This window comes from Emys orbicularis, chromosome 10, assembly GCF_028017835.1.
Source record: "Emys orbicularis isolate rEmyOrb1 chromosome 10, rEmyOrb1.hap1, whole genome shotgun sequence".
NCBI classification, from domain to species: Eukaryota; Metazoa; Chordata; order Testudines; family Emydidae; genus Emys; species Emys orbicularis.
This window is the reverse complement of record NC_088692.1, coordinates 49185772-49307667: the sequence shown is the minus strand read 5'-3', so window position 1 is coordinate 49307667 and position 121896 is coordinate 49185772. Positions and strand designations below refer to the sequence as shown.

Genomic DNA, 121896 nt, shown 5'->3' with positions numbered 1-121896 from the left:
GCAAGCGCTGGACTCAGTGCTGGCAATGGTTCTGGTGCTGGTTGCATTGCCAGTTCTGGTTCTGGGACTGGATTTGGCTGGGTTTCTGGGATTGGATCCACTATGGCTGTTGCAGTCGTTGGCAGGGGATCCGGTTCCACCACCTCTGTCTGGGTCTCTGGTAACACACACGGGGCCCTGGTGGACGGCTCAGGAACAGGGATGGGGGTGAAAGCTTGCTTAGCCTGGCTGCGGGTGAACATTCCCACCCTCTTGGCTAGCTTCACATGGTTGGCCAAGTCTTCCCCCAGCAGCATGGGGATGGGATAATTGTCATAGACTGCAAAAGTCCACATTCCTGACCAGCCCTTGTACAGGACAGGCAACTTGGCTGTAGGCAAGGTTAAAGAGTGTGACATGAAGGGTTGAATTGTCACCGGAGCCTCTGGGTTGATGAGTTTGGGGTCCACTAGGGATTGGTGAATAGTCGACACTTGTGCCCCAGTGTCCCTCCACGCGATAACCTTCTTTCCGCCCACTCTCAAGGTTTCCCTTTGCTCCGAGGGTATTTGAGAGGCATCTGGGCCTGGGGATCTTTGGTGTGATTGTGGTGTAATTAACTGTAATCGGTTGGGGTTCTTGGGGCAGTGGGCCTTTATATGTCCCAGTTCATTACATTTAAAACATCACCCTGCTAAGGTATCACCGAGTCGAGGTTGGTTGGTGGAGACTGGGGTGGTGGGGTGAGAAGGCGTCTGGGATTTTCCTTGGGATGTAGGTGGGGCCTTGGGTTGCCCCCGGTGGTCAGGTTTTGTTTCGGGTTGTCCCTTCTGATATTCGCTGCAACTGCTACTAGTTTTTTTTCTTTTTTGCCACCTCCACCCATTTGGCTCCAATCTCCCCCGCCTCGGTTACAGTTTTGGGTTTCCCATCTAGGATGTACCTTTCTATTTTCTCAGGAACACCCTCTAAGAACTGCTCCATTTTCACTAGGAAAGACAGATCTTCCAGAGATTTAACACTTGCTCCTGATACCCAGGCATCACAATTTTTTCAATGTGGTAGGCATGTCGGGTAAATGACACATCTGGTTTCCACCTTAGGGCTCTGAACCGCCGACGGGCATGTTCGGGTGTTAGCCCCATTCTGATTCTGGCCTTGTTTTTAAAAAGTTCATAACTGTTCATGTGTTCAGCCGCCACCTCTGCTAAGGGTCCACTGAGCTGCGGCCTCAGCTCTACCATGTACTGGTCTGGAGTGATGCTGTATCCAAGGCAGGCCCTTTTAAAATTTTCTAAGAAGGCCTCAGTATCATCGCCTGCCTTGTAGGTGGGGAATTTTCTGGGATGGGAAGCGCTACCTGGAGAGGGGTGGCTACGGTTGGCTGGTATATTTTGCCTAGCCCTTGCTAATTCCAGTTCATGCTTCCTCTCTCTTTCCTTCTCCTCCCTCTCTTTTTCTTTCTCCTCCCTCTCTTTTTCTTTCTGCTCCATAGCTCTCTCAGCAGCTTCTTTCTCGAGTTTTTTTAATTCGAGCAGTCTCTGATGTTTCTTTTCATTTTCTTCTGCTTCTAGTCTGGCCAGTTCTAGTTTGTTAGCTGCTTCACTGGTAGTCATTTTCCGGCTTTCTTGTGCTGGGCCACACCCCTCTGCAGTTCACTGAAACTGGGATGCACTCAGCTCAGGGCTGCTTAGGTAACAGAGACTTTTTAACTAGCTATATCCGAGAAGCAGAAAGAAAAAAAAACAATTCAGCTTGTAAATTCCTTTTGCTGTCTGCTTGCTCACAGCTTGAAACCTTCTCTTAACAAAGACCCTTGTTAAAAAAGCTTAACACCTCTGCCTTCAGGCAAGGAGAGATAAGATATGCATCTACCTTCAGCTCTGCTTTCTAAGTAGCTAGAAAGGAGAAAAAAAATCTTACTGGCTTTTGGTTTAAAATGATCCCACCGCTGCACCATGTCAAGGTTCCTTCCCCACTCTGAACTTTAGGGTACAGATGTAGGGACCTGCATGAAAACCTCTAAGCTTCTCTACCAGCTTAGTTTTGCTTTTGCTGCCACCACTCCCAATGTGCTAACTCCCTTCCCTGGGTAGCCTTAAGAGACTCCTCCACCAATTCCCTGGTGAACACTGATCCAAAACCCCTTGGATCTTAAAACAAGGAGGAATTAATCATCCCCCGCCTTCTCTTCCCCCCCCCCCAATTCCTGGTGAGTCCAGATCAATCCCCTTGGATCTTAAAACAAGGAAAAATCAAGCAGGTTCTTAAAAAGAAGGCTTTTAATTAAAGAAAGAAAGGTAAAAATCATCTCTGTAAAATCAGGATGGAAAATGACTTTACAGGGTAATCAAATTTAAAGAGCCCAGAGGAACCCCCTCTAGCCTTAGGTTCAAAGTTACAGCAAACAGAGATAAACACTTTAGCAAAAGGAACACTTACTAGTTGAGAAAACAAAGATAAAACTAACACGCCTTGCCTGGCTGTTACTTACAAGTTTGAAATATGAGAGACTTGTTCAGAAAGATTTGGAGAGCCTGGATTGATGTCTGGTCCCTCTTAGTCCCAAGAGCGAACAACCCCCAAAACAAAGAGCACAAACAAAAGCCTTCCCCCCGCCCCCAAGATTTGAAAGTATTTTGTCCCCTTATTGGTCCTTTGGGTCAGGTGTCAGCCAGGTTACCTGAGCTTCTTAACCCTTTACAGGTAAAAGGATTTTGGTGTCTCTGGCCAGGAGGGATTATAGTATTGTACACAGGAGGGCTGTTACCCTTCCCTTTATAGTTATGAGAAGGGCGCTGTGGGCTGGGACTGAGGGGCACTGACAGAGCTGGAGGAGGCAGGGCTGGGATAGCAGGGTGCTGTGGGCTGGGACTGAGGGGCACTGACAGAGCTGGGGGGGCAGGGCTGGGATAGCAGGGTGCTGTGGGCTGGGACTGAGGGGCGCTGGCAGAGCTGGGGGGGCAGGGCTGGGATAGCAGGGTGCTGTGGGCTGGGACTGAGGGGCACCAGCAGAGCTGGAGGAGGTAGGGCTGGGACAGCAGGGCGCTGTTGGCTGGGACTGAAGGGCCCCGGCAGAGCTGGAGGAGGCAGGGCTGGGATAGCAGGTGCTGTGGGCTGGAACTGAGAGGTGCCGGTAGAGCTGCGGGGGCAGGGCTGGGATAGCAGGGTGCTGTGGGCTGGGACTGAGAGGTGCCGGCAGAGCTGGGAGGCAGATCTGGGATAGCAGGACACTGTGGGCTGGGACTGAGGGGCGCCGGCAGAGCTGGAGGAGGCAGGGTTGGTATCCCAGGGTATATGTCCTCTGTTCCCCAGAGAGGATGACATATGTCCCTGCTCTGCGGGGAGGAATAGCCAGAAGCATTCGTTTCACTTGCTGCTCCTGTTGTGTCTGTAGATCTCCTGCCTCTCCCAGGCACTGTGATGACCTTGTTCGATGGCTCCTTCCCCTTCTACCCCAACACCAGGACGCCTTTCCCCTTTAACACGACCTCGGTCGTGATCATCTCCGTGTTCCTCACCGTGTTGGCCACGTTCATTCTCATCCTGCCTGGAATCCGGGGCAAAGGGGTAAGGGCAGGGGTTCGTTCGGTGACGGGGGTGGGGGATGCACAGCTCCCCATGCTAGGCTAAAAGCAAGGGGGAGTTCTCCCCTTTCCTCCTGGCTGGTGAACTCAGAGCTCCCCCGCTGGGTACGTGGCACAGACTGATAGGCCATGATGGCACAGAACCGCTGACACTGTCTCTGGATGGGTGAACTCCCCTGGGGGCAGAGGCTATTGAACTCGTGTGCTGGGGAGGCGCTCTGGGGGCTGCGGGGGGCGTGAGCGGCCATCTGGCCACTAGAATAACCCACTAAAGTGCTGAGGAGGCGGAGAGCCCTCCCCTCCCCCAAGGAGAGACAGAGACACACTCAGTGTGTATGAGACCCCAGGGGGACACATCACTCCCCCAGTAACCGAGTCGCTAGTCACCATCCAGGGAACTAGAGGGGCTATTGCAGCAACTTTGACTAGGGGAAATGCCTCTGGGCACTTCTCCTAATGAAAAGCACCATGGAAGGGGCTAGCCTGGCCAAGGACACTGGGCCAGAAGCCTGCTTTCTTGGACTCTTTAATGTCTGAGGTGTTATCTAGAGGTGGGCCTGGAGCCTGGACCTGCTCCGAGTTCCATATCTGGCCCCATCTCGTGGAGGTCTGGACCAACTGCCAGACTTGTGAGGAACACTCAAGTCCAGATCCAAGGCTTTCAGCACTTGCCCAGCTCTAGCCTTGGGGGTATCTGTCCCACCATCCCACAGCTGATGTGTTAAACCCACCCACGCAACCCCAGAGAAACAAGGAGAACTTCAGTGAAGAGAGCCACACGTCACATGCCGCGACACTCCACGTCCTATCAGATAATTTCCACACCTCCCGAAGGAATGCACTGGCCTTGTAGCAAAGGAAACCCCACCCAACACACCCGTGCCTCTGTCTCCAAGCCAAACCCTCACTGTGACCTCAGACTGTCCCCAACACTGGGGTAAAATACAATAGCCCTGGTCACGTGTGCTTACATTAGACCTGATTGACCAACAGGTTTCCCGTCCGGTGTCAGATTCCAATATTGTGACATACATTTTCTTCCGGAATTGGGACAAAATGTTGCAATGTTTAAACTTCTAGTGAATTGAAAAGTTCAGGAAAAGTTCCATTTGGGAACGTGGAAACAGAACACTGCTACCTCATTTTCAGTCAGCTGAAAGGTTTCACCTTCCCTAGGTCAAAACATTTCAGAATGCTCCTTTGGCCTGTGCAACCGCAGTGCCTCAGGGGGTTGTAGGTCTGTGGCCTTCCACCCCCACTTTCTCCTAGAGGCCCCACTCCACAGCTGGACTCCATCTCCCATGATGCACAGCAGTCTTTCCCTGTGAGGGAGCTACCGCAGTGACTCGTGGGAGTTGCAGTTTCCTGTCCCATCTCAGTTTGTTTCAGACTCTACCACTCCCACTGCAGTGCCCTGGGGGCTCAGGAGTAGGGTGACCTGACATCCCGATATTATCAGGACCATCCCGATATTAAGGGCTTTTTCTTATATATGCAACTATGACCCCCCCCTCCCAAAAATGTGTCCGGATTTTTCAGACTTGTTATCTGGTCACCCTACTCAGGAGAGGGGTTTGTTTCGGGTTGAGGTTTCTAACTGAACTCGTTTGTTTCGATTTTCCCATTGGAAAATCCCTCTGAAATCGATCTTTTCCTGCAGAAAGTGGTAATTTCAATGAAGTCCTGTTTTCTGAAGGAAAAATGTTTTGATCAGAAATTTCTGGCCAGCCCTGGCCTACAGGAACCATGAAGTGAACAGAACTTCTCTGGTTCTGCCATTGGCCTCTGTTGAGTTCACAGCCTGGAAAGGGGAGTGTGGCTGGCTCCTGATCTGTCCTGTCCTCCCTACAGAGGTTCTTCTGGCTCCTGAGAGTGGTCACCAGCCTCTTCATTGGAGCAGTGATTCTCAGTGAGTACATGCTGCCACGCCCCGGGTTCCCCGTAGTCATCTGCCCCTTCAGGCAGGGAGGCTGGAACAAAGCGGGAAATAGCAAGAAGCCCTCCCCAGTAGAGAGGTGAGGAAGAGCAAAGGTTGATGAAGATCAAGGAAGGGGGGTGTTCCATTGAATACTCCGTGGGGAAAGAAGACGACTCGATCCCTTTTTTGACTAACATTCCGAGGCGCTGGCTCCAGCAGTGCAGTTAGCGAGCAGAGGAGTGGCTGGCCCCTGGTAGGATAATTTATTTGCAACAACATTCAAGCAGCTCTCCTCTGGGGGTCATCTTCAGGCACTGACAGAACACAAAGCCCACTGCTGCCGGACATCTGCTGGGGCCCCCTAATCACGAATGCGTCTGCATCACAAACACTAGCACCTCAGCGGGACCCTCTGTTGCGCCTCGTCAGAGAGGCCTGGGCTGATAGGTGTGCCGAGAATTGCCACCACCTCCTGACCGCAGCCTTTCTAGGGCAGGGTTGTGGGGCGAGGGTGGGGAAGGGTGCGCGCGCGGGGGGGGGGGGGGGTCTGATCTATGGATACCAAGGGAATTGCAGTCCCTTGGGCTATCGATCCAGCCCTTTCCCCTTGGGCTCAGTGAGCTCCCTTTCAGGCATGCAGGGCTGCAGTGCCCTGGTGTCCCAGCAGCACGGTGCCATCCGCCTGGCAGCATCGGGGAAAGGGCAGCTCTCAAGAGACGAGACCGCTGACATTCAGTGAGTGGAGATGCTGGAGCCAGAGGCGCCGACTCCATGGGTGCTCCAGGGCTCAAGCACCCTTAGAAAAAATAGGGGGTGCTCAGCACCTACCAGCCACAGCTGTTTGGTGGGGCCACCGATTAGCTGTTCAGCAGCTGGTGGGAGGTGCTCAGGGAGTGGAGGGGGACCTTGGGGTAAGGAGTGGAGTGGGAGCGGGAAGAGACGGAGCAAGGGCAGGAAGAGGTGGAGTCAGGATGGGGCCTCCGGGGAGGGGGCGGAGTGGGGGCGGGGCCTCGGGGCAGAGCAGGGGTGGAGCACTCACTGGGAAAAATAAAAGTCAGTGCCTGTGCTGGGACGGATGCGCAGGATTCAATCATATTTGCGCAGAAGTTGTGAGCAGTGACCAGGCCACTGCCGGCGCTGGGTGCTGGACATCTCAAAGTAAATAAACCCTTCGGGGCTGGCTGCCAGCGCTTGCCCCCTGCATGTGACCGACAGGCTCCTTTGCCCTGCGCTGCAGAACGGGTTATTCACACAGGGGCCAGAAAGTGAAATCCCTCCCAAAGGTGAGCTGAGGTCATGCATTTGTCATTCAGGCTCCCCAGCAATGCTCTGGGGCTCAAGGGCACCAAAGAGGCCAGCTGGCTTTTGCTCATGTTCACCCGAAGCCCCATCCCCACAAAACCAGTGCCCCATGCAGACAAGCCTCCCCCCAAATTCCACTGCCCCTACAAGCAGCCCAGCTCCCCCCATGCCCATACAGAGCCCAGTGCCCTCCCCCAGCCTAGCTACCCCCGGCCTGCTCTGTGTTGAGGGGATGGGGGACCAAGTGCCTTTGCCCCGAGTGAAGTCGCCTCCCTCACCAGGGGCCACCACTGATGGTGTGTCTTCTGCTGGGACGTGAGGCTCTGCATACTGGGGCTAGGACAGGCAGGACAGACTCATGGAGATCACACTGAGATGGGGCTGTGCTCTGACTGCCCCACGCAGACCCTGATGTCATGCTGTGGAAGGTATCTAGTTGGTGTACTATCACCGCCGCCCGCCCACAGGGTCTACATGGCGCAGTTACAGGGCAGCCTTATGTTAGAGCGCTCTCGGTGCACACCCCTCTGATGTACAGGCGCTTGGCTGCTGCCATGGAGACAAGGAGTTTGTCACTCGCTCTTTGTGCACAGTCAATGGTTGGTTCAGTAGCACAGGGGCTATGTCTGATTACTGCCATCTTCACAGGTGTTAACTTCACCAGGGACTGGGAGATTGGCTGGGTGACGGCGAACACCTCCTACAAATCCTTCAGCCGCGCTGTGGTGAACGCAGACATTGGCCTGCATATCGGCTTGGCGGGGGTCAACATCACGCTAGTGGGTGAGTCCAGGTCTTTGAGTCAAGGGTGAGTAGGAGGGGGAGGCACTGGGGTCTTTCAGCTCCCCCGGGGCAGGTTGGCAGGACAGAGCGGAGGTAAGATCAGCAAAAGTACCCGGCCCTTGGGTGACTGAGCACTCTTCCCAGCTACTCTTCCCCATGTGCTCGGTCTCCTTGATCTGCTGCAGAACAGAAACACGTCTCTTTCCTGCAGGGAACCCAGTGAATCAGATCAACGAAACCATCAACTACAACGAACATTTTGCCTGGCACTTGGGAGCAGACTACGCCTGCATCTACGCGGACAGCCTGGCGAAGGGGCTGCCCAGCCCCATCCTGTATGTGGCAGAGAAGTTTAGCCGGCACAGCCCGTGTGGCGTGCACAGCCAGTACAGGATCTCCGGCCACTATACCTCTGTCACTCTGTGGTAAGGCCCAGCAAGACGCCGTGCCTTGGGAGAACCGTCCACGAGGGAAGGGGCTCCTCTCGGGTAGAAGATCAAAGAACTTCAGTGGGTATTCACCCACTTCACCCTGACAAAGTGGGTATTCACCCACGAAAGCTATTGCTTCAATACGTCTGTTAGTCTATAAAGTGCCAAAGGACTCTTTGTCGCTTTTTAAAGAACTTCAGTAGCTTCCTGAGATGCACAGTGTGCAGCTCAATGTAGCATCATAACGGGACTGATTTCATTGGCCATAAACCATCCTTAGGAAATGACTGTCCAAGGCTTGAATAGCATCTGACAGGTTGCTCCACTGATGAGTGGTCTGCAGAGTTATCCAGATGCTCTTAACCCTGAGCTAAGGTTTACTTAGCTGGGCTCATGACCTGCTGCGATGCCACCTCAGAAGCTAAGCAAGGCCAGTACTTGGGTGACAAGAACCCCTCCTAGATGCTCCAGAAATTGGTGGTTCTGTAGCTGGTACTCTTCCTTCTCAGTCAGTGACGATTCAGTGCATCACGCAGGGGATAGGTGGAGGTGCTGATCCTGGAGGAGACACAGCCAAGGCCCTGGCCACCCATGGTCAGTTATGGTCACATGGCATTTTTGCAGAACTAGGGATGTTAGGCCCCATCCCAGCCAAACTCCGCCTCTGGTAATTGCATTCTGCCTCCCAAAAGCCCTCCTGCAGCGTCAGTGGGGTACCATTTTCTTTGTCACTCCCTGGCCCAAACTGTAGGGTCTTGCTTTAGAATGGTGGGATTTGATTCAAGGTCATCTCCCAAGATGTGTTTCGCAATATCCGGAGCACCCTCTGACAATGCCGCTGTGGGTGGCCTGGCATCACAGAGCAGGTGTGTCCCTTGATAATGCAGTCTGGCATGGGTAGTTAGGAAATTCTTCTGCATGCACACGTGCTATGCAGGGCCGGCTCCAGCTTTTTTGCTGCCCCAAGCGGCGAAGAGAAAAAAAAAAAGCCGCGATTGGCAGCACTTCGGCGGCTGCTCTACCGCCGCTGCTTCATTCTTCGGCGGCAATTCGGCGGCCGGTCCTTCTCTCCGAGAGGGACTGAGGGACCCGCCGCCGAATTGCCGCCGAAGACCTGGACGTGCCGCCCCCTTCCATGGGCCTCCCCAAGCACCAGCTTGCTGCGCTGGTGCCTGGAGCCAGCCCTGGTCCCATGGATTCCAGGGCCTCTCAGAGGGAGATGTTCCCCTAGTTGAGGAGTGGAGAGTTTGCATGTGTCCTGTGAGCACTGGGAGCCCTGCACTTGCACACTTGCACCCCCAGCCCAATCCTCACTGCACACTATCACCATGCCCAGTCCTCCCTGTTGCCGAGGAGAAGGTGGTTTCAAGGGCAAGTGTGTCCAACCGGGCTCCTCTAACAGAGTCATCCCTGGAATTCAGTAGCATTACACGGGGCTGAGCTCAGCCCGAAGTGCCCCTCGGGCGAGGCGGGAGGTTGGGTTCAGTGCAGATGCCATGGGATCTGTGGGCCTGGCTCTCTGTAGCCCTTTATACCAGTGCAAAGGATGACGACCGCAGGGGCAGGTGATGAGGATGCTGCCCACTAGTGGTTGGAGAGAAGGTCTCGGGAGCAGCCCAAAGCAGGTCAGTGTAAAAGCGAGGGACGGCCTCTCCTTTCAACCCCACTGCTCTCTCACAGGTTGGCCTTCTGCACCTGGCTGATTTCCAACATGCTGTTCTCCATGCCAGTCCTGCTGTACGGGAGCTACATGATCCTACTCACGGCAGCACTGCTGATCTGCTCACTGCTCTTCTTCTCTGTTGCGAGGAACTCCCCGATGTGCACCATCCGGTTCAGTTCAGCCTCCTTGCAGACTGTCTACGGGGCATCCTTCTGGCTCACGCTAGCAACAGGTCAGTGGGCTGCTCCTTTGAGTGAACTGGGGTTCTCCTCTTCTTCAGTGCTGCTGTGTGACCTAGCAACACAGAGAAGGAGACAGGTGGGACCAAAGGCCACCAGCTCCCCCCATGCCGCACTTGGCCACAGGAAACTGATGGCGTGGGATGCTTCCACCTGATTCCACCAGGGAAAACTGGCTCAGAGCTCCAGGGGAACATTGCCCAGGGCTCTAAAAACCCCTTGAGAGAGTTCTTTCCAGATCCCAAATGCAGCATTACATCAGCCGTGAGGAAGGAGAGGGTCCTGGGCTGTGATTCTGGAGAGATGGATCAGAGCAACATTGCAGTTCAGGGGCCCCCTAGGGCCTTGGATTTGATTAAATGCCAAGTCAGACAGATTAGAGGTTCCTAATCAGACAGCAAATTTCTGTTTCTCTTTGGGCTGGGTAATCCCATTTACCTGAATCCCTCCCCACCGTTGGGATAACAGCAGTGCTTAATTTGTACCAAAAGAGGTGCCAGGGCTCAAGTGGTTGGGTGCTGGAGCTCCAGTAATTTTGTTACTTTCATAACTGATGCGGCAAGCCCAGAGGTGCCAGAGCTGTGAACTGCCAAGCCCAGAAGTGCTGGGGCTCTGAACTGCCAAACCTAGAGGTACCGGGGGCTCAACCCTGGCAAGCCCTGGCACAAGTTAAGCCCTGGATAACAGTGCAAGAGGAAAAGCATTGAAAATTCATGCCCATCATGGAAAGAGTTAGTATATTTTCAAAGAAGGCATTCACCAGTACAGTATGAGCAAGTGACTACAAGGGTTGGCATACTCAACTCTGCTAATATTGGAGCAGTAAAGCTAGGACTGGTTTGATACATTTATTAAAGATCTGGAAAAAGAACTGAGCTGAGGATGGGCAAAATCGGAGAAGAGCGTGAGGAACTTTAGAAAGAGCTAACCAAGCTAGATGATTGGGGGGTATATAATGGCAGATGGCATACAGTGCTGTTGAATGTAATGTCATGCACATTGGAAACAGCAGTTTTAGCTATTCAGACTCACTAGTGGGTTCTAAATTATCTGTAACTACTGAGGAAAGGGGCAAGGCTCGCTGGAGACAGCTCAGTGATGTCCTGCTCAGTGTGCAACAGTAGCAGCGATCTGCAAAGCGAACAAGGTGTTAAGGTGCACAAGGAACAAGATGGATAATTTGGAGGATATTGTGTTATATAAAGCGGTAGCAATCTGCATGGAACTTGGAGGGTGCAGCAAAGTTGCAGGAGGGAAGGGAATGGAAGAGGCACCAGGCCGTCGGTCAGTGTGCATATGGCTGGAATGCTAGATGCTGTTGCAGCAGCTCTGTAAATAGCTCTCTCCATAGAGAGGCGGTTTAGTTTTTCAAGCACAGAGTCCTGTCATGTTATGACCCCGCACATGAGACAGGGAGGCCTCCCCTGGGATACTATAGTCCATTCTGCTCACCCTGTCCCAAGTCATGGACTGCTTCGCACTGCACCATCAGAGCAGAGTGGCGCCAAAGCCTGTGTAGTTGGCCATGAGGCTCAGCCAAACACAGGGAGCCCTCTGGTGGCACAGAGGTAGTATAGTGCAGGAAAGATCCAGACATGCAGCCTGTAACTAGTCCCCCCATGTTGCGTTGCAGGGCTGCTGTGCTTCCTCCTGGGGCTGGGTGTGATCGTCCTGAATTCTGTGCAGCCTGAGAAGCTGAAGCTGGTCTTTAATCTGAGTGAGGAAGGGAGAGAGGAAGAGGAAGAGGAGGGGCCTGCCCAGCGACCCCTGAGAGACAAAGCAAGCTCCTTTGAGCAGGACACGCTCCTGGCGCCACTGAGCGAGCATTGCAAAGTGATGGTTACTGAGCTGTAGGGAATCCCTGCTGGGTGCCCGCCATTCCCCTGCCTGCCTGGCGGAGCTGAGCCAAGATGGGAAGGTGGGGGAGGTGCAGAACTGTGCTGGTAGCAGCCTGTGCCCGGGCTGGGTGAGAGAGTTCTCGTGGCCTGTCCACCGTTAACTGTCCCCCACCGCTCAGCTCTGCACAGCCATGTGTAGGCATGTAGGCATGGTCCGAACAGGCCTGGGGCCCATCCAGCCTCAAGCTGCTCCCAGCGATGGCCAGCTCTTTCCCCTGAGTGGTTGTGCGTTGTGTAGGACCCAGCCATGTGTCTGAGCAGCTAATGTGATTGCCTTGCAGTAGCCAAGCCTGAATTCCACTGGCCATCCCCCAGCTTCCTTAGGTCCCTTAGTCTTGCCTAAGCTCAATAGTTGTTGCCATTGCTCCCCTCCTCTTCTAGATCATTCGGGAAGGTATTAAACAGCATAGCCCTGGTACACCGCCCTGGGCAGCCACCTGCTGTTACCTAAAAACAGGCCATTTATTCCTTGTTTTGTTTTCGTTTCTCTCGGGTACGGCTGCACAGCACCTGCAGGGGTAATTCCCAGTGTGGGCAGACAGACCCCCGCTAGCTTGGCTGGAGCTAGTACCTAAAAATAGCAGCAAGGCTGTGGGATGCTAGCCACACGAGAACTACCCAGGGGTCGGGGGGCTTGTACTCGGGTGGCCACCGCTGTGGCCACACTGCTATTTCTAGGTGCTCCCTTGAGCATAACTAGTGCATGTATATCCGCCCACGCTGGGAATTACACCTCCCTGCTGCTGTGTAGACGTACCCGGGTCAGTTTCTGATCCCAGGCAGGAATTCTTCCCCTCTCCCTCCAGCACTACTTGGTTTCCTTACAAGCTTCTTGCAAGGGCCTTTATGGAAGGAGTTTTGAAAGTCCAAATCAATACAATCAGGCAGCGCGCCATTTGGCCCTGCTTTCTGGGATGCTCAAAGGGTACCAGTAGACTGCAGAAACATGATTGTCCTTCCGTGGCACCAAGCTGGTTCGTCCCTCACCTAGGGCCCATCTAGATGCTTTATTGCTCTCTCTGCAAAGGTTGTTTCACACCGTTCCCCTGGCTGTAGGTGCTGACTCCGGGAAAAAAATAGTGGGTGCTCAGCTCTCACTGGTAGCCTCCCCCATCAGCTCCTCTCCCTCCCCCCAGCGCCTCCTGCCCACCCGCGGCCCCACCAATCAGCTCCTTCCCTCCCAGAGCCTCCCACCTGCTGCAGGTCAGCTGTTCAGCGGTGTGCAGGAGGCAGTGGGGGGGAGGGGGGAGAAGGGGTGCGCTTGGGGGAAGGGGCGGAACGGGGTGGAGCAGGGGAAGGAAGAGGCAGGGTGGGGGTTTGGGGGAAGGGGTGGAGTGGGGGTGGGGCCTGGGGCGGAGTGGGGATCAAGTACCTCCTGGCAACTCATAAAGACGGCGCCATGCCCTGGCACTGCAATAAGGCTCCCTGAGGATCCCCCAGCCTGCCAGGACCAGAGCTGATTTCAGTGAGCTCTTTCAAAACTCTTGGATGGATGCCATTTTCCTCAGATCCCACTGAGGAATATACTAAGAAACTGCACCATCTACTCAGGACACTCCCTACGCTAACATAGGAACAAATCAACATACCCTTAGAGCCCCGACCGGGGTTATTCTATCTACTACCCAAGATCCACAAACCTGGAAATCCTGGACGCCCCATCATCTCTGGAATTGGCACTCTCACTGAAGGACTGTCCGGATATGTGGACTCTCTACTCAGACCCTACGCCACCAGCACTCCCAGCTATCTCCATGACACCACTGATTTCCTGAGAAAACTACAATGCATTGGTGATCTTCCAGAAAACACCATCCTAGCCACCATGGATGTGGAGGCTCTCTACACAAACATCCCACACACAGATGGAATACAAGCTGTCAGGAACAGTATCCCTGATGATGTCACAGCACAACTGGTTGCTGAGCTCTGTGACTTTATCCTCACGCACAATTATTTCAAATTTGGTGACAATATATACCTCCAGACCAGTGGCACCGCTATGGGCACCCGCATAGCCCCACAATATGCCAACATTTTTATGGCTGACCTGGAACAATGCTTCCTCAGCTCTCATCCACTCACGCCCCTTCTCTACCTATGCTATATTGATGATATCTTCATCATCTGGACCCATGGGAAGGAGACTCTGGAAGAATTCCACCACAATTTCAACAGCTTCCACCCCACCATCAACTTCAGCCTAGACCAATCTACACGGGAGGTCCACTTCCTAGACACCATGGTACAAATAAGTGACAGTCACGTTAACACCACACTATACCAAAAACCCACCGACCGCTATGCCTACCTTCATGCCTCCAGCTTCCATCCCGGACACACCACACGATCCATCATCTACAGCCAAGTGCTGAGGCACAACCGCATTTGCTCCAACCCCTCAGACAGAGACCAACACCTACAAGATCTTCACCAAGCATTCTCAAAACTACAATACCCGCACGAGGATATAAGGAAACAAATCAACAGAGCCAGTCGTGTATCCAGAAGCCTCCTGTTACAAGACAAGCCCAAGAAAGAAACCAACAGAACTCCACTGGCCATCACCTACAGTTCTCAGCTAAAACCTCTCCAACGCATCATCAGTGATCTACAACCCATCCTGGACAATGATCCCTCGTTTTCACAGGCCATGGGAGGCAGGCCAGTCCTCGCCCACAGACAACCCGCCAACCTTAAGCATATTCTCACCAGCAACCACACACCGCACCATAGTAACTCTAACTCAGGAACCAATCCATGCAACAAACCTCGATGCCAACTCTGCCCACGTATCTATACCAGCAACACCATCACAGGACCTAACCAGATCAGCCACAACATCACCAGTTCATTCACCGTCACGTCCACCAATGTAATATACTCCATCATGTGCCAGCAATGCCCCTCTGCTATGTACATCGGCCAAACTGGACAGTCCCTACGTAAAAGGATAAATGGACAAAAGTCAGATATTAGGAATGGCAATATACAAAAACCTGTAGGAGAACACTTCAATCTCCCTGGACACACAATAGCAGATTTTAAGGTAGCCATCCTGCAGCAAAAAAACTTCAGGACCAGACTTCAAAGAGAAACTGCTGAGCTTTAGTTCATTTGCAAATTTGACACCATCAGATCAGGATTAAACAAAGACTGTGAATGGCTAGCCAACTACAAAAGCAGTTTCTCCTCCCTTGGTGTTCACACCTCAACTGCTAGAAGAGGGCCTCATCCTCCCTGATTGAACTAACCTCGTTATCTCTAGACTGATTCTTGCCTGCATATTTATATCTGGCTCTGGAAACTTCCACTACATGCATCTGATGAAGTGGGAATATTCACCTACGAAAGCTTATGCTCCAATATGTCTGTTAGTCTATAAGGTGCCACAGGACTCTTTGTCACTTTTTACAGATCCAGACTAACACGGCTACCCCTCTGATACTTACCACCTAGTCTTGGTGATCTGGCTGTTCTTTAATGTAGCTTGTCCCAGCACCTCCTCCTCTGAGACCTCAGTCTGACAGAGCCTCATCTTTGCTATCTGAAGAGAGTAGGTCTGAGGTAATCTTCCCACCCGTTTCATGCTGGAGAGTGATGCATTTAGCTTCCCTTCAGTGTCTGTCCCCAGCAGACTCACTCATCCTCTCAGAGGCTTCCTGCTCCTGAGATACTTGGAGGAGTTTTTGTGTATTGTTTTTGTGTCCGTGGCTGTTTGCTCATCAGTTTCCCTCTTCACCCTCCCCGTCTCCATCATGCATTGAACCTGCCGAAGGTTATGACATTGAGGCTGGATTTCGGTCTTCCAAAGGATACCTGTTTGCTTTAAATACCCTCTTGAAACCTCTCTCTCTTTGGGGTTTATCCTGCCACCCATCAGTGCTGCACCGGCCATTTAAAATCAATAGCGCTAGCTAAGTTCCTAGTGCACTTCATAGGTCTCGGGCACTTCTCCCCTTTCAGGGTAAAATCTCGGCTTGTGGGAGGGTTTGTGTGTTTTTCAAATTGTATTAATTTATTAGTCTTGGGGATTATTTAGGTGATTGGTTTCAGATTTCCAGGGTTGTTTTGAGAGCCGGTTGGCCGTTTGTAGGTAGAAGGGAGTGTTCATGCTGTGAGTGTCAGTAGAAAGACCTTTTCAAAGGAGGAGGTTCTGCAGTATTTTTTTAATTTTGTTTAAAAGGAAGACAGTAATATTGCATTGGCAAATTCCCCATAGAAACAAAGAGTGGAATAAAAGAATAACAAAGGCACATCAACTTTTCCTCATTTATGTAGGACGGTCTTAGAATATGGATCCAGATATCCTCCAATCACACAAGCTGAAAATTGTTCCACTTTACTGCAGTTCTGTAACCATGCAGGAACCAGTCCTGTCTGTGTTCTGTGCACATCCAAAAATTCCTACTGAATTCAGAAGTGCCTTGCTTTTGTGACCACACTACCTGATATTTTCAGCCCTTGTAAGCGAAGCAAGTTTACATTTAGTAATTGGGTGGGAAGCCTCTCAGAAAAAGTTAGATGCTGTAGGAGGTGTTGCTTATTCACTAGGTAATGTGAGACCTTCCTGTTACAATAGTAAACCAGTGCAGCATAGAATGCACTTTGCTCCTAGAGTCTAGAAGGGGGTCCTTTGCTTCTATACGCAGCCCATTAAAGATAATGAAAAGACTCCCACTGTCTTCAACGGGCTTTGGACAGAACTGATTATACACGGGGTAACTCCACTGTCTTCATAGGGTTCTGGTCCCACAGCGGAGGGGGGCCATGTCAGCTTGTTGCAGAGCTGCTGCTCAGGGATGGGAATCTCCTGGCACCCCAGCCTCCAAAATCATTCAGGCTGCACTTTTTGCACAACTTTGTGCTAGCTGAGGGGTGCGTGGGAAGTGGTGGCCTCTGCTGCAGGTGATGGGCATCTCATGTACTTAAAGCCACGGCCTAGAGGAGGAAAGCGCTTAACTGCAGAGTCTGCAGCTGCCTAGGGCCAGCGCTGAGGAATAAGAGTCCCTAGTGCTGCCATTGCAAGGTTCAAGCATGCTCAGCCTTGGAATTGCCACCCCTCCCGCAGCTAGTAGGTGCACCTGTCTAAGGCTGGCAATTGGCCCCATGGCTATTGCCAGAGAAGCTGCAGGTGGCTCTGTGACTACTGGGGACCATTAAGCTAGGAGCAGATAAAGAAACTGGAATTAACCTCAAGGAACAGAGGTCACCAGTAGGAAAGTAATGTCAAGGGGAGCAGGGAAAGAGGAAGCAGGTCAGGCTTGCAGCGGGAGAATAGCCCCAGCAGGTTGGGGAGCATGTCCAAAGTAGAAAGGAAACAAGGTGGTGATCTGGTAGTAGACTAGCATGTAGATGGGAGCAGAGGGAGAAAGACTGGTGTCTTCAGATTCCCAAGGGCTAAGTCCTTACTTTGGGGAAATGGTGTTTGCAAGTGGCTTGCTCAAATAGCAGGATGGGTGCTGAGGGAGGGATTTGTCAGAATTGATCAGGTATTTGCTGGCTTTGGAACTTTGAGCTGACACCAGAACCCCATACAGTGACTGGTGACATAGGGTGGTACTGGAGACATGGCTATAGAAGGTCTGAATGAGGAAGGAGATAAATCTGTGGGGAGTTTCCCCTGATCACTATGAAAGTTCTACTCATTGTGGACACTCGTAAACCCACATGGGTGTACAGCTCAATGAAAAACTGGGGGCTGAGGGAGCTGTGTATGGCAATGCATATGGTCATGTAGAGGTGTGTGATCAAAATGAAAAATGTCTCTGAGATTCAGTACCGGGTATAGTATGGCACCAATGGCACTGCCACACCAGGCCCACACTCGGAGCCCACAGTGACTACATAGGGGCCCACAAATATGTTTGGCGCCGGGGCCCACAAAAGGTTAATCCGGCCCTGCTGGAGGAAATGGCCCAGAGAACTGAAAGCAGTGTAGTTAAAGGGACATAGTGGCATGTGGCTGCTATTCTTAGGGTTCCTGGGCTGGGACCTGGAATAGGGGGTGGGCCTGGGTCCCCCCCATAGGCCCCTGGGGAAGTGGCCTACAGTTGGACAGAGATAAGCCCCCACAAAGGGATATGAACTGTTAAGAGGCCCAGCTGGAGAGCTGGGGCCAGAATGGACTAAGAGGGCAAAACCAGGGGATGCAGACATGCCCGTCCAGAAGGTGGCACTCGCGAGAGGTGGGTGCCATGCCACTACAGTGCCAGAGTCTTTGTGGACACTGTGATCTCAGTTTTAAACCAGACTTTGCTGTAGCTTAATTTTAGTTAGGGACTTCTTTCCATTGCGAGTTTCTGCATTGCGAGACAGAGTCTAAATCTACAGCACACCAGCCTGTGGTGTCCACACATCCCCGGTGGACACTGCTACTGTGCACTGAATGTTCCCGAGGGGCTGATACTGCACAGCAAGTTGGCACACTGCAGATTCAAACCCCAGCTTGCCTCACAGTAACTTGCCATGTAGACAAGTCTTAGGAATCAATTAAACTGGCCAGAAACGAGCCCCTCTTAAACTAGAATAAGGGTGTCCATGGAGCGGTTAACACTGCTTTAACGAGGTGTAGCTTTCCTGTGTCTGCACTACAGCCTATATTGGCATAACTTATGTCGCTTCAGAGGTGTGAATAAACCACCCTCTGCTGGGCGACGTAATTACACCGACATAAGTGCTCATGTGCACATTGCTGTGTTGGCTGGAAAGCGTCTCCCGCTGACGTCACTTCTGCCACTTGCGGAGGTGGGTTGTTTTTATGGCGACGGGAAAGCTCTCTCCCGTCGGCATAGAGCATCGTCACCAGACATGCTGCAGCGGCGTGGCTGTATTGGGCTGCTGCAGTGCCATACGTGTAGACATGGCTTTAGTGTCAATGAGAATCAGGCCCTCCGAGCAGAACAGCACCAACCCCCTTCTAGTTTCCTGTTGTTTCAAGCACTTTGACTTTTTCACAGCTCTCCTAACACGGGCCCAATCTTGGCAAAATGGTTTGTTTTGAAATTTCTTTGACAAATGAAACATTTAAATAAAAATGTTTTTTTTCCAGTGAAAAGTGTTATTAAAAAAATTAATAAAAATAATTTGAACCAGATACATAGAGAGGGTTATGGGAGTGTGTGTGGTGTAGGTGGATGTATGTATGAACAGTCATTGAAATAAAAAGGATGAAGGAAAATACTTTTTTACACCACCCATAATTCACCTGGGGAACTCGCTCACAAGACATTGTTGATCCAAGGACATAGGAGGATCCCCCAAAAGGATTAGACATTTCTAGGAATCAGAAGAATTCCATGCTCAGTTCCACAGGTGACTGTTTAGAAGGTATCTAAACCCTGTCCTTCAGGGCAAAAGCTGAGCCCTGACATCCTGTGCTCAGGAGCAGGCTCCAGCTGTGGCTGGCTTAGTGTGTCGTTGTCCAGTATGGGGATTCTTGAACCCTCCTGGGAGGCCTGCTGTTGGGCACTAGACTGGATGGAGCCTGGCTTGGACTCACTGTGGCATTGCCTGTGATCCCCCCATCCCAGGAGGGAAAGATACAGAAAAGTTGGGCCCCTCTGACCAGTAAGTGGGGCTCCCCCAGCAAGAGGTGTAGGAGTGACTCTTCCCCACTGTAGGGAGAGCACAGGGCTCTGTTTCCCTGCCCGCGGCCAGGAGGGGATGGAGAGAAAGGAAGAGAGAAAGCTACCCAGCTCCTCACCCAGTAGCCAGGGGAGGGGCTGGGGCTGTCTCAGGAAGCTGTGCTGGGGCACGGTACTAGTGCATTGGAGACCCTATCATCCCACCCTGCTCCCCCAACACAACACCCCTTGTGGCTCTGCAGCTCTTTGATGAGTACTGCAAGTCATACGGCACTAGTCTGCATTCCTCCACCAGGTGGCATGCTGGCGGCGTGCTGCCCTGCTCTCTCAGCTTAGCACCTGCTGGCAAGGGGTGCAGACGTTTGTTCACCGTCCCAAACGGAGTGGTGCCCTCTGCTTTCCCCAGCTTTGGTGGTGGCTTACGTGACTCCCAGCGTTTCTGTGATGAGGGGCAGCCACTGCCTGCTCAGACCTGCTGCCTGTTCCTCCTTACAGCAATGACCTGAGATTAGATCCCAAATTCCCCTCCAAAGATGGGCACTTGGGCAGAGGGAGTACGTGACCTATGCTAGGCCGCAGGGCTGAAGCCCAGGTTTATGGGGAACTATTATTCCATGTAAACATTATTAATTAGTTTGCTGAACAGCAGCAAAGTGCACCCACCATAGGCCGGTGTGCACCCAACCAACCCACCCGACCTCTGCCCTGTCACGTCAGACTCTTCTAGCTGAGTGAGGCAGGGTTAGAGCATGTGGTTATGTGATTAAAGACTGGGTGGGGGAAGCAGAGGCAGAAGGGGGCTGAATTAAGGCTGCAGAAGTAAGGTTAAAATAGGCATTTTCCAACTGTCAGGTGCTTGATTCTGCAACCTCAGTTATGGTTTTTTAATGCCATTTCCTAGGGGTGAAAAAGGCAAAAGTCACTTCCGGTTATGTGCACCTGCACCAGTCAGTTCATGACCTAGCATCATCAGGCTTTGAGCCCTGAGCGGTCAGTACAGGCTGCTCCCACGCGAGCCACAGAACTAACCTTGCCAGGGGGCCGTGGCGGAAAACTGGGGAATGTGAATGAGCTGTTAACAGAGGCCAGCAACACACTAGGTTACCTAGGCCTGAGTGGCCCTGTTTTACAGTCAACATAGCCAAGGGGAAAGATAAGTGCTGAGAGCACAGTGGCTAATGGACGGCACTGGGCCTCCTGCAATAGTACGATGGGTTCTAATCTCAGCTTAATAATAAAAACAGTGAAGGATACAGAATTCTTAGCCCCGGTCTGTAGAATGACACAGTCTAGAGCTCCTGGGTTCCTGGGTCCCAGCACAGTGCCCCTTCCCTAGCCCACAGGGGAAAGCCAAAGGAGTCTGGCTGGTGATTGAGATCTGTGTGCCAGGCTGAAGTGAGACACCAGGCTGGTGCATGCCCAGGGCTGGAGAATGTTGAGGCTCTGGGGCACACTGCTGAAACCAAGCGACCCATAGATGGGAGATGGTGTCTCAACAGTGTATAACTCAGAGCGGGGTGGATGAGGCCAGGAAAAGGCACCTCTGTGACGTTATTGACATAATCTGGGACCATATAGAACATGGTTGCAACTAAAGTCCTGTAGTGGCACCAAATCTTGTATAAAGGGGGTCAAATGAGGTGTCTAAGACAAGGTTATGGTTTGCTAGTTATGATTATGCTGTCTATATGTGTGTATCAATCTTGTAGTTAAAGTTATGAATATTGGCTCTATACTGTCTGTATTTCAAACTTATGCTATGCTTCTGGGAAACATTCCAGACAAGTTGGTGTTAGCTCTGCCTAGCCTGCTTGATGGCCCATTAAGGACCATCAGCTATACAATTGACCCATTGAGAGAAGGCAAATACGCCTTGTAACTCAGCAAAGTATGCAGGGACTGGCCCATGTGACTCCATTTTGCTGTAATTTTCCACAGTAAGAACAAAAAGGTGTTCTTACACCTGGAAAAGACTATAAAAAGCTGATGCCTTATCTCCATCTGGTCTTCAGTCCTGCTTCTTACCTCTGGAGGGACTTTGCTACAAACAGAAGCTCTACACAAAGGACTGATGACCCAAATCAAGTCTCTGGGATGTATTCCAGAGACTTGATCTGAACCTGCAGTTTATTCTATCACTGATACAAGCCTGAACCAAGAACGTTGCCATTACTTTATGTAATTGATTCAATTTAACCGATTCTAACTCTCATCTATATCTTTTTCCTTTTATGAATAAACCTTTAGATTTTAGATTCTAAAGGATTGGCAACAGCGTGATTTGTGGGTAAGATCTGATTTGTATATTGACCTGGGTCTGGGTCTTGGTCCTATGGGATCAGAAGAACCTTTTTTCTTTTAATGGGGTATTGGTTTTCATAACCATTCATCCCCATAACGAGAGATACTGGTGGTGATACTGGGAAACTGGAGTGTCTAAGGGAATCGCTTGTGTGACTTGTGGTTAGCCAGTGGGGTGAGACCAAAGTCCTCTTTGTCTGGCTGGTTTGGTTTGCCTTAGAGGTGGAAAAACCCCAGCCTTGGGCTGTAACTGCCCTGTTTAAGCAATTTGTCCTGAATTGGCACTCTCAGTTGGGTCCCGCCAGAACCAGCATCGTTACAACCTCCTTGACCCCAGGACCATTCCTTGGCCAGAGCTCAAGTCCTGCTACAGCTCAGGGGCGTGCAAGTGCTCTTGAAAGAAACCATCCCAAGAATTTTTATATTGGAAAGCATTAGACAGCCTTAATACAGGGCTCTCTGCTTCTCCGCACATAGTGCTGTACAGCACCTCTCTTCCTCACAAAAGGGCAAGGGAGCTCCTGGCTCAGCCCATGTGTGCGGGCATACGTGGGCACTCCAGCAGTAACTGGCATTTCCATAGAGGATGCCATCTGCTAATCACTGCCAGAGTCATGCTGCCATCTCAGACATGTTCTTAAGTACAGACAGTATCAGCTGCTGGATCTGTTACCATCTCACTCATGTAATGAGCTTTTTTTTAAGACATTGGGCTGTAACTTAACAGCCCATGAACCTCCACACCCTTTTCTGCATGTTAGCTGTTAGCTCCCCACAGTCACCATTCAGCTTCCGTGTTGTTGCTGCCATGTTTGAATAAACAAATCCAGCATCATTCCTGGAACGGTTGAGGTGTATGGTTCTTGGCCTCTGTGTCCGACCTCTACAAGGAAGCATACCGCACAATCCCAGCTAAAAGGAAGCGGCTGGCAGTGAATCAGGCAGCACCTATTAGCTCTGGGTGGATAACACAAATCTCAGGACAGCTGCCACCCTTTCTTAAACAAATCCAGCGTTATTCCCGGAACAGTTGTGGATCTTGGCCTCTGTGTCCGACCGCTACAAGGAAGCATACAGCACAATCCCAGCTAAAAAGAAGTGGCTGTCAGTGAATCAGGAAGTGCCTATCAGCTCTGGGTAGATAACACAAATCTCAGGACAGCTGCCACCCTTTCTTAAACAAATCCAGCGTTATTCCTGGAACAGTTGTGGATCTTGGGCTCTGTGTCCGACCTCTACAAGGAAGCATACAGCACAATCCCAGCTAAAAGGAAGCGGCTGACAGTGAATCAGGCAGCGCCTATCAGCTCTGGGTTGATAACACAGATCTCAGGGCATTACAGCGTGGAGAATGTGATATCATCGTTGGTAAATGATCCGCTCCTAGCTACGGCTGCTGGAGAGGTGTCAATCATGATGTCACCATGTCTGTTCACAGCCTTTGATACCAGGAACTGTGAAACTGTCTTGACTCATCATGTAATCCCTGAGCTGCAGCTCCCCTGCCCAATAAAGATTTTTGCCATAAGCAATGTCCCCTGAATGTGCCAGATGTCAGATGCCCACAGCCTCAGGTAGGATGATACCCATTTTGCAGATAGGAAAGCTGAGTTTAAGTGACAAGAAGTAGAGGCATAGTGGGCTCATGACTTGGGTCCAGATCCTCCAAGGCATTTACGTGCCTAGTTCCCAGTGATTTCAGTGGAAGTGGGGAGCCTAAATACCTTTGATCTGGGCCTCAGAGACAGGGGACTAGATTCTGTTCTCCTCAGGCTTTCTACCACCTTGCAGCCTCTGAATTCTGGGTCTGCTAAGGGCCTTCTCAGACCCTGGTGCAATTAGAGCAGCCCCTGGGTTGACATTTAGTGGGACTTGTGCTCCTAACTCACTTAAGTGCTTTAAAAAATCCCATCTCACCTTTGCTTCAAAATGTGTCATTTGACACTTGCTGGGAGGCTGCTTTGAGGTGCTATTGAGGGAGTGGAAAAGACAGGAGAGTGCAGCCCCTCGCAGGAGTGATCAGCCCTGGGGCATGGCTGGAGTTGCTCGGAGGCTCAGATCCCACTGTGTGAATTGCCCCTGGGAGCTGGCCCAGCCAATCAGAAAAGGTCAGGAGCCTGCACGTTGCTATACTTCTCTTGTTTTTATTACGGTGTTCTTAGCATAAATACACAAACTCCAAAACTCACCCGGACATATCACAAATCACATGTGCACAGATGCTGAAGTGCAGCAGGGGATGTCGGATAAATAGAGGTCAGCCCAGCCGAGGGGAGCCAGCCACGAGACGATGGAGTCTCAGTGTGAGGTGACGCCTGCTCTCAGGACCAACTCAGTACAGAGAGTCGCCCAATCCCCTGAGCGGCTGCACACTGCAGCGTTGGCACTGCGCGCTGGGTCATAGCTCACTTGAGGTCAGGCCCAGGTTTAGCAAAGGGAGCCAGGCCGCTTCAAACACGCTGCTTTCCTTTTGTGCAGCCCTAGGACTGGCGCGTGTGCCTCCAGCTGGAGAGCCGCTCAGCACCTTACAGAATCGGGCCCTGTGAGAAGATTCTCTTCGGAAGCCAGTCCCCACAATGGCATGGCAGTCTGCGCAGTCCCATTCCCCACACCTGCATTCCTGCCCACCAGACATGCAGAGCCAGGGCACGGTCCCCCACCGCCTGCCCACTGTCAGACAGTCAGGTGCTGCTATGTGATCACCTGCCTGTGGGCCCCACGCTCAGCCTTAGTGTCTCCTTTGTGGAGCTCGCCTGCCTGTGGGCACTTACCCCACAAATCCTTTGCCCCAGCACATTCATGGAACCACTTGCCAGGGGCTTGGCTGACCACAGGGAGATTTACAGAGGATTCAGAGAGCTGGCCCCAGGGTGGTGACTCACAGCACCAGGGAGGTGACAGCAGGGTCTCTGGAAGCAGTAGGTGATGGTGAACCCAAGTGCTGCCTCTCCAGGGGGAACAGGGAGCTAGATCTCCAAGGGGCGAGGCCCCAGGTGTGGCCCCTAGGGTTTGAGAGCTACAGGAGGAACATGAGGGTGGGTTGGCCTAAGACAGAGGACTTGCTGGCTCAGGTGCCAGCGAAGCCATGGGACCTGGGGTGTGACTGGTACGTGGGACTGAATCCATGGCTTTAGGAATCATTCAGCTTTGTACCCACCCAATGCATCTCTTTTTAAAGTGAAACCTTCCTAAGCCCTTGTTCCAGCAAGTGGATTAGGCCCATGGCTGTGCTATTAGCTACAGGCAGCATACAGCGCCTGCCCCATGTGGCTGCTGAAGCAGGCAAGGATACACAGTTTTTAATGCCAGAATGGACCGTTCAATCATCGAATGTAACCCTCCTGTATGGCACGGGCCAGAGAACTTCACCCCCGTTGCCCCTGTATTGAGCCCCATAACTTGTGTTATGGGCCTTTTGCCAGAGTGGGTGGGGGAGGTTCTGTGGTCTGTAACATGCAGGAGGCTGTGATGGTCCCTTCTGGCCCTAAAGGCTGTGAGGCCCAGAAAGATGCCAGCTGGAGCTTGAAAACTTCCAGAGATGGAGAATCCACCCCTGCCTTGGGAGTTTGTGCCAGTCATTATGCTACCTCACTGTTAACAACTGGGGCCTTCTCTCCACTTTGAATTTGGCTGGCTTTAACCTCTGGGCATTGGTTCTTGTGCTGCCTTTCGCTGCTAGATTAGAGCCCTTTACTTGGCAACGTTTGCTCCCCATGAAGGTACTTCTACCCCCTTGCTGTACCTAACCTGGTTGCTGGCAGTGCTTTAGTGCAATGCTCCCCTGCTGTCTTGTCGTGCCAATATTCCAGCTGCCCTCCCTAACAGAGAGAGGTATAGTGCTGACCAGCGGGACTGCACCAGGAGGCAGCTCATTAGGGATCGTCATTGCATGGCTTGATTGTTGTTCTTTGCGATCTCCCCTCCTCCCCCCGCCCAGAGCTGCTCATTGAACATACTAAAAAGCTTCAATATTCTTCATATTGGGTTTGGCCTTTTCAGTCTGTTACGTAGAATACTGGATGCCAGTAGCACTTCAGTCCCGCCTGCAGGATCCGAGTGTCTCTCACATACTTATTATATGTGGGTGTCACAGTCCCTCCATGCGAGATTCCATTCCCCCTACTCGTGGGTTCAACATCTGTAGCCGGATGTTAGTCCAGTGGGAGAAGGGAGAGTTTTGACCTGACTCCAGAAAGGGTGTGGAAGTGCAAGCGGAAACGCCCCCTGGGAACCCATTTGAGCAGAGCAACTATGCAGCGCAACTCCGAGGCAGCGTCTTCCCTTTCTCTGGAGATCGCTGGAGAGGAGACGAACTTGGAGGGTTCTCAGCCCAGCAGAGCGTGGCAAGGCGCTTGCTGATTTATCAGGTGCCAGCAGGACGTGTGAGTTCGATCTCCGTGGAGAGCCGGAGAAGGATCTGGACTCCTTAGTGCTCTGCTTCCTCGAGCTTAGGGAGGGAGGAGGAGCTTCCTCTAGACTGCCTCAATGGTCAGTGCAAAGTTGTCATAAGGATTCTTTTTGCTTGCCCGGAAGTGGGGGTTGCCATACGCTTCCCCCAGCATCGCATCCCCTTCCTCTTCGTCCTCGCTCAGATCAAAGAAGGCTTTCAGTGCCTGAGGTCGGAGGTGGTGCAGCGCAACCACTACCACCCCAATCAGGAAACACAGCAAGCCTGGAAGACACAAGCAACGCACACACACTCAGCAAACTCCCCAACTGTGCACCCTCCACACAAGAAGGGCCCCTTGGGAGCAGCATGTCCCTCCCGCAGGGCGACAGATTGCACCCAGCTACCAGCCTGGGACACATCCCAGCTTCCACCCAGCTGATGCCCCCTGTGTGTATTCTGACAGGCAAGTGGGAACGACCTCCAAATGGGGAACTATCACATCACCTTCCGCCTCTCACTGCAGTGACGGCACCATGGGCTGCTGTGCTCTGCCCCGCTTTCAAATCCCATGCCACACCCTACAGCGCCATCAGCTGGACGTTTTGGGAACATACATAGACTGTGGGAATTCTTACCACTCCGGCTATTAAGCACATACAAAACCCACAATCTACTGAAAAAGTCCCACAGTGGCCTGCCAGCCCACTCCGCCCCACCGCCAGGAGCGATGCTTTTCACTGTGCAAAGGAACTGGTACGTTTTGTTGAGCATGAGGCCTGTTTCTCCAAACAGCACCGGAGACCAGGCTGGCTGGGTGTTAGCGATTCAGAGCAGCTGTGGATACAGCCTGCTCAGCAGAGCTGTCTGGAGAATGACAGGGTTTTTTTGTGGAAAATTTTAATATTTTTTCCTTTTGATTTTTAAATTTCCTGTGATTTTTTTTTAATTTAACAAAAAAAGTAGTTTTTTAAAAAACTGTTTTCAGTTAAAAAAATGAGTTTTTAAAAATCCCATTTTTTTTTCCAAATGCCAAAACTTTTTACCCCAATCTAATAATTTCTGCCAAAAACATTTTCAGAAATGTCAATCACAGTCAAACGTCCAATGAAAAAACACCAGCTCCTGTGCTCCGTGGGAACACATGCATTGCATCAGCCCCAGGGGGAGCTGCAGAGCATGGAGCAACACGGCCAGGTTCATAGCTGATGGCTCTGACCCTCACGGGTTGGCTGTGAGGGACTTAGAACTGGACAAGAAGCAGCAGGTGCACGGGGCAAATCTGCCTCCTCTTCAGCCACCTGGTCTCTCCTGGAACCATGTACACACAAAGCAAGTGTGATGCCTACTTGTTGCAAGTGTGAGCCAGAAGGATGCCCCGTAGACCGTCTGCAAGGAGGCTGGACCGAACTGGATGGCGCACATGGGGGAGTTCCTGACCGTGGAGAAGGAGAGCAGCGAGAAGATCATGAAGGCCCCAGTGACCAGGATCATGTAGCCCCCGTAGACCAGGACTGGCATGGAGAACAGCATGTTGGAAATGAGCCAAGCACAAAATGCCACCCTGGTGGGAACAGAAAGGCCACAAAATGATGAGACCCACACACAGCCGCTGGAACGGGCCACTGTCTTGGCCCCAAACTGACCGCTGGGCAAGCTCTGGCCTTGTAAACCCCTCGCTCCCTGAACGCTCACCTCCAGGCTGGTCTAGGAGCTCCAGGCTGTTCCTGGGCTTCCCCCAGGCACTGCCAGGACAGTGTACTGGATGCCCCTCCCAGATTCCACGGGCCAAGACAGAGGGGCGGTACCCGTGGACAGAATGTGGCTCCTAATGTGGGACATGGCTGTTCCTTTGTATGGAGTGAGGCAGCTTTTCTCCGTAGTTCTGCAAAGGGCCAGGAGGTGCTGAAAGCCATGCCAGGGCAGGCTAAGGGAAGAGGCAGACTGCAGCAAATTCAGCCCCCTGTGCCCAGAGGGGTGGGCTCCAACCCTCAACTCCAAGTCAAAGGAAGGTTCCAAGTCAGATCGGAAGGACCGTATTTCCAGTCTCGCCCATCTGTCCAGCCCCAGTGGAGTTCACCCGCAGTCTCTCCACCCACTCATGCTTCCTGGATGTAGGCAACAGGGGCCAAGATTTTCAAAAACAGGAGCCTAAAGTCAGACTCCTCCATCCATATTTAGGCACCTGCCTAATCCTCAGCAATGCTGAGCACTCTCTAGCCCCCCTGGACCTACACCTGTGACCCCCAGGGCCTGGTTTCTGCTACAGATTGACTTGGCTGCTGTATGGTTATTGTGAATGGGCTGACTTGTGTAGACCCCATTGCAGCGGGGGATGGGGGGAGGCAGGCACCGCTGCAGGCCATGTCTGCTCCTAGGGAATGGGAGTCCATTCTGGCTTTCCAGAGGAGTCTCCCAGCACAGCAGGCTTTGCTAGCAAACCCATTTCACTTGGAGCAGGCCCAGGCCAAACCCAGGATGCACAGTCTGCTCCTCTCAGGAAGGGAGACCGTCCGGCTCCCTATGAAGAAGGAGGAGGCTCACCAGAGAGTTGCTGATGCGTAGTGGCCGGAGATCCTGTACTGGCTGTACACGCCGCAGGGGCTCTGCTGGCTGAACTTCTCTGCCACGTACAGGATGGGGCTGGGCAGCCCCTTCTCCAGGCCCTCGTTGTAGATTTGGTCGTAGTTTACTCCAAAGCGCCAGGCAAAGTGCTCGTTGTAGTTGATGGTTTCATTGATCTGATTCACTGGGTTCCCTGCAGGAAAGGGAAGCGTCTCATTAGCCTTGGGGCAGAACAGAGATTCCGCAGTGTGTGGGGATCCAGGGGGCCGAGCAGTAACGGAGGGGCCAGTTAGTTACCTGAAGGGCAGGGCTATTGCTGAGCTTACTGCCCCTTCATACCGCCAGCCTGCCTTGGGGTAGTCACCCCAGAAAGATGAGAAGCCCCACTGTCTCCCCTTCCCAGCTCTTCCCAGGCTGACCAGTTCTGGTGGGTTGTGTGTCATGGATGTGGCCCAGAATCCAGAAGTCAGACAGTACTGACCGGATGGTGAGCAACTGCGCTCTCCCCAACCAGAGACAGGCATGTTACAGGCAGTTCCCCCCCCCCCCGCGCCCAGGATCTAGGTGGCCCAGCAAACAGACTGGTACCCAGCATGCACTGGGAGCCAGAGGAGATGTACGGGGCCCCTGCGGCTGGTAGTGGAGTTGGTGGCCTTACAACAAAGTGAGGGCCAACAGCTCATGCTACGATGTCCAAAGTCAGGGTTGGGGAGAGATCCCCACGTGCTGTGCACATGGGCCGCATCTCACTGGCTGATGCATCCCAGCATTGCACTCACCTACTAGCGTGACGTTGACTCCCCCCAAGCCGATGTGCAGGCCAACGTCGGCATTCACCATGGTGCGGCTGAAGGATTTGTAGGAGGTGTTTGCTGTCACCTGGCCAGTCTCCCAGTCCCCGGTGAACTGCACAGCTGGAAGGGGAGAGGAATCGTGGGTGGAATTAGTCAGGGGCAGGCACCAGGCGCTGCTGCCCTCATGATCACCAACTATGGGCAGAGTCTGGGTTTGTAGGGATTTCAACTAACCCATGGACTCTGTGCAGTCATCTGTTCAAAGACAGAGGCCAGCCAAGCTCCAAAAGGCCCTGACTGGCTTCTCACTACTGAAATAAGCTCTTTAGGCTCACACCTAGCCCTGTCTGGGATCCCTCCAGGCAGAATTGCCTGGCCCTGTGGCAAATTGAAGCAGAGAGGAGCCTTCACATCTTGGATCCAAAGGGTCACCTTGACTAGGGCATGTTCCAGCAGGACCTGGGAAGCCACTCACTGGCAGTGGTGCAAAGCAGTGGATGTGTGGCCTAGTGGATAGAGCACAGACGTAGGGTGCTGAGCTGCCCTGTGCTGCCCCCCTTGGGTGCTGAGCTGCCCCCTTTTAAAACAAACCATTTATTCATCCTTGAACCTTTCAGATTTTCAAAGCTCTAAAGATGGAGCCTGCACAGCCTCCCTGTCTCAGGCAGGTTCAGTCCATAAGGCCAGAATGCTCCCCCCCCCTCCCTCTCCCACCAGGGGGAGACGCTCGGAGGTCTGGGAGTCTATGCGTGAAGAAGGAGTGGGGCAGAGGGGATGCATCAAATTGTCCCCCCTCCAGCCCATGGTGCATGTCTAGTTCATGCAACCTAAGACCCCTGGAGAACAGGCCTAGAAGGGGGCAGTGGTGGGGCTGGCACAGACCCTAGAGTTCTCAGCACCCCAGCTCCAATGACACTGCACTGCCAGGGAATGGGGGAGCCAGAGCTGGGGTGGCCTGCAACAGGGGGCCTTCAGCAGCCACCTGAGATCCATGCAAGGCTCAGGGGCTGAACCTCCTGCTTCTGCTATGGAGGCACAAAGCCAGACCTGTTCCTTTCACCCAGGGGGAGAATTCAGAGGAAATGCCCCAAGGGAAAACTCTCAGATCTTGCTGTAGACACACTGCAGTCCAGAAGGACTGGGGGCTTGCAAAATGGTATGATCCCTGAGTACTCAGGACCCCCCCACCCCAGTACTTGCTGGGGGAGGGGGGGGTGTCACAGAGCCAGAGTATCTATCTATGGAATCTAAACTGGGCTTCCGGGTGGTGCCAGACAGAGAAATTCTTGGCTTCAGCTCTGAAAACGATTCATTATTCTTGTGTGCCCAAGCAGCACATGTGGTGGCTCTCAAGTGCCTCAGGGAGGGTGGACTCACTCCCCGAGAAGGGCGTGGGGGCTGTGCCCGCTGCCTCTTGCCCCTTCTCTGAGAGCCAGTCTTCTGCCTTTCCTCAGAGCGGTCCCGTGTCACTTGGACTCAGGGAGCAGCCTGTAAAAATGGCAGGGACCGATCCTTAGGGCTATCGGGTGGTGCCAGTTGTAACAACACTCAGCATCTCTCCAGCAGCTGCCTTCTAAGGGTCCCAGTGTGCTTTACAAACAGGGATTCAGCCACACTCAGCACCCCTGAGAGAGGGGCAAATACGATAGTGTGTGCATGTATGTGTGCATGCACCACTGCCCTCTACTGGCTGGCACCAGAACTGTTCAGCTCTGCATCAGAGGCCTCCCTCCTGCTTACAGCCATTCTCCTGTAGATCACATAAGGGGCTGTGTCTTGGCACAGGGGGATTTGATTTCTATTCCCTGAGAAGCTCCGAGAGGCCACAGAGAGCAGAATAGTGACAGTCACAGCATTCCTAGGTAGCCATGTATTTATTAAAATACTGTCAAGCCCATTATAGAGATGGGGAAACGGAGGCCCAGACAGGTTAAGTGACTTGTCCAAGTCACAAAGGAAGATTGAGTCAGAGTTGGGAATAGAACCCAGATCTCCTGTGCTCTAACCACTAGCCCATGCTTCCTGTGCACACACACAAAGCCTCCCTACCAGGAAGTGCCCCTGCTCTGGGAATACAGCCCCAGGTGTCACTGGCTAGTTCGAGGGATCACTTACCAACAATCACCGCCCCAATGAAAAGGCTCAGGATAACCCGGAGTAGCCAATACAGCCTCTGTGAGGAGAGAGATGGAAGGGGGGGTCAGCTGAAAGGAGTGGCCCAACCAGGTCCACAGTTCTCTGAGTCAGTGAATGTAACAAAACCACTTAAAAGGCGCAAAGCTAGTATGAGACTAAGTTCTCTGGGACAGGGACAGAGGCTCTGCACATGTTGGTGCAGCACCTCGCACCAATCCTGATCAGGGCTTCTAGGCTCTACTGTAATAGAAATATCATTGGACTTACAGCAAAACTGCTGTGAGGGGGGAGAGGCCAGGACTTAAGTAGCAGGAGGTGCAGCCTATCAGAGGGGCGGGGCAAATGCAGAGGTGGGGGAAGCCCAGGATTGGACTAGCAGGGGGCTGTGGGGCAGGGCTGTGGTGCCCTGGCAGAGCAGGGGGCAGGGCTATAGTGCAGGACTAGCAGGGGACTGTGGGGCAGGGCTGGGGTGCCCTGGAAGAGCAGGGGGCAGGGCTATAGTGCTGGACTAGCAGGGTGCTGTGGGGCTGGGCTGTGGTGCCCTGGCAGAGCAGGGGGGAGGGCTGTAATGCAGGACTAGCAGGGGGCTGTGGGGCAGGGCTGGGGTGCCCTGGCAGAGCAGGGGGGCAGGGCTATGGTGCTGGACTAGCGGGGCGCTGTGGGGCAGGGCTGGGGTGCCCTGCCTGAGCAGGGGGCAGGGCTATAGTGCAGGACTAGCGGGGCGCTGTGGGGCAGGGCTGGGGTGCCCTGGCTGAGCAGGGGGCAGGGCTATAGTGCAGGACTAGTGGGGCGCTGTGGGGCAGGGCTGGGGTGCCCTGGCTGAGCAGGGGGCAGGGCTATAGTGCAGGACTAGCGGGGCGCTGTAGGGCAGGGCTGGGGTGTCCTGGCAGAGCTCTGGGGGGTGTCAGTGCCTGCATGGGTTAGGTGTGGCAGGTCAGAGCTCTCGGGCTCCCTGGGACCGGCTGGGGGCTGGCTGGGGGGACTCACCGCTCGGCCCCGGATCCCCGGCAGGATGAGCAGGAAGCTGAGCCCCAGCGATAGGAAGACGGCGATGACGATGATGGAGCTGACATCGAACGCGTAGGCCTTCCTCGGCTGAGGGTAGAAGGGGTAGACGCCATCGAAGAGAGTCATTGTGCACGGCTGGGCAGAGGGCAGGAAACCTGAGAGAGAGACAGAGCGACTTAGACGTGCCCAGTGCCAGGGTGTCTAAGCACCGCCGCGGGCCTGGGATCCGCTCTGGGTATTGTGGGAGGCCCTGGGGAGAGGGCTGGGATGGCCCCAGGACCATCTGCTGCAACTCTCTCCGGGGGCTCGGGGGTGACTCCCTGCCCTGGGTCCTCAGCACTGAGCTGGGCTGAGTTCCCGAGCGGCGCCAGGAAACGCTGCCTGGGGCCAGAGGAAACGCGCCGGACAAAGGCTCCGCTAGTCTGAGCGCCGGGAGGTTCGGCCCCGTTCTCGGGGCGGGCTGGGCTTGTGGAAGCAGACGGTGAGGGGAGAGCCACGTCCCCACGGAGCGCCGCTCTGCTCCCCGCTGCTCAGCCTCCCGCTTCCCCTTGACAGCCCGGCCCCTAAGGCAGCCCCCGCTCCGCGGGGACTAGCTGGGACCTGCCTGGCGCTGCAGCAGCGGGAATCAGGGCATGTGTATTTTGCGGTGCACCTTGCACTGCACCCGAAGGAGCGAGCGATCTCCCGGGCGAGCAGGCGCTCAGACCCGCCGCAGGCTGGGCTATGCATTGGCTCTCCACCTATAACGCTGGCTTTGTATTAGCTCCGTTTCCTGGCCCTGGGTCTCAAATACCATTGGTGGGCTGGGCATCGCTACCAGCAGCAAATAACCCCCCCGTTCCCGCCTGGCAGAGCAGGAATCCTGTATGCGCGCCAACGGGGTGACAGGTGTTGCCCGAGGTCAAAGAGGGAGCAATTGGCAGAGTCAGGATTTGGCTCGGAGTTCCCAGCTCTAAACAGTTCCCCCTCCCCGCAGACTGGCTGGAGCGCAGGTGTATTAGCTGGCATTTTCTAAAGCTGCCTAGGAGATTTAGATACATATCTGCCATCAGTTTTCATGGCAGCCAGGTCTGTTCTGTCCAGTTTGATTATCTCTTAAAATTGTTGTGTGATTTATTTAGAAAATACACACAGATTTAAAAAGGGTATTTCTATCTCATGATAGTCCGGGCTGTTTGTCACTCTCCTCTTTCTCACAAATAGCTAAACTGATTTTGCTCAAACTTTCCAGCAAAAATCATTGCGTTTCCCCGGAAAGACACCGGAACAGTTCAGCCCCAAAGGGGAAAGTTTCCGAATATTCCAATTCACTGAAAATAGGTGGAGGTTAGAAGGGGCAGAGCACGGGAACCTAAACTCAGTCGAATAAACACCCGACAAGACCTCTGACCTTTATAAAAAGGAATTTAGCGTATTTACTATGCGCTAGATTGGGATCCCTCCCTGTGTTTAAGGGTTTGTCTACACAGAGAAATTGACCGCAATAGCTACGGTGGAATAAGCTACGCCACAATAGCTCCCATGTAGAACCTCTCTTCCGGAGGAGAAATCACGTTATTCCAGAATAATTAACGCATTTCCAAAGCGGAGTAATTATTCGAGAATAAAATTACATTTATTCCAGAGCAATGATTCCACAAGAGCTTTTCCGGTCAATTCCCCCGTGTAGACAAGCCCTGAGTTAGAACCCACTCGCCTTCTCAAGCAGGGACTCCAGTGGGGTAACTCGCAGGGTAAGTGTGAATTGGGGAATCGGGTTCTGGTAAAGCCGCTCAGGCAGCTCTGAGATGCTGAGAAAAACCCGATACTCCGATCAGACGGCGTCAAACTTTGATCATTGAACGGCAGCAGGGCATTCTCTGGATCGCGCAGAAATGCCCCGCTCTGGGCAGGAATCTGCGCTGGACCCAACGCGCCGGCCCCAGCCTCATCATGCGAGGTAATTTTCTCAGTTCAGAAACCATCAGCCCCTGCCCACTTGCCGAGATTTCCCCTGATGAAACTATTCGGCCGTTATAAGTCGCTACATTTGAACTGAAAATGTTTCCTATGAAAAAGGGGGTTTTATAAATATATGCTGCAACTCCCACAGGAAAATGTTGCTTTCTAATTTTTTTATATTTATTATTTCTCAATGAGAAATTTCAAAGCCAAACAACCATTTTCATCTGGCTTCATTCCGGATGGAAAGTTCACTTTTTGAAAACGGAAAATTCTTTGAACTTTCAAAATTCTAGCCGGGGCGGGGTTCCCCCCTCTCTGGCGCTGGATCCAGGATTTCTAGACCTGGGGGGTTAGTTTTTCCTCTTTTTCTTTTTCTCCCCTGAAACTTTTCAGAAGGCTGGGGGAAAATCGCAGAGGTGTTAAAAATGAAACGTGTGAACTCTGCGGCTCTGACAGTGTTCAAAGGTGAAGGGGCTTTGAAAAGTTAAAGTGAGAAAAGAAAAGAAAGCAAAGTTGGCTGGCACGGTTCATCCTACCCCATTCAGCGGCAAAAGGAATCAAGGGGGAGCAAGCGGGGCGGGGAATGAAAACCAAACCCCGGCATTTGGGGGGGGGAGGTGTTGAAAACTGAATCGGAACCAACATCTCGCTCCGAATCCCGCCGCGGGCACGGGCCGGTTTGTTTCCCAGCTCTGCAAAAAGCGTCCTACGAAAATTCTCCCTTGGCAATTTCTGTCGGGGCTAGAAGCGGGTGTAGCTGGCTCTGGGGTGCCCCGGACGGGAAAGGCAAGTGATGAAATCCCACCCGGCCGCCGAGGGCTTCTCCGGGTATGGCCAATGCCCTGCCTGGGGGGGCCAGCCCGGACTTGGCTTCACGGTCCTTGCACCCACGCGTCCCCTGGGAGCGGGGTCAGGCAAAGGGGCTGCGGGTCATGCCCCCAGGGATCTTCACGCAGGGACACAGCCAGTCCCCACGGGCTACACTGTGGCAACCCCGAGAAGCTCGGGGTGTTTGGCTTCTCCCTTGCAGCCCGCTCCGGGCAGAAATGCCCTGGCCGGGAGAGCATCTCCCTGCTGCCTGGAGCCCCAGCCCAGGATGGGGGCCTGCCCCTCGCTTACCTGTCCGGCAGGGCAGCGCTCAGGGTCCAGCAGTGCTGGCAGTAGCTCGCGGGCTGCTCTCTTATAGCCCGCCCGCCCGCTCCCCCCTCGGGGTGCCCGCCCCACCCCGGGGTGCACGCCAGACTCCGGGGGCAGGTGTCTATGCAAATGAGGCAGCTGGGCCCCGCCTCCAGCGCTTCCTCCCTGGCGCGGGAGCCGCCCAGCCCCACTTTGCCCAGAGCCGGCCAGGCAGGAGGCACCGGGGCGAGAGGGCTGCGCGGCACCGCACACAAGGCGCACCCGCTGTCCAGGTGAGTGTGCTGCCCTCTTAGGGCCGGGGCCCTGGGTTCGGGAGGTGCAGCGGGACGCACCTGCTGGGGGTCTGACCGGGCGCTAGCGGCGCAGTGCCCACAGGGCGTCGCCAGGGGGCGCCGCGCCCCCGGTCCGTTCACACGTGGGAGCTGTGCCGGCGCCAGGCCAGCTGGCGGCCCAGCTGTGCGGAGCAGAGGGTCCTGCTGCGGGCAGGTGGCGTCCCTGTGGAGAGCCGGGCTGCGCCAGCCGCCCACCGTCCTGGAGCCGGCCCGGCCAGGGCAGGTGGAGCCTGGCACAGCCGCAGCGCAGCCCCATCCCCGGCGCGGGTCGCTCTGCGCTTTGGAGGTGCCCAAACCGAATGCGGAGCGCCAGGCACAGCCCCCCCCCCGACCCCCGAGGCCGGGAGCTCTGGGCGGCGCGCGCCCCCACCCCCAATTAAATCTTGGCCACGGGGACGCTTCTTCCTCCCAGCCCGGTCCCTTGCGCAGGGCTCAGGGCGCTGATGGAGGGGCTGGGCGGGAGGGTCTCTGCTCTGGGGAGGGCTCTAGCCTCCCAGGGGAGCCGCGTGTGGGGCTGGCTGGCTCTGTATTTCCCTCGCCGAGGCCAGGACTCAGGGCAGAAGCCCCTCGGGACGGGAGCCTCCTTTCCCTGGCCCTTTGCGGGCACCTGGCCTCCCCTGCACATTCTGTCCCCTTTGCTTCCGCCAGCTGCCCCCGGGCAGGGCTGTGCTGGGCACCCCAGCTGCTGGCTGTGCCCTGGCCAGAGGGAGGCGGGGAGTCAGATCTGGGCCCCAGCGCCTGTTCCCCGGGGCTCGCCAGGAGCCTGCTCTGCTTCCCGGATACCCCGTCCCCCCCTTTCCGCGCAGCGAGGCGGTCCCGGTCCAGGCGGTGGAAATCTGCCTCCTCGCCACATAGAACCGCCCTGTGGGGCTACCGAGTCCCCGTTGGGTTAGTTCTCTTCATACTCCCGGGGTCCCAGACCCCCTCCGGGCACAGGGACAGCAAGCCCTGCCCTGCCCTGAGACGGGGCGAAATCCCATCCACCCCATCCCCTGCCAGCCAGCCCTGAGCACGGTCTGGCCCCAGACGGTTTCTCGCCCAGTCGGATTGGGCGCTGCTAAACGCACGGGCCCCATTGAGGAGCCGAGTCTTGGAAATGTAACCCGGGGGCTGAATGTGCTGCAAGATTAGGAAACGTAAAGCAGCCACAAGTCGCATTCTGCAGCGTTTAATCTTTTTAAGAAACCAGCTTCCCGGAGCTGTCCAATCCCCTGTGCTGCGCAGCTCTGCTTAACTGAGCATAGAGCCTTTCTGGGGTACTTGTGAGCAGCCCCCCGTCAGCCTCCGGGGTTGCCACACAGGAGGGTGAGTGTTTGGGGGAGCTAGTCCTCCCCCTCCTTTTTCAATACACAGCAGCTCAGCGGTGGAGGGCGCTTGTCCTTGCCAGTTCCTCCTGGAAGCCCTTCTTTGGCGCTGAGGGTTTGTTTGCATCACTCTTATCTGGAGTGCAGTTGCTGAAGTGTTTGCTAGGGCCCTGCGGTTTTGGATAGGATTCACTGGACGATTTGATGAAGGGCCTGGAGCCTTTGGAGATATCAAGGGAACCAAGGAGTCCCATGCCCAGACTTCTAGCAGGAATCAAGGACCATGACTTGGCTCTGGCAGCACCAGGGTTCCCTGTTTTCATGGGGCGGGGAAGCTCAGAGCTAGAGTGGGGTGTGGGCAGAAGAGCAGGATCAAACCCCATTGCTGGACAGGGCAGAGCTGGCTTTCTGAATGTACCAGCAGGGATCTGAGGTACAGAGAGTGAGTGACCTTCCCTGGGGCAGAACTGAGACTAGATCCCCTGTCTAGTGTTACCTCCCAGCACATCCTCCCTCTCACCACAGTAGAGGAGGGTTTCAAACCTTGCAAACTCCTTGTGGGGCTCCCAGGGCTTGTGGAGTCCGCCCAAGTCTGCAAACTGGTTCCCCAGTCAAAGCCCCGTGTTTTCAGGAGTGGTTCAATAAACAGGCCAAAGAGCTGCTAGATGCCATAACGCAAGGCATTTGTTTGGCACCCAGGGGCTGGCCTGCATTTTGCTAGCTACGCTTGAGCTCACCAGCACCAACGTGCTTGCTCTTTCTCCACGGTGCTGGGAGAGAACGCTGGCCTGGTTCAGAACGAATACATGCAGGAAATCAGGCATATCAGCCCCCAGATGAGTAGATAGCAAAGCAACAAACTGCAGCACAGGCCGGTTGGAGCTCTAGGTGGCCATGCAATAGACTCCCATGCTCAAGGATCACTACTCCCAGGAGACCACATTATTCAGGCGCAGAAGGTCCTCTCGGCAGGCCTGAGTCCCAGAGTCCTTGCTCGGACTTGCTGGGATAGACATGCTGAATGGATAGTGTGGAGAGTTTCCAAAAGGACAGGCAAGGAAGTGGAACACGGGAGCCACCAAAATAACCTTTGGTTAATTGCTCCCCATGAGGATTTTGGGATCTCGGTCCCTGTTGAATACTCCCCACAGTCTTGGATTTGTCAGTTGATAGAGGCTGGGTGGATCCTCCGGGCCAGGCCATGGAGAGATGAGAATCCCAGATATACAGAGTCAGCCTCCCTGCTTCACAGGCCTAGTACAAATCCCCCAGGCTGCACCAGAAGACAAGAACAAAAGATACTTTCCAAACTCTTGTCTGCTGGAACTCTGCATGAGAGCCAGAACCTTTCTGAGACAGTGAAGGGATGGGGAAAGGGAGGAAGGATGGTCTATTGGACAGTGCATTTGGTTTGATTTCTGTGGGACTATGGGTCAATCACAAAATCTACCATGTGTCTCTGGTCCCCAGCTATAAACTGGGGATAGCACTTCCCTACTTCCTGGAGGGAATGTTAAGATAAATCCATTAGTTGCTCATGTGCTATGGAGGACGGAGCATTGAACTCAGGTGCAGGAGATCTGGGCTCTATTCCTGACTTTGCCACTGACTTGCTGGGTGCCCACGAGCAAGTCACTTCCACGTTCTGTGCCTCAGTTTCCACATCTGTAAAATGTGGCTAACAATAGCAACCTCTTTTATAAAGTGCATTGAGATCTACTGATGAAAAGTGCTATATAAGAGCTAAATATTACCCTGGAGAGAATGAAAAACTTAACAAAGGCAAGTTGCTCATTAGTGTCTCTAGCCATCCTTGAGGCATGTGCCCAGCTCATCACATTTATGTACAGAGGTGAAGTATGTGACCTGAATGGAGAGTGCATTGACTGATACCATGGCAGGAAGAGTACTGTATAAATGCCTTGGTGGTAGAGACTAGAGTCTCTCTCTCTCTTTGCAGAAATATATGACTGGACACTCCAGCTGTTGGCTAGCTTCTAATAATTTTCCTTGCATAATATTCTCTCTTTCTCTGCTGTTTATTTTCTATTTCTTTAAACTGGGCCAGGAGTGGAAATTTCCTGTTAATTTCATACCAGCCCAGATCCTATTACAGTCTGGATCTGTGGTTTTCTGCTTGTGAGAAGTAGCCATTTGTGAGTGTCTCTTTCTACTAGTGTTATGGATAATTCCATAGTAAGGATTCACTGTGCTAGTTGTATTGGAGCTATCTGAGTTAATGTTACACCCAGCTGGCAATTTTTGTAAATTTGGTTGTAACTCTTTCCTCTAGAAACTACTCTGTCAGCTGATAAATACATCCCATATGCATACATAGCCATACTGCTTGCAACCGAAGGGATGTCGCCATTCTGTTTTCAGTGTACTGTGCTTTTCAAGGTAGAGGAATCTTTCAGTAGTAGTTCAATCTTAAATCCATATGTCATAAAGATGTAACTTTCTTTAAAAAGCTAATGAAGTGTTTGCTTGTAATAACACTTGATGACGTATGGATCTGAGATCATCTGAGAGGAGATTTATACAGTATTATTTCTCATAAGCAAAGGAAAATTTGTTTACAGTGTATCAAACCACCTGTAATGGCATCATGTATTCAAAGGGCAACAAAAATAATGGGTTTTAGAGTGTGTATCTCCTCTTGCACACAAACTGAGGGCCTGGAGATGGTATCTGGTTAGGTGAGCACAAATGCTAGCATTTAGATCTTAAACTACTGCATTGGAGTTAGAGGTGCACATGCTATAATTTGTACCTTCTGCTAATAATAGGAGAAAAGTTCCAGGTATCATTAACTGCAGATGCAAAACTGAACCTATAAGATTATGGTCCAGGTTGAGGGGTTTCTAAAAATCAGGTACAATACATGCATTCTATTAGCCTCTACGTAAAACACACGATACACCTGGAGTGTCACTTAGGCCTGGAATGTGGGAAAAGACGATTGTGTAATCTTTGTCAGAAACTATGTCCAGAAAATGGTTTATCCAAACAATGTGACTTCTTGCCGAGGCAGTGCATTGAGGGGGTCCTTCCACAGAGCAGGTGAAAATAGCTTTGGAAGCAGACCCACCATCCTGCTATTTGCTGGAAGTGCTCAGCAAATATGTGAGATCTGCAACCTCTTTCTCCTGCTGTGCAGACCTGCTATTCAGAACTGTGCCTTATGGACAGGAACACTATAAAAATACATAGGCAAGATGCCTTTGCAGACTGCTGCTCTTCACCCTTAAGATTTCTGCCTCAGAAGCAGAACAAGTGTTAAGCTGGTTGGATGATTTCAAGTACTGACTCCAATCTAGCATGTTAGGGGAGCCACCTAAGCTAGCCAATGGGATCTGCCAGCGAGAGGAGTGCATACTAAGTCCCGCCCCTGTCTCAGAGATAGGTACCTAAGCCTAGGCTGCAGGGAGGCATCCATCCCTCCTAGAGATCCACGGTTGGGAAGCCCTTTGGAGTTAAGCACCCAAGGCATATTATATGAGGAGGAGCATCTCTCTCATAACTTTTAGCCTAGGGGTCAGTCACCCACCTGGGATGTGGGAGACCCCCCCAGTTCACGTCCCCCCTCTGCCTGATGGGGAGAAGGGATTTGAACAGGCATCTCCCAGCTGAGTGCCCTAACCACTAGATGATGGGATATTCTGACATGGGGCTGCCTCAGTCTCTCCGTTCCCCTGTGGATAAATAATTCAAACTTTATTGGAGCTGGGGGACTGAATCCTGGGTCTCCCACGTCCTGTGTGCGTACTCTAACCAGCAAGCTACAGTGTCATTCTTTGGCCCCCTGCACTCTGTAAGACACCAAGGCTTCCTGAGGTTTAGAAATTCTTCGTGGGGCTCCAATCCACCTGCTTTCCTCTCTGTTTTTAGAGGCATCAGTGGGAGGGTCTCCCAGGAAAAGTACAACCGTCATGGCCAGGACTAAGACTTGGATCCTGGCCTTGGTTGGGTGGCTCCTCTACGGGACGTGGGGTGCAGTGGGTAAGTACCATTATTATCTTGCTTCCACCACCCCCATCCGTGGTTACTGACATATTGGAATGCCCCACGTTTTCTCGCTTCTGTTTGGGCTTCTTTGATTAGAAAGAATCTACCGCCCAAGGCCACATCTCATGGGGGAGGAGGAGAGGTGCTGAGATAAGGGTGTGTCCTGGCATGTGACTGAGGGGTGGATGCCCTGGCTCCGTTGTGTGCTGTGAATAGTACTGTGTGGGCATGCCTGCGCAGTGACTGTCACTGGCATGCTGGTGTTTCCCATGCAGCGAGTGGGACATGTTGGTATGGTCCCTGGGCTTTGATTGGTCAGTAATATTGTTTTGCTGTTCAGTTCACTCGCAGCCCTGGGGATTGGCTGGGAGGCAGTCCGGCCCCTCACTCTGAGAGAGGTAAAAGTCCCGTGACACAGAAATCCAGCGTTCCTTGTGTAGCAGAGGGAGTTGTCTTGCCCCACTGGGAAGCATGTTTTCCTTGCTGGCAGCGTGAGGTGCTGCCTTAGTGACCCTTCGGCAGGCTGGGCTACCAGCACACCGATCCAGGCCCCCTCTCAATGTTTTGTTTAAAATCTCAGGAGACGCTGGTGTCAGTTTGCTCCAGCTGTGACTGTACAAACCAAACCTGCATCCTGTTCCCTGGGTTCAGTCCCCATCTCCCCTATAACAGCTGCCACTCACGCTTCATGCCATCCCAGCTGAATATGGCCCTGGGGTCTGGTGTCTTCACAGGTGCTCAAGAGAACGTTCACTGGGAAGTCCAGCGCTATGACGGCTGGTACAACAACCTCCTGTACCACAACCGCGGCTCTGCAGGTGAGTGCGGGAGCGCGGGAGGCCAGCGCTGGCAGCAAGGCAGGGCCAGCGGCTTTGACATCTTTGGTCAGAGTAGATGACCTGGCTTGTCCTGCCTCTGGGCAGAACTGTTGATTTGAAACTGGGGCCTGATGGGGACTAGGAGGCTAAAGTTCACTCCAGACCTGCCTGAGCTGAAGATGGTGGCTTGGAGCAGCCAGAGAAGGTGGCAGAGGGGATTTGCCTACCATTGGTTGCTCCTGGGTATCGCTCAGGGCTCTTGTTGGATCCCCAGGGCCTTTGAGGTGATTGTAATACAGCAGCATATGGCTTCTGCCACCTGCGCTTGGCTGAGAGGTTGCAACCTTCACATTCAGATGCTACTGTCATCCGTACCTTGGTCACCTCCAGGGCAGGCAGTCCCCACTCCACTGGCCAGGGCCAAAGCCCCCCGAGTCTTTCCATTGATTTCAGTGGGCTTTGGTGAGGTCCTCAACAGGGCTGCGCCTTCAGGGAGGATTTTCAAAAGCATCTAAGAGAGTTAGGCACCCGGCTTCCATTGACTTTCAGTAGGTGATAGGTACCAAACTCCCTTAGGTACCCGGCTTCCACTGACTTTCAGTGGGTGATAGGCACCAAACTCCCTTAGGTACCCAGCTTCCACTGACTTTCAGTGGGTGATAGGTACCAAACTCCCTTAGGTACCCGGCTTCCACTGACTTTCAGTGGGTGATAGGCACCAAACTCCCTTAGGTACCCAGCTTCCACTGACTTTCAGTGGGTGATAGGCACCAAACTCCCTTAGGTACCCAGCTTCCACTGACTTTCAGTAGGTGTTGGCACCAAACTCTCTTATGCATGTGGCTTCTTTTGACTTTCAAAGGGTGGTGGCACCAAACTCCCTTAGGTGCTTTTAAAACCTCCCACCTGCGATTCCTCCAGAAATTCAAGCTTGTGTAGCTTGCGGCACGTTGTTTATTTTGGCTCGTCTCCACTGGCGAGGGCTTGCTGCTGGCATTGATCAGGAGAGCTGCATCAACAAACGAGTGCTTTTGCCAGGATAGTTTCTACCATTTCCCCAAACGAAATAACCTCTCCCAGAAAAAGGGCTTTTATGCAGGTTAGCTGCATCTGCAAGTGGGTTTTGGCTTTTGTCAGTTACGGGGGTTTCCATGCTCCTGGCTGACATGGATCTGCTGGAATTAAATGTTTGTTCTCCTCTGACGCATCTGGCGTTGCCTGATATCGGGGTGCCGGGTTGGATGGTCTGTGCTGCTGGTAGTTGACCCTCGTAAAAACATCCCTTGTGCCCCGATGGAATGAGGAGATGTTGTGTGGATCTGATTGTGCAGAGAAGGAATGTGTCTAGTTGGATGTTTAGCACACTGCAGCCCTGACTGTCCTTTACAAAGACACTAGGTTTTCTGGAAGGCAGGTTCCCAAACACTCCATCTACCTCATTCTCTCCCCCCAGCCCAGATTTCCCAGCCCTCTGGGCAGCCCCAAGGGCCCCCTTTCCCCTATATGCTGCCCACAACCTTGGGATCCCATCTGTCCTGGGGATACTGGACACAGTGACATGCTGATGTTGTACCACCAGGTTCCAAGCTGCTGCGTCTCCTGCCAGCTAACTATGCCGACGGCGTGTATGAGCCCCTGCAGGAACCGCACGTGCCCAATGCTCGCAGGCTCAGCAACGTGGCCGCACGGGGGCCCTCCGGGCTGGCCTCCAGCAGGAACAGAACCGTGCTGGGAGTCTTCTTTGGTAAGAGGTGGCTAGCAGGGCACTGGGTACAGCCCTTGGGCTATTTCTTTACTCCCATCTTTGTGACCCCTCTTGCTCTTTCCCCTACAAAGCCCTTGGTTAGACAGATTCAAATCTATAACTTCCAAACCAAGACATCAGACCTTGCTGAGCCCTGGGGGTTAGGAACGGCCTGCAGGGGCATGTCCCTCATCCATCTCAGGGGACGTTCCTGTCAGTGGGGGCATGATCCGGGATCCTCTCACACCGGGGCCTGTGGCCATGCTCTGTGCACTGGTGACTTCCTCCATTTGTCTGAGTCATGTTTGGAGAGTGTAATCCTCTGGGTATGTTCCCGCAGGTTGAGCAAACAGGCTGCAGGTTTCCCAGAAGCCCAGGGCCCATCTCAGTGGAGGAGAAAGAGCAAGAGGAAATGGGGTTCAGTTATTATTTCCTTTAGTCTCACTGATTCAAGAGGCAAAGCAAACACAAGCTCACCTGGGGCAGTCCCTCTAGCCTGGGGCAATCAGCAGTGTCCTTGTTGTCTGCAAGAGGCATGAAGCAATATCCATTCCTGTCACACGCAGAACTTCACCTATTCATTAGCCATGTCGCTGAGCATTTGTTCGATCGTCTGGGGAGTGGATCTCAGCAGAAGCCTGTCCCAGCAGTGCTCAGTGCTGGCTGCTAGCAGAGACTTTGGCCAGGATTCTGTGCTAAATTCATTTTTATCTCTGAGATTTCAATAGTAAAGGGGACCAGCCTTGACCCTCTCCTCTGATCACAGGCCAGAGAACCCAGCCAGAGAGTACTGCATCCAGCCCATCTCTCCAGATGAGCTAGAGGCTCTCTGAAGTGGGCAGGCGAGTTGTTATCCTGGCGAGACGCAATCCCCAGGCTGAGGGCAGCTATGCAGTACGCAGGAGTGGGAGAACCCTGGAAGGTTTAGGGGACTGGGTTGGATACATCCGCATCTCACCTGACCCGCTCTGACTGAGCTGGAACAGCAGTCGTTACGCAGGGCCATGGAGAATTTGCCTGAATCTCGTTGAATGCTGTAATTCTTGGGGTGCAATTGACAACCCGCTCCCACCCAGCTGTCCCAGTCAGTGTCTCTGCTTGGGTCTCTTGTAGGTTTCCATGTGCTCTCGGAGATCCTGGCGGTGGAGAATCCTGGCTGCCCTGCTCAATTCATAAACATCCGCATCCCCGCGGGAGACCCCGTGTTTGACCCTGACAATGCTGGAGACGTGGTCCTACCCCTCCAGCGCAGCAAGTGGGCTGTGGAGTCGGGGCAGAGCCCCAACAACCCCCGAGAACAGGTGAAGGGGCAGCATTTCCTTTTCTGTTTCCTTTTGGGTTGTACTTATTTCTTCCATTGGTTGTTTACAAGAGTATTTCGTAACTGGCTGGGCTGAGGCAGGGCATGTGTCAACAGGTCTCTGGCACAGTGACATAAAGGTGCCTTATGAAATTAAGAGTACAGGAAAGCAATCTAGAGCAGAGAGCAGCAGCACCGTTCTCTCACACACCAGTCACTGTCCCCACCTATTAATGACATTAATGCCCACAGTGACCTGAGAACAGCACAGTTCCCACTGGTAACCAGGCCAGGATGCAAGAGAGGAAACATTGCAATGAAATGGACTAGACAGAAAATGCATTGCTGAAAATATAGTGACCAAGATAAGCAGCTTCTGATAGGAACACTGCGCCCCTTTACGAGCATTAGCGAGCCAGGCCTCGCAAGCCGCCCTGCAAGGTGGGGAATTGCCATTTTACAGACAGGAGGCACACTCCCCTAGGTCACAGTACCCCTAGAAGAGAGCTCAGATCTCCTAGCTTCTAGCCACTGGAGTGGACTATCCTTCCTTTCATCATCTAGCTTGTTCTCTGGCCCTTTGAGCTCTTAGCTGGACCCCTGCATTTCCAGCACTTAGTGCATATGGACCTGGGCCAGGAAGAAGAGAGACAGAGAGTCTCTCTTGTAGGATCTGGTTTATTTATACCCCTTGGCTCTTTCTGTGTGAAGCTTCAGATAGGCCAGGTGCCCTGACCCTCTGTCAGGCTTTCCCAATGAATTAATATCCAATTGTACGTGCTCAGGAGTCTCCCCTCAGTGCAGTATGCAGAGGTCATGCTGCCACTTAAAGGCCTTTTCATTCTTGCTGGCACTTAAGCAGCACTGCTTTGTTTGTGGACTGCAAACTGAATTGCTCTTTCACTAGTTTTAGGCCCTGCATTCTTGGAGGACACATCTGCTAACTTCAGTTTAAGGGGTTCATCCCAGCCCTCTTAGGGACACTGACGAGCTCTCCCCGTGTTCTCCCAGTATCGCACAGAGTTCCCATGTCATAAGAAATAACAGGAACCTAAAATTCCCCACTCACCCCCCAGCAGAGAGCTCCCGGCCTGGAACAGGGCTCCGTTAGATGGGCGGCATGCAGCATGGGGTACTGACTGCGTTACAGCCCAGTGAAGAAAGGCTGGGGAATAATATCTAATTTTTTTTGTTTAAAAAAAATCTGTGAAGACAGACAGTCCGCAGTACCTTACCCCATGTACAAAACCACACACAAATGGAGCATCCAGGCTGTTGGTGCAACTAGGCAAAGTCAGCATTCGGGGTCGTTTAGCAAAATATTTGTTCTTTACAAAAGAAAGCCGAACAATTTCTGCAGATTGTCACAGAACTATCCAATTTATTGGCAAATCAAGTCACAACTTTCTAGGAGGCCGGAGTTGGGGAAAAATGTAGCCATCTCAGGTGATAATCATAGAATATCAGGCTTGGAAGGGACCTCAGGAGATCATCTAGTCCAACCCCCTGCTCAAAGCAGGACCAATCCCCTAGACAGATTTTTGCCCCAGATCCCTAAATGGCCCCCTCAAGGATTGAGCTCACAACCCTGGGTTTAGCAGGCCAATGCTCAAACCACTGAGCTATCCCTCTTGCTGCAGGAATTTCTATTGCTTTAGTGACAGGTTTCAGAGTAGCAGCCCTGTTAGTCTGTATCCACAAAAAGAACAGGAGTACTTGTGGCACCTTAGAGACTAACAAATTTATTTGAGCATAAACTTTCATGGGCTACAGCCTACTTCATCGGATGCATAGAATGGAACATACAGCAAGAAGATATTTATACATACAGAGAACATGAAAAGGTGGAAGTAGCCATACCAACTGTAAGAGGCCAATCAATTGAGATGAGCTATCAATGGTTGGGTCATTACACTAATTGAATCTATTTCCCCATGTTAAGTATCCTCACATCTTCTATGGACCATCTCGATTATCACTTCAAAAGTTTTTTTTCTCCTGCTGATGATAGCTCATCTCAATTGATTGGCCTCTTACAGTTGGTATGGCTACTTCCACCTTTTCATGTTCTCTGTATGTATAAATATCTTCTTGCTGTATGCTCCATTCTATGCATCTGATGAAGTGGGATGTAGCCCATGAAAGCTTATGCTCAAATAAATTTGTTAGTCTCTAAGGTGCCACAAGTACTCTTGTTCTTATCGCTTTAGTCAAAATGCCCAAGGAAAATGTTAGTGATAGGAGCTGAAGTAACTCTGGTGTGTTAGAAATGGGTTATGAGCAGTGTTATTTTAGGACTAATTTGATGAAATGCTTACACACACTTGAGTAACAAGCCTTTCTGTAATTGTGCTCCTATGTTGCATGTGATTGGTAATAAACAAGATATTCTAGGCAGTAAATTCTTTTTATCTTGGTGTAATAAACAATAGAATGTGTATGCTGTGCAAATGGGCAGTCATAGAGATTGCAAAAGGAAAAATGCATTGTGGCACCCGAGTCTTGCTACTATGAAAAAACATCATGGGATGGAATGCATTTCCACACAACAGCATGCCTGGCTCAGTGTAACCTGATAATATTCTGAAGTGTCAGGATATGGGAACATGTGGTACCATCACCATCAATACAACATCCAATAGTAGGCAAAGCTGGCTGAAAAATGAAAACACATTGCACACGTCATTTCATGTCACTGGTTTTCCAAATGGGTTGATTTCATTTTTTTAAAAACCATCCACAGATTTTTTTAAACTGTTTTTGAAAATCAAAATTTCCCATAATGAAGTTTTTCAGTTTTGAGATTGAAATTTTTTTCAGAACTGAAGATTTGTTATGTGCTGAAAAAAGTCCCACCGTGTACCTAATTTGGCCAGACCCCTGATGAACACAAAGGGACAGAGCTCAAAAATGGAAAATCACAATGGAGCCTGATTAGCAGGTTACATTTTTAACTCAGTGTTTCCTAGAAAAATTTCAAATCCTGAAAAGTTTTGAAGACACCAAAATGTTTGCAAGGAAATGTATATTTTCAAAAGAGGCCATTTTTCAATGGAAATGTTTGCCACGTGAAACGCGTGGCCCAGCTGTAGCAGAAAGAGACTTCACAAAGCAGCAGCAGGAGACACGGCTCTAGGGATGGATGAGCAGCAGCCAAACGGAGGGGCTCTGGTTAGAACCACCTTGCTGAGAGCAGGTTTGCTGGGGAGGAGTCCAGGACTTCCTCCTGCCCTGCTTTACTCAGCCTGTGATTCAAGAGCTTCTGTTTCAGAATCCAAAGGAAAGCAGGAAATGAAAAATAATTTAAAAGAATGATAACGGAACTTCCTCCAGCCTCTGGGAAGGCCCCTTATCTGGAGGAAGGGTCACGGGGTTGGTAGTTTATCAACATTGGCAGGCCCATCCCTTTCTTGATGATTCTGGTGACTTCTGCTCCAGATTGATAAGAAGGTGGTAAGATTTCTGTTCCTTGTGGCGTACGTGCTGTTCATCTCACCGTGTGTGTAGCGGGCCATCAATAGATACAAGCGCACAGAGGACCTGGGTTTTGGCTAAGCCCTGATTATTCTCCATCCCCATGCAGAGACCAGGAGGCAGCTGATCATTCTGCTCTGATCCCAGCCCTTGCTTCTCTCCTCAGATAAACATGGTGACAGGCTGGCTTGATGGAAGTGCCATTTATGGCCCTTCTCATTCCTGGAGTGATGCCTTGAGGAGTTTCTCTGGTGGGAAGCTGGCTTCTGAGACTAACAATAGCTTCCCGAAGCAGACGGACGGGAGAAACTTCATGTGGAAGGCTCTGGACCCGTCCACAGGAAAGGGGGGCTCCCAAGGGATCTATGGTAAGGAAGCCTCATGTCCCAGTTTCCCACCTTTCAGCCTCCCCTGGTGCATTTGCAAGGTTATTTCACACCCTACCCAGGCTGAAGTCTCCAACCCATCCTGGATCAGAATCAGGCCGATTGCACAGGCTGCTTGAGAGAAATGCAGAAAAGCGGTTAAAACTGCTGGGCTTCCCCCAGCACTGAGTCATCAGTCTCCCACCCGATTCCCCGACCAAACCCACCACTGGGTGCATCCAAGCAGAGCGTCACCTCGGTGCAGGGAGCGAGGGGCTGGGTGGGTAGGCCAGATCCCCCTGCATCTAGGGAACCTGATGCCAAGCACTCACCCTGGAAAGGGCGGACCAGTGGAAATTCCCAGACAAAAAGCTGTTTGTTTCCTGGGTGTGGTGTGTGGTTTGGAACCAAGGTGCATTCAAGCAGCGCCATGAAGAGAAACATCTCTTAGCACTTGCCAGGCCCTGGCAGCAAAGTGCTGGCCACTCCCTGCAGCCAGGTGCTGCCCCTACAGACCCAGGCTGTGCTGGTGGGTCACCTAGACTTTAAGGCCAGAAGAGACCCTCATGATCATCTAGTCTGAGCTGCTGCATGTCGCAGGCCACAGAGCCTCAACCACCCCCTCGTGGCTGTACTAGACCCCTAACCTCTGGCTGAGTGACTGAAGTCCTCAAATCACAGTTTAAAGACTCACCTGTGTAATGTTCCTTCCCCAGCAACACCCTGAGTGAGGGAGGCAGTGATCAAAGAAGGCAGAATCTTGGTCAGACTCAGCACCATAAGGCCTGCCAGGGCTGGCCCTCTCCCTAGCCCTTATGGAGGGATTGCTTCAGGCCCAGGCTGCCCTGCAGCCCATGCAGCCCTGAGACAGTTATCGGGTGGTGCGTTGGGGCAGAACCTCCCTGCCAATGAGGGTCAGAACTCTGCCCAAAGCTGCTGAAGCTCCGCCCACTCATGATAGCAAGTGCATTGTGTTAATTCCATCCCGACTAGCCGGATTGGCTCCCTAGAGAGAGGGAACTAGGTCAGGGAGGCCCCTGGGGCGGCCAAGCTCAGGGAGGACGCACCAGCGAAGGTTCCTGTTGGGATAATGCTGCTCAGGTCACAATAAAGTCAGTTCCCAGCAAGTGGGAAAGTTTTGGAACCACTCTGTGTGGATGCCCAGCCGGGGAAGGAGGCAGGGACCCAGCCTAAGAGGGAGAGAAATGCCAAATCACGCAAGGGAGGTGACAGGAACCCCTGCGTACGCTGAAGATGCAATGTGAATTTGAGGTAGCCCTGCGTCAGCTCCCAGCCCAGCCCAGCCCAAACTATGCTGATAGAAACCCACTCTTCCCCTCTAATCTGAAATGATCTAAACTGCAGGTAACAAACTTGGTAATAATCCTGCTGTGCTTTTTTTAAAATTCTTTATCTGGCCATCCTTTGCTCTCTGCCCCTTTACCTGATGCTAGGAAGAGCTCAGCATCTCCCGTGCCAAAGCAGGGGGTGTGCTCATGCCATGCCACGCTGCGGACGAGAGATGTTTTATGACTGACGAAGTGTATTGCTTGTCCATAAAACTGTCAAATACCTGATGTGCATCTGACAGCTTTGTTTGCTTTGTCTTTTACTTTTTCCATGAGGAAAGATTAAAAACAGTAGGAGAAAGAAATGAGAGAGAAATGTAACCTCTTTTCTTGGCCACACTTTGTGGCAAGGAGTTCCACAGGGTAGCCATGTTCGGTGTTAAAGGACTTCCTTTATCAGGTTTAAATGTGCTGTTTTTTAAATTAATCAACTGCCTCCTTATTTTTTCTATTTCTCTATTGTGTTCCCTCTTACTCATCTCCCCTCTGATATATATATAGAGAGAGGACTAGAAAATAGTTACTGGCATCCTACAAGAACAAGGAAGGGCTCTTGTCTTCTCTTCTACCTTTCTTCTGTTCCCCACAGAATGGCCTCTGGCTGGCAGACTTGGACACTGAAAATCCCCTACCCAGTGCCGGCGGCACACAGCCCGCAGAACATCCCCTCTCCAATCTCTTCCCTCCCCATAGCACCAGGGAAGCTGCGTGTGGGAATCTAGCAGCAGGCTTCCTTTCTGTTCCATGGCAGCAACAGTCAGCTCTGTGGTGTATTGAAAACTGTCTTTAAAAAAAAAGCTACTACTTTAAATTTCAAGGGGTTTCCTGGTTCTGCTTGCGGTGCAGGGGGTCTGGAGGGATAAGTGCAATCTTCGGTATGCAGTCTGCAAAGAGCTGGCCTAGAGCAAGGGTTGTGCCTTGCTGCCTTAGAGAGCAGCCTGCTCTGTCTCTCTCTGGATTTGGTTCTTGTGTGGTAGGGTTTTGGATTCTGAGAAATACAGTTGTGTTATGTGGCAACCTACCAGCAAGAGTATTTTATGTTTTCTTCTAACTTCTGTGTGTGTTTGTCCTGCACTTCATGGGCTCCTTGATTGTTGTAGATTTTGGGAATGCCAGAGGGAACGAGAACCTTTTCCTGCAGGCCGAGAGCATCGTCTGGTTCCGCTACCACAATCACTGGGCCTCGAAGCTGGCCCAGGAGAACCCCAGCTGGTCGGACGAGGACGTATTCCAGCATGCGCGCAAGTGGGTCGTTGCTACCTACCAGGTGAGGGAGCCGGGAGCCCTGTGCAGAGGGGCCAGCACGAGGGAGAGCCCCTGGAGTGATGATGGCTGGGGCCTCTGCCCCGAGCTCTGTGGATGTTTGTGCTGACGCCATCTCCTCCTCTCCTCTGCAGAATATCGTGCTGTACGAGTGGCTGCCGACATTCCTACAGAAAACCATCCCATCATACGCAGGTGAGGGGGCAGGAAGCCCGGGGTGCAAGAGGCGAGCAGGAGTGTGGGGTGAGGGGCCTAGTGGGGCTGTGGAGAGCAGTGGGTGGATGGGGGAGCGAGGGGCCCTGAGGGGGGGCTGTGGGGAGCAGTGGGTGGAAGGGGGAGCGAGGGGCCCTGAGGGGGGGCTGTGGGGAGCACTGAATGGATGGGGGGGCGAGGAGCCCTGAGGGGGGGCTGTGGGGAGCAGTGGGTGGTTGGGGAGTGAGGGGCCCTGAGGGGGGGCTGTGGGGAGCAGTGGGTGGTTGGGGAGTGAGGGGCCCTGAGGGGGGGCTGTGGGGAGCACTGAATGGATGGGGGGGCGAGGGGCCCTGAGGGGGGGCTGTGGGGAGCAGTGGGTGGTTGGGGAGTGAGGGGCCCTGAGGGGGGGCTGTGGGGAGCAGTGGGTGGTTGGGGAGTGAGGGGCCCTGAGGGGGGGCTGTGGGGAGCAGTGGGTGGTTGGGGAGTGAGGGGCCCTGAGGGGGGGCTGTGGGGAGCAGTGGGTGGATGGGGAGCGAGGGGCCCTGAGGGGGCTCTTCACTCCCCCACCAGGAGGTGCAGCCCAGCAGCTGCTCTTCATTGCAGGTTACAAGCAGCATGTGGATCCCAGCATCTCCACTGAGTTCCTGGCTGCCATGGGGCACTCCCTGGCGACCATGGTACCCCCTGGAGTCTACAGGAGGTAGGGAGAGTCGTGTGGCAGGTGGGGGTGCCCATCAGGTGGGGCAGCAGTGCCAGGCAGGTGAGGCGGAGGCAGCAGTTGCATCAGGCGCGTTGGCGGCCGTGCCACGCAGGTCCGACTGCAGCAGGGAGAGCTGGTCTCCGCTCCTGGAGGGCGGCAGATCCACCCCAAACCCTGAAAGACACAAGCCTCCAAAGCATCACCCAGCTCAGTGCTTTCCTGCCAGCTCCTAGCAGCAGGGCTGGCACCGCCGCCCTAGCAGGCGTTCCCTTAAGAGCCTGGGGCCACGCAGGCTCCCTGCCCTGCTGCCTCTCCCTGCCAGCAGAGAAGTGTAGCACCGGTCATACCATGTGAAGGCCGGGGCGGCTGGAGCTCCCACCCAGCTGTGTATGTAGCAGTAAGGATACAAAGATGCTGTCTACACTCAGGACTGTTTTCTGGGGGCTCAGACTCTAGCAAGCTGCAGAAAAGCCCCTCCCAGCCCCACCATTATCCCCGCCCAGAGGGGCTGCAGGCCTCACCCTTCTCCTCTGTTCCAGAAACAACACCTGCAGTTTCCAGGAAGTGCTCAACCAAGACAAGAAGAGCAAGTCGCCGGCCTTCCGGCTCTGCAACAGCTACTGGTGCAGAGAGGTACAGGGGGCCTGGGAAGGGCAGCGTCTCACCCGCACCCTGGCCAAGGGCAGGGACTACCTGCATCGCGGGCCAAGTCTTGTCCCCGCTGCGCTGCCTGGCACGGTCCCAGAAGCAGGAGGGCAGGATTTAGGGAGCTGCTCCATGCTTCTGCACAGCAGGTTCTTGAAGTTCCAGGAGCCCCGCCCCGAAACTCTGCCGCACTGGCAGCAAAGACCCAGCATGCAGGCTAATCCTCCCCCCAGGCCGGTCGCTGTCCCACCGTCGAGGGGCTCTGGGAGCTGCTGTTTAAAAGACCCCCCCCCCCCTCGTCCCTTTATTTACCTTCCTGAGAGCGTGGAATGCAAAGCCCTGGCCCAGCTGCTCAAAGGGGGCAGGCAGGGAGGAGGAATCCCCAGGGCTCTCAGACTTTATTGATACAGGCCGGCTCCTGGCACAGCCACGCGGCATTCCCAGGGCCCCCAGGCTTGCAGAGTTCGCCGCAGTCACAGTGAATGGGCTGGATTCAGGTCTCTGGTTCTGAATGCGCCTGCAATAGACAATAGCAGAGCACTCAAGGGTTAGGAGGGCAGGGTCTTGGCGCAGTATGGCGGTGGGCTGCTTCGGCCTGCCATGTAGCAGAGTTTACCGGCCATCCTGGGGATCAGAGCCTTGCTGGTCATCAGGGGGCCGAATGGACCGTTCCAGTAATGGCAAGGCCCTTGCCAACCGCATCCCATCACCAGAATGGCCTGGTGGGAATTCCACTGCATAGAGAGTCAGGCGGGAAGGAGCCAGCAGGGAGCACTCAGGGAGCCGGCAGGGAGCTGCCCCGCTGGGGCCACCCCACCCACCTGTCCCGCGCTTGACTAATGCAGTCACTGCCCCGCCCTAGCACTTCACTGCGAACGGCCATGCGAGGCACTGCAGCTCTGAGGAGATAAAGAGGCAGCGCCCCCCTGAGCAGAACGGGGTCTATATCCATCCAGAAAGTCCGTTCAGTCAAAGTTTCTTTCCACCCCAAATTGCGAGGAAAGTTGGGATATTGCACTTGATGCCGCCCAAAGAAATTCAAACGTTTTCCATTTGGAATGGTCAGGACTTTTCATTCCGAGCCAGCTCAATATTAAACTGTGTCTGCCCACGCGGTGCCTCATGGGAGCTGGATTCATGTGCCTCTCACCCTCATTCTGCCCATGCGCTGGGCTCTCTCGTCACATTCTGCCTCCCAGCACGTGACTCCCATGATGCACCATGTAGTTGGGTCAGAGGCGGGGTCATGGGGAGAGCCAGGGCATGATGCGCCTTCGGCAGATGCAGTTTCACGTTGAACAGTCTTGAAACGAAATGCGTCCGTGCAGTTGAATGCACCAAATGTTCTCATTTGGGTCGAACCAACTGCAGACGAGAGATTTTGTTGAGATTTTCCCTAGAAAAAGTTGATACATTTTGGGTCAATGAAAATTTTCCCGCAGAAAAAGCTCCTTCTTGTTCTCTGATGCTGCTTCTGTTCCTCCGTCCCCATCCCTCGGGAGGCAGCTTCTGCAGACAGGAGACTCAGAAAGGGCCAAGATAATGGATCTGTCCTATGGGAACCAGATCTGGAGATGGTTACGCACATGTGTATGGCAGCCGCACTGTGATGTGCTGCCCGGGCTCACAGGGAGACCAGGCAACTTTGGGAACAGACAAGGCACAGGGTGCTACACCCTCCAGGGCCTCAAGGGACCTTCTGCCTTCCATTGGCTGCTGATTTTCACCTGCTGTAACATTTTCACAAATAATGGCCCAAAAAAATCACGTTTTTGGTACTAATTGTAAAAATGTCCCTGAAACAAAACCCAACAGTTCTGCCGACCAGTGAAAACAGCAGTGCATGAGCTGGATAACTGGCTTAATGAGCCTCAGGAGCCAGCCTTTTCCTGCCCTGGGCATTAACTGAACAATTCTCATTCAAGTCTAAGGCCAGATCCTCAGCTGGTGTAGATCAGTAGTGACTTCCATCAGCTGAGGATCTAGCTTGATGCCTGCAGGACTGTGAAGGTCTGGAGGAAGCTGACGTATTCCAGTTAGAGATCGGGCCCATGTTTCTCAGTGAGAGTGATCAACCTTTGGCACAAGCTATCAAGGGAACGGGTGGAGTTTCTGTCTCGGGATGCCTTCATATCCAGCCTGGGTGCCTTTCTGGGAGACATGCTTTAGTCAAACACAAGGAAGTGACTCAATAAAGGGGTAGCTGGGTAAAAGTCACTTGCCTGTGCTAGGCAGGAAGTCAGACTAGAAAATCTAATGGTCCCTTCTGGCCTTAAACTCTATGAATCAAGGTTCCTTTGGGTGCTGGGTCAGGCGGGTGCGAACATCACGGGTCTCTCACAGGTTTGCACCATAATGACAGAGAATCTCTCTTTCATTTAGAATCCCAATCTCCGGACGGCGGAGGACGTGGACGACCTGCTGCTGGGGATGAGCTCCCAGATCGCAGAGCTGGAGGACAACGTGGTGGTGGAGGATCTCAGAGGTTGAGACGCTTTCTTGTTGCAGTTGTGTAGTTTGGCTGAACGTCTGTCTCTTTCGGCTGTTTGGGGGAGTCTCATTGTCCCCCTTTTACAGCTGGGGCAGAGAGGCACAGGGAGGGGACATGGCTTGGCAGAGAGTTGGTGGCAGAGTCAGGAATGGAACCCAGGAGTCCTGACACTCTCCTGCGCTACCCGCAGCTATGACTGTGCCCAACTGCTCTCTTTCCTGTAGCCCTTCCTAGCTAGTGCTGGGCAGGGATCTTCGCTTTAAGATGAGTCCATGAGGGAAGGGGACTTAGTGAGGGGAGAGGCCAGCATGCAGCATTATCCTCTCAGGGCCCCCGCTGTCCTGCGAGGGGAAGGGTGATCGTTGGAGGTTGATTTTGCGTTACCGTGTCTTTAGCTCCTCTCTTTGTTCTCCCCAGATTACTGGTATGGACCCCTGAAGTACTCTCGCACCGACTATGTGGCGAGCTACATCCAGCGGGGGCGAGACCTCGGCCTATCCACCTATACCAAGGCCAGGGAGCTCTTTGACTTAAAGCCTGCCGCAAACTGGTCACTTTTCGCCCACGTGGACAAAGAGGTCAGAAGCACGGAGATGTCATTTAACCTCAGCAGCTTGTGTTAGCCTCAGACACCCACTGCTGGGGCCTCATCTGCATGCAAAAGTCGTACGGCTTTAACTGTCCTGGTGCAGTCAAGGCGCTACGACACCCTAGTGTGGACAGTTACCCTGGTCTAAAGGCGTTTCTGTTGGGATAGTTATTCACAAAGGGAAGGGGAGCGAGCCACAGCCCTCACCGATGTCGCTACACTAGCTCAAATGCTGTGTGTAAATCAGGCCTCAGTCTGGGTTTAAAACTGGCTAGAGAGAGATCACCACATGAGGGGCTGGGTACCTTGCTGCTGCCCTCAGAGCAGCACTGGGGCCTCAGGCGTTGGTGGCTGGTGCAGTTGGCTGCCCTGCCCTGCGCTGGTGGTGAGCTCTGTGCTGAGTTCGGTGCCTGGCGGCTGCCCACCCTCCCACATAGCTGTGTGTGCTCTACTCTTCCCTGGAGCCGCAGCTGCTCCCGGGTTGAGGATTGGAGCAGCCGGGGGGTTAGAGCAGTCACAGCTGTGAGCAAGGCTGATACAACTGAATCATCTGCCTACATCAGTGCAGTGCTTAGCCCCTTCCCCTCCCACTGACTTGCCATCTCTGGTCAGATCAGACCCTTAGCCTACGTCCGCACCATAGTCAGATTTCAGAGTAGCAGCCGTGTTAGTCTGTATCCGCAAAAAGAACAGGAGTACTTGTGGCACCTTAGTGCCCACGAAAGCTTATGCTCTAATAAATTTGGTAGTCTCTAAGGTGCCACAAGTACTCCTGTTCTTTTTACCATAGTCAGAGGTAGTCTAGCTAGCGCAGCTACAGACAGCAGTGAAGACGGTACGGCTTTATTGCAGGCCAGCAACACATGTTCATACCCAGGGTCCCTGGTGGACTTGTACAGCCTGCACTACAGCCCATGCCGCTGTGGTTTTACTGAGTTTTTAGCCTGCTAGTGAGATTAAAGCTAGTGTGGGTATATCTGCCTGAGCCGCTGCCACCACCCCTCTGACGGCAGTGTGGACGTAGGCTTCAAGTGGTCAGTAGGAAGGGCAGAGAGTACTGGCCAGGTTCTCCCCAGTCCTCCTACCTAGCTACAAGTATCATCAGCCCCCGCACCCAGTTGCTGCAACGTCTCTCTGCCAGTGGCGAGATGCATGCTGGGAGATCCTTAATCTGATGGTAAATAATCAGGCCCCAGCTCCAGCGAGGATGGTACAGGAGGGTTGGAGTCTACACGGTTTGGGGGAAAGGAGGCCACAGGGGACCTCGGTGAGGAGCTGACGGTGGAGGTGCCAGGCATGGATCACAGACCATTGGGAGTCAAGCACAATGGGAAGCACAGTGATACTCCTGCCAATGACAGAGCAGCTAGGCTTTCCTGTGCTCTCATTGGCAGAGACCTGAGGGTTCTCTGGAGCAGTGAGCCGGGGCTCTCGGCACCTGCCCCTCCCACACCAGACGAGTCTTGAAATCTCTGGGAGGGGCAGAGGGGATCTATTGACCTTGGTCGGTCCTTCCTTCCCTCCGTTTCGGTGGGAAGGCTATGGCACCTGTACAGGGTAATACACACAGCTGGCATTGTCACCATCCCACACCAGCTGGCTTTGCCATAAGACCCCAAAGGGCTAATGAAACTTCTCAAGGCTTTTTGATACACTCACCCCCCAGTGCATGGGGGCACTGGGTGTAATCAGTCCTTCCTAACCCACGGGGCTTGTTCTCCAGGTCCTTGGGAATGTATCTGCCCTATACGACAACGACATCTCCAAGCTGGAACTCCTGCCGGGGGGCATGCTGGAGAGCAACGGAGACCCCGGAGACCTCTTCAGCGCCATCATCTTGGACCAGTTTACACGCCTGCGTGACGGGGACAGGTTTTGGTTCGAAAACACTAAGAACAGGTAAGTGTCTCTTCCGGCAGCAAGCGCCATGGGTGGTCTCTGCATTGGCTGTTGTTCCCCCAGAGCACCACCAGGATGGTGTTGTGCAATTTAACATTCTGTAATGCACTGTAACTGGCCTGAGACTGGGGCCTGGAGCCCTACACAGTGGGAACCAATGCTGAAGCCCCAGAAGCACTTCAGGCCAATAGAGAACGAGCTCAGACTTTCATGTGGCTGAAGAAAGCCGTCCCAGCAGGGCCCTGGCAACCCATCGACGAGCTGCTGTGGAGCCTTGGTCTTCAATCCTCTTCCCCAGTTCCTGAGATGATGTGGGGTGGGTGTCAGAGTCTGTGCTATACAGTCCTGGCACTCTCCTGGGGCTGATCTGGGGCAGGGTGTCGGCTGGGGGCTCTGGGTCAGACACATTCTTGGGACTCTCCAGGTGCTGATCTGGGGAGAGCGTGGGCTGGGGGGTCACACACACTCCTGGTGTGGGCGGGGTTCTCTGACGCCTACACTGGATTCCATTTTCTCTTTCCGCAGGTTATTCACAGATGACGAAATTAAAGAGATTCAAAAGACCACATTCCGTGATGTCCTTGTTAATGTCACCTATGCGGAGCCGACAGACCTCCCGGTGCAGGTGTTTAACTGGAGTGCTGGTGAGTGTTTCCTTTCTGTGCTGCTGGGGCAATGACCCCGGGGAGCCAGGCTGCTATGTCCCTTCACCTTTCCCCATGGTCAGTCTTGGGCTATACAGCCAGGTTGTACACAGCACTCTGCCCACCAGCTGAGAGGCTCTCCGCTCGGGCATCGTCCAGGTGACACTCCTTGCATGGCTGTCCTCTAATGCACCCCACTGCACATCTGGACTGCGTGTCCATTAGCAGTTGGATTGGGCAGCACAAACTGGGCACAGGAATTGAATGAAAAGCTACGGAGCTGGCCTGAATTGCCATGGTTTCTAATAGAACAGTGCTGCTGTCAAGGTCTGGAGGCCAAGACTGATGGAACCCCCTTGCAATAAGCAAAGCCAACTCTGTTCACGTGGGAATGGCCCAGAGCTCACGCCCTGGCATGGCCATGAGTTGGGTCTGAGGTGGTAAAGCATTCTGGGTACTGGCAAAGTGAAGCACACAGATGGCCAGCAGGAGCTCCAGAGGTCCCAGGCCAGCACCTATGGCTAACCCAGCATCCGTCGCTTTTCCTCACTTTCCGTGTCATGCGCTCGTCCCCTGTTACTGGCCTTGACCTGAAGAAAGTAGGGCACGGTTTGTTTGTGAGTTGTGGCCAGTAACATCAGTGGTCATTTTGCTGCTGTGTTTTTGCCCCACCCTGCCCCATAAAGTTATCCATTTACCGTGCGAACATTTTTATTGCATTCTTCCAATCCCATTGGAAGAGGTTTATTGATTTCTGTTTAAAACACAAAAATCCTGCCAACTTGTAATTGCACCAAGAGTGATTTCCAGAATTGCAACACAATCCTGCCGTGCGGCACTAAAGCCTGGCTGAGCACCTGGTCCGTAGTGCCAGTAACTCATAAGACATGGTAATTCCCTTACTGCCCATTCCCAGGTCTTGTGGGAGAGCGGGCGCTGCAGAATACTATTGTACAAATGACTTCTCAAGGAATCCAGAGCAGGCCAATTCGGTTAAATCAGTAGTTCTCAAACTTTTTTTTCGTGGACCACTTGAAAATTGCTGAGGGTCTCGGCGGACCACTTAGTGATCTTTCCAAATGTTGTTTGTACTGTTAGCTAACTATTGTAAAGTGCTTTGGATAAAAGCGCTGTATAAAAAAAACATTAATAATAATTAACATTTTTTGTTCTACAAATAAAAGCGCACAACTCATATTTTAATATCAGTAGTCTTACCTTTCTAATGTGATGGATGTGCCCTCTGTCTACCACTGCAGCAGCCCCCGAGCTGGGGCTGGGAAGAACTGGGGTCTCTCCCCCACCACAGCAGCCACAGAGCTGAGGCTGGGAAGGCCATCTCTCCCCGGAAGCCGCAGCCCTGGAGCTGGGGAAAGGCGCCTCATTCTCTGGCCGCCACAGTCCTGCATGTCCCAAATTCCCCCCACCCACCTATCCCCTATTCCCCCCAAGGCCACCACCTCACCTTACATGTGCATCTTCTTCAGGGTCCAGGCACCTAATTAGTAGAGCCACACCTGCGCGGCTCCACTAATTAGGTGGGTGGCCCTTCATTCTCTCGTATGCGGCCACCCAGGCGCACACCTTAGAGGGAATTATCCGCGGACCACCTGAATGGAGCTCGCGGACCACTGGTGGTCCACGGACCACAGTTTGAGAACCACTGGGTTAAATGGGTGCAGCAGCCAGGGGACTGGAACCCATGTAACTGACAACAAGGATCTGGCCTCTAAAACTCTGAGTTGGAGTTAAATGTAGGGCCCAGAGCTTTTCCCCAAGACCTCCCAAGCTTTAGGGGGAACCCTTCCGAACTCCAGAGAAGCCCTCTCATCATCCCATAGTGAGTGTGCTCCTAGAGAGGCAAAGCAAGCGTGAGCTGGGTTGGCATCATGGCATTCAGACTATCTTCTCTCTGCCTACCAGTGGATCCATGTCCTCAGCCCCAGCAGTTGACTGTGGAAAAGCTGGCAAACTGCACACCCATGACAGTGCTGGACTATTTCGAAGGCAGCGGAGCTGGATTCGGGCTTATCCTCGTCGCCCTCTGCTGTTTTCCTTTAGGTTTGCACTGGCCTTCGCTTCCTTTGTTTATTTACTTCTTGCTTAAATGCGGTTGTTGTGCCAAATCCCCCTGGGGGCTGAGCACCTGTGTCGCCGTCTGGCATCAGCAGGAGTTGCATGCACTCAGCCGCCCTTGGGAATTGGCCCACTGCAGCTCCGTGCTGTCCCCTGCTCTGAAAAGGCCCAGTCCTGGCTGGAGTGGAGTACCTCCGAGAGATGTTGAGTACTCTCAGCTCCCATCACAGTCACTGGGGAAGGAGGATGCTCGGCAGCTTGCAGGATGATAGTTCCTGCTGCACTTGACTGTGAGTCACTTCACTGCACCAAGGTCCCCTGTGACACTGGGGCCACGTGTAATGGGGAAACGTACCTTAGATGGTGGCTGGGTGGCATTTAGGGGTCTGTGCTTGATTGGTGGTCAGATTAGACAATCTGATGATCCTGTCTTGATGAAGGTAGGACAAGAAGCAATGGGCATAGTCTGCAGCAGGACAGATTTCTGTTCGATGTTAGGAAAAAACTTTCTAGTTCTAGGGGTAGTTAAGCTCTGGAATAGGTTACAAGGGAGGTTGTGGAATCCCCGTCCTTGGAGGTTTTTAAGAATAGGTTGGACACACAGCTGTTAGGGCTGGTCTAGGTTTACTTGGTCCTGCAGGGGGTTGGACCAAATGACCTCTCAAGGTCCCTTCTAGCCCGACACATCTATGGTTGTGTGACTCTCTGGTCCCAGCAGCAGCAGCAGGAACCTTCGGTGGGACATTAGCGATGCCAGAGATGGAGGCAGAGACACAAATGTGACTGGAACCCTTGATTAAATAAAGTCATTTGCGGTTGAAACGTGCCGTAGTGGGGGAGGGGAACAATCCCACATTCCCTCCACGCCCCAGTGGTAGATGGGAATCGTTGTAAGCCCTCGTGGGTGACCACGAGGGCTGAACTGCCAGGAGGTGGGTGGTCCTGTGTCGCTCTGTTACCTCATTTCTCCCTTTCCTGCTCATTTGCTCCCCCAGTAAGTTTATTCGTTGCCTGGATTGTCGCTACTTTCCGCAAGCGCGATTTCAAGAAGCTGCAGAGAAAAGCAAACCCCAGCATGAGGAAAGAGGTGTCGGGCGAGGGAGTGCAGGGTAAGGCGGGGACCTTTGGCTGGCTCGGGGGGCATGGTGGAACCCCTAGCTCACTGGAGTTGGGTGGTTCCTCCGTAGTCCAAGTCATGCATCCACCAAACCCCCTTTGCTGTCAGCGTGGGTTACTGTCTAGGACAGTGCTGGCATGGAGCTGACACCCTTCTTCATGCAGCTCACCTTCAGCTGGGTGCTGGGAGGGAAACTCCGGTACAGGGCACTCATGTGACGGCAGGTGGCAGCTTCTGGGGCTGGCCCTAGAGCAGGCTGCTGGCATTTGATCTGGAAGCCGTGGGGCTTCTCTCCGGCATTGCCCAGTTAGAGTAAAATCCCCCTCTCCCGTCTGCATGAGTGATCTCAGCTCTGACGCTCTGAGAGCCATGTGGCTAGGATAAGGGAATTTTGCCCTCAGTGTTGCCTTGTGATTCAGTAGGAGATCTGGGTTACTGAATAATACGTATCCCCTATGAAATGGAGACCTCCAGCTCTATAATGTCCTTAAAAATGGAGCCTGGTGACCTGACCCTGATCTCCCTTACACAGGTGTAAATCAGGAGTAACTGTATTGAAAAAAATGGAATTATACCGGACAGAACCAGTCCATGTAATACCAGAATTGAGCTCATTAGCAGTACAGTTTGCTCTGCAATTTGGATAGACTGCTTGATCAGCAGGGGAATAAAGGGCTTCTGTTACCTACCCCATACAGGAGTAGATGTATTTGTAGGCCACTCTCCCAGTGAAGAAAGGTGTTTGTTAATACTCACATTCATGAGTTAATACAACCATTCTGACCCAACTCCCTGCATTCTCTCCTGTCAGCCTTGGAGTGGCTAGGTCCCAAGACAGACAGCAATCTCATCTACCTTCAGCTTCATCCAGACAAGATTATCAAAGTGCTGGACAGCCGGCGAGCCATGCTCCGCAGCATCAGTCTGAAAAACCAACAGCAGGTGGACATGGTCCTCTCCATCAACAAAGGGAACAAAGCTTTGCTCCTGAAGATTCCCAAAGAGTATGACCTGGTATGTAATGGGACACATGACGTGTGCTTGGCATTACCTCTGAGCTTTCTTTCTGCCTGGCTGTGCCAATCACAAGGAATAAATTCCCTACCCTGCACCTCCCTTGGTGACGTGTTCTTGGGAGCCCAAAATAAATGCTTCGGCAGGGGTGGCTGGGTTTATTGCTGAGGTAACCTTACACTGGGGATTCCAGGCCAGTGGATAATAACACCAATGCTTTGTACTGATTCTGAAAAAGCCCTTTGCCCAGATCTATGAGGTCTAATAACTGAATTTCTAGTAAACATGATGCTCCAAGGCTCCAAATCACGCATGCCCCACGTATGCACGAAAGAAATGTCAGGATTCTACTTAGTGCTGGTAAACGAATCAAACAGGTGGAAACTCCAGAGTCCATAGGAGGCATTTTTATCTCACGTGGTATTTTGGATCCTATATTTCCACTCTTTGGTACGTGCAGCATGAAACATGTTAATGGTGGCTATGCCTGCCTATCTAAATAACAACCAGAGCTCCACAGGAATGGCCCAGAGGTGTCTGATGGTCTGGCCTACACAGAGAATGCTTCAGGTGGGCCCCATAGGTTCTGATCTTTAGTTACAAGAAGCTGTAGCCTTCTCAAACAATGAATCTACATCATCCCCCTGGAAATAGAAATGTCACTGGTTGGGCGGGTCTTGCGGGTTGGAAGCAGGGCTCGTGTGCCTAGGCACAGAGAGAACATGAGCGGAAAGAGAAATGAGATCTTCAAGCAAGAGCCTGATTAGCTGTGAGTGGTGTTGGGGCTGCTGCTGGGCTCTTGGCATTTTAGCCTGGTTTTAACACGCTAGTGGAGTGCCACTCCCAGCCCAGCTGAGAATGGCTGCAGCTCAACGGCTCATTCTTTGGGGGCTCCTCCAGGTGTTGCTTTTTAACGGCGAGGCGGAGCGAAGTGACTTTGTCCGGAAGCTGACCGACTACTTGGAGAGGAACGGACTGTCTCTCAACGTGTCTGACCTGACGGAACGCAGCCTGCTGAAGAGGGCTGTGACCAAAGAGCAGAGGAAGCAGATCCTGGAGACTTTCTTCAGACATTTATTTGCCCAGGTATGTACCAAGCCAGCACATGGGTGTGGTGAGCACTCCGGTAAATGGAGGGCAGCTATTTATATTGACTAAGCATTAGGCACTGCTGCTATTGTTGCATACCATAATAGGCAAACCACACACCAGGAACAAGCTGCCAATCTGTTTGACAGTAAAGAATCCCTGTTATTTATAGAGGACTGAGGAAATGGCAGTGCTGGGATATTACCATTTAATACCTGGAAGAGGCTGTTGCATGACAACATGATGAGTACACTGTACCAGTAAATGCCCTCCAGTGTGTATTGTAATAATAAGGACCATCAGATGGGAGTCATAGGAGACTTTGTCAGAGCATCTGCTATTAAACCTTGGCTAAGGGTTGGGGAGAGACCACCAGTGTTTGTATGGAATAGAAGGGGTGTGGGTTAAGGTGGTTCTGTTGTCTGAGTGCTGAGTATGGGACTAACCCCCAGCCTGCCTCTCTCATCGCAGGTGCTGGACATTGACAAGTCAGATGCCGGAGACCTCAACTTTGAAACGTCATTGACACCAAAAGAATCTCTCAAGTGTGAGCTGAGCCGGGCTGAGTTTGCAGAGTCACTGGGGCTCAAACCCCAGTCCATGTTTGTGGAGTCCATGTTCTCTCTTGCTGACAAAGATGGCAATGGATATCTCTCCTTCCGAGAGTTCCTGGACATCTTGGTGGTCTTCATGAAAGGTGAGACTTTGATGGAGGACTGAGAGAGAGTCACTGACACACGTTGCTAACAGGAAGCATCTTGCTGCAGTCACAGCCCCAGCTAAACAGCTTCCTCCTTTGTCTACACTCTGCTCACCAGCCATCACAGCTCAGCTGAACCTTGGCATGGTCCATCTATCAAATGAAACATAAAGTGAAGGTCCTGTCCCTGTGTAGTCACTGAAGTCCACTGGTGCCTTAGCCAAATTCCTTCAAGCTCAGAACACAAGTGTGACCAAATCCCTCTGAATATGATGCATGTAAGAAGTAGCTAACTGAGGTCCTGATTCAGGCCAGCACGTAAGCATGTGTTTCAATTTAAATGTGTGCTCAAATGTTGTCCTGAATAGGAATGGATTTAGGCACAGGATAACTGCTTTCCTAAATTGGGGTCCAAGTTTCTACCCCGGTTTCACTCAGGCAGAGAGTGACCTCTACCTGTTAATTAACAAGAATAACCAGAATAGCATTTCTCCTTCAGCTGCTAACGCAGAGAAGGCGATCTCTTCTCTTTGTCAATGCTGGTGGGCAAAGTTTGGCTAGTTAGTCTCTGAAGCTGCCATGAATAGGTATCACTCCACCTGTCAGGAGGCCAGTGATGTAACTCTCAACATCTGTTTTTCTGTTGCACTAGCATACAGGTAAAGCTACAGCAAACTCTGCAGCTGCCTTTTCAAGAGGCAGTGGCAGGGGGGCATCCCATGACCACTTCATACTATCATTTTTTATACTATCAGGCAGTTTTTGGGGGTAGCTTCCTTGGGGGAAGTTGGGTGGTGTTGCATTATACTGGGTGCATTTGGAAGCTTTATTAAGAGCTTGTCTACATGGGGAAATTGACCAGAATAGCTATTGCAGAAAAGGCTATTCCCAGCAGCTATTCTAGGATAACTGCCTCTGTGGACACTCGGTTCCAAAATAAACGTGATTTTATTCCTGGCCAGAGTACCAGACTCTGCCCCAGTTTACCCCCAGGCTGGAGAGAAATGCACAACCGTAATACTTTAATTGAGACACTGGGAGGGAATAAGGAGGTGGGATATGGTAACTGACAGACTAGATAAGGTGATTGCCAGAAAATCTTTGCTCTGCACTGGTTAGGAGAATAATTCACAACAAATAATTTGTTTGACAAATTGTGCTTCTTTTTCTCTTTGCAAACTGTCTGCAGACAGGTAGCCAAGGTCTCAGACTTATTTATTATTCAGAATCTCTGCAGATTTCCACAGCGACTCATCTTTGGTTGGGAGCTCATTAAGAAGGAGCTCGTTGGGAATATTCAAAATTTGTGCCCTGTTGGGTACTTAAATAAACATAGGGGATTGTTTCTGCTTCCTGACATGACGAGTTTTGTCCTTAACTAACACAAGTGTGAATTGTGACTTTCACACTCAAATATGTCATAAAGAATTTGCATTTGACGAACATTCAGTTATTCAAGCTGTAAGATATTTCTCTTCATGTCTATTCATGCTGGTAAAGCTCGCGTGACAGCATTTAGAGAAATCAAACACAGAGGAGCAGCAAACACAGCTGAAACAAACTTGCTTACAAATTCCAAGTAACATTAGCAGTGTGCTTTTTTTCAGGAATTTCTCAGCTGGAATGATGACTGTGTTGCTGCAGGTCCCATAAGCCCCACCTCAGTCCTTGTAAAGTGCCTTGAGACCATAATTTGCAAGGAACTACAGAAATAGGAAGTATTTCTTATTCCATCCATCTTCTTCCCTAACAGGGTCCCCAGAGGAGAAGTCAAAGCTGATGTTCACCATGTACGACGTTGACGGGAATGGCTTCCTCTCCAAGGAAGAGCTCTTCAGGATGCTGAGGTATTTCTCCTGTCCGCGCTGCTCTTGGATAGGTAGTCAGCATACGCCTTCTCAAACGTGGCTGCTCATTTGAGGTGTTTCAACTTCTGGGGGTCCGGTGTGAAACCCTTTGGGTCCAGTACTCGGAGCTGAGAACACCTGGATGTATCCTGATGCTCAGTCCAGTCTCATCTGAAGTGGCTCCAGAAATGGTGCTGCCACATCCCCTGCAGGGGTCTCTATAACCCGCACCCCACCAGGGCTGCTAGCATATGCTGTGCACAGCGAGGCCTGTGTTCTCGCCCTCTGAGAGTCAGCTGATTGCTCTGCAGCTCCCAGCTTTGTCCCTTTGCTCTAGGTCCTTCATCGAGATCTCCAACAACTGTCTCTCCGGTGATCAGATGGAGCAGGTGATTGAGTCCATGTTCCAGGCGTCGGGCTTTCAGGATAAGCAGGAGCTGACGTGGGAGGATTTTCATTACATGTTGCGAGACCATGACAGCGAGTTGCGCTTCACCCAGCTCTGCATCAAAGGTCAGTGTGGTGGGGCACAAAGAGCAAAGAAAGTCCAGGTGACCTTTCTGCTGCGCTCAGCTGGGCTGGGGGTGGCTGGCACTGGAGGGCAGAGCCAAGTCCTGTCTTTCCTCCAGCGTCTCTTTTCCAGCCGCAACCCACAGAGGCGCCATTCGCTACAAGGTGGGGAAGTTGCCTTCTGCTGCGGAGACTCTACATGCTGGCCCTTCTCTTGAGCAGAGCAGGCTGCCCATCCCAGCAGAGCCCCTGCCTCCCGAGCAGAGAGTCCAGGGGCATGATTGGGACGTTCCTGGAAGCATTGTCTCTGTGTCACACGTTTGTCCTTTCTGCTTCCCACAGGAGTTCCTGACGTGTTCAGGCAAAACATGAGCAACCGCGTCTCCTTCATAAACCGGACCAATACCAATGGGTAAGTTGAGCCCACTGGCTTGGGGCCTGCCCCTGGCCAGCAGGCAGTGTGCTGCTGCTGCTGCATTCTGTCTTCCCAACCCTTCTCCTCCCCACTCGCACGCTCGGACTCGGCCGCTGCCCCAGCAGGATGAGGGGAGAGAGGGAAGGCAAGTGGCTGCTTCTGAAGCTCCAGCATGTGTCTGGGAGCAGGCCAGCTGCAAGCCCAGTAAGGGAGAACACGGCCCCTCCTGTCTCTCCCCATGACTCCAGCCCCTGCTGGCTGCTGAGTTCACATGGTAGCTCCTCAAGAGCTGGATTTTACATGAGAAATCTGGTACAGAACCCCCAGGCTTACACTGCATCATGGGAACGCGCAGCCTTCTGCTCTGGGGAGCTCTCTGGCTCCCTGGTCTGGTGAGTCTGGATCCTTACACTGCAGTATAAGTGTGCAATAACCCAGCCTGCCAGGCTCCTGCTGCATGAGAACCTGGCATGCTCTGGCCTCCCCCAGCGTGCCTGGCCCCCCTGCCGGGCTGCTTTCAAAAGCCTCATTCCCTCACATCTGACTCTGAGCTGTGCTACGCAGGTTATCAACAGAGGCATCTCTGGCATATAAATAGTTCCTTTGGCAGCACAATCCCAACCAGGGAGGAAGCCCTAACTCGAAATCATGGCACAGCTTGTGGAGTGCGAGAGGCCAGAGCCGGGGAAGAGGATGGGCAAGAAATGCGTATGCCACCCCCTCTCCTTGGGCACTAGCCTGAGCCTCTGAGTCAGCTGGCTGAGGGGTCAGGCTTTGGCTCAGCTGTTTCCTGTTTGATGCCTTGCTAATGCAGCTGTTCTCTATGGACGGTGACTGTAAAAAGGGCCCCGGAGTGTCATGTGTATTATGGCTGCGCGACTCTGTATCAGATTGGCTTGGATTATAAAATAAAACTCCTTCTTCACTTCCTGCCCTAACTGGTATCTGGATCCAGTTGAAACTTCAGGGGCCCATTAGCGAGGAAGAAAGCAGCTGCCAATTTTGGCGTTTGGGTAGGATGGCAGCATGGCATGAGCACCCCTGCCCTTCCCTGCATGCCACACGCAGCTACCAAGCACCGGTTTCTGATGCCCTTCCCCAGGCTGAGTAGTACCTTACACCTGGGGTAGCCTCACTAATTTCAGTGGACCTGCACAAGGACAAGTGGCTGCGCTGTGGGTGTAAGGGTGTCAGAATCCGGCCTATTGAGTAGTCGCAGTGCGACTCCAGTTGGGTCGGTCAGGAAAGGAGCTGGTTTGTGAGGAACGTGTCCCTTTGGCTGTGCGGCTCCAGTCGAAGCTGGGCCTGGGGTCGAGGGCAGTTCTGAGCTAGGTCGGTCCCGAGCTCCCCTGGGTGGGGGACTCCCCGCACATCACCTCTCTGCTGTTGGGGGCCTCTGCTTAGTGTGACCATATTTCCCAAAGGGAAAACTGGACAGTGCGTGGGGCTGGCCCAAGCCGCTCACCCAGGCCCTGCCCCTCCCCTCCCCCCCCCCCTCCCCCGCGGGGCTGGTGTCGCTGCTTGCCCGAGCTCTGCCTGCCTGCCTTCCCCACCCCTCGCGAGGCTGGGGCTGGTGTCGCTCGAGCCTGCCTGCCTCTCCCCCAATCCCTGTCTCTCCCCCTGCATGGGGCTGCCAAAAGCAAATGGGACAAATGCCCACTCTTGCCAAAGAAGTCTGGACTGTTGAGACAGAGCTTAAAAAAGGGACTGTTCCGACCAAAACGGGACATATGGTCTCCCTACCTCTGCTTGTTCACCCTAACTCTCTCCCAACGAGTGGGAGGGGGTGAGGCCCAGACCCACGGCTGTAGTGACACCAAACATCACCCAAGCAAGGAACACACCCTGCAGCAACATTGGAACTCCGGTGAATTTACTGACCTACCTCGGAGTTCCCAGCCTTCTGCCCTGCCCTTAGTGCTGTCACTGAGGTTTCCCATTACTGTAATTCATGTCCTTTTATGGCTTCCCTTTAAAGCGTATCTTATCTGCCTTTATTTAAGTATCTATTTATTTGTTGTTATCAAGTCCTGTATAACTCTGCCAGCTGGCATCACCCGACACACGTTTGCATCGTCTTACAACTCTCATTCATTAGCTGTATCACAGGAGTGAGCAGAGGCGCCAGCCCAGCCAACGCGCTAGCTGCTGCTCAGACACGTAGCGAAGGAGTCTCTGCCCCACGGAGCCTGCGCGCTCAGTGGCATTAAGGAACCGCATGGTCCCTTTGGTTCCGTGACTGATCTAAGCCCTGCTCGCTCACAGTCAGCTGGAGTTTTGCCCTCCGTCTGGTGGGAAGAGTGCTGCACTTGTTTAACCGGGAGCTGACGACTGTTCTTTTTAGGGCAACACCTCACCAGCCACATTTATACACCGAGGCCCAAAGGACAAAATACGAGCGGAGCAAAGTTCACCAGAAGATCCAGCAGTTCAAGCGTTTCATCGAGAATTACAGGCGCCACATTGCCTGTGTGGTTCTGTTCTCCGCCATCACTGCCGGCGTGTTTGCGGAGAGAGCATATTGTGAGTGGGCAGCTAGTGTAGAGCGTCCCCTGCTGATGGGGCAGCTCAGAGTGCCACCATCCAGGGAGGAGAGAAGCAGGAACGTGTGCTTCTGCGGGGTGTGCCGGGAGCAGGGCCCTGCGTGCTAGGCCAGCCTGATGTGGGGGGTGATGGGCTGGGAAAGTGAGGCGAGTCCATGAACCAGTCACACACACACACACACACACTGACGTCAGAACAACAAGGAGAATGGAGGTCCCCAGCCAGACTCTAGTGAGACTTGTCCCTGTCACCTGCAGTGCAAAGGGGCCTGGCTCTGGCCATAAGCGGCCAGCGTGGCATTCTTTCCCCTGGCATAAAGCTAGCAGAGCTAGTTCCTGTGCCTGCTGCCCCCACCTTGGCATGGAGGGGCATGCCAGGGGCAGATAGGGTGCATGGCAGAGCCCGCCTCCACTACGCCAGTCCTTCCCTGGCATGATGTTCCACTGGTATCCCATACAGCAGGGGTGTAAGTTCAGACAGGCCCCTAGGCCGCTCTACATCATGGGAGGGCTCAGAATGGAGCTGGCACAGACTGGCCCTCGGAATCAGAGAGCCATAACCAGCCTTCCGCTAGCCCACCCCTGCATTCCACCATGTCCTGCTGCCCTTGCTTTTGGAGAAATGAGCTGGTTTGTTTCCCCTCTATTAAGGAGACACAGAGAGTGAGCGAGCTCCTCCCCCGCGCTCTCTTGTGCTCGCCCTGTGTGTAACCCCCCTGCCCCACTTTGTCCGCAGACTATGCATTTGCATCGCCAGCAACAGGAATTGCAGACACCACCTACGTGGGCATCGTCATCTCCCGGGGGGCGGCAGCCAGCATCTCCTTCATGTACTCATACATCCTGCTCACCATGTGCCGCAACCTCATCACCTTCCTGCGCGAAACCTTCCTCAACCGCTACATCCCCTTTGACGCCGCCGTGGACTTCCATCGCTGGCTCGCTATGGCGGCCCTGATCTTTTCAAGTGAGTTGGCTACATGGGGGCAGGGGTGGAATCCCCCTGGCGCTGATACTGACAGGGAATGAGACATCCCCTGAAGCCAGCCGCTGTGCATCCTGCACAGCCAGAGGCAGACACAGGCCGTGCCATTCGGGACTGACCAGCCCCCCTAGACACAGACAGAGATACCCGGGCAAAAATTGCGGTCTTTGGGTCTCTCGAGCACAGCTATATGACGGCACGTGACCATGTATTTGCTCTGTCTCTGTGTCCTGCAGTTCTCCACACCGGGGGCCATGTAGTGAATGTCTATATCTTCTCGGTCAGCCCACTCAGCATCCTGTCTTGCCTCTTCTCCAATGCCTTCGTGGATGATGGGTGAGTGTGTTTTGGAAGCCCTGCCCCGGGCAAAGCACAACTGTTTGAGGAGCAGCTAGGTAAGACCACGGATGGAGGACAGTGTGATGCAGAAGGCTGGGCTAGATGGCTTGAGAGATCTTGTCCAACCTGCCTGGGAGGTGATCTTCTTGGGGAGACTGCAGTCTGTGGACGGCCACCATTCCCAAAGGGCGATGTTAGAGGCCATTTGTCGAGTGGAAAGCCAAACAGTGGGTGTTTGGTTTGTTCTGTGGAGAAGTCTGTGATCTGATGTCAGAGGGTTAAGTCATCTCTTTCTTCTCTAGGTCACAGATGCCCCAGAAGTACTACTGGTGGTTCTTCGAGACCGTCCCAGGTAAGGGTGACCATCCGTGCATGCCAGGCATTCTGTGAGGGGAGGGGATCTGCATAGCTCCCCCACAGGCTATTCCGGTGACCCCTCGCCCCTCGTTCTTCAACCCCACTTTCTGGCAGGCATGACCGGGGTGCTGCTGCTGGTGATTCTGGCGGTGATGTACGTGTTCGCCTCCCATCACTTCCGGCGCATCAGCTTCCGGGGGTTCTGGATCACACACCACCTCTACGTGCTGCTCTACATCATGGTATGTGGCTTGGAGTCCTGCGGCCTGGCTTCGCTCTTGTGCTAATCTTAGCTGTTGGGCACCAGACCTGTTTTGTACCTGGTGCAGTGTGTTCCTCACAGCCATTAGCAAGGAGCTGGAGGGACGTGCAGGGAGTGGATGGGCTTCCCAACCAGTCTTTCACCTCCGCAGATCCTGTGGGGGTGAGCACAGTGTGCAAACCTAGACTCGATAGGTGTGAGTTCCTATTGTCCTCCGCTCACTGCAGGACCAGAACCGGGCGGCAGGAGGGGCTGCTGAGCAGAGGGGAGGTGAATGTTTTGCGGACTAGCGTGGACTTGGAAGAATGAATGTTATTGGTAGCATAGAGAATATGCTTCAGTACAGGAGAGACAGGTGCAAATCCACTCAGCACCCAGAGATTGTAGCATGGCACCGTGAGCCACCCAGCTCCCCTGGTTAGAAAGCACGTGCAGGTGCTGGAACCTTGCAAACACAGCGAGTGCACATGTGGCAGGCAGTGGGTTCTAGTGGGTAGAGCGCGGGCCTGGGACTCAGGAGACCTGGGCAGGGGCGGCTCCAGGCACCAGCGCAGCAAGCGCGTGCCTGGGGCAGCAAGCCGCGAGGGGCGGCCTGCCAGTTGCTGTGAGGGCGGCAGGCAGGCGGCTTTCGGCAGCTTGCCCCGGGAGGTCCACCGGTCCCACGGCTTCGGCGGCAATTCGGTGGCAATTCGGTGGCCAAACCATGCAGATGGCGCGGAACCGGCGGACCTCCCACAGGCGTGCCGCCGAATCCGCATGACCAGCGGACTGCGCGCCGGCGCGCCGCAGAAAGCTACCTGACAGCCGTGCTTGGGGCGGCAAAAAACATAGAGCCGCCCCTGGACCTGGGTTCTAGTCTGCACTCAGCCACTGGCCTGCTGGGTGACCTTTGGCAAGTCACCTCCCTGCTCCGTGTCTGTTTCCCCATCTGTAGAACGGGCTGCAAAGAAGTAGGGATTATTATTGTCATAGCTAACAGCTGCTCAGGGCTCCTCTACCCTAGACTTACTGCCCACTGGGTAGCTCTGCCATCGTGCCCCTCCATTTGGGGCACGTTAACACCTAAGCAGTTTCCTGTGCTGAGTGCTGCAATCATGGGTGTGCTTGGCGCTGTGTTCCCAGGTCGTTATCCATGGCAGCTACGGCCTGGTCCAGCAGCCCCGCTTCCACGTCTATTTCATCATCCCAGCTCTCATCTACGGGGCAGATAAGCTGATCAGCCTGAGCAGGAAGAAGGTGGAGATGAGTGTGCTGAAAGCTGAGCTCCTCCCTTCAGGTACAGTGGGGACGGCTCCCCGGGGGGTGTTAGCGTGTCAGGCAGTCTGCATGACCCTTCGCAGGTGTGGGGGGTATATCCAGCTTTCTCAGAGATCTGGAGCCTTGGAGCTCTTAGTGTCCCTGGTTAGCCACCTCCGGCTGGCAGGGGCAGGCCTGTGCTGCCTTGACCCAGAAGGCACATGGGTACGTCCCTGCTGAAGTCTGATGGCCGTCGGACATGGCAGTGGTGCTGGAATGTACAACACCACGCTGCTGCTGTAACAGGAGAGCCGGCTGCACCCTGACGCTGGTGCACCTTCCAAGCACTGCAAATGTTGTGACTCGCTGCCCCTCCCAGCGCCCCTGGCTGGCAGGGGAGGGCGTTACACTTGCCTCACGGGGTGGGAGCTGAGTCCCAGATACCTGCCTGACTAGGATCAAAGCTACCAATGGGAAAGACTTGCTAGAAAAGGAGAAACCAGGCCAAATCACCTATTAGAAACCTCCATCTCCTGGTCCCTGTTGGAGACCAACCCATGCCCAGCGACAGGAGCAGACACAGGCTCACAAGGCTGCCACGAGCCTTCCTCTGGAGTCACTCTCCAGGCAGCCTGCTCAGCTGCCCTGCCCCTGGGGGCTAATCTTCTCTGCTGGGAGCGCCACACCACTTTTCACCACCACCCAGCCGGACTCTCCCTGCACCCAATCTCCGCCCTCCCCTGCTGTCCCGCTCCCGCCCGGGGCCTGGCAGCATGGTGAGCGTTGGAGCATCTGTTCTGTGCATGTGCAGCTCCCACCCAGGAAGGAGCCATGTGCAGCACCCCCGCATGGCTCAGATCAGGGGGAAGTCGATTTTACAGAGCAGGCAGCTGTTCTCTTAAGAAAGATGCTAAGGAAACCTTTGCCCTTCTCTTAGGCGTTACTTATCTCAAGTTCCAGCGGCCGCAGGATTTTGACTACAAGTCCGGGCAGTGGGTGCGAATTGCCTGCCTGTCCCTGGGGACAAATGAATACCACCCCTTCACCCTGACCTCTGCACCCCACGAGGACGCGCTGAGCCTGCATATCCGAGCTGCAGGGCCCTGGACCACCCGGCTGCGGGAGCTGTACTCCCCCGAGATTGTGGCTGAAATTGGCAGATATCCCAAGGTACAGCCGGGCGTTTCCTCCCCTGTGAGTCTGGGGATGGGTGAAAAAGCCACATCTCTGGAGAGTGGAGTCCTCCGAGCACTACAGAGCTCCAGCACCCACTGTTTGGGCGGGGGGACAGGGGGGAGAGCTCAGGCTCCCGAGATCTAAGCCTCTGTCTTGGCACACCTAGATTCTTTGGAGCCACAAGTCCCTCTCCTGGCTGGGCTGACCCAGTCCTTCATCCTACCCCGGCCGGTGCGTTGGTTTCTATTACCACTGGCTGCGTGTGGGACTGTCCAAGGAAACGTAGCCAGCCTGGCTTCTGTCTGCTCCAAGTGGGCATCAGAGATCTCCGGGCACTGCTTGTAAAATGTCCTCTTCCCTCATCCTGGGGCGCTCTGCGCTGTGCTAGCTGGGTCTGCTCCCTGAGACAGCAGTGCGGGCAGGGCAGCGTTGCTAACTGCTGGCTCCTTTCCAGCTCTATCTGGACGGGCCGTTCGGCGAGGGCCACCAGGAGTGGAACAAGTTTGAAGTCTCTGTGCTGGTGGGAGGAGGCATCGGGGTGACTCCCTTTGCCTCCATCCTCAAAGACCTGGTCTTCAAGTCCTCGGTCAGCTCCAAGATGCCATGCAAAAAGGTGAGAGGGACTCCCTGGGCCCCTCCTCTCACTGCCCTGGTTACATGGGAGGAACCTCTGACAACAATCCCGCAGCACTCAGGAGAGAGCGGGCAGTGAGGCCAAGGGCTCAGGCTTAGCCTGTCTGCTCCAGGTCACTCTGAGGTCTGAGCAGTGTCCTCCCCTTGTTGTCCGTCTCAGACAGCTGCAGCGCGATGTCCCCTGGCCCTGCGCACGTCTCTGGGACCCAACCCATTCCCTCAGAGGCTCTGAAACGCTCACTGACCAGCGCTGTGAGCTCTGCCCAGCACTCTCAGTGAGCCCCTCTGGGCTGCCACCTATCACCTCCCTTAGCGCAGAGATTTTACCTTTCATGGCCGATCCTGGTGGGGCTGGCTATGGAGGGTCCCGAGGGTGGGGCCAGTTGCGGGGACCCGGGGAATGGGGGCTGGCTGCAGGGGATTCCCTGAAGCGGGGGCTGGCTGCAGGAGACTCCCCGGAGTGGGGGCTGGCTTGAGGTCACTAGGGCCCTGCCGGTGACCCGCTCTTTGTGTGCTCTCAGATCTATTTCATCTGGGTGACACGGACGCAGCGGCAGTTCGAGTGGCTGGCTGACATCATCCGCGAGGTGGAGGAGAACGACCAGCACGACCTGGTGTCTGTGCACATCTACATCACCCAGCTGGCTGAGAAGTTCGACCTGCGCACCACCATGCTGGTGAGCGCCCTGTGCCAGGGCTGCCGCTCTGTGCCACGGGGAGGTCCGGATACGGGAGAGGGCAGGGCCAATTTCACCTTCGCCAAGGCTGGGCTAGGGGGGGCAGGACCCAACTGAGAGAGGGCACAAGGTGATTAGCCATTGCCCCAGTGTCTCTCTGGGCTGTCCTCCCTCCCCCCTGTGGTGGGACAGCCCGCCCCGTGCCATGTCCCTGAGCCCAGTGCCAGTCTGTGCTGGGCCCGCCCCCAGTGCCGTGTCCCTGGTCCCCGTGCCGCTCTGTGCTGGGCCCGCCCCCAGTGCTGTGTCCCTGGTCCCAGTGCCGTGTCCCTGGTCCCAGTGCCAGTCTGTGCTGGGCCGGCCCCCCATGCCGTGGCCCTGGTCCCAGTGCCACTCTGTGCTGGGCCGGCCCCCCGTGCTGTGTCCCTGGTCCCAGTGCTGCTGCATGCTGGTTCGGCCCCCCGGGCCACATTAGAGCAGAGAGGCCCTGTCCCTGCCCACCTCCCCTCCCTGACGCATGGCGCCTTTCTCCTTTCAGTACATCTGCGAGCGGCACTTCCAGAAGGTGCTGAACCGGAGCCTGTTCACAGGGCTGCGCTCCATCACGCACTTCGGGCGGCCCCCCTTCGTGCCCTTCTTCAAGTCCCTGCAGGAGGTGCATCCCCAGGTCAGTGCTGGACGGCCCTCGCCCCCACCGATCTCTGCCAAGCAAGGGGTGTAGGAGCTGGCAGCTGAGCAGTGTGCCGGGGGGCACCCGGGGAACCCTGTGGTCAGCATTGGGAGCTCCAGAGGGCCAGGAGGAAACGTTCCCAAATAGCCAAAGGGTGGGGCTGGGCCGGAGATTGCCCTGAAGCCTTGCCAAAGGAGGGGAGAGGCGTCTGCCAGGCCCACCTACAGGGAAAATGACAGCCTCATGCCAGCTGGCCCGGGCTGATCCTGCCACTGGCCCGGGCTGATCCTGCCACTGGCCCATGTTCCCTCCTGACCATGTCCTGTCGGGCAGACCCCAGTCCTGGCACCAAAGGGTTACAAAAATCTCTGAGCCTTGCTCCTGCAAAGCAAGAGCCAAAAGCCTTTGGAACACAGGCTTGGCAGCCTGGCGCCCAGCCAGTAATCCCCAATGCGACTGGGGCTGATGGGGGCCAGCTGGCTGGACAGGAGTTTGCACCATGCCATGGCAGTGAAAGACCAACATGGTCGAGGGCTGCACGCACAATGTCCTCTTGCCTTGGGCAGAGACCGTGCACACCCCATCACTGGGAAGGTACCGACAAACTCGGCAACGCTCAGAGCAGAGCCATGAAAATGCTTGGGGAGGGATTGATGGGTGAGGGAGGCTGAGAAGAGCCAGCTCTGCCGTGCTCTGCAAAGGGAGACGAGCCACAGCCTGCATGTGTGCGAACACAGGGCGGGATGTCGGAGGCCCAACTAGAAGCAGTGGGATGAAATTAACTGACGTGTCTTGTGGCTGACCAGCAGGCAAGGCGGAGGGATGTGCCCGGCTGGGGGAGCCCCATTGCTTGGGGATTGTGAAAACTAGGCAAAAACCGTAGCAAATGCCCCGAAGGGGACAGTCCTGCCCTGAGGGGGATGGGACCTGGTACTGCCCAGTGCACCGCTGATGGGAGAGGGCGTGGCTGCAGTGAACTGCTTGGCGCTGCCAGCGGCTGAAACTTCAGCTAGGGTGTTTGAGACACTCCGGGAAAGAGGCTCATTGTGAACAGAGAAACAAACGCGGCTTTTGTTTCCCCCATCCCGCTGTGGAGGTTGAGGCTGTTCCTAAAGGGAGGTCTCTTTGGGGGCGTTCATGCAAGGTGCAGGCCAAGCAGGTACAAGTGCATTGGGCTGACGGTGGTGTGACCTGAGGGCAGAGTCTGCCCTTAGCATGTGTGCACATGGGTTCAGTTCCTGGACTCAAACCAGGGAAGGTGCTGCCGAGAGAAGGGGAGGTGTGAGCTAGGTGGCTCCAGCATCTTGCGCACAGCGGGTGTAGAGCCACCCACCTCTCCTGCTGGTGGGAGGAAACCAGAGCTGGCACTTTAGGGCAGCAGGGTGAACTGCTCCAAGCCTCTGGCAGAACTGAGACTGCTGGTGTGACGAGCCAGGCCAGTGCAGGGGGCTGGCTGGGGGAGCCCCTTGCTCTCCGCGGCTCTGTTACTTGACGCCCCTGCCTTTTTCCTGCGTCCCCAGGTGTGGAAGATTGGCGTGTTCAGCTGCGGCCCCCCAGGGATGACCAAGAATGTGGAGCAAGCCTGTCAGCAGATCAACAAACTGGACCAGACCTACTTTGTGCATCACTATGAGAACTTCTAACCCTCCCCCCCCCACAGACACACAGCCCTGTCCCAGCGTGAGCGCTGCTCCCTGGGCTGCCGTGGGGCCAGCTGCTCTGTGAACTAGGTGCTTCCAGAGTCCTGGGAAAGGTTCCCTGCCACTTTTCAGACGGGCGCTGCTGGGTGTCCATGGCACATCCCCCCCACAGCCTCATGGAGATGCCCTCCTGGAGCCGCACTGTCCCAGAAGGGAATTGCAAGGGTGCTGAGGATCTGCACAGCATTGGCAGCAGGTTCCTGGAGATCACTGCCCAGCAGGGAGCAGCTTGGCCTGTGATTTATGGAAACCCCAACAGCAGCATAGCCAGCCAGCCAGCACTGCTCTCCCATCCCGTGGGGACACATCAGGTCCTGGCATGCATGTCTTGCACTGTTCCGTTAGGGCTTCCTTTTGTGTGCGTCTGACCTTAGGAACCGATGAAAAGGGGCTTTGATTGGGACTGTGTCAGCCTCTGTACTGGCATCCGGCAGCTTCTTGCTGTGTCACGGAGGCCCTGAAACAAGGGGCCTCTGTTCCAGGGTAGCATCACTGGAATGCAGTCCTCCTGGATTTCTGACCTACTTCCCTGTGGCCAGCTCCCCGGAGCAGGTGTGTGCGTGTGTGAGAGAGACCTCCGCCACTCAGCTGTGCTCCAGAGCAATGGCTGGAATTTCACAGCGAGACACTGACATTCAGTGACTGAAATGCAAAACTTACCGAACGTAAAGACTTCAGATAAAAGAGCCCTTGGGCGCAGTCCTGTCCCACTGATTTTAATGGCAAAGCTGCCATTGACTTCACTAGGGCCAGAGTTCTAGCCTGCACTCAAACAACAATCCAATGCGGAGAAATTGCATCTCTGTGACCCCAAGCAGCTCTGCGGGCTGGGTCAGGGGGCAGAGGGAGAGGAAGCAGAACGCCTGGGAGGACCTGGGGCAATGTGTTCACTTGGGTCCCTGGACCTCCCTTTTTGGCCCTCGCCTGCCCCAGCACAGCCCTCAGAGGAGCTCAGCACCAGCATTTTCATGTCCAGGGACTGTGGCCCGCAGCAGTGTGGTGTGCTAGGGTGGGTGGAAAGGGGAAACCAGCAGAGCCACACCAGGTTGCTTTGGGCAGGGAGGGTGTCTGCACAACTCCAGCTGAAGGGGAATCCTCAGCTAAGGGACCTTAGGAGGCTTTTCAGCTTGGCAGACACCAGTACAAAGAGCACCGGGATGCTTGCAAGTAAATCCAGGACAGAGCTGGTTGCTGGGGCCCCCTGAAAGGGCTTCTGGGTGGCCCTGAGCCATTGGAATAGAGGGAAAAGGGGTTCATTCCACGGGGCTGGCATGGGACGTAAGTGGTGCCTGGAGCTCGTGCTGCGCCCCTGCAGGGATGAACGTTCCTCCTCTCTGCTAATGACTGTAGCCATCCGCATAACGCAGCCCGTTTCCTGCTCCTACAAGGGATGAGTTGCCATTTGCTTTCCCATTCAAACACATTTCCACCATTTGCCCAGCTCTCGCCTGCTCCCACTACCAGGGCCGGCACTGGCTTTTTTGCCGCCCCAGGCAAAAAAGCCTCCGGCCGCCCCCCCCCCCCCCCACGGGGGGGGGGGCGGAGCCCGTGGGGGGGCGGCGAGCCCCGGCGGGGGCTCCGCTCTCCCCCCGGCGGCTGGGGGGAGGGCGCCGGAGGGAAGGGCGGCCGGAGCCCTGGGAGGAGGGCAGCGAGCCCCGGCGGGGGCTCGGCTCCCCCCCCCTGGCGGCCAGAGCGCCGGGGGCAGGGCGGCGAGCCCCGGCGGGGGCAGGGCGGCGAGCCCTGGCGGGGGCTCGGCTCTCCCCCCGGCGGCCGGGGGGAGGGCGCCGGAGGGGAGGGCGGCCGGAGCCCTGGGAGGAGGGCGGTGAGCCCCGGCGGGGGCTCCACTCTCCCCCCGGCGGCCGGGGGGAGGGCGCCGGAGGGAAGGGCGGCCAGAGCCCTGGGAGGAGGGCAGCGAGCCCCGGCGGGGGCTCGGCTCCCCCCCCCTGGCGGCCAGAGCGCCGGGGGCAGGGCGGCGAGCCCCGGCGGGGGCAGGGCGGCGAGCCCCGGCGGGGGCAGGGCGGCGAGCCCCGGCGGGGGCAGGGCGGCGAGCCCTGGCGGGGGCTCGGCTCTCCCCCCGGCAGCCGGGGGGAGGGCGCCGGAGGGGAGGGCGGCCGGAGCCCTGGGAGGAGGGCGGTGAGCCCCGGCGGGGGCTCGGCTCTCCCCCCCCCGGCGGCCAGAGCGCCGGGGGCAGGGCGGCGAGAGGGCGGCGAGCCCCGGCTGGGGCTCGGCTCTCCCCCCGGCGGCCAGAGCGCACCGGGGCTCGCCGCTCTCCCCCCGGCAGCCGAGGTAGGGCGCGGGGGGGAGAGGGCGGCCAGAGCGCCGGGGGGAGGGCGGCGAGCCCGGCTGTGGTCCCGCTCTCCCCGGCGGCCCGAGCGCCGCGCCGCCCCCCTCCAGGTGCCGCCCCAAGCACCAGCTTGGTTGCCTGGTGCCTGGAGCCGGCCCTGCCCACTACAACACAGAGAAGTGTGGCTCCCTTGTTTGGCACTCAGGCGTGAATTGTATTGGAGTAAGTGCATGCATTAAAGCAGTGCTTGCTGGCTGCTACCAAAAGAAACTATTCATTCATTGCACTTGCTGCTGCTTTAAAGTCCGACTCATTTTGTCTGTGTTTGTTTCCTTTACGTATTTAATGGCTAAGCCCAGAGCTCTTATTTTTGTTGGCATATCACCAAAAAGCCCGGTGTAGTTTGCTAGCTGACTATTCATGCCTCTTGTAAGAAAGACAATAATGATTATTGCAAACTGTCCAAGTATTAAAATACCCTTTTCGTGAATTGTGAATGTTAAGCTTCATGTTTCAGAACCAAAGCTGGAAAGTGAAATTATTAATCTAGATGAGCTGTGAATGTGTAAATTCAAATGACTGATTTTAAGGCACTTCCAAAATAAAACTGGTTAAATACGGAATCATTCTCTTGTCTTTGGTAATTATTGGGGTTTGTTATTTGCTATGTAGCAATAATCTCTTCTTATCCGGGGTCACCAAATGAAATTAATAGGTAGCAGGTTTAAAACAAACAAAAGGAAGTATTTCTTCACACAACGCACAGTCAACCTGCAGAACTCCTTCCCAGAGGATGTTGTGAAGGCCAAGACTATAACAGGGTTCAAAAATTATCTAGATACATTCATGGAGGATAGGTCCATCAATGGCTATTAGCCAGGATGGGCAGGGATGGTGTCCCTAGCCTCTGTTTGCCAGAAGCTGGGAATGGGCGATGGGATGGGTCACTTGATGATTACCTGTTCTGTTCATTCCCTCTGGGCACCTGGCATTGGCCACTGTCAGAAGACAGGATACTGGGCGGGATGGACCTTTGGTCTGACCCAGTATGGCCGTTCTTATGTTCTTATCAAGAAGCTGCGTTTGTTCCCTCCGCCTTGGTCAATGCACAGGAAGCAGCCGACGGCGCAGCTCCAGCATGACAGCACTGAACTCGACGACATGCAGCTAGTAAGAACGAGTGAAGAGCATGTTCAGTAATGAGATGGGTGGTATCTGCAGGAAGGTGCTGTAATGGCCACCTCTCGGCTGACAGCGGGGATGTAGCCAGGGAACCTTCAGAGCTAAAAGCCCAAATATCTACAACTTGAGCTAAGGGGCCAAGGTCTGTGGGCAGGGCCATGGCAGACTCAGCTCCTCTGTGGGGGGCGGCAGAGGGGTTGGGACAATGCGGGAATCTGTACAATGTATGAAAGCTTTGGCCTTCGAGGCTCTGTATGATGTGTGTTGGACTGCAGACGTCACTTTGGATGGGGTGGGGGTCTTCCCCTCTGTTGTCCTGGTACCGCCAGGCCAGACTGAAATTCCAAGGGGCAGTGATGCAGGGTTTACAATAGAGGGAGCATTAAATGGGGCTGGTCCTCTATTTAAATACAAACGTCCCAGACAACTGGCCTCCAGGCAGGACCCTGCGTGTGTTGAGGAATGGCTGCCTGGCAATGAAGTCACCTGGTAAAGGTCTGACCGGAAAGGTTATAAAAGGACTCACAGGGGACGACTCAGTGAGATGCACAGGAGTTGTGGCAGTAGAAGGGAAGGAGGATGGACCATCAAGATCAGAGTGGGTGAGCTGAGGGGGAAGAGGGGACGGCTCCATGATTCAGAATCAAAGCCATGCATTGCAGCAGGAGGACCCTGGCTGGCCAGACAACCCCGAAAGAATGCTCTGGAGTGGGGGGCGAAACCAGAAGCAGGACCACGGGTGTAGGGTTTATTCACGCTGCGTAGCGTAGCTCTGGGTGTCTTGTACATAGCAATGGTGTGTGTGTGTGTGTGTGTGTGTGTGTGTGTGTGTGTGTGTCCTTGAAACAACAGCCCAGCTGGCTCAGGCTGGGAGTGGGCATGTTCAAACTATCAGGGAGGGGGGCTGAGGGCTGGTGCCAGCAGGGACTGGGCCATGGGGTTACAGCTTTCAGGAGACGGTGATAGAAGAGCTGCACCCCAAAAGTGAGATCAGAGGCACTAAGTTAGGGACTCAGGCTTAAAACACGCAGGCGCCAGAGTCTGGTGAATAGCCAAGAAGCGGGCTTGACTGGAGCTGGGATGGGGACACATGACCCACTGGCCAGTGTATGTTGCCACCTGTAGCAAGGCTCCAACAACTCAAACTGAAACGAGCCCTGCCCTGGCAGGCCAGTGACTAACAAAATATAGTCAGTGGTTTTAGTTTATTATTCATTTATGATTAACACAGAATCATAGATTCCTAGGACTGGAAGGGATCTCGAGAGGTTGTCTAGTCCAGTCCCCTGCACTCATGGCAGGACTAAGTATTATCTAGATCAGTGGTTCCCAAACTGGGGTTCGTGAACCCCTGGGGGTTCGTGAAATGTTACAGGGGGTTCTCGGGGAAAAAATTCCCTAATGGTGGACAGAGCTGTCCCTAGGGACCCCGGACAGCAGGGGGCCAGCAGTCCGGAGCCCCTGGACGTCCAAGAGCTAAGCAGATCAAAGCAAGCATATCTATCACACTGAGGAGAATTAAACTTCAAGACTCTTTATAAGAAATGGAAAGGGAGTGGATATTTTTTGCTGTTTTTAAAATTAAATAGGCAGCTAGTATTGTTTTTAAAGTTATCATGAAGAACAAGTTTAAGCTTTGTTGTAATGTGCGTTGTTTGCCTGGACTGCTCAAGACCTGAATGCTTGTGTAGGAGGAAGTCTTTGAGTTGACTTCTTAAATACCTTCATGCTGTTTCACATCTGATAGTCCTTGATGAAATATAGGAGCCTTGTCTTGTAACAGACTTATTCAAAGTGATACAATCTATGAAAGTGAGATTTTGGAAGAGTGTTGCCGTTTTCATAATGTAATAAAAATACTGTAATGATAAATAATAATGAATAATAAATAGTGTGCAATAAGCATGTCATAAAAACAAATGTTATATTTCCAAGATCACTGCTTTTATAATTTATACTCAGGTAAAGGAGAAAATCCCTGGAAATATTCATTTTTAGGAGGGGATTCACGAGACTTGACATTTTAGTGAAAGAGGTTCACAGGTTGTTAAAGTTTGGGAACCACTGATCTAGACCATCCCTGACAGGTGTTTATCTAACCTGCTCTTAAAAATATCCAATGATGCCACATCCACCCTGGGCAATTTATTCCAGTGCTTAACCACCCTGACAGTTAAGAAGTTTTTCCTAATGTCCAACCTAAACCTCCCTTGCTGCAATTTAAGCCCATTGCTTCTTATCCTATCCTCAGAGGTTAAAGAGAACATTTTTTCTCTCTTCTCCCTGTAACAACCTTTTATGTACTTAAAAACTATCATGTCCCCTCTGTCTTCTCTTTTCCAGACTAATCAAACATATTTTTTTCAATCGTCCCTCATAGGTCATGTTTTCTAGACTTTTAATCATTTTTGTTATTCTTCTCTGGACTTTCTCCAATTTCTCCACAACTTTCCTGAAATGTGGCACCCAGAACTGGACACAATACTCCAGCTGAGGCCTAATCAGCGTGGAGTAGAATTACTTCTCGTGTTGTGTTTACAACTCCTCCTAATATATACATGTCCTGTTATGTATAATCATTGTCTGTTAGAGTTAAATTGTAGGATTATAGAAGCATAAGATTGATCGGTATTTAGAGGAAATCATGTAAATAAGAAAGGCTGGTCTGCAAGTCCTGTAGGCTGACGCTTGCAAGATTTTAGCTTAGCTATTTTAGGCCTTGGAGATAAGAAATGCTGACATAAGTAAATGAGTGAAGACTAACCAATGCCCTAAGATGATGGGAAAAGAGGTACTGCGTGGTAATATGTGAAAAATCATCTGGAGGATTAATTTTAAATCATAAAATGCTGTAGCAGCACATCCGGCTCCAACATGTGTCTTAACCACAGGACACAGGTGGTGCTGCAACGCTAATGAGAATAAAGAGAACCTACACAGCCTATGGAAACCAGGGTCCCTTAAGTTTCTAGGGGAACATCAGCCCAATAAGGAAAAGAGGGGGTGACACATTCATGTACACGTCCAGAATGTCGGTATAGGCAGAATCACATTAGAAAAAGGGGGTGCCCAGAGGAAAATGGCGCTTGCTGTCGGAGAACGCCAGCAGGGCTCATCCCTTCACTGATGATCAAGCCATAAGAGAGCCATCAGCCCCTAACACTGTCTAGGAGGCTGTGAGGCTGGCTGTTGTTGTAACTGGTGCATGGCTAGATCTAGGAGTTGTCCATGCTGTGACTTTCATAAAGTTGTTGGTAAGTTTAATAAAATTGATAAAAGAGAGTGGCCCTTGTTAGAATCTCAGGGTTGGAAGGGACCTCAGGAGGTCATCTAGTCCAACCCCCTGCTCAAAGCAGGACCAATCCCCAGACAGTTTTTTTTACCCAGTTCCCTAAATAGCACCCTCAAGGATTGAACTCACAACCCTAGGTTTAGCGAGCCAATGCTCAAACCACTGAGCTAGCCCTCCCCTCCCCTTCTTGTGATTGGCTGTGTTACTCGCCTGTGGTTTCATGTGTTCCTAAGAACTCTAGCTCTAAAACAGGCAGAGCGAACTCTATGGCCTGGTCTACACTGGGGGGGGATTAATTTTAAATCATAAAATGCTGTAGCAGCACATCCAGCTCCAACATGTGTCTTAACCACAGGACACAGGAGGTGCTGCAACGCTAATGAGAATAAAGAGAACCTACACAGCCTATGGAAACCAGGGTCCCTTAAGTTTCTAGGGGAACATCAGCCCAATAAGGAAAAGAGGGGGTGACACATTCATGTACACGTCCAGAATGTCGGTATAGGCAGAATCACATTAGAAAAAGGGGGTGCCCAGAGGAAAATGGCGCTTGCCACGGTGTCTTCACCGCGGTGAGTCGACTGCTGCCGCTCCCCCGTCGACTGCCTGCGCCTCTCACGGCGCTGGAGTACAGGAGGCAACGGGAGAGCGCTCGGGGGTCGATTTATCGTGTCTAGACTAGATGCGATAAATCGACCCCCACTGGATCGATCGCTGCCCGCCGATCCGGTGGGTAGTATAGACATACCCTAAGGAACATGAGGCTGTAGCTGCCAGAGCCGAACCCTCAATGGTGTAATATCACAGCATTACAATTAATGTTAAATAAAAACAAAGGCTACAAAAAGGAAATGCCCTGCAGCCCCGTTAGCTCTGACTCTATGCCCTTGTCCGCCGCAGCCTCTCCCAGCCCCTGGCACAGGGCTTGGCTGAGCCCCATGTAGGCTGTTAATCCCACGCTTGCTGCTGCTCCTCCAGCGTGGACGCATGACACAGTCCGGGGCGTGTTTGTCGTGTAACCAGCCTGTGGTTATTGTCAAGGCGCAGCACAGCTGGGCTTGTTGGCAGCCTGCATGATGTCCCCGCAGCCACAGGATTTAGTGACTAATTTGCTCACCCAGGTCAGAAGGAGATGAGGCACCGGCATTTTGGGGCACCAGCCCCGTCACCCCGAAGGCCCAGTGTATTGGGAGGTGGTGGGTTGCCCAAACAGCTGCCTGAATGCAGGGGAACTGGCTTCTTAGATCTCCTCAGTGAGTTGCCTAAGACGCTGATCCCGTCACGCTCAGGAGCAGGGAACACTGGAGGCCGCTGAGCAGGGTACGTGCCCCTCTGCAGAGCCCTGCAGATGCTAACGCTAGTGCTGGTGCTGACAAGTCACAGCAGCAAAGGGAAACTGGCGAGTGCATAACCCACTGAGCCCTGGGCTAGGCCCAGCCCGTGACGGGGAGAGCGGGAGAGACACAGGTGCCCTCTCACCACAGGGCAGCGCCCTGTCGTGAGGCCCTTAAGAGCATGTATCCATGTCAGCAAAGCCCCGCAAGGTGCAGCATGCAGGAGCCAGCAGACCTGCCTGGTAGCCCAGGGCCCCTCTGAGGCAGCGCTCCAGAGCACAAGCCATGGGGAGAGGCTATGGGTGCGTTGCCCTCCCTGCTCTGAGGCAAAGCCTCAGCGGGTCCATGCTGCACCGTGACCTGGAACGCAAGGCACTGTGCGCTGTAGAAGGGGCTCAGACACCATAGGGATGGGTAAAAAACCATCACCCAAGCCAGGACCTCAGCTGCCTCCCCTCAGCCCAAGTGGGTGGACAAGGAGGTAAGGGTGTTACCCGCACCACCCACCCTTACCCCGGTCCTAGGGCTTAGGGCGTCAGAGGTGCCAACTTTCTGATTTCCCAAGGGTCTCAACCCCCCGGCTCTGCCCCAGGCCCCTCCCCCACTTCACCTCCAAGGCCCCACCCCGCCCTGTACCACCCCTCCCCCGAGTACGCCCCCACCCTCATTCCACCTCTTCCTGCCCCTGATCCTCCCCCACCCCCCAGCACTTCCTGCCCGCCACTGAACAGCAGATCCTTGGCCTGTGGGAGGCACTGAGGGGAGTGGGAGTGGGAAGAGCTGATTGGCAGAGCCCGTCAGTGGGCGGGAGGCACTGGGGGGAGGGGGAGAGCTGATTGGTGGGCCCGCCGGTGGGTGCTGAACACTGACGCACCCATGGAGTCAGCACCTATGCAGGGCATAACCTCACACTCTAGGGCACCCACCTTTACCCTGTTCCTAGGGCTCAAGGCATAACCCTGTTAATTCAGGCACGCACCCTTATCCTTCCGTGGGCTCAGGGCATAACCTTACACTCTGTGGGTTTGTAGGGCCTTTTACCAGTGAAAGAGCCTTACACAGTAATATCCTTAACCTCTATTTATTAACCATCACCAAAACAGAACGCACACGCTAAGCATTCAATGCTCACCACTGCCAATAAGGCAGATGAACTTTTCCTGGTGGCCAGTCAGGATCACGTCATCTGAGGACTCCAGCTTTTGCATGCTATTGTTGGCAGCAGGGTGTTGAGGTCTGGCAGCTCTGATTGTGGGGCTGTCCCCTTGAGTTGCTGCCAAAGAACTTCTCTTTGGACCCCAGGTTGTATAGTGAAACTTGAGTCCTACTTAGCTATACCCATCTTAGCCCATTATGAAACAATTCTTTAACCAATCACCCCCTACCACCTTAGTCGATTTACACCTTGCAAAGTTAGTTATGTAACAAACAATCGAAGAACCAGACAGAGACCCTACAGATAAACAATAGCGAAGTGGGGACCACAAAGGCAAGACAATAAAGAAGTAGCGATTTCACACCCACAACTGTTGAGGAGTGGTTCCTTGCCAGGCAGAATGCCATCGAAGTTTTCTTTAAACATCTTAAGATCTGTTTCTTTCTCTGGTGATGGTGGGTACTATTGGGAGAGGGGGGCCCTTCTGAACAGCCAGATATTACATTGTTTTGATATAATTTAGAAGGAATGTGAAGATGTGACTTCCTGCTTCTTGGCTCATGGCTGCTGCTCTCCTAATATGGCTGCAGAAAAAGGCCTCAGACCTTACAAGGGGGGTTGGCCCATCCTGTCCTGTAGCACCAGGGCTCCTCGTAGCCAGGGAAGCAGGCAGGGGCCCCTCCGGTACTAGTGTAACTACATCTGTGTTCCTCTCTGGGTGAATGGGAGGGACCCTCGGCCTGGGGCAGAGAAGCTGTCCATGAGGGAGCTTGGTGCCTGCACCCCTGAAAATGTAATGGGACCTGGGCTCCAATCCATTAGGCAGCTTTGACAAATCTCAGCCTAAATGTATATAAATATGGGGTGCCAAGGAGGTGAACTGCACTGCACCAGCTAGCATCTAATCAGACTCTGCCCTCTTTTCAACTGTGGCCTGGTCTACACTACGAGTTCAGGTCGACTTTAGCAGCGTTAAATCGAATTAAGCCTGGACACGTTCACACGACGAAGCCCTTTCTTTCGACTTAAAGGGCCCTTTAAACCGGTTTCTTTACTCCACCTCCGATGAGGGGATTAGCGATAAAATCGGTCTTAGCGGGTCGGAATTGGGGTAGTGTGGACGGAATTCGACATTATTGGCCTCCGGGAGCTATCCCACAATGCTTCATTGTGACCGCTCTGGACAGCACTCTCAACTCAGATGCACTGACCAGGTAGACAGGAAAAGCCCCGCGAATGTTTGAATTTCATTTCCTGTTTGCCCAGCGTGGAGAGCACAGGTGACCACACAGAGCTCATCAGCACAGGTAACCGTGATGGAGTCCCAGGATCGCAAAAGAGCTCCAGCATGGACCGAACGGGAGGTACGGGATCTGCTCACCATATGGGGAGATGAATCAGTGCTAGCTGAACTCCGTAGCAGTAAACGAAATGGCAAAATATTAGAAAAGGTCTCCAAGGCCATGAAGGACAGAGGCCATAACAGGGACGCACAGCAGTGCCGCGTGAAAATTAAGGAGCTAAGGCAAGCCTACCACAAAGCCAGAGAAGCAAACGGAAGGTCCGGGGCAGAGCCGCAAACATGCCGCTTCTACGCGGAGCTGCATGCCATTCTAGGGGGTGCAGCCACCACTACCCCAACCGCGTGCTATGACTCCCTCACTGGAGAAACACACAGGTAAGCGGGTTCGGGGTACGAGGAAGATGAGGATGGAGATAATGTAGATAGCTCACAGCAGCAAGGAAGCGGAGAAACCGGTTTCCCCAACAGCCAGGATATGTTTATCACCCTGGACCTGGAACCAGTAACCCCCGAACTCACCCAAGGCGTGCTCCCAGACCCTGAGGGCACACAGGGGACCTCTGGTGAGTGTACCTTTGTAAATATTACACATGGTTTAAAAGCAAGCGTGTTTAATGATTAATGATTTATTTGCCCTGGCAATCGCGGCCAGTACAGCTACTGGAAAAGTCTGTTAACGTGTATGGGGATGGAGCGGAAATCCTCCAGGGACATCTCCAGAAAGCTCTCCTTCATGTACTCCCAAAGCCTTTGCAAAAGGTTTCTGGGGAGGGCTGCCTTATCCCGTCCGCCATGGTAGGACACTTTACCACGCCAGGCCAGTAGCACGTAGTCTGGAATCATTGCATAACAAAGCATGGCAGCGTATGGTCCCGGTGTTTGCTGGCATGCAGACAACATCCATTCCTTATCGCTCTTTGTTATCCTCAGGAGAGTGATATCATTCACGGTCACCTGGTTGAAATGGGGTGATTTTATTAAGGGGACATTTAGAGGTGCCCGTTCCTGCTCTGCTGAACAGAAATGTTCCCCGCTGTTAGCCACGCGGTGGGGGGAGGGGTGAAGTGATCATCCCAGAGAATTGGGTGTGGGGGGGCAAAGGGGGGTTAGTTGGGTTTGTGCTGCATGTTAACCCGGAAACCGCAGCCCCTCCTTTTACATTGCAAACCCATTTTAAATGGCCAACCCAATGGGTGCTTGATCTGGGAAATGAGGGCGCTGCTGTTTGAAACCATTCCCACATGTTATGAGGGTTAAAAAAGCCAAAAGACTGTGGCTTACCATGGCTGCCTGCAAGCCGAAATCTGTTGTCTGGCACTGCGTGAGTGATCTCTCACACCAAACCGGCAGGCCCTCAATATAAGAGGAAAAATGCAACCTTGTAACGAAAGCACATGTGCTGTGTAATGTGAACAGCAAAATTTAACGTGAAAGAGTGTACCCATTGTTCTCTAAAATATGTCTTTTTTAACCACCTCTCCCTTCTCCTCCACCAGCTGCAAATGTTTCTCCTTCACAGAGGCTAGTGAAGATTAGAAAGAGAAAACGGAGGACGCGGGACGATATGTTCACGGAACTCCAGATGTCCTCCCACGCTGACAGAGCACCGCAGAATGCGTGGAGGCAGTCAATGTCAGACTACAGAAAAGCACAATATGAACGAGAGGAGAGGTGGCGGGCTGAATCGCAGGATGAACAGAGCAAGTTGCTGGCTGAAGATGATAGGTGGCGTCAGCTTGCAGACAGAAGGCAAGAGTCAATGCTCCGGCTGCTGGAGCATCAAACTGATATGCTCCAGCGTATGGTTGAGCTGCAGGAAAGGCAGCAGGAGCAGAGACCGCCACTACAGCCCCTGTGTAACCAACAGTCCTCCTCCCCAAGTTCCATAGCCTCCTCACCCAGACGCCCAAGAACACGGTGGGGGGGCCTCCTTCAATAAGAGTTAAAGTTTTAAACTGCAGTGTGTCCTTTTCCTTCCCTCCTCCCCCACCCATCCCGGGCTACCTTGGCAATTATCCCCCTAGTTGTGTGATGAATTAATAAAGAATGCATGAATGTGAAGTAACAATGACTTTATTGCCTCTGCAAGCGGTGCTCGAAGGGGGGAAGGGAGGGTGGGGTGTTTGGTGTACAGGGAAGTAGAGTGAACCGGGTGGGGGGGGGCGGAGGGTTCATCAAGGAGAAACAAACAGAAGTTTCACACCGTAGCCTGGCCAGTCATAAAACTGGTTTTCAAAGCTTCTCTGATGCGCTCCGGGCCCTGCTGTGCTCCTCTAACCGCCCTGGTGTCTGGCTGCGCGTAATCAGCGGCCAGGCGATTTGCCTCAACCTCCCACCCCGCCATAAATGTCTCCCCCTTACTCTCACAGATATTGTGGAGCGCACAGCAAACAGCAATAACAATGGGGATATTCTTTTCGCTGAGGTCTGAGCGAGTCAGTAAGCTGCGCCAGCGCGCTTTTAAACGTCCAAATGCACATTCCACCACCATTCGGCACTTGCTCAGCCTGTAGTTGAACAGGTCCTGACTCCTGTCCAGGCTGCCTGTGTACGGCTTCATGAGCCATGGCATTAAGGGGTAGGCTGGGTCCCCAAGGATCACGATAGGCATTTCAACATCCCCAACGGTTATTTTCTGGTCCGGGAAGAAAGTCCCTTCCTCCAGCTTTCGAAACAGACCAGAGTGCCTGAAGACGCGAGCATCATGTACCTTTCCCGGCCATCCCACGTTGATTTTGGTGAAACGTCCCTTGTGATCCACCAGGGCTTGCAGCAGCATTGAAAAGTACCCCTTGCGGTTTATGTACTCGGTGGCTTGGTGCTCTGGTGCCAAGATAGGGATATGGGTTCCGTCTATGGCCCCACCACAGTTTGGGAATCCCATTGCAGCAAAGCCATCCACTATGGCCTGCACGTTTCCCAGAGTCACTACCCTTGATATCACCAGGTCTTTGATTGCCCTGGCAACTTGGATCACAGCAGCCCCCACAGTAGATTTGCCCACTCCAAATTGATTCCCGACTGACCGGTAGCTGTCTGGCGTTGCAAGCTTCCACAGGGCTATCGCCACTCGCTTCTCAACTGTGAGGGCTGCTCTCATCCTGGTATTCTGGCGCTTCAGGGCAGGGGAAAGCAAGTCACAAAGTTCCATGAAAGTGCCCTTACGCATGCGAAAGTTTCGCAGCCACTGGGAATCGTCCCACACCTGCAGCACGATGCGGTCCCACCAGTCTGTGCTTGTTTCCCGGGCCCAGAATCGGCATTCCACGGCATGAACCTGCCCCAGTAACACCATGATTTCCACATTGCTGGGGCCTGTGCCTTGTGAGAGGTCTATGTCCATGTCAATTTCCTCATCACTCTCGTCGCCGCGCTGCAATCGCCTCCTCGGCTGGTCCTGGTTTTGCTTTGGCATGTTCTGGCTCTGCATATACTCCAGGACAATGCGTGTGGTGTTCATAGTGCTCATAATTGCCGCGGTGATCTGAGCGGGCTCCATGATCCCAGTGCTAGCTATGGTGTCTGGTCTGAAAAAAGGCGCGAAACTAGTATCTGACGGACCAGGGGAAGGAGGGAGGGAGGGGCGAGTGACGACATGGCGTACAGGTACAGGGAATTAAAATCAACAAAGGTGGCTGTGCATCAGGGAGAAACACAAACAACTGTCACACAGAATGCCCCCCCCCAAAGATTGAACTCAAAAGCCTGGGTTTAGCAGGCCGTTGATTTGACGGAGGGAGGGGGAAGCAAATGAATACAGAACAAATCTATTTTTTACATCTTAAGACAATGGTGCAGCATGACTGATAGCCCTCGGAATCTTCTGGGTGCTTGGCAGCAAATACTGGGCGCTTGGCAGTTAGTGTACTAAGACTGATAGCCACTGCAGTATGACGACGATAGATACCAGTCGTAATATACTATCTACTGCCAAAAGGCAAGGGGCTGCTGCTGTGTAGCAATGCAGCCCCACATCTGCCAGCACCCAGATCGCCCTCGGCCTCTTCTGAGTGCTTAGCAGAAAATACTGGGCGCTTGGCAGAAAATAGCATACTACGACTGATAGCCATCATTGTCAAGACAGTTCGATAGGACTGAGCATATCTGCCCAGGTGCCCATGATTGACAGCCACTGCAGTACAATGACAACGGATACCAGTCGTAATAAACCATCTACTGCCAAAAGGCAAAAGGCAAGGGCTGGTGCAATGCAGCCCTACGGCTGCCAGCACCCAGATCGCCGATGAAGGCTACCAGTCATGCAGCACCGTCTACCGCCAAAAGGCAGTTAGCTGCTGCTGCTGTGTAGCAATGCAGTCCCATGTCTGCCGGCACCCAGATGACATATGGTGACGGTGAGCTGAGCTGAGCGGGCTCCATGCTTGCCGTTGTATGTTGTCTGCACAGGTAACCCAGGTAAAAAGGCGTGAATCTATTGTCTGCCGTTGCTCTGACGGAGGGGGAGGGGCCTGACGACATGTACCCAGAACTCTCCGCGACACTGTTTTGCATCATTCGGGCATTGGGATCTCAACTCAGAATTCCAATGGGCGGCGGAGACTGCGGGAACTGTGGAATAGCTACCCGTAGTGCAATGCTCCGGAAGTCGACGCTAGCCTCGGTACTGTGGACGCGGTCTGCCGACTAGAGCACTTAGAGCATTTTATGTGGGGACACACACAATCGGCTGTATACAACCGATTTCTATAAAACCGGCTTCTATTAATTCGACCTAATTTCGTAGTGTAGACGTCTTGTAGGCCCTATATTGCTAGAGGTGCAAGAGATTCTCCTATGCCTCTGGTCTTGGGGTAGAAAGACCTGCCTGCTAGCCCTGTCAGTACTGTGCAGTTACCACTAGCCATGGCCCACAGCATTGTGACCCCTGTGAGGTGCCCAAGTGGCCACAGATCTATACCTGGCTCAAGCCATTCCTGAGCTGGATGGTCAAAGAACCAAATGCAAGGCCTGGACCACAGAATTTGTAATAAAATGTCTCCGGATTTAGCCCTTTCCTCTTAGAAAGGCATATCCTAGATACCGCCCTGCTAGTCCATCTCGCTGCTATTGCAGACCCACTCATTCCCAGCATGAGGCACGCCTTGCATTTGGTTCTTTGACCATCCCCCGCAAATTGCCTTGCACAGGAACTATTGGTGAGATCTAATTTGATAACCTCCCGCCCTCCTTCCAGGCCCGACATAAAGCAAGACTGGCCAATTTTTAACAACTGTCTGATTGCTCCTCTGCTGGTGTGACGGGCCCGTGGAGCTGGCGCCTGACCTATGTGAACACACGTGCGCGTGAGCACACACTTTTTACATCGTTTCACTTTTACCTGAAAAAGCCAACGATCCATTTAACCCCTAGCCAACTTGATGGCTGGCTCTTTGCCACAGCGCTGACAAAGATCAATTCATAACTAGGTATTAACTTAGAGACCTGAAGAGGAAGTAAACACTGCCTGCGGACAATCTCAACCAAAAAAAAAATGGGCTGAGATTTTGCCTCAAGTTACACAATCCTTCAAGACGTGAACTCCCCTCTCTTCCTTCTTAAAGCTCCTTCCCCTTTTGCAGCTGGTGAAACTGCAGAGAAATGTAAATAAGGAAGCACATGTCACAGCAGGACGTGTCAGTTGCACTCATGCCCGGTGACCCCCGGAAATACTGAGGGGTTGATCGTTGGGAGATGATGCAAAGGCCTCACCCTCTGCAACACAGCCCAGGAGCTCGTGCTGCTGCCTTTCCAAAGCAGGAGCAAATCGGCGTGTGCCTGTCTGCTGGCTCACTTTGAAGCAGTGAGAACCACATTAAAAATTATTCCATTGCCCAGAAGGAATAGGCCTTTGGAGCGGGCTAGCAGAAACCGCATGTCAGGGCAAATTTATTCAAACCTGCCCCGAAGGGCAGCCGTGTTTGTTCCAGACACGCCACAGTGCTGTCCACCCCAAAGTCACCATGCCATCAGATCAGGGCTGTTCACAACCTCCCAGCAAATTCAGCCCAAGCCACAGCATTTGTGCGTTCCAGGCTGATCACTGCAACTCAGTGTATCTAGGCGTGAGGCTGCAATGACCCAATGGGGATAACACAGAAGCTCGCCTGTGAGATGCATGAGGTCCTAGTAACGCAGCACACCTGAGCCTGCCCTGGCACCCCATTGGTGAGAACATGGTTCGAGGGGGCGGCCCTGAGAAGGAGGACCAGCAAGAGGCTGGAGCAGAGAAGCTGGTCAAGACTTGTCTGGATGGCCTCCTTTTCCACTGTGCTGCGCATGTACACATGTGCACATGCTCCTGCACAGAGCCCCTTTGCCAGGGGAAAATGGCAACGCAAGGAGCGGGGCAGACGTGAAGCTGGTTCACCCTGTCTATGGGGCAGTGCTGAAATTGACGTGTGTAGCAGCAGATGCCGGGAGTCCCACCAGCGCTAGAGTTAAATCCCTTGCTAGGACCTGTTTTTGAAATGATTTTCCAAACCAGTTTAACATGCCCACCTCCCTGCTCCATGGACTAGTGATGTGCTGGGCCTCATTACGGTCTGCCAGCATTACGCTGGAGACTCAGCTGCCCAAAGCCCAGCCATATCCTGACCTGCCCAGCCCAAAGCCAGGGCAGGCTCTTTAACCCAGCTAAAGAGGACTCATCTCAAGCTGGGCAAAAGTTCCCCTTCTTTCTACTGGCTGCAGGTCATGCTGCTTTACCCCGATGGGGCTGCCATTTCAAATGTGAAGAACGTGAGTCAGGGGGTCATGGGGACATGACTTTACTTTGATTTACAGTCCAGGCCTGGGGCTGGGATTTGGGCTGTGTTGTCTGGGATCATTACAGACCTGCCCAAGTGTTACTTGGGTTAGCAGGCTATTACACTGCAGCACTGTGTGTGTGGCTATTAAGTGTGTACATACATGCATTTTACACTTGTATGTCAGTGCCTAGCCTGCAGCATGTAAATACATCATTGTTCTCCAGGTAATAGAGAATGGGGACTTGTAGGGAACTGTTTCAGGTCTGTCTGTATGTATATACCGGAGGGAGATAGTTACCATTCCCTGTTCTCTGTGTTTTGCTGGTCACATGAAGTCAGCAATTGCTTTTGATTCAGTTAATCTCTGCTCATTTTATAGATTTACAAACTAAAATGTGGATTTTGTCATTCTAAAATGACCTGTCATGGGCAGGTTAATAGGCAGTTGGTGCAATATACAAATCAAATGCTAGATTACATGGGCAAGGCTACGCTGTAAAATTAAGTCAACCTAAGTTACATCGACTTACAGCCACCGCAGTAATTAAACTGCTTTTGCTTGTCCACCCTATGCTCCTTGTGTCAGCGGTGCACGTCCTGATTGAACTGTCAGTGTGGGGCATTGTGGGACAGCCTCTGAAAGGCAGCAACAGGCGATGTAAGGAATGCAGTGTCTACACTGACACTGCGTCGACCTAACTACACCGAGCTAAACGCTATGCCTCTCGCGGAGGTGGAGTTATTACATTGGTATAGTGGGTAAGTTAAATCAGTGGGAGCTGCATTTTAATGTAGACACTGACAGAGGTAGATGGATGTAAGCTGCCATGTGTCAACCTAACTCTGTAGTGTAGACCAGGGCTAAGACAGCAGTACATTTGTTTACCTCCAGAACTATTTGTTCAATAACTGCATAAGCAACAGGAATGCATCAAAGTAATAAGAAGTCAATTCTAATGGGGGCTGGGCAAATACAGCAGAAACACTTATTGGGAAGTCAGTCACATTTGCCTTCAGTTTCCACAGTCCACACCCATTCTAGCAAATGAGTCAATTCTGAAGGAATGTTTACCAACGTTATGCATAGTATAAACAGGGCAGAAAGCCAATTTCAAATACAGCACTGCCTCTATGGTCAACTAAGTTTGAGAGTTTCCCCTAATCAGTCAGGAAATGGAAACATATCACATCACAGTTCATATGCTGAATGTCAAATACTTTCTACAACTGCTTATAACAATTTCAGAAGGTCTTGTTTTTTGGTCTGATGCAGAGCTGAACAAAATGTCAGAACCTCAACATTTTTCACAAAACAGAATTCTTGTTTTCCAGCCAGCTCTAATTAGTTGGGGACCATTTAAAAGTAATTAATGAATTTAAGAGAATTGGGATCTAGGCAAAAATAAAGGGGCAATTCATTGAATAACTTATTTGTCATGGGTTATTTGCCAAGCTCTAATCATCATACACCATAAAACAATTGGAGTGCAGAATATTTACTTTTCCATGGCTCACTGATTCTGGCTGTTCTTGCTTTATATACTTAAACTGTCTCTGGCTATGTCTACACTACAAATTACTTAGGTATAAATAAGTAGCTCAGGGATGTGAATAATCCACACCCCCGACCGACGTAAGTTATACGGACCTCAGCGCCGGGGGTGGACAGTACTATGTCGGTGGGAGAGCTTCGACTGCCAACATAGCTATCGCCGTTCACGGAGGCAGGAATTATTAAGTAGATGGGAGCGCTCTCTCCCATTGGCTTAAAGCATCTTCACCAGGAGTGCTACAGCTGCGCTGCTGTAGTGTAGACATAGCCTCTGTGTGGAGCGACAAGGCGGGTGAGGCAATATCTGTTATTTTGGTGAGGGAGACAAGCTTTCGAGCCACACAGAGCTTTTCTTCAGGGCTGGGAAATGTTCCCAGAGTCACAGCTAGATACAAGGGGGAACAGATTGTTTAGTCTATGTAGTTCACACACATTTCAAGGGCCCAGTCAAGGTGAAGTGGCCCGTTAACCCCTCTCTAGTCATGGGGGGGGGAGGGATATGTGGGGGCTTGTTAGTAGGTTATAGATTGTTGTAATAAACCACAAATCCAGTGTGTAGCAGAGTTGGGAATTTACACTCCCAGGCTCATCTTTTGAAAGCATTGTGCAGGTTTCCTTCAAGGCCGAGGACTGAGAAGCGATACGTCTGTAGGTTTTGCAGTTGTAGTGGCAGGGCCTGAGTTGGGGAGTCCTGGCTTGTGGGGCGCTTGCTTTTGATGATCTGCTTGGAGAGGCTGGGGGGTTACTTTGAAGCCCAGACTGTGGAGTATCAAGTGTCGTTCCTTGTTTGGGCAGGGTGGTGTTGGTACAAGGGCCCACAACACAGTCATTCTCCAGGAACATTGATTTGCTCTTATCCTCTCGGAACAGCATCATCAGCCTTTCCCCAAGCCAGCCTGATATGGGTGTCTGGCTGGGGTTCCAGTATCTTCCTGGTCCAAGCACACCCAAGGCTGCTAATGATCAACAACTACACATGACTCACAAGCCTGGTTTTCTTGAGAAGCCACTGAGCAAGGCAATGACTCGGTGGATGCTACGGAATTTTGTGCTCACATACAACTTTGAGGAAGTTACCAGAGTTCCCAGAGTCCACAGGTTAGTGGGAAGCACGTCAGGTCTACATGGAAACTCTTCCCAGCTACATCATCCATCCCAGCACAGACAGGGAGGCTCCTGGATCAGTGCCAGAGGGGGAGCGATTAAACCTTGTGTAAATGCTTATGGCAAACCCGTCCTCACCAGTCTGCACTGTGGGGCAGTCTGTACTTCTTCACAGCCGGGTGACATTCACACCCATACCGAGGGCCACACAACATTGCAGCCCACGAAGGTTTAATCCCCAAATTCAACATGAGCAAGGCACCGTCAGACCTGGCACAGCAGCACATTCAGGGATAGTCACAACTGGGAATGTGCTGCACTAGTTTGCACTCAGTTTTTGCGAGCTCAGCCCCCACTTTGGTTCTTGATGCTTCCTGAGTAGTTCTAATTAGAGTCCAAGGCTTTGCATCAGCTGCTGGCTAAGGGGGGGAAGGAGGCAGCAGAGACCACAGGAAAAGAAGTAGGAAGGGAAGGTGCAGGCCATCCCAGGGGAGAGGATAAGGAGGTAGCAGCCTGCAAGAGAAAGCAAGACAAAGTGGGTGAGTTAGTGTCTTTTACTGGACCAACTTCTGTTGGCAAGAGACAAGCTTTCGAGAAAGCGGAAGGTGAAAGGGAAAGCGGCAGCCAAGAGGGGAAGAGAAAAAGGGGAAGTCACAGGGGAGAGCCGAGATCATAGAATCATAGGACTGGAAGGGACCTTGAGAGGTCCTCGAGTCCAGTCCCCTGCACTCATTCCCTCCCACCCCTTTTCCCTACTCCGTCCCAGAAGAATGGGCTCAGCCCTGCATCTGAAAGCCAACCAGTCCGTGGGCAGTCGGGGAAAGCGCTCGCTCAGCCATTGTGTGGGTTCGCTTCCCTTAGCCTGCCACCCCCTCGAGGCAAAATCATGGCCGAGGATGGGAGAGCCGAGGGTGACTCCAGGAGCCCCAGCAGGAGAAGTGTCACTGCTGCCCACGTTCCACCGCCTCAGGAACCTACTTGTGGGGTGAACTGCCCTTGTCCCTCAGCTTGTGACCCCGCTGGATACAGACTGCCCCATGGAGAAGGGCCCAGTAAATAAAGGCCCATCAACTCCCAGTGAATAAAAGGCTCTTGATAGTTAAGGCCTGTTCAGCAATTCCCCCTCCCCCACCCACACCTTGGAGAACAATAGTCTCCCAACTACAAAGAACTCTTGGCCCCTAATTACTGTGATGAATCTTGTAGCAAGAAACTACCTTGCCAACAACCCCTCCCCATCACTGAGCCCCTTCCCCGGCCAGGAAGGGGGGAAATCCCTGGCCCAGGAAGTGACCTGGCTCTTGGAAAAACAGCTTGGCAGGTGGCTGCAGGGAGAAATCCCCAGGGAAGTGTGTACAAAGCTGGCTGTGGCTGTGACTGCCGGAGGTTACAGCTCGGTGCGGGTCTGTGTGCGACTAGAGGGGAAGCAGCAGCGACTGGGCAGAGAACCGGTGCAGAGCAGCCCCACTGACTGATCCCGGCCTGGAAACTGCAAACACCTATTTGCTAGAAGAGACACTGGCCTGGAAAGAGAAACCCAGCCACTAGGTCTAATTGGCCCCCGATTGGCCTGCCCACCCGACCAGGGCCCAGCTACGAACTGCTGTGCTGTCTCTTTACTTTATGCCACAGTACTAGGGTATTTGCAACCTCCTTTCTTGCCAGCCTCAGTAAAATACCCCTTCACTTTAGCCATGCACCTGAGTGGCTACTGCGACACACCAGAGCTAGCGCCTACAAGGCCTTGCTGCTGAAGCGCCTGCGGGGTACACCAGGCACACTCCTGGCCCCGTAGGGGTGTGGTGGGCTCCAGCCCTGCGCAGTCCCAATAATTACATTATAATGGTGAGGAGAGAGGAGCTGGGGCAGCCCTGAAGGAAGCTGGAAGGGGGCAGGTTCTTGGTGGTTTATTTCAGTGCTAGCAGGGAAGGGTGTCAAGAGTTTTCTCCCTGGGGCGGTTGCGCAGGATCAGCCCTGCCAAGGCGGCAGCATCAGGACGGAAACTTGCAAAGGCTGCAAGTTCTGCTCCTGGCTCCCAGTTCGCTTACAGCTCTTCCTGATGCCGAGCCTCTGGCTCCCTGCCGCTCGGTGGTGCTTGGCTGCAGCTTCTCATTTCTGAGGCACACCCGCTCCTTTTTTTGACCTGTTGGTGTTTCCTTGCATTTGTGGCTGGGGAATTTCCCCCTTTTTCTGCTCTCGGCTCCACTGGCAGCAGTTTTCCCCTTCTGTCACTCATCACTTAGGTGGAGTCGCAGCTCCAGCTGTTGTGGATTACGATGCACACATAGTTCTATAGCAACTCAGCAGAGCTTGATACTTAAGCACAAGCATTGCCTTCTTACACAATCGCCTGCCCTTTGCCCTTTCGTGTGCTGTTTGCTCCAAGGAAAGGTAGCGTCCCCAGAGCTACCAACGGGCAGCTTCACCACCCAGCATAACCCTGGGCCACTGCCCCTCCCAACCCAACACTCCCTTCCTTCTCCCAGCAGGCCCCTACACTGGCTACTCAGACTCTGGGGCAATTTTCCAAGGTGCTGTTTAATTCATAGTCAGTGTAGCAAAGTAAGTTATGGGTGTGGAGTGGGAGAATTCTACTTGCCTCCGAGGCCAGGACACCCCATCCTGATCCTGTGCCAGCAGATTAGATAGCTCACCCATCACTGAAGGGTTTATGTTCCAGAATTCACCCTCAGGGAAAGGGAATGCCCCAGAAGAATTTTTTGGTGTCCTCTATTGGAAGATGACAGAGGACGATTTCTTAGCAGCTAGACAAGGACAAACCCAATGTGTTGGCTTGATGGAGGGGGAACATGTCTGCACTGGGGTTAAATTGGTTACTCACTTTCCCAGTCACTGTTTTTTGAGATATATTGTGCACAGTATGTGTGCATGCACCTGATGTGCTTGAGTCAGAGCCTTTTGACAGCAGTACCAGTGGGTGGAGCTTGTGTCCCTGCTATCTTTATGCTTGGAGACAAGGTTTTAGAGAGGTGCAACTGCCAACTCTCTCTCATTGGTTAAACTTCCTGATTATGGTCCTTGTGAGTTTTACCCCAGGTGGACTAGTGAGAGAGATTAGAAATATATTTTCAGTTGCTAGGCTACGATTTATGTTAGTTGATCAAAACGGGTTCCTGAAGTAGTCTGTTCATATAATCATATTGTTAAAGTGTCAGTGCCTAAATCAAAAGAGATGGGTTCATTTTCGTGGAATCGGTGTATACACTGAAAATGAAGAGAAGAGACTAAATTAAAAAACTTCAAAGACTAAATTAGTAAAACTGATACTATACAGCAAAACTGATACTATACTATACAGCTGTTGAGTACAATAAAAATGTTCATAAATACACCGCTACCTCGATATAACGTGACACGATATATACAAATTCGGATATAACGTGGTAAAGCAGTGCTCCGGGAGGGCGGGGCTGCACACTCCGGTGGATCAAAGCAAGTTCAATATAACACGGTTTCACCTATAACGCGGTAAGATTTTTTGGCTCCCGAGGACAGCGTTTTTAAAACTAACACTATTAAAAACTAGCCTAGTCATATTTTTCCTCCATTCTTTTGGGGAACCAAAAAACTCTTTATCTGGAATGCCACTGGATTGATTTGAGTTCATTGTAAAAGAAATTGCTGAGCAGGAGAAAATGCCATTTGGTTTTTAAATGAAGGCTTTGGCCATGACTGATCTAAGTAGCCACATCAGTAAGAATGTGACGGTTTATGCCCCTAGGGTCAGGGCAGCGCGACCTAGTGGCCAGAGTCTATAGCGTCGCTCTTAGATGCCGGGCAGTGTGGCCTAAGGGCCAGAGTCAATAGGGATGGGGCACACACCAAGGGGTGTGGCAGCCCTGGTAGGGGGGCCCAGGCCCTCCCGACTCCACCGGGCCCTAACCCAGGGCCCTAACAGTGGCGTAGCAACTTGCCACTGACTCGGAGGGGGAGGAGAGTTCCTACGGAAACACTCTGAGGTACCACTCTGTCACCCTCCCTGGGTCACTTCCTACCAGTGTCTGCGTTGGGGTCTCCCATGAGACTTCCGGTTCTCCGTTGTCAGCTGGGCCGGTTGCCTCCTCTGGTTCCTCCAGTCGCCGGAGTTCAAGCGGGCCCAGGGAGGCTCTGATCCCGGCGCAGGCAGGGGCTGTGGCTGGCCCTCCTCAGGAGCTTCCGAGACAGGTTCTTCCCCTGCAGCCTCCAGCCTAGAATGAGCTGGGCTTCCTCCCTTTATACTGCTTGAGCATCTGGAGCATGCCCAGTCCCGCTGGGGAGACAGGACTTCCGCTGTCAATAATATGGGCTTAACCCTGTCTGGGCTAGTGTGGGGTAAGCAGACCCCATCACAAAGAGTTTTAAAAATTACATTTTCAATCATGTTAACATTTGAATTTTTAAGTTATTACTATCCTAATTCATGTTTCCAAATTTCCTATGCCCAGTAAAACTGTGTGATCTTAAAATTCTGGTTACATCTGATGTATATAAAAATCACAGTCCTCTTGAAAAACAGATTCCTGGCCAGCAGCTGCATCCTCAGGTAATGGTATCAATTTAGTTGGAACTGCCCTATACTTCTGTTCTGTTAAAAAACAGAGGCAGTGCAAAATAGAAGCTAAACATTCTTGACTATTCTAGCCTTTTATTTAACACAGGGAAATGTGGGGCCGAAGGAACCTTGAGAAGTGATCATGTCCAGCCCCCTTCATTGAGGCAGGACCAAATAAACCCAGACTATCCCTGACAGGTGTTTATCCAACCTGTTCTTAAAAACCTCCATTGTCAAGAATTCCACAACCTCCCTTGGAAGCCTGTTCCAGAGCTTAATTACCCTTAGAGTTAGAAAGTTTTCCTAATATCTAAACTAAATCTCCCTTGCTACAGATTAAACCCATTGCTTCTTGCCCTACCTTCAGTGGACATGAAGAACAATTGATCCCTGCCCCTTTATAACATCCCTTAACGTATTTGATGACTGTTATCAGTTCCCCCTCAGTTTTTATTTCTCAAGACTAAACATGTCTTGAGACATGGGTAACAAGAAAACATTCTACAAATACATTAGAAGCAAGAGGAAAACCAAGGACAGGGTAGGACAGTTACTCAATGAAGGGGGGAAATAATAACAGAAAATGTGGAAATGGCAGAGGTGCTTAATGACTTCTTTGTTTCAGTTTTCACCAAGAAGGTTGGTGGTGTCTGGACATCTAACATAGTGAATGCCTGTGAAAATGAGGTAGGATCAGAGGCTAAAATAGGAAAAGAACAAGTTAAAAATTACTTAGACAAGTTAGATGTCTTCACCAGGGCCTGATGAAATGCATCCTACAATACTCAAGAAGCTGACTGAGGAGATATCTGAACCATTAGCAATTATCTCTGAAAAGTCACGGAAGACAGGAGAGATTCCTGAAGACTGGAAAAGGGCAAATATAGTGCCCATCTATAAAAAGGGAAATAAGGACAACGCGTGGAACTATAGACCCCAGTCAGCTTAAGTTCTGTACACGGAAAGATAATGGAGCAAATAATTAAGCAATCAATCTGCAAACATCTAGAAGATGATAGAGGTGATCAGTAACAGTCAGCATGGATTTGTCAAGAACAAATTGTGTCAAACCAACCTGATAGCTTTCTTTGACAGGGTAAAAGCCTTGTGGCTAGTGGGGAAGCGATAGACATGGCATATCTTGACTTTAGTAAAGCTTTTGATACTGTCTCACATGACCTTCTCATAGACAAATTAGGGAAATTCAACCTAGATGGACCTATAAGGTGGGTGCAAAACTGGTTGGAAAACCATTCCCAGAGAGTAGTTATCAGTAGTTCACAGTCATGCTGGAAGGGCATAACAAGTGGGGTCCCACAGGAATCAGTTATGGGTCTGGTTCTGTTCAATAGAGAACACTGATAAAGTTTGCGGACAATACCAAGCTGGGAGGGGTTGCAAGTGCTTTGGAAGATAGGATTAAAATTCAAAATGATCTGGACAAACTGGAGAAATGGTCTGAAGTAAATAGGATGAAATTCAATAAGGACAAATGCAAAGTACTCCACTTAGAAGGAATAATCAGTCGCATACATACCAAATGGCAAATGATGGCCTAGGAAGGAGTACTGAGGAAATGGATCTGGGGGTCATAGTGGACCACAAGCTAAATATGAGTCAACAATGTAACACTGTTGCAAAAAAAGCAAACATCATTCTGGGATGTATTAGCAGGAGTGTTGTAAGCAAGACTTGAGAAGTAATTCTTCCGCTCTACTCTATGCTGATTAGTCCTCAACTGGAGTATTGTGTCAAGTTCTGGGCACCACATTTCAGGAAAGATGTGGACAAATTGGAGAAAGTCCAGAGAAGAGCAACAAAAATGATTAAAGATCTAGAAAACATGACCTATGAGGGAAGATTGAAAAAATTGGGTTTGTTTAGTCTGGAAAAGAGAAGACTTCTTCTTTTTTTTTTTTTTTTTGGAAAAGAGGGGACAATTTTCAAGTACATAAAAGGAGGATGGAGAAGAATTGTTCTTCTTAACCTCTGAGGATAGGACAAGAAGCAATGGGCTTAAATTGCAGCAAAGGAGGTTTAGGTTGGACATTAGAAAAAAACTTCCTAACTGCCAGGGTGGTTAAGCACTGGAATAAATTGCCTAGGGAAGTTGTGGAATCTCCATCATTGGAGATTTTTAAGAGCAGGTTAGACAAATACCTGTCAGGAATGATCTCGATAATAGTTAGTCCTGCCATGAGTGCAGGGTCAGTACTAGATGATCTCTGGAGGTCCCTTCCAGTCCTATGATTCTATGTCCAGTTTTTTTTAACCTTTCTGCACAGGGCAGGTTTTCTAAACCTTTTGCCATTTTTGCTGCTCTCCTTTGGACTTTCTCCAGTTTGTCCACATCTTTTGCCAGAACTGGACACAGGACTCCAGCTGAGGCCTCACCTGTGCTGAGTAGAGCAGGACAAATGCCTCCCATGTCTTACTTTCAACACTCCACCCCAGAATGACATTAGCCTTTTTCACAGCTGCATCTCATTGTTGACTCATATTCAGTTTGTGATCCACTATAATCCCCAGTTCCTTTTCATCAGTACTGCCGCCTACCCAGTTATTCCCAATTTTGTAATTCTGCATTTGATTTTTCCTTCCTAAGTGAAGTACTCTGCACTTGCCTTTATTGAATTTCATCTTGTTGATTTCAGACCAATTCTCCAATATGTCAAGGCTGTTTTGAATTCTGATCCTTTCTTCCAAAGTATTTGCAACTTCTCCCAGCTTGGTATCATCTGCAAACTTTATAAGCATACTCTCCACTCCATACCCAAGTCATTAATGAAAATATTGACTAGTATCAGACCAAGGACTGATCCACACAGCACCTCACTAGAGCCCCCTCCCCACTAGCTCCCCCTGCCCTGTTTGACAGTGAACCATTGAATACTATTCTTTGAGTATGATCCTTCAAACAGTTGTCCACTCACCTTGTAGTAATTTATCTACACCACATTTCTCTAGTTTGCTTATGAGAATGTTATATGGGACTACATCAAAAGCCTTACTAAAAATCAAGATATCTCAGGTCTACTGCTTACTCCGTAGCCACTAGGTCAGTAATCCTTTCAAAGAAGTAAATTGGGTTGGCTTGGCATGATTTGTTCTTGAAATCCATGCTGGCTGTTCCTTATAATCCCATTATCTTCTAGGTTCTTACAAACTGATTATGTATCCTTACTCTATGCAATGATTCCAAGTACTAAGCTATATTTATGGTTCTAAATGCTTGCACTCAGAGGAGAACCACTAGCCAACCTCAGTTTCCCAACTGCAGTGATTTTGGAATAGTTTGTCATGAGGATGTTTGCATCTCTTGCAAAGGCTGATTAATCAATGTATTTAGCATAGAAGTTGCTGTTGAATGAAGCAACTTCTTAGTGTCCCACATAAAAAAATTACAAAAGAAATCATAAGGTTAGTGTACCGATAATCAGGACACATAATGCATCCAAGTGAGATCAGAATTAGCTGGATATCTAAGGAAAGGCTAGAGTGTAAACAGAGCAATAGGGAATTGCGAATTTTCTTATGGAATGAAAGTGATGTCCCCAACTCATACTCTAATTTGTTAGTGTTGAGTGTGGACTTAAAAGGATAAAGCTAATAATTTTCATTCATCTTGGCTTATTATTTCTAACTGCAAAATGGTAGGTTTAGAATAGTTTCAGTACCTTTGTGGGTTGGAAATGCCCATGTGAAACAGATGCTCAAGAACAGTTGCATGTAAATATGCAAGTAACCATTTTTAGAGACATGATATTTGTCTCATTACCATGGTATCAGTGCCTTCCATGTAATATCAAAAGCAAAGTTCTTCCTGGACTTCATGGAGTCCCTGGTTCCTCTCTCTTTTCAGAGTAAAATCTCTGCTTCAGGAATGGGGTTTGCTTTGCTTGTTGTTTGATTTGTTTGTGTTGGGTTTCTTGGTGTGTGGCGGGTGGGGCCGTCAGCATTGTGGTGGTCCTGATTCAAACGGACAAGGCTGCATAAATCAGCAAGGAAGCCCTGCTGGTGCAGGTCCATCCCGCAATGTTCTTAACTGTACATAGCTGGCAGGAGGAGAGCATTGCTGCAGACACCAAAGTCAATGAACAATGGATCCTTATGAGCAGTTTCTGTAGCAGGGAGTGATGGACCAGGTTTTCCTCCATCAGGGGACACTAGAAGCTGATCTCCTCTTGATCATCTAGACAAGAAGCTTATCATTCTTCAGCACATGGCAACGAAAAACGTTTGCATTGCCAAGGGACTCCTATATTGCCTTTCCACCAGCCAGGACCTGACAAGCTCAGGGGAGACTGTTTTAATGCTCAACATCGCCCCTGCTGGCCCAGGCAGGTATAGTTCTCAACTCTATTGTAGACATCCAGTCCCATTAAGCTCAGTCTGGCCTCTGTTAATCACTCGAACCAGGGTACTTACTTCCACTCCAATTTTGCAGGCCTCTTGTTGACAGCCGTTCAGGTTGAGTACCTTAAAAACCACTTCTAACCTTGGCATCCCTGCCAATCTCTGCTCCAACTTTCTAAGAGGACACTTATTAGTGACCTTGGGTATCTCTTAATCACTTTTTAAACTTTGACAGGTCTTTAGTGCTCACCAAAAATAGACCAGTTTGGATTTTTGTTATTAACATGATTCTGTTTAGAATTCTGAGTTTTTCCACATATTAAATCAGAGGTGAATTAGTGTCTATTTTACCCCCAAAATCTCAACTAACTTTTTGTATTATGCTGATTTCTGTTACAGAAAAAAATCATGCTATTGTCCAGATCTTAATCCCTGGAGGCTGGAGTTTATTAAAGAAGTGGAAATTCTGACAGTTTGCACACATGCTTGTTTATACAAAGAGTTGAGTGATGGCCAAACATTCACGCATTAAAGTAATGACTTTAACCAAAAAACAATCAATACCTTTTTCTAAAAGGTGTAGCAGGAAAGCTCTCTGCCATCTGAATTTACAACATCGGTAACTGCTTCCTTCTGATTACTTTTTGAAAGACTAGAATGCATTTTGTAATGTATGTGAGCTGGTCATTGGTATGTAGTACACCTTAGATAAATAGTTACAGAAACACTGAATAGTTCTGATTATGTTTGAAGATTCAGAATTTAGGATATCTGCTTTTTGCAGAACCTTTTAAAAATATGGAAGCAGAAAGTTATCTGTTTCCAGTATTATGTTACTGTCATAGAGTTTTTCATTCCAGTCACTCCAGGTTTTCACCATATTTTGTTCTAGGGATCCATGATTCGTGGTTTCCCAACAGCTGTCTTCTGCATAACAAAGTGGAAAGGGGACACGGAAGCTATACTTAGTGTCAACTCACTAACAAAGACAAGCCCTTTGGTTATTTAGATTGTATTTCTGGCTCTGTCAGTGACTTGTTTTGTGACAAATAGAAAATCACTGCACCTCCTGGCCTCAGTTTCCCCAACTCAAAAATGAATTGGCATCCCTGTGAGGTAGGTATTGCATAATGAATGCTGGCTGAGTGCTTTGAGACTTGGGGTAGAATTGTTAAATATTGTTGTGATTTATAAGTAATTTAGGACGCTTCCATTGCTTTGAGAAGTCATAGCACAAGAAACGTATGCACACTTGCCAGGTAGATAGCATACAGAGTAAACATTTTCTTTTACAAGAATAGCTAAAACTTTTTTCTTGTTTCAGTTGCTTTTCCCCCCCTTGCAGTCTTCAAAGCAATTGATTTTTTTTAAAAATCTGAAAGATCAGCTATTCAAAAGTACTCAGCATCTAGCAGCTCTGATTAACAATTGGACTTTTACTGGCTGACTGGGCACTCCCAAGGTTGGAAATGTATTTGGGATAGATTACATTTGTCCTTGCAGTGCAAAAGCATATTAATATTTATCCACCAGGATAGAGAATCTAAAGCTTGCCTTATATTTGGCCAATATAAATGGCTCTTTTGGTAGGGGGTGTATTTACTGAGACAATATCCAGACACTCCCCAGCCTCTGGACAGTAATCAGAATTGGAATCTGTAACCAAAACAATGAGCACAAAACTCCTTCTGTTCCATCTGGGTTGCCTGAACTTGTTTCAGGTTCTTGACTTGGACTCTAGAAAAAGCCACTTTTCTGGTGCTGTATTTACTTATTCATTTCCACAACTGAAGACATTTGTAAGCAGCTGCTGTCTAAAGTATGGCTCTATTCTGAAAAGTGATCTAATCAAAATGGCACCATGGAATTCCATGTTCATGTTTCAGTAACTTGTAAAGCAAATCTGTACAATCACAGAAATCATGGAAATGTAGGACTGGAAGGGACCTCGAGAGGTCATCCAGTCCAGTTCCCTGCACAGAGGCAGGACTAAATATTATCTAGACCATCCCTGAAAGGTGTTCGTGACTGGAGATTTTTAAGAACAGGTTAGACAGATTCCACAACCTCCCTAGGTAATGTGTTCCAGTACTTAATTACCCTTACGGTTCATAAGCTTTTCCTCATGTTTAACCTAAATGTCCCTTGCTATAATTTAAGCCCATTATTTCTTGTCCTGTCCTCAGTGGTTAAGGAGCACAGTTTATCACCCTCCCCTTTATAACAACCTTTTACATACTTGAATATTGGTATCATGTCCCTCCTCAGTCTTCTCTTCTCCAGACTAAACAAACCCAATTTTTTCAATCTTTCCTCAGAGGTCATGTTTTCTAGACTTTTAATCATTTTTGTTGCTATCCTCTGGAGTTTCTCCAATTTGTCCACATCTTTCCCAGAACTGGACACAATACTCCAGCTGAGGCCTTATCAGTACAGAGTAGAGTGGAAGAATTACTTCTTGTGTCTTGCTTACAATACTCCTGCTAATACAGCCCAGTATGACATTCACTTTTTTTGTGGTGATATTACATTATTTGACTCATTTAGTTTGTGATTCACTATAACCCCGAGATCCTTTTCTGCAATACTCCCTCCTAGACAGTCATTTCACATTTTGTTTTTGTGCAACTGATTGTTCCTTCTTAAGCACAGTACTTTGCATTTGCCCTTATTGAATTTCATCCTATTTATTTCAGACCATTTCTCCAGTTGGTCAAGATCATTTTGAATTCTAACCCTGTCCTCAGAAGCACTTGCAACCCCTCCCAGCTTGGTATTGTCTGCAAGCTTTGTAAGTGCACTCTCTATGCCATTATCCAAATCATTGATGAAGATATTGAATAGAACCGGACCCAGGACAGATCCCTGTGGGACCCCACTGAATATGGCCTTCCATCTTGATTGCGAACCATTGATAGCTACTCTCTGAGTACACTTTTTCAACTAGTTGTGCAGCCACCTTCTAGTAGGTTTGTCTCTATATTTCTCTAATTTGTTTATAAGAAGTTCATGTGAAACAATATCGAAAGCCTTACTAAAGTCGAGATATATCACATCTACTGCTTCCCCCCATCCACAAGCTTGTTAGCCTGTGAAAGACAGATATTAGGTTGGGTTGACATGATTTGTTCTCGACAAATCCATGTTGACTGTTACTTATTACCTCAGTCTGTAAGCACTGAGAAGAAAATGATTGTTTCGTTATTTGCTCTCTTATCTGTCTGAGTACCAAAGTTAAGCTGACTGATCTATAATTCCCTGGATGTTCCTTACCTCCCTTCTTATAGATGGGCAAATATAGCACCTTTTCCCAGTCTTCTGGGATCTCTCCCATGCTTCACGAGTTCTCAAAGAGAGCCACTAATGGCTCAGAGCTCAATTTAGCCAGTTCCTTGAGTATTCCAGGATGAATTTCATCAGGTCCTGCCTACTCAAAGACATCTAACTTGTCTACGTAGTTCTTAACTTGTTTATTTCAAGTTTGAGCCTTAGATCCTATCCCACTTACACTGATGTTCATATGGTAGATGTCTGGCTATCACCCTAACTTTTCTGGTGAAGACTGAAACAAAAAAGGCATTTAATAAAGGCTAAGATTTTGTCACGGTTATTTTTAATAAAAGTCATGGACAGGTCACGGGTAAGACTGTGAGTCTGTCATGGAGGACACGGATTCTATGACTTTCTGGGACCACTGTGACTTCTGCAGCTGGCAGGTGCGATTGACCCCAGGGCCGCCCGAGCTGTTCGGGAGGCCCCGGGGCCAGATGCACTGCCTACCCGCCAACAGCAGCAGTCCCAAGCTTCCCCCCGCCAGCAGCAGCAGCGACGGTCCCATGCCGCCCGCCCCGCCAGCAGCAGCAGCGACGGTCCCATGCCGCCCGCCCCGCCAGCAGCAGCAGTGACGGTCCCATGCCGCCCCCCGCCAGCAGCAGCAGCGACGGTCCCATGCCGCCCGCCCCGCCAGCAGCAGCAGCGACGGTCCCATGCCACCCCCCGCCAGCAGCAGCAGCGATGGTCCCATGCCGCCCCACCGCCAGCAGCAGCAGCGACGGTCCCATGCCGCCCCCCACCAGAAGCAGCGACAGTCCTATGCCACCCCCCAGCAGCAGCAGTAGCGGCAGTGGTCCCATGCCACCCCCTTCCCCGAGCACCAGCAGGTGCCCCCAGAACACCAAAGATTTAGTCAGGGGTATATAGTACAAGTCATGGAGAGGTCACAGGGCTGTGAAGTTTTGTTTATTGCTAGTGATCCGTCCATGACTTTCACTAAACATGCCCATGATTAAATCTTAGTCTTAGGCCTGGTCTACACTACGAGTTTAGGTCGACTTTAGCAGCGTTAAATCGAATTAAGCCTGGACACGTTCACACAACGAAGCCCTTTCTTTCGACTTAAAGGGCCCTTTAAACCGGTTTCTTTACTCCACCTCCGACGAGGGGATTAGCGCTAAAATCGGCCTTAGCGAGTCGGAATTGGGGTAGTGTGAACAGAATTCAATGTTATTGGCCTCCGGGAGCTATCCCACAGTGCTTCATTGTGACCGCTCTAGACAGCACTCTCAACTCAGATGCACTGACCAGGTAGACAGGAAAAGCCCCGCGAACGTTTGAATTTCATTTCCTGTTTGCCCAGCGTGGAGAGCACAGGTGACCACACAGAGCTCATCAGCACAGGTAACCGTGATGGAGTCCCAGGATCACAAAAGAGCTCCAGCATGGACCGAACGGGAGGTACGGGATCTGCTCGCCATATGGGGAGATGAATCAGTGCTAGATGAACTCCGTAGCAGTAAATGAAATGGCAAAATATTAGAAAAGGTCTCCAAGGCCATGAAGGACAGAGGCCATAACAGGGACGCACAGCAGTGCCGCGTGAAAATTAAGGAGCTAAGGCAAGCCTACCACAAAGCCAGAGAAGCAAACGGAAGGTCCGGGGCAGAGCCGCAAACATGCCGCTTCTACGCGGAGCTGCATGCCATTCTAGGGGGTGCAGCCACCACTTCCCCAACCGTGTGCTATGACTCCCTCACTGGAGAAACACACAGGGAAGCGGGTTCGGGGTACGAGGAAGATGAGGATGGAGATAATGTAGATAGCTCACAGCAGCAAGGAAGCGGAGAAACCGGTTTCCCGAACAGCCAGGATATGTTTATCACCCTGGACCTGGAACCAGTAACCCCCGAACTCACCCAAGGTGTGCTCCCAGACCCTGAGGGCACACAGGGGACCTCTGGTGAGTGTACCTTTGTAAATATTACACATGGTTTAAAAGCAAGCGTGTTTAATGATTAATGATTAATTTGCCCTGGCAATCGCGGCCAGTACAGCTACTGGAAAAGTCTGTTAACGTGTATGGGGATGGAGCGGAAATCCTCCAGGGACATCTCCAGAAAGCTCTCCTTCATGTACTCCCAAAGCCTTTGCAAAAGGTTTCTGGGGAGGGCTGCCTTATCCCGTCCGCCATGGTAGGACACTTTACCACACCAGGCCAGTAGCACGTAGTCTGGAATCATTGCATAACAAAGCATGGCAGCGTATGGTCCCAGTGTTTGCTGGCATGCAGACAACATCCATTCCTTATCGCTCTTTGTTATCCTCAGGAGAGTGATATCATTCACGGTCACCTGGTTGAAATGGGGCGATTTTATTAAGGGGACATTCAGAGGTGCCCCTTCATGCTCTGCTGAACAGAAATGTTCCCCGCTGTTAGCCACGCGGTGGGGGGGAGGGATGAAGTGATCATCCCCGAGAATTGGGTGGGGGGGGGAGGGGGGTTAGTTGGGTTTGTGGTGCATGTTAACCCGGAAACCACAGCCCCTCCTTTTACATTGCAAACCCATTTTAAATGGCCAACCCAACGGGTGCATGGTATGGGAAATGAGGGCGCTACTGTTTGAAACCATTCCCACATGTTAAGAAGGTTAAAAAAGCCAAAAGACTGTGGCTTACCATGGCTGCCTGCAAGCCGAAATCTGTTGCCTGGCACTGCGTGAGTGATCTCTCACACCAAACCGGCAGGCCCTCAATATAAGAGGAAAAATGCGACCTTGTAACGAAAGCACATGTGCTGTGTAATGTGAACAGCAAAATTTAACGTGAAAGAGTGTACCCATTGTTCTCTAAAATGTGTCTTTTTAACCACCTCTCCCTTCTCCTCCACCAGCTGCAAATGTTTCTCCTTCACAGAGGCTAGTGAAGATTAGAAGGAGAAAACGGCGGACTTGGGATGATATGTTCACGGAGCTCCAGATGTCCTCCCACGCTGAAAGAGCACAGCAGAATGCGTGGAGGCAGTCAATGTCAGACTACAGAAAAGCACAATATGAACGAGAGGAGAGGTGGTGGGCTGAATCGCGGGATGAACAGAGCAAGTGGCGGGCTGAAGATGATAGGTGGCGTCAGCTTGCAGACAGAAGGCAAGAGTCAATGCTCCGGCTGCTGGAGCATCAAACTGATATGCTCCAGCGTATGGTTGAGCTGCAGGAAAGGCAGCAGGAGCAGAGACCGCCGCTACAGCCCCTGTGTAACCAACAGCCCTCCTCCCCAAGTTCCATAGCCTCCTCACCCAGACGCCCAAGAACACGGTGGGGGGGCCTCCGGCCACCCAGTCACTCCACCCCAGATGATTGCCTGAACATCAGAAGGCTTGCCTTCAATAAGAGTTAAAGTTTTAAACTGCAGTGTGTCCTTTTCCTTCCCTCCTCCCCCACCCATCCCGGGCTACCTTGGCAATTATCCCCCTAGTTGTGTGATGAATTAATAAAGAATGCATGAATGTGAAGTAACAATGACTTTATTGCCTCTGCAAGTGGTGCTCGAAGGGGGGAGGGGAGGGTGGGGTGGTTGGTTTACAGGGAAGTAGAGTGAACCGGGTGGGAGGGGGCGGAGGGTTCATCAAGGAGAAACAAACAGAAGTTTCACACCATGGCCTGGCCAGTCACAAAACTCATTTTCAAAGCTTCTCTGATGCGCACCGCGCTCTGCTGTGCTCTTCTAACCACCCTGGTGTCTGGCTGCGCGTAATCAGCCGCCAGGCGATTTGCCTCAACCTCCCACCCCGCCATAAATGTCTCCCCCTTACTCTCACAGATATTGTGGAGTGCACAGCAAGCAGCAATAACAATGGGGATATTCTTTTCGCTGAGGTCTGAGCAAGTCAGTAAGCTGCACCAGCGCGCTTTTAAACATCCAAATGCACATTCCACCACCATTCGGCATTTGCTCAGCCTGTAGTTGAACAGGTCCTGACTACCGTCCAGGCTGCCTGTGTACGGCTTCATGAGCCATGGCATTAAGGGGTAGGCTGGGTCCCCAAGAATCACGATAGGCATTTCAACATCCCCAACGGTTATTTTCTGGTCCGGGAAGAAAGTCCCTTCCTCCAGCTTTCGAAACAGACCAGAGTGCCTGAAGATGCGAGCATCATGTACCTTTCCCGGCCATCCCACATTGATGTTGGTGAAACATCCCTTGTGATCCACCAGGGTTTGCAGCAGCATTGAAAAGTACCCATTGCGGTTTATGTACTCGGTGGCTTGGTGCTCCGGTGACAAGATAGGGATATGGGTTCCATCTATCGCCCCACCACAGTTTGGGAATCCCATTGCAGCAAAGCCATCCACTATGGCCTGCACGTTTCCCAGAGTCACTACCCTTGATATCACCAGGTCTTTCATTGCCCTGGCAACTTGGATCACAGCAGCCCCCACAGTAGATTTGCCCACTCCAAATTGATTCCCGACTGACCGGTAGCTGTCTGGTGTTGCAAGCTTCCACAGCGCTATCGCCACTCGCTTCTCAACTGTGAGGGCTGCTCTCATCCTGGTATTCTGGCGCTTCAGGGCAGGGGAAAGCAAGTCACAAAGTTCCATGAAAGTGCCCTTACACATGCGAAAGTTTCGCAGCCACTGGGAATCGTCCCACACCTGCAGCACGATGCGGTCCCACCAGTCTGTTCTTGTTTCCCGGACCCAGAATCGGCGTTCCACGGCATGAACCTGCCCCAGTAACACCATGATTTCCACATTGCTGGGGCCTGTGCCTTGTGAGAGGTCTATGTCCATGTCAATTTCATCATCACTCTCGTCGCCGTGCTGCAATCGCCTCCTCGGCTGGTCCTGGTTTTGCTTTGGCATGTTCTGGCTCTGCATATACTCCAGGACAATGCGCATGGTGTTCATAGTGCTCATAATTGCCGCGGTGATCTGAGCGGGCTCCATGATCCCAGTGCTAGCTATGGCGTCTGGTCTGAAAAAAGGCGCGAAACTAGTATCTGACGGACGGAGGGAGGGAGGGAGGGAGGGGCGAGTGACGACATGGCATATAGGTACAGGGAGTTAAAATCAACAAAGGTGGCTGTGCATCAGGGAGAAACACAAACAACTGTCACACAGAATGGCCCCTCCCTAAGATTGAACTCAAAACCCTGGGTTTAGCAGGCCGTTGATTTAACGGAGGGAGGGGGAAGCAAATGAATTCAGAACAAATCTATTTTTTACATCTTAAGCTGGCAGACGACGGTGCAGCATGACTGATAGCCCTCGGCATCTTCTGGGTGCTTGGCAGAAAATACTGGGCGCTTGGCAGAAAATAGCATACTACGACTGATAGCCATCATCATCAAGACAGTTCGATAGGACTGAGCATGTCTGCCCAGGTGCCCATGATTGACAGCCACTGCAGTACGATGACGACGGATACCAGTCGTAATATACCATCTTCTACCAAAAGGCAAGGGGCTGCTGCTGTGTGCAATGCAGCCCCACGTCTGCCAGCCCCACGTCTGCCAGCACCCAGATCGCCGATGAAGGCTACCAGTCATACTGCACCGTCTACTGCCAAAAGGCAATTAGCTGCTGCTGTGTAGCAATGCAGTACCACGTCTGCCGGCACCCAGAGGACATATGGTGATGGTGAGCTGAGCTGAGCTGAGCGGGCTCCATGCTTGGCGTGGTATGTTGTCTGCACAGGTAACCCAGGTAAAAAGGCGTGAATCGACTGTCTGCCGTTGCTCTGACGGAGGGGGAGGTGCCTGACGACATGTACCCAGAACCCCCCGCGACACTGTTTTGCATGATCAGCCATTGGGATCTCAACCCAGAATTCCAATGGGCGGCGGAGACTGCGGGAACTGTGGGATAGCTACCCATAGTGCAACGCTCCGGAAGTCGACGCTAGCCTCGGTACTGTGGACGCGGTCCGCCGACTTCATGCACTTAGAGCATTTTATGTGGGGACACACACAATCGGCTGTATACAACTGATTTCTATAAAACTGGCTTCTATAAATTCAACCTAATTTCGTAGTGTAGACATACCCTTAGTAATGGCCAATGAACAAAAATTCACGGAAGCCCGTCCATGACCTGTCAGTGACTTTTATTAAAAATAATTATGACAAAATGGGGTTGAGAGCCTGAGTACAAGCCCGGCTGCAGGAGGGGAGGGAGGGGTGTCCAGCACTTCCTGCCACTGTGGCTGACAGCTCCAGGGCCCTCCTGGTGCCCGTGGTGGCTGGGAGCTGTGGGGTCCCCCAGCTACCCACAGCAGCTCGGAACTGTGGGGGCCCCTATCCTCTGTGGCAGCTGGGAACTTGGGGACCAGTGGCTGGGAGCTCTGGGGTCCCCCTGCTGCCTGTGGTGGCCAGGAGCTGCGGTGGGCTCCCCAGGAATTGAGGGGCCTGCCTGGGAGCTCCAGCCCCGCTGCCCCGGGGCTGAAATTAAAAATGTCACAGAGGTCACGGAAATCACAGATTCCATGACAATCTTACGCTTACATTTACTACTTTAGCCTTGCTGTGTTTTCTGTTATTGTCTTTCCCTGCCTCATTGAGCAATGGCCCTCTCCTGTCCTTGGTCTTCCTCTTGCTTCTCATGTATTTGTAAAATGTTTTCTTGTTACCCTCTATGGCCCTAGCTAGTTTAATCTCAGTTTTTGCCCTGGCCTTTCTAATTCTCCCTACATGCTTGTGCTGTTTTTTTATATGTTCATTGTTTGTACTTTAACCTAGTTTCCACTTTTTGTATGACTCTTCTCTGAGTTTCAGGTTGTTGAAGATCTCCTGGTTAAGCCAGGGTGATCTCTTACTATACTGCCTACCTTTCCTATGCATTGGGTTAGTTTGCTCTTGTGCCCTTAATAATGCCTCTTTAAAAAACTGCCAAGTCTCCTGAACTTCCCCCCCCCCCCAGATTTGCTTCCCCCAGGAGCTTACCTCCCAATTCTCTGAGTTTGCTAAAGTCTGCCTTCTTGAAGTCCACTGTCTTTATTCTGCTGTTTTCTCTCCTGCCATTCTATAGAATCATGAACTCTATCACCTCAGGATCACTTTCACCCAAGCTGCCTTCACCTTCAAGTTCTCAATCAGTTCCTCCCTGTTTGTCAGAATCAAATCTTGATCAGCCTCTCTCCTAGTTGCGTTCTTCACCTTCAGTAATAAAAAGTTGGCTGCAATGTACAAGTTAAAACTAAATTTAGTGGAATAAGCTATGCCAGTAGTTCTCAAACTTATTTCATCACCAAAACCCTTCTTTGTGTCTGTAGTCGCTTATGCCCCCCCGCTCAAGTACATATACCGCCACCTAGCTGTGAAGGCAGAGTGGAGAGCAGCAGCTACTGACCAAGCACCCAGCTCTGAAAACAGCCCCGCACCAGCAGCAGCACAGACAGGGCCGGCTCCAGGGTTTTGGCTGCCCCAAGCAGCCAAAAAAAAAAAAAAAAAAAAAGCCGCAATCGCGATCGCGATCATGATCTGCGGTGGCAATTCGGCGGGAGGTCCTTCACTCCGAGGCGGAGTGAGGGACCGTCCGCCGAATTGCCGCCAAATACCTGGACGTGCCGCCCCTCTCCGGAGCGGCCGCCCCAAGCACCTGCTTGACAAGCTGGTGCCTGGAGCCGGCCCTGAGCACAGAAGTAAGGGTGGCAAAGTGATACTGTAAACAGGGCCGGCTTTAGGAAGTGCGGGGTCCAATTTGAACATTTTCAGCGGGGCCCCGGCAGGGATGACTAAAAAAAAAACAACATGTAAAAAAAAGCCTTTCATTTCTTAGCAACCGGTTCCCTATAAAAAGTTCTGATTTAAGGGATGTACCACAGTATGTATTTTTTGTACCAATGGGGTTACCATACGTCCGTGTTTTCCCGGACGGCGATTCAAGAACCAAAAAGCCTGACATGTCCGGGAAAATACGGATGTATGTTAACCCTACCTAAAGTTCTTAAAAAGATAGGTCTTGTCATAACTATAAAGGGAAGGGTAACAGCCCTCCTGTGTACAATACTATAAAATCCCTCCTGGCCAGAGACTCCAAAATCCTTTTACCTGTAAAGGGTTAAGAAGCTCAGGTAACCTGGCTGACACCTGACCCAAAGGACCAATAAGGGGACAAGATACTTTCAAATCTTGGTGGGGGGAAGGCTTTTGTTTGTGCTCTTTGTTTTGGGGGTTGTTCACTCTTGGGACTAAGAGGGACCAGACATCAATCCAGGCTCTCCAAATCTTTCTGAACAAGTCTCTCATATTTCAAACTTGTAAGTAACAGCCAGGCAAGGCGTGTTAGGTTTATCTTTGTTTTCTAACTTGTAAATGTACCTTTTGCTAGAGTGTTTACCTCTGTTTGCTGTAACTTTGAACCTAAGGCTAGAGGGGGTTCCTCTGGGCTCTTTAAGTTTGATTACCCTGTAAAGTTATTTTCCATCCTGATTTTACAGAGATGATTTTTACCTTTCTTTCTTTAATTAAAAGCCTTCTTTTTAAGAACCTGATTGATTTTTCCTTGTTCTAAGATGCAAGGGGATTGATCTGGACTCACCAGGAATTGGTGGGGGGAAAGGGAAAGGGGGGGAATAATTAATTCCTCCTTGTTGTAAGATCCAAGGGGTTTTGGATCAGTGTTCACCAGGGAATTGGTGGAAGAGTCTCTCAAGGCTACCCAGGGAAGGGACTTAGCACATTGGGAGTGGTGGCAGCAAAAGCAGATCTAAGCTGGTAGAGAAGCTTAGAGGTTTTCATGCAGGTCCCTACATCTGTACCTCAAAGTTCAGAGTGGGGAAGGAACCTTGACATGGTGCAGCGATGGGATCATTTAAAACCAGAAGCCAGTAAGATTTTTCCCCCCTCCTTTCTAGCTGCTTAGAAAGCAGAGCTGAAGGTAGATGCATATCTTATCTCTCCTTGCCTGAAGGCAGAGGTGTTAAGTTTTTTTAACAAGGGTCTTTGTTAAGAGAAGGGTTCAAGCAGTGAGCAAACAGCTGGCAAAAGGAATTTACAAGCTGAATTGTTTTTTTTCTTTCTACCTCTCGGGGATAGCTAGTTAGAAAGTCTCTGTTAACTAAGCAGCCCTGAGCTGAGTGCATCCCAGTTTCAGTGAACTGCAGAGGGGTGTGTCCCAGCACAAGAAAGAAAGGTAAAAATCATCTCTGTAAAATCAGGATGGACTATCTTGTCCCCTTATTGGTCCGTTGGGTCAGGTGTCAGCCAGGTTACCTGAGCTTCTTAACCCTTTACAGGTAAAAGGATTTTGGAGTCTCTGGCCAGGAGGGATTTTATAGTATTGTACACAGGAGGGCTGTTACCCTTCCCTTTATAGTTATGACAGGCCTGAACTAGAAATGAGCTCCGTTTCACATGTGTGGGTCCCTGCCACTCCCTGGGGGTGTGCTAGGGTGACCAGATGTCCCGATTTTACAGGGACAGTCCCGATTTTTGGGTCTTTTTCTTATATAGGATCCTATTACCTCCCACCTCCTGTCCCTATTTTTCACACTTGCTGTCTGGTCACCCTAGGTGTGCACATGTGTGGGTCCCAGCTGCTCCCTGCCCCCCTCATTGAAGCAGGTGTGCAGGGTTACTGCCCTGGAAACTGCAGGGCACCAGTGGACATGGGGCTGGCTGGAGGCAGGGCAGGGGCTGACTGGAGGTAGGGTCTGGCTGCAGGCAGGGCAAGGGGTGCAGGGCTGGCTGGAGACAGGGGTGTGTGGGGTGGGCTGGCTGGCTTCAGGCAGGACCGCAGGGAGGTGTGGCATGGGTTGGCAGGGCTGGAGACAGAGGAGTGCGGGACTGGCTGGCTTCAGGCAGGGGGGTGCAGCAGGGGTTGGCTGGAGACAGGGCAGGGGGTGCAGGGCTGGCTGCAGGCAGGGCAGGCGGTGCAGGGCTGGTGCGGGCAGGGGTGTGTGGGGGGCTGGCTGGCTTCGGGCAGGACCGCAGGGGGGTGCGGCAGGGGTTGGCTGGAGACAGGGCAGGGAGTGTGGCAGGGGCTGGCTGCGGGCAGGGGGTGCAGGGCTGGCTGCGGGCAGCGGCAGGGCAGGGGGGCGGGGCTGGTGCGGGCAGGACAGGGGGTGCAGGGCTGGTGCGGGCAGGGCAGGGGGTGCAGGGCTGGCTGTGGGCAGGGGCTGGTGTGGGCAGGGCAGGGGGTGCAGGGCTGGTGCGGGCAGGGGTGCAGCAGGGGCTGCCTATGGGCAGGGGGTATGGGTACAGAGAGTACAGCCCACCCTGTAAGGTAAGTGCCCCCTCCTCCACCCTCCCCCATGGGGTAGCAGCAGCAGCCCGGGGCTCGGGGGCTATTTAAAGGGCCCGGGGCGGCAGAGGCAGCTGGAGCCCCCTGCTACCCCAGGGCTCTGGGGGCTATTTAAAGGGCCCGGGGCTCCCCTGCTTCTACTGCCCTGGCCCTTTAAATAGCCGCGGGAGCCCTGGGGAAGCGGCTGGGATCCCATGGCTATTTAAAGGACCGGGGCGACAGAGGCAGCTGGAGTCCCGGCCCTTTAAATAGCCCCTGGAGCCCCCTGCTACCCCAGGGCTCTGGGGGCTATTTAATGGGCCCGGGGCTCCCCTGCTTCTACCGCCCCAGTTCTTTAAATAGCCACGGGAACCCTGGCGAAACGGCGGGGCTCCAGCGGCTATTTAAAGGGCCGGGGCGATAGAAGCAAGGGGAGCCCAAGACTTTTTAAATAGCCCCCACAGCCCCACAGCCCTACCCCAGGGCTCCAACAGTGGGGCTCTGGTGGCAATTTAAAGGGCCTGGGGCTCCAGCCCCTGCGGGGAGCCCCAGGCCCTTTAAATTGCCCCCTGGGGAAGCTGGGCCACCCCGGTACAGCGCCCCGGCTCTTGGGCACGGGGCCCTCTTAGGGGCGGGGCCCGATTCAGGGAAGTGCAACGGTCATACAGGAGAGTTGAGGCTCAGCACTTACACCAAGGAAAAATGCAAATCACATTTACTTATGTTATCGATCATCAAATTCTTTAGTACCCAACACGTTTATCAGACTTCCAGTGTTTCTCCAAGGAGTCAGGATGCACTTGTTTTTAAGGTACATTTAAGAGTCTAGTCCCGACTCCCTGCTATTTGAATGGATTGATTCAAAAGAGACAAGTTTAGAATATCAAAAGCAGATGCTTAAAGTTATGGTTCAAACCTCTTAGACTCCATCTACCCTTGGGGCAGTCATTCCCAGCTCACGTAGACATACTTGCGCTAGTTCACATTAAACGAGCATGCTAAAACTAGTAGTATAGCTCACAGGCTCCACCCCCGCTCCACCCCGAGGCCCTGCCCCTGCTCTGCCTCTTCCCCCAAAGCCCCACCCCCGCTCCACCTCTTCGTGCCCCGCCCCATCCCCTAGGCCCCACCCTCATTCCATCCCCTCCCCTGAGGCTCCACCCTTGCACCACCTCTTCCTGCCCCCGTTCCGCCCTGATCAGCTGATCAGCCGAGCTGCCCCCAAACAGCTGTGTCTGCTGGGGCTGAGCACTCATTATTTTTTTTCCCCATGGGTGCTCCAGCCCCGGAGCACTCACGGAGTTGGCGCCTATTGTATAGCTGCTGTAGCACAGGAAGTGATGAGCCAACAGCATGGGCCTAGCCGCCCTGAAGCTATGTCTACACTACCACTTATGTCGGTATCACTTCTGTAGCTC

General features: G+C 52.3%; 3 protein-coding genes across 3 annotated transcripts; 2 read left to right on the top strand and 1 right to left on the bottom strand.

The window, feature by feature from the left end:
• The first annotated feature begins 3402 nt into the window (after positions 1-3402).
• On the top strand, positions 3403-11756 carry DUOXA1 (dual oxidase maturation factor 1). The gene is made up of 6 exons (XM_065412502.1): positions 3403-3549; positions 5418-5475; positions 7435-7569; positions 7781-7994; positions 9681-9895; positions 11536-11756. The coding sequence occupies exons 1-6, from the start codon at positions 3403-3405 to the stop codon at positions 11754-11756; spliced, it is 990 nt and encodes a 329-aa protein (XP_065268574.1).
• Positions 11757-26159: 14403 nt separating this feature from the next.
• On the bottom strand, positions 26160-32703 carry DUOXA2 (dual oxidase maturation factor 2). The gene is made up of 6 exons (XM_065412565.1): positions 32557-32703; positions 31549-31606; positions 29419-29553; positions 28619-28832; positions 27424-27638; positions 26160-26359 (listed from the first exon to the last, which is right to left on the bottom strand). Exons 1-6 carry the CDS (start codon positions 32701-32703, stop codon positions 26160-26162), a joined length of 969 nt encoding a protein of 322 aa, XP_065268637.1.
• Positions 32704-41226: 8523 nt separating this feature from the next.
• Positions 41227-78061, top strand: DUOX2 (dual oxidase 2). Its single transcript, XM_065411840.1, has 32 exons — positions 41227-41296; positions 42037-42120; positions 43700-43864; positions 44978-45165; positions 48805-49006; positions 51453-51619; positions 51750-51810; positions 52411-52507; positions 53047-53140; positions 55535-55637; positions 56061-56221; positions 57956-58131; positions 58657-58775; positions 60699-60836; positions 61847-61960; positions 62780-62982; positions 63883-64068; positions 64543-64768; positions 66525-66618; positions 66956-67131; positions 67471-67540; positions 69888-70066; positions 70823-71053; positions 71308-71407; positions 71713-71762; positions 71882-72009; positions 73152-73305; positions 74203-74435; positions 74896-75054; positions 75596-75751; positions 76287-76415; positions 77939-78061. The coding sequence occupies exons 1-32, from the start codon at positions 41227-41229 to the stop codon at positions 78059-78061; spliced, it is 4536 nt and encodes a 1511-aa protein (XP_065267912.1).
• The last annotated feature ends 43835 nt before the right edge of the window (positions 78062-121896 follow it).

Excerpts from the sequence above, each read along its gene's own strand:
- DUOXA1 (XM_065412502.1), top strand. The coding sequence starts at position 3,403 with ATGACCTTGTTCGATGGCTCCTTCCCCTTCTACCCCAACACCAGGACG. Across the intron at positions 5,476-7,434 it reads CATTGGAGCAGTGATTCTCA|GTGTTAACTTCACCAGGGAC; the intron begins GTGAGTACATGC and ends CCATCTTCACAG. Across the intron at positions 7,570-7,780 it reads GGTCAACATCACGCTAGTGG|GGAACCCAGTGAATCAGATC; the intron begins GTGAGTCCAGGT and ends TCTTTCCTGCAG.
- DUOXA2 (XM_065412565.1), bottom strand. The coding sequence starts at position 32,703 with ATGACTCTCTTCGATGGCGTCTACCCCTTCTACCCTCAGCCGAGGAAG. Across the intron at positions 31,607-32,556 it reads CGGGGATCCGGGGCCGAGCG|AGGCTGTATTGGCTACTCCG; the intron begins GTGAGTCCCCCC and ends CTCTCCTCACAG. Across the intron at positions 28,833-29,418 it reads AGTCAACGTCACGCTAGTAG|GGAACCCAGTGAATCAGATC; the intron begins GTGAGTGCAATG and ends CCTTTCCTGCAG.
- DUOX2 (XM_065411840.1), top strand. The coding sequence starts at position 41,227 with ATGGCCAGGACTAAGACTTGGATCCTGGCCTTGGTTGGGTGGCTCCTC. Across the intron at positions 49,007-51,452 it reads GGGCTCCCAAGGGATCTATG|ATTTTGGGAATGCCAGAGGG; the intron begins GTAAGGAAGCCT and ends TGATTGTTGTAG. Across the intron at positions 75,752-76,286 it reads ACCTGCGCACCACCATGCTG|TACATCTGCGAGCGGCACTT; the intron begins GTGAGCGCCCTG and ends TTCTCCTTTCAG.